The 144,179-nt window shown below is 41.3% G+C and overlaps 1 protein-coding gene and 1 long non-coding RNA gene across 5 annotated transcripts; one reads left to right on the top strand and one right to left on the bottom strand.

Moving 5' to 3' along the window:
- Positions 1-34,934: 34,934 nt before the first annotated feature.
- PITX3 (paired like homeodomain 3) lies at positions 34,935-125,406 on the bottom strand. Of its 4 annotated transcripts, none has more exons than XM_056529257.1 (4): positions 125,237-125,406; positions 58,268-58,396; positions 39,165-39,370; positions 34,935-36,225 (listed from the first exon to the last, which is right to left on the bottom strand). In XM_056529257.1, exons 2-4 carry the CDS (start codon positions 58,374-58,376, stop codon positions 35,662-35,664), a joined length of 879 nt encoding a protein of 292 aa, XP_056385232.1. In that variant the 5' UTR covers positions 58,377-58,396; positions 125,237-125,406; the 3' UTR covers positions 34,935-35,661. The 4 variants fall into 4 exon arrangements, with proteins under 4 accessions (XP_056385232.1, XP_056385234.1, XP_056385233.1 ...); XM_056529259.1 differs by lacking the exon at positions 125,237-125,406 and adding an exon at positions 85,886-86,015; XM_056529258.1 differs by lacking the exon at positions 125,237-125,406 and adding an exon at positions 69,651-69,763.
- On the top strand, positions 97,236-108,510 carry LOC130281726 (uncharacterized). The gene is made up of 3 exons (XR_008846089.1): positions 97,236-97,538; positions 98,102-98,181; positions 108,265-108,510. It is a non-coding gene; the product is annotated as an uncharacterized LOC130281726 (long non-coding RNA).
- Positions 125,407-144,179: the final 18,773 nt, after the last annotated feature.

The following is a 144,179-nucleotide window of genomic DNA, read 5'->3' as shown; positions in this document are numbered from 1 at the left end:
GGTCAGGGCAGGCAGCAAGGATCGTAGTCAGGGGCAATGGCAGAGGGTCTGGAACACTGGCTTGGGACATACAAGGAACGCTTTCACTGGCACAAGGGCAACAAGATCCGGTGATGCTGGGAAGGGGAAGTGAGGTTTTATACTGAGGCCACAGGTGAAAGCACTGATTGAGCCATGCGCCAATCAGTGGCGCACTGGCCCTTTAAATCGGAAAGAGCCGGCGCGCGCGCGCCCCCTAGGGATCGGGGCCGCGCGCGCCTGGACTGAGCCGACGGGGAACAGGAGAGTTGAGGTGACTGGGACGCGAGCCACGAGCGGGCGCGTCCCACTACGCGTCCCCACCGGTGACATAGATGCAGCGCTCCCGGTCAGCGGGTCTGACTGGGGAGCCGCGAGAAGGTGAACGCCGCGAGTGCTCCGAGGAGGAGCGGGGACCCGGAGCGCTCGGCATAACAAGTACACTTTAAAAAAAAATTAATTTTGCACAACACCAGCAGTACACAGGTACTAAACCCAAAATTTCACTCCCTCAAAGACTATTAGGAAAGGACTGCTGGGTATTATACCGTCTACAGACTAGTATAACCAGCAGACCATTTGTTGTGGGGGAAAAAAGACACAGAATTGCGCAGAAAAATTATTCCTCCATCCTCTTAAGGTTCATCAAGATAAGCCAGCTTGTAGAAATGTATGAGGCAACACACGGTTCTCTGTCCCTCTCTGTAATACAATGCTGCAGAAAGTGACTGGGAGGTTAATGGCTGCAGTAAAAAATATTTTCTGTGCAAAAAAGAACTGCTCTCTCCACCAGAACACTGATGTGACTAGGAGGTGAAATGCTGCTGGAAAAAGCTTTTCGGTGTGACACACACACACACAGGCTGTCCGTCCTATCTCTCTGCAGTGGAAGGATGAAGTGACGATCTGGAATATGGCTGCTGAATATATAGGGCTGTTACATCACAGGGGTGACTGGCTGCTGATAGGCTGCATCCTGCATGTGATTCAGGGTCATCCCGCCTACCCGCCTTCCAGCCTTCCAAGAGTTCCTTGAACCATGTCCTCACATGTGGATCTGCCATTTTAGATGCCCTGGAGCCTGGACTGCACTAAATGGAGAGCATTTATTGCGAATCAAATTTTTCATGAAATTCGTAATGAATTCGGATTAGCTCATCTCTTCTACTACCATTGTGGGACATTACAATAACCCCTTTAACATATTTCAGAGAACTCCTTCAATAATTCAACAATTGTTTTACCCACATTTTTAACCCGTACAGGACCTAGGGCGTATGGATACGCCTTCTGTACCTGGGTCTTAAGGACCCAGGGCGTACCTGTACGCCCGTGGGAATTTCGGTCCCCGCCGCGTGCCGGGCGGGGACCGGGCCGGGGTGACTGCTGATATCGATCAGCAGGCACCCCGTGCAAATGCCCAGGGGGGTCATTAGACCCCCCCATGTCGGCGATCGGCGCAAATTGCAAGTGAATTCACACTCTATGGTGACCCGGTCACCCGGAATAGAAGGGGGATCGCGGTTGTCTAAGACACCCACGATCCCCCTGTAGCCATAGGAGTGAGGTGGCAGACGCGACCACCAATAGCAGATTAGGGGCGGGGGGGTTTACTTTCATTTTCCCCGTTCTGCCCACCCACAATAGGCGGGGCAGGACGGGGAAATGACGGGGACCGAACGCCGAAGATCCACATACCCGTCGGTGGAAGCTGCGGCACCGGATCGGCGGCGGTGATCGGCACGGGCGGCGATGTCGTGCAGCAGAAGAGGACGGCTCCCTGGATCCGACGGAAGCCGGTAAGTTGCCTGGCAACATCTAGAGGGCTACAGTCTGAGACTGCAGCCCTCCAGATGTTGCAAAACGACAACTCCCAGCATGCCCATACAGCTGCTGGGCATGGTGGGAGATGCAGTTTTGCAACAGCTGGAGGTCTACAGTTTAGAGACCACTGCACAGTGATCTCTATACTGTAGCACTCTAGATATTGCAAAACTACCACTCCCAGCATGCCCACATAGCTGTTTGCTGTCTGTGCATGCTGGAATTTGTAGTTTTGCAACATCTGGAGGTCCACAGTTTGGAGATCACAGTGCAGTGGTCTCTATCTGTAGCCCTCCAGATGTTGCAAAACTGCAAATCCCAGCATGCCGAAACAGCTGTCTCTGCATGCTGGGAGTTGTAGTTGCGATCCCTCCAGCTGTTGCATAACTAGATCTCCCAGCATGCCCTTCAGCGATCAGTACATGCTGGGAGTTGTAGTTTTGCAACAGCTATAGGCACACTGGTTGGAAAATACTGAGTTAGGTAACAGAACCTAACTGAAGGTTTTACAACCAGTGTGCCTCCAGCTGTTGCAAAACTACAACTCCCAGCATGCACGGTCTGTCAGTACATGCTGGGAGTTGTAGTTTTGAAACAGCTGGAGGTTTGCCCCCCATGTGAACGTGCAGGGTACATTCACACGGGCGGGTTTACAGTAAGTTTCCTGCTTCAAGTATGAGCTGCGGCAAACTTTTCGCCGCAGCGCAAATTTCTAGCGGGAAGCTCACTGTAACCCGCCAGTGTGACTGTACCCTAAAAACACTACACTACACTAACACATAATAAAGGGTAAAACACTACACATACACCCCCCCCCCCCCCCCAATAAAAATGAAAAATGTATTGTACGGCAGTGTTTCCAAAACGGAGCCTCCAGCTGTTGCAAAACAACAACTCCCAGCATTTCCAGACTGCCACTGACTGTCCAGGCATGCTGGGAGTTTAGCAACAGCTGGAGACACAATGTTTGGGAATCACTGGCGTAGAATACCCCTATGTCCACCCCTATGCAATCCCTAATTTAGTCCTCAAATGCGCATGGCGCTCTCACTTCAGAGCCCTGTCGTATTTCAAGGAAACAGTTTAGGGCCACATATGGGGTATCTCCGTAATCGGGAGAAATTGCGTTACAAATTTGGGGGGGGCTTTTTCTCCTTTTACCCCTTATGAAAAGGAAAAGTTGTGGGCTACACCAGCCTGTCAGTGTAAAAAAAATTTAAATTTTACACTAACATGCTGGTGTTGTCCTTTACTTTTTATTTTCACAAGTGTTAAAAGGAAAAAAAGCCCCCCAAAATTTGTAACGCAATTTCTCCTGAGTACAGAAATACCCCATATGTGGGCGTAAAAGGCTCTGCGGGCGCATAACAAGGCTCAAGAGTGAGAGCGCACTATGTACATTTGAGGCCTACATTGGTGATTTGCACAGGGGTGGCTGATTTTACAGCGGTTCTGACATAAGCGTGAAAAAATAAATACCCACATGTGATGCCATTTTGGAAACTACACCCCTCATGGAAAGTAACAAGGGGTATAGTGAGCCTTTACACCCCACAGGTGTTTGACGAATTTGGATGGAAAAATGAAAAAAAAATTCACAAAAATGCTGGTGTTACCCAAAATTTTTCATTTTCACAAGGAAACATAGGAAAAAAGCCCTTCAAAATTTGTAACCCCATTTTTTCTGAGTAAGAGCATACCCCATATGTGGATGTAAAGTGCTCGGCGGGCGAACTACAATGCTCAGAAGAGAAGGAGCACCATTGGGATTTTGAAGATAAAATTTGTCCGGAATTGAAGGCTACGTGTGTTTACAAAGCCCCCAAAGAGCCAGAACAATGGAACCCCCCCACATATGACCCAATTTTGGAAACTACACCCCTCACGTAATGTAATAAGGGGTACAGTGAGCATTTACGCCCCACAGGTGTCTGACAGATTTTTGGAACAGTGGTCCGTGAAAATGAAAAATTTAATTTTTCATTTGCTCAGCCCACTGTTCCAAAGATCTGTCAAACGCCAGTGGGGTGTAAATACTCACTGCACCCCTTATTAAATTCTGTGGGTGGTGTAGTTTCCAAAATGGGGTCACGTGGGGGGGGTCCACTGTTCTGGCACCACGGGGGGCTTTGTAAACGCACATGGCCCCCGACTTCTATTCCAACCAAATTCTGTCTTCAAAAGCTCAATGGCGCTCCTTCTCTTCTGAGCATTGTAGTGCACCAGCAGATCACTTGATGTCCACAAATTGGGTATTTCCATACTCAGAAGAAATGGGGTTACAAAAACCATTTCAGAAAAACTCACTCTCCAAAATCCCATTGTCGCTCCTTCCCTTCTGAGCCCTCTACTGCACCCGCCGTACACTTGACATACACATATGAGGTATTTCCTTACTTGAGAGAAATTGGGCTACACATTTTAGGAAGATTTCTCTCCTTTTACCTCTTGTAAAAATTCAAAAACTGGGTCTACAAGAACATGCCAGTGTAAAAAATGAAGATTTTGAATTTTCTCCTTCAATTTGCTGCTATTCCTGTGAAACACCTAAAGGGTTAACAAACCTTTTGAATGTCATTTTGAATACTTTGGGGGGTGCAGTTTTTATAATGGGGTCATTTTTGGGGTATTTCTAATAAGGCCCTTCAAATCCACTTCAAAATGGAACTGGTCCCTGAAAAATTTTGATTTTGAAAATTTTGTGAAAAATTTGAAAATTGCTGCTGAACTTTGAAGCCCTCTGGTGTCTTCCAAAAGTAAAAACATGTCAACGTTATGATGCAATCATACAGTAGACATGTTGTATATGTGAGTCAATATATCATTTATTTGGAATATTAATTTTCCTTATAAGCAGAGAGCTTCAAAGTAAAAAAAATGCAAAATTTTCAATTTTTTCATAAAATTTTGGAATTTTTCACTAAGAAACTATGCAAGTATCGACAAAATTTTACCACTAACGTAAAGTAGAATATGTCACGAAAAAACAATCTCGGAATCAGAATGAAAGGTAAAAGCATTCCAGAGTTATTAATGCTTAAAGTGACAGTGGTCAGATGTGCAAAAAATGGCCGGGTCCTACAGTGAAAATTGGCTGGGTCCTTAAAGGGTTAATAGTATTAAAAAAATCTGAACACATCATAAGAGAATACCAACAACACCATTGATAGCAAAGAGTAAAACTTAAATCCTTTGTTCCATTATTGGACATGTGCTTGCTGTAGGATTGTAATGTTCTAACTCAGCCTCCGGCAGAGTAAAGTGTGTGCATTGCATGTAATTGCCCCCTAATCCTTGCCTCACCCTGACTGGCTGAGGAGGAAGAGGATTTAAGGGGACCACACATAGTGACAAATTCATTCAAGGCAATTTTGCTTCTCAGTCTCCCTGCTTAATCTGTACAAATAAACTTTAGTTACACCAAACACAATTAGTTGTAAGGTAGGATCGGATTTACTGTTCCATTAGCATGAAGGGCCTTTTTTACTTTTTCGGAAGAAATTTCTGCACCACTGTTCTCACTTTAGAGAATCCCCTTAAGAGAATGACACAGTAGTAGCAACATTTTAACCACCCATTAAAAAGTAGGGGTGGCATGGTATGTATAATTGTACCATGTACTACAGGGGATAGGTGTAATACACAGGATATGCATTCTTATTATAATGTTTGCTTTTCTACTGTAACATCATTGATAACCTCCAGGGTGTGTTGGATACAGTATCCATCAAAGAGGTGGTTTATACAGTGTACAGGTAGAAATCCAAAAGGAAAGAATTATAGAGTGTGGGGAATGTCTCATGAAGGATTACTAAAATCCTGCACAGACTTCCAAGAGTTTTAAATTCATTACTATTATCATTATTATTATTATTATTATTATTGGGCTGAGTTAGCATATCAATAATAATGCAGAAAATTTGATAATTTATTCCGGCCAATGTCAGATGTGGTCAGATAAATAGATTATATTGTAGGCATGTCAAGCACAGGTCACTAAGCTCTTTTATAATGTGATTGTCACATAAAATATTCTCTGAATGGATTCTCCAAGCAATAAATGATAATACATCTCAAAAAAATTTACCCAGATAGAAATGTTGGTACCAGCATACAATTGTGTCTCAGGCAGATACTGTATGTGAATGATTACAGGTGTCACATGGCATGTCACAAGAAAGCATAAAAGTGATTCTCCTCCTAAGCAATAAAACGCTCTCAGAGGTTACTTTTGGGTAGTGAACCACTTTATGAGTGATCATTGACTGGAAGACATTGCTTCTATGATGCACTCAAAGACATCCTTCCTAGCTGACAGACCACTAGTAGGGTGCATCATTGGACTGAGAGAAGCAGTTTTGGTTGTTTCAATGAATTGCTTGCTATCTAGGCTGCTCTGACCAAGCTGTTAGCAGGTGTTGGGAGCAGTGGTAACATGAGGGCACACACAACAAACAGCCTCCAGATGGCTTAGACAGACCACCAGTACAGACGATCATAAGATCAGTAAACAAGCACAAGCAGCTCCCAAAGTTTCCTTGTCCACATCCAAACACCGATGCCACTTACACACCCCTGTCTCTACCTGGCCTATTTTCAGGCACTTAGCAGAAAGAAATTTGGTGTTGTGGTGCTACGAATTGGAACCATATTGTTTTTAGTGACAAATGCAGTAACACACTGACGCAATTGCTGGTGTGGTGATCTGGAAAGCCATACACACTGTTTTGCTGCAACAACTTCTTCCTTTTTATGTATGGATAATTTTCCAACAACACGATACAGGAATGCAGAAAAAATAATAATAATCACCCAACATGGATATAACAAAGTCCGCACGATGTGTCTTGGAGTGGAATCTATCCTACAAGTAAAATTGGCAAAGTTCGAACGGGACACTAAAGATTATTTGTATGACAGAGTGTACACCTGGGCGATTGAGAGAAGACGCACCTGACACTTTAATCAAGAAGCCAAGAAAGATTTTGAATGGTTTGAGGAAGCTTCTACAGATAGTGAACGAGGATCTAACAGTGAAATGCAAAGTGCGAATGCATCTGTTTTTTTAGGCACACGCCCCAAAAGACACAAGAGGAAGAAAAACAACAAATGTGAATCCCGCAGGAGGAACACAGACCAGAGCTCAGAAGAAAAAGCCGGTGAGCTACTGATTAACATCTCTAAAGTCGAATTGACTGACGATCAGAAAAGTGTGATTAATAAAGGTCTGGGTTTTGTGCCAATAGAGAAAGGAGATAGTTTTGAGTTTTTGGTGGACTTTCATAAATTTTGTAGGAATATCAGATTGAAAATGTTTTTTCAAGATAAACAACAGGTTGTTAGGGACAACGTTGCTCCACTCCCTCCAAAGTTAAAGAAAAAGAGTACATTTGATCCGAATGTGATTAGTCCCCTGTTGGATACGTTCAAACAGGTAGTGATTAAAGAAATTACGGAAAAGTGGGATAAGGTGAAAGAAAATAGGAAACCAAATTTTCAAAAAAAAGAAAAAATAGCATTGAAAAAATAAAAAAATGATGATAGGATAATTGTAAAAAAAAAAGTGGATAAAGGTGGAGCAACGGTTGTCCTAGATAAAACTATGTATATGAATGAGGCATATAACCAACTAAATGATGATCAAGTTTATGAAAATTTAAAAGGAGATCTGATTAAAGAAATTCAAAAAGATATTACCACACTGTTAGATGAGTCATATGAAAATGGGATTATTGATAATGTGGAAAAAACTGCGTTACTGAATACTGCTCCACGTACACCTGTGTTCTACTTGTTGCCAAAGGTGCACAAAAATCTGCAGAGACCCCCGGGGCGTCCTATCGTCTCGAGGGCCGACTCCATTTTGTGCCCATTGGCAATATATGTAGACAGCTATTTGCAAAAAATTGTGGCCTCATTACCAAACTGTCTACATGACACCAACCACTTTCTAGACTACATAGCGAGGGTGGAAGATTCCCACGATTTCCTGCTACTATGTACTCTAGATATAAAAAGCCTGTATACCAATATTCCCACTCAAGAAAGTATATTTGCAATAAAAGAACATTTAATTAAAGACAGTGGACTAACTAATGCTAAGATTACATTTTTAGTAGAACTACTAGAGATCATCTTGTACAGGAATTACTTTCGATTTGGGGAGGATTATTTCCTTCAGAAACAGGGGACTTCGATGGGGTCCCCTGTGGCCCCCAGTTTAGCTAATATCTTCATGTCCCAATTTGCGGAGAGATTTGTGGGGGGCCATAACTATAGTGATATGGTGAGGCTGTGGGTCCGCTATGTGGATGATGTCTTCGTCCTCTGGGCAGGCTCACAGCCTCAGCTTCTCGAATTTGTAGAATATTTAAATGGTTGCCATGAGTTGATCAAATTCTTGTGTGAATCCAATGAGAGAGAGATTCATTACCTTGATGTAAAAGTAATAACAAAATATGGAAGGAAAGTTGGAGACTACTTTGTATGTAAAAGAAATTGATGGTAACAATTTGTTACATAGAGAAAGCGGACATGCGCCGCAAGTATTTAAGGGGATCCCATAAGGGCAAATCATACGTACTAAAAGAATTTGCAGCAATGAGAATGGGTATCAAAGAAATAAAGAAATGGTTGTTGAAAAGTTCATACAGAGAGGGTATGATAAAAAAGAATTAGCCCAAGCTTGTAGGGAGGTAGATTTACTACAGAGAGAAGATCTAAGAAGTAAAAAGAGAAATAAAAATAATCCTAAAGAGAATAGAATCAGTTTCTTTTCTACATATAATTGTCATTCTAAATTGATCAAAAAAACGGTGTGCAAGTACTGGGGATTACTAGGAGTAGACGGTAAAAATGGTCGTCTGTTCAGAGAACGCCCCAGGTTTGTATACAGGAAAAATAAGTCTATTGCTAACCATCTTATTAGAGCAGATCTAAAAAAGAAAAAAATAGATAAACAGACTTTTATTAAAGCCAAGCAGTCAGGAACCTTTGCATGTTTGTCCTGTCAAAATTGTAGTGCTATTATTAAAGGAGATTCGGTGTTCCATCCCATGAAGGGGACCAAAATCCCAATCAGGGGATGGCACTCCTGTAACAGCAGTCAAGTAGTTTATCTTTTAAAGTGCCCCTGTGGGATGGGGTATGTCGGACAGACAATGAGACAGATTAAACAAAGAATAAATGAACATAAAAGCACAATACAAACATATAAAAAAAAGAGACAGAGGATAAGAACCAGAAACAAAGATATGAGACAAGTGTAGCAAGGCACTTTGTCTAGAAATGACATAATATAAACGAATTAAGGTGGCAAATATTATAGAGCAAATTAAGATGAGATTACTTAGGAGTGAGTTACAATGGATTCAAAAGTTGTACACATTACAGCCCCACGGGATCAATGAATGTTGTAATTTTAATGTTTTTTTTGTAGGTTATCTTTCTAGAATAATATACATTGTTTTTAATATTGTGTTAGGTATAAAATAGATAAGATATGTCTGTACATTTTCATAGAATTAAAATCTCGCGAGAGTTTGATACTATGTATGTTGGTGATGGGAAACGTGCACTATGCTTGAGAAAGGAGGCGTAACCTCTGAAACGTAGCTACTGTTCTCACCTGTCCTTCGTGTGAAGAGTGATGGCCGGAGGATTCCAGCAGTGAATACTGCGTTTGAAATTGTAAAGAAGTCGGCTTCCACTCCAAGACACATCGTGCAGACTTTGTTATATCCACATTGGGTGATTATTATTTTTTCTGCATTCCTGTATCGTGTTCTTGGAATATTATCCATACATAAAAAGGAAGAAGTTGTTGCAGCAAAACAGTGTGTGTGAATTTCCTTTTTTCATGATTATGCACATACTGGGATTAGAGCAACCAGTCACCACACTGTACCCTAGGACACAGTCCCTTCCCTAGGTATATCGTTCAGGACTGAGATCTGGAAAGCCATTACATTAGACAGCTGAGCAATATATGCAGGACATCCTGCAGCCACATGGCAGGGCATTTTACTGGCATTTTTCAGCAGGATAATGATCACCCACACACAACGAGAATTTCCTAAGAATGACTTCAAGAGTTGCCAGACTACTTCCCGGTCATCAGATTTATTTCCAATGAAGTATTTATGGTGCACCAGCTATAACAACTAAGTGTGCAGGATCTATAGTTCTAGCTGCAACCTCTGAGGGCTAGTGTGTTGCAGGATGCTATACAAAACCTGTATACCTCAATGCTCAGCTGTATCTAATCTTGTATCTAGGCTAGAAGTGGCCAAGCAGGGTACTAAAGCCTCCTTTCACTTGTACAGTTATTTCCTATAACCTTATTCTTTTGTTCTAATATTGTAAGAATTTCCACATCATATACATAATCACTAACAGCTATCTTTATGAGCATTTTTTTTATATGGCAGCAACTTTTCCATCAGTACAGTTCACAGGTTGCTATATAAAATCCCTGTTTGTAAGGTTGGTAAACAAAAATTAAATTAATCTTTACAGTCAAGGGCTGCTTATCTATATTTTAAAAGGTAACATTACAGAACATTACAGAATTTCTGTCTGGAAATTTTGGTGCAGCAGAATCCGCTGCACAGTGCACAGGAGACATGATTCAGCCTGTAAAGAGTATGAAGAGTTTGAGGATAGGCCATCAATCGCTGATTGACATAGTGATAGATATAATTTTTATTTATTTTTTTAAATCCCATTCTGATTCAGAGTCTAACAATAATACAGAGATGAGTTGTGCTACATAGACTCTGCTTAGTTTTCCCAGCAGAAACTTTCTGTCTAATTTTTGCAGAAATAACCTTTACTTTCTTGAAATACTAAGTGACTGGCATGAAAAGCCCTACCTCACTTTTTAAAGAGGTTCTCTGGCAGCTGCAGTGTATATCATGCAAGTTTGTATCACAGTGGTTGTTGTGTATACACATGTTGCAGACATATTTATTTATTTATTATAGAATCTGTGGTTATTTCAATCAATTGATCAGGGGTGGAAAAGACGCTCCCATTGAGCCAGCTGATCTAAGGTGGACTAGAGCTTCACAACATAACTGACAGCAAATGTCAGGTAAAAGATGGATTGAGTATGTTGGATTTCCACTTCCCCGATGCTTTGGCTGCCATGGAAACCCATTGGCACCCTGTGAATTGCATTGTGGGGCACTGATTTGGTGACAGAAAAAAACATCCCGCTTTTGTTTAACCACTTAGATGTTGCAGTGACTACGGAGTTAAACAGCCAGCGTCAGCAGTATCAGTCTGTTGGCACCCAAGTTGTGCTGGCACTAGCACTATCACTGAGCCATACTGTTACATTATTTCCTTGATGTAATTTTCTGGCATAGGGCCATAAGGGGTTAAACACATTAGCAGACTGAGCCTTTGAAGACAATAGAATAAAATAAAGGCATACAATATATCACTTGAGAGGCTCTAGAGACTGCTGCGTGCACATTTATTCACAGGAGGGTCAGTTTGTCCCAAAAAATGTGTTGCTCATAAATAGATAAAACCAGTTTATTACATCACCTGGATTTCTGCCTGTATCCATTCTGCAACATATCAGTGCCTGTTCTGTGGCACAAAAATGGCACACATATGTCCCTGTAGGCATGGATGTTTCAGCATGTCTTGCTAGATGTAAACTGAGAAGACTGGGAATCTAGCTTTCTTCCATGTGCAATCTTTTTATGTACCGTATATACTCGATTATAAGCCGAGTTTTTCAGCACAATTTTTCGTGCTGAAAACACCCCCCTCGGCTTATACTCGAGTGAACTCTCTGCACTCAGTGGTCTTCAACCTGTGGACCTCCAGATGTTTCAAAACTACAGCTCCCAGCATGCCAGGACAGCCATCGGCTGTCCGGGCATGCTCAGAGTTGTAGTTTTGAAACATCTGGAGGTCCGCAGGTTTAAGACCACTGCGGCCTTCGGTTCATATCATCCAGACCCCCCACCCCCTTTAGTTTTGTACTCACCTCCCCTCGGCGGGAAGGAAGGATGAGCTGGTCCGGGCCATCTTTGCTGCAGGGACCATCAGGTGGGTTGGTTAGTCGTTCCGGGCTGTCCATCTTCACCGGGGGGGCCTCTTCTCCGCGCTTCGGGCCCGGAATAGTGACGTTGCCTTGACGACGACGCACAGGGACGTTGCGCATGAACGTCCCTGTGCGTCGTCGTCAAGGCAACGTCACTATTCCGGGGTCGGGTCCGAAGCGCGGAGAAGAGGCCCCCCCCGGTGAAGATGGACAGCCCACAACGACTAACCATCCCCACCAGACGGTCCCTGCAGCACAGATGGCCTGGACCAGCTCACCCTTCCTTCCCCAGGTGGGGGGGGGGTCTGGATGATGACGAAGGACACAGTGGTCTTCAACTTGCGGACCTCTAGATGTTTCCAAACTACAACTCCCAGCATGCCCGGACAGCTGATGGCTGTCCGGGCATGCTGGGGGTTGTAGTTTTGAAACATCTGGAGGTCCGCAGGTTGAAGACCACTGTTCAGACATTGACAGGCGGTGATGATGATGACAGGTGGTGATGATGAAGGGGGTGTGTGGGATGATGACAGGGGGATGACGACAGGCAGTGATCATGAAGGGGGGTGGGATGATGACAGGGGGATGATGTCAGGCGGTGATGATAAAGGGGGGGGATGATGACAGGGGGATGATGACAGGCAGTGATGATAAAGGGGGTGGGATGATGACAGGGGGATGATGACAGGTGGTGATGATGAAGGGGGGGTGTGGGATGATGACAGGCGGTGATGATGAAGGGGGGATGATGACAGGTGGTGATGATGAAGGGGGTGTGGGATGATGACAAGGGGATGATGACAGGTGGTGATGATGAAGGGGGGATGATGAAGGGGGGGATGATGACAGGGTAATGATGAAGGGGGGATGATGACAGGCGGTGATGATGAAGGGGGGGTGGGATGATGACAGGTGGTGCTGATGAAGGGGGGTGTGGGATGATGACAGGCGGTGATGATGAAGGGGGGATGATGAAGAGGGGGGGATGACGACAGGTGGTGATGAGGAAGGGGGTGTGGGATGATGACAGGGGGATGATGACAGGTGGTGATGATGAAGGGGGGATGATGACAGGGTAATGATGAAGGGGGGATGATGACAGGCGGTGATGATGAAGGGGGGGATGATGACAGGGTGATGATGATGAGGGTGTTAATGACGGGGGTCTGGATGATTACATGGGGGGATGATGTATTTCCCACCCTATGCTTATAGTCAAGTCAATAACTTTTCCTGGGTTTTTGGGGTGAAATTAGGGGCCTCGGCTTATATTCGGGTCGGCTTATACTCTAGTATATACGGTAGTTTAGTAGAGATTCCTGCTATATTCATTTTATTACTAGTGAAATAGAAAAAAAAAATCTAGAATATTCTTTGTAACTTTTTTGTTCTAATGAAGACAAAGAGAAAGGAGATAACATCAGATATTGACTTATCAGCAACCAATAAGTTAGTTATTTAATATAAGCATAGAGGGGTTTTCTGTAAACCCTGAGTGTGGGTATAGATCAAGTAATGGTAGCGTATTTCCAGTTTAGCAGTTTACTTTGCAGAAAATGGTTTATTGATGACACATATGATGGAAAACATTAGCAATAATTAATCATTAGGAAGATACATAGGAAACAATCACAGAGAATATTATTTTACACTCTCTTCATGCAGAGTATGTGTTGAAAGAAACACATTACTTATATTCCAAACCCAGGAAAAAAAACATTATTTGTAGACCATTGTTCTTACTGTCTTGATCTAACCTGAAACTGCTGCCAAGAAAGAAGCCTGGTCAAGAAACTTATTATGTTTTCTTTTAAAATTGAAATATTTTGGTGTCAGCCCATCTGATTTGAATCATGGTGATTTGACTCCAAATCCTTTAATAAAAGTTTCACAGCATAAGTTTCTGCTTTAGCCCCAAGCTTCAGAAGGATGGCTAGTGAAAGCAATTGCAAACATGGACAGGACGTATTGTCTGGAGAAAGTACATCAAGCCAAGTGATGAAGATAGGTCTTCCCAGGAGTCAGACCTAGAATTGCTGCTGTTTCTAATTTAAGTAAAAATAATAAATGGTAAGAAAAGTCAAGAGATGAATGTGCAATATATTTCCATTACACATTCCATCAGAGAAAAGGGAACAATCGCCCACTTCCTTGCACGTACTGTAGATCTATCTAAACATATCATGTCATTGTCAGATGGGTCCTATTGTATGGTAACTTCTTTAGACATGAATGATGCTTATTATCAAACATTTTTTATATTTTACCTATTACTCATAAATATGTAACAGGCCACCTACCATGTAGAAGAATCTTTGGGCATATATTCTGTACCTCCTACAGCTTTGTCCCTGACTCATATTCCTTACATTATCAACAGTCACGTCTGGGCCCAAAGAAGCCATAGAAAACTTAATGTATTTCAAAAGCCACATAATACAGAATTGATTGTGGATGGATGACATAAGAAAAAGGTCACCATGAGGAGTCATTACTTATAAGTAGGTTGTGCTTTTTATTTATGAACTTTATGTGTGAACTTTATCAGGCAGCTCCCTGATGGTATTGCATTCATTATAGATAAGTATCTTCTTGTATTTATCAGCATTGAGAACAACCTTAAAGGGGTACTCTGCCCCTAGACATCTTATCCCCTAACCAAAGGATAGGGGATAAGATGTTAGGTTGCGGGGGTCCCGCTGCTGGGGACCCCCGGGATCTCAGCTGCAGCACCCACCTCAACGGCTTCCGGCAACACTGGAGGCTTCGGATCCCGACCACGCGAGCGGAAGAGCGTGATATCACGACTCCACCCCTGTGTGACGTCACACCCCGCCCGTCAATGCAAGTCTATGTCACGCCCCCTCCCATAGACTTGCATTGAGGGGCGGGGTGTGACTTCACACGGGGGCGTCACGCTCTTCTGCTTGCATGGTCGGGATCCGAAGCCAACAGCGTTGCTGGAAGCCATTGAGGTGGGTGCTGCAGCTGAGATCCCGGGGGTCCCCAGCAGCGGGACCCCCCGCGACCTGAAATCTTATCCCCTATCCTTTGGATAGGGAATAAGATGCCTAGGGGCGGAGTACCCCTTTAATCCCAACCATATGCCCAACGCATTTTGCCATGATGCAGCTTCAAACTTGCAATGAACCTCCACCATGCTTTACTGTAGCCTGCAGACACTCATTTTTGTTCTGTGCTCCAGCCCTTTAAGTAAACAAAGTGCAGTCCTATTTATTATTTTGATCAGTCAAGGAGAATTTCCTCTCATCACCCCCCCCCCCCCCCCCCCCCCCCAAAAAAGTTACTATTTGTGCATGGTTTGATCTCTTGGACCCATTCCCTGATCCTGACTCTTTGGCCACAATTTTTCCATGAAGAGCACACACTGGTCAGACTTCTCACAACAGTACATGGGTGTATATGGGTCTTACTGGTTTCTGCCAGTTCTGAGCTGATGGCACTGTTGGAAGAATGATGGCCCAGATTTATCAAACTGTGTAACAGTAAAAATAGAGTGATTTTCCCACAGCAACCAATCACAGCCAACTAAAAAGTTTTGGTAAAGTGAAATCTGACCTGTGATTGGTTGGTGTGGGAAAAGCACTCCAATTTTTCTCTCACACAGTTCGATAAATCTGGGGCATTGTGTCTTTTGTTTGCTGCAATAAATTCCCTTGGCTGACCACACAGGTAAAGGTCTTACCATTGGCCAGTATTGTTTAACAAGCTTAACCAGCATATCTTAACCCCTTAAGGACCAGGCCATTTTACACCTTAAGGACCGAGCGTTTTTGCAATTCTGACCACTGTCACTTTAAACATTAATAACTCTGGAATGCTTTTAGTTATCATTCTGATTCTGAGATTGTTTTTTCGTGACATATTCTACTTTAACTTAGTGGTAAAAATTTTTGGTAACTTGCATCCTTTCTTGGTGAAAAATCCCCAATGAAAATTTTGCATTTTTCTAACTTTGAAGCTCTCTGCTTGTAAGCAAAATGGATATTCAAAATAAAACATTTTGGGTTCACATATACAATATGTCTACTTTATATTTGCATCATAAAATTAATGAGTTTTTACTTTTGGAAGACACCAGAGGGCTTCAAAGTTCAGCAGCAATTTGGAAATTTTTCACAAAATTTTCAAACTCGATATTTTTCATGGACCAGTTCAGGTTTAAAGTGGATTTGAAGGTCTTCATATTATAAATACCCCATAAATGACCCCATTATAAAAACTACACCCCCAAAGTATTCAAAATGACATTCAATAAGTGTATTAACCCTTTAGGTGTTTCGCAGGAATAGCAGAAAAGTGAAGGAGAAAATTCACAATCTTCATTTTTTACACTTGCATGTTCTTGTAGACCCAATTTTTGAATTTTTGCAATTGGTAGAAAGGAGAAAATTTTTACTTTTATTTGAAACCCAATTTCTGTCGAGTAAGCACATACCTCATATGTCTATGTAAAGTGTTTGGCGGGCGCAGTAGAGGGCTCAGAAGGGAAGGAGCGACAAATGGTTTTTGGGGGGCATGTCACCTTTAGGAAGCCCCTATGGTGCCAGGACAGCAAAAAAAAACCACATGGCATACCATTTTGGAAACTAGACCCCTCGGGAAACGTAACAAGGGGTAAAGTGAACCTTAATACCCTACAGGTGATTCACGACTTTTGCATATGTAAAAAAAAAAAAAAATTTTACCTAAAATGCTTGGTTTCCCAAAAATTTTACATTTTTAAAAAGGATAATAGCAGAAAATACCCCCCAAAATTTGAAGTCCAATTTCTCCTGATTCAGAAAACACCCCATATGGGGGTGAAAAGTGCTCTGCTGGCGCACTACAGGTCTCAGAAGAGAAGGAGTCACATTTGGCTTTTTGAAAGCAAATTTTGCTCTGGGGGCATGCCGCATTTAGGAAGCCCCTATGGTGCCAGAACCGCAAAAAAAAAACACATGGCATACCATTTTGGAACTAGACCCCTCGGGGAACGTAAAAAGGGTTAAAGTGAACCTTAATACCCTACAGGTGTTTCACGACTTTTGCATATGTAAAAAATAAAAAAAAAATTTTACCTAAAATGCTTGGTTTCCCAAAATTTTTACATTTTTAAAAGGGTAATAGCAGAAAATACCTCCCAAAATTTGAAGCCGAATTTCTCCCGAGTACGGCGATACCCCATATGTGGCCCTAAACTGTTGCCTTGAAATACGACAGGGCTCCAAAGTGAGAGCGCCATGCGCATTTGAGGCCTAAATTAGGGACTTGCATAGGGGTGGACATAGGGGTATTCTACGCCAGTGATTCCCAAACAGGGTGCCTCCAGCTGTTGTAAAAGTCCCAGCATGCCTGGACAGTCAGTAGCTGTCTGGTAATACTGGGAGTATTTGTTTTGCAACAGCTGGAGGCTCCGTTTTGGAAACAGTGGTGTACCAGACATTTTTCATTTTATTGGGGAGGGGGGCTTTGTAGGGGTATGTGTATACGTAGTGTTTTTTACTTTTTATTTTATTTTGTGTTAGTGTAGTGTAGTGTTTTTAGGGTACAGTCACACGGGCGGGGGGTTCACAGTAGTTTCTCGCTGGCAGTTTGAGCTGCGGCAGAAAATTTGCCGCAGCACAAACTTGCAGCCGGATACTTACTGTAATCCTCCGCCCATGTAAGTGTACCCTGTACGTTCACATTGGGGGGGGGGGGGAGAAACATCCAGCTGTTGCAAAACTACAACTCCCAGCATGTAGGGTCTATAAGTGCATGCTGGGAGTTGTAGTTTTGCAACAGCTGGAGGCTTCGTTTTGGAAACAGTGGCGTACCAGACGTTTTTCATTTTTATTGGGGAAGGGGGCTGTGTAGGGGTATGTGTATATGTAGTGTTTTTTACTTTTTATTTTATTTTGTGTTAGTGTAGTGTAGTGTTTTTAGGGTACAGTCGCACGGGCGGGGGGTTCACAGTAGTTTCTCGCTGGCAGTTTGAGCTGCAGCAGAAAATTTGCCGCAGCTCAAACTTGCAGCCGGATACTTACTGTAATCCTCTGCCCATGTGAGTGTACCCTGTACATTCACATTGGGGGGGGAACATCCAGCTGTTGCAAAACTACAACACCCAGCATGTACGGTCTATCAGTCCATGCTGGGAGTTGTAGTTTTGCAACAGCTGGAGGTAACAAACTCAGTGTTTTGCAACCAGTGTGCCTTCAGCTGTTGCAAAAGCTACAACCCCCAGCATGTACGGACAGCGGAAGGGCATGCTGGGTGTTGTAGTTATGCAACAGCGGGAGGCATACTACTTTGGCTGGGGATGCTGGGGATTGTAGTTATGCAACAGCTGGAGACACACTGGTTTGCTACTCAACTCAGTGTGCCTTCAGCTGTTGCAAAACTACAACTCTCAGCAGTCACCGACAGCCAACGGGCATGCTGGGAGTTGTAGTTATGCAACCAGCAGATGCACCACTACAACTCCCAGCATGCACTTTGGCTGTTTGTGCAAGCTGGGAGTTGTAGTTACACAACAGCTGAAGGTACACTTTTCCATAGAAAGAATGTGCCTCCAGCTGTTGCAAAACCATAAGTCCCAGCATGCCCATAAGGGAATGCTGGGAGTTGTGGTGGTCTGCCTCCTCCTGTTGCATAACTACAGCTGGAGGCTGTCACTCACCTCCTCACCTCCTGCTGCTGCTGATCGCCGCACAGGTCAGTCCCGCCGCCACCCGCCGTCGTCGCTCCTGGGGCCCCGATCCCAACATTAACGCCGGGGATCGGGGTCCCCAGCACCCGGGGTTGTCTTCCTGCACCCGCTCACGTCCTCCGGAAGAGGGGCGGAGCGGGTGCGGGAGTGACACCCGCAGCAGGCGCCCTGATTGGTCGGCAGGGAATCCGGCCGACGAATCAGGGCGATCGTGAGGTGGCACCAGTGCCACCTCACCCCTGTAGGCTCTGGCTGTTCGGGGCCGTCTCTGACGGCCCCGATCAGCCAGTAATTCCGGGTCATCGGGTCACTGGAGACCCGATTGACCCGGAATCGCCGCAGATCGCTGAACTGAATTGTCCAGCGATCTGCGGCCATTGCCGACATGGGGGGGTATAATGACCCCCCTGGGCGATATGCCGCGATGCCTGCTGAACGATTTCAGCAGGCATCGGGCACCGGCTCCCCTCCGGCTAGCGGCGGGGGGGCCGGGAATGGACAGGACGTACTCCTACGTCCTCGGTCCTTAAGGACTCGGAAACGGGGGCGTAGGAGTACGTCCATTGTCCTTAAGGGGTTAAAGAGTACCCGTCAGATCCAACAAAAAACTTGTTTTAATATATCACTCAGTACCTAATCCTGACCATATACATCTAATTTTTATGTGTCTAGCACCTGTATTTATTTTTTTTATTACACTTTTAATTTAGCTCGCTAATCTGAATTCCTCTCAAAGGGAGGTGTCGTGGTCTCACTGTGCAGGTCTCCGCCCCCTCCCTCAGTATACTGTCTGCTCACATCTCCCCTAGTATTAGCAAAACTACAACTCCCAGCTTGTCCTCACTGACAGTAGCGGGACACAAGCTGACAGTGGGATTTTTCCTCCAGCTGTGAGCCCTGCACTCACAGCTGTCAATCAAGGAAGTGTGTCCATGATATAGGTGATGATGCATGGACACAGCAGGACTAGTATGTGTCCAAGCAGGCAGGGGGGGGGGCAGTTGTTTGACTGGCTTTTTCAGTATGAAATACTGAAAATGTTCTAATGAAAGCAATTGCAAAACCTATTGGTTTTGCATACTTTACAACATATCAAAAGTTTTTGTATCTGACAGTGCCCATTTAAATCCCCAATCTGCTTTGAAATCTTTGCCTTGGAGAGACATTGCTGATGCAGTCTTACTACCTTCTGTCTTTTTGCTGTGCTCAGTCTTGTCATGGTTTACGGTGTGTGACACAAAACTGTCTTTCACAACCTCACCATTTGTAGCAGAGTTTGGCTGTTTCTCACCTAGTTTAAAGCCTCCTACACATCTATTTCTGTTTTAGTTATTGATCATGTTTCAAACTTCCTAATAAAATGATAACCATCAATCATATATCTGACTGCAATGCTACTTAATCCCTGACTTTGTGCCTGTGCACGTAGAAGAATTGATGCACCTGGAAGAATTGATGCTGATCACCGGGGTGGTTCTGGTTTCTGGATTTCATATACCTATTCTAGTCCTCCATTCCTTGCTTGAAAAAGTATCTGTGAAGGAGTAGAAACAATGCACATGTGATAAATAAACAACTGCAATGCTCTGATTCCTGCCAACTGTTTTAAGTTGGACCGTGGAACAAGGTTCTGTATCTGCCTGTACCTACTGTTATTAACCTGTGAAGTGTTGCTCTGTTTCCCTACTTTGATAAATAAATTTTAACATAAATGTAAACATGTCGCCACCATTATCGATTACCTAACTTAGAGCTCTCTCCACAAACTAGCAATATTGCAGTTGGCACTTTTAAGTCAATGAGATCCGGCGCTGGTCCAGCTGGGATATGGGAGAGCCTGGTTTTGATATTTCTCAGTCGGATACGGCAGTCAGATCTTGAAAACGTAATGTGAATGCAGCCTAAGACATGAAACTAATGCCCTGAGATGGTGGTATCCTCTAATAACTTCCAAGTCTAATTTGAGGCCTACAAAAGTGATTTCTCTTGTATACAGATGCTTCAGATAAGCAGATCCAAAAAATTACCAGTGGGAGAGCCAACTCTGTATCACATGTACTATCCTAAGAGGATGCTAAAAGCATCTTTATAAGCCTAGGTTTCCACACATGTTATTTCTGCCGTTTTTTTCTTGTTTTTTTTTTTGTCTTTTAAATCCCACTGCAGTTTTCGAGCAAAAGCCAGAAGTGTATTGAAAAGGAATGGAGAATATAAAGAAAGGACTTATACTTCTCCTTCCTACTGGATCCACTTCTGACTTTGGCTTAAAAACTGCAATTAGAGTTTTCCAAACAACGCCAGACCTGTGATGAAACCTAGCCTAACCCAAATTAAATTTTAGACGTACATGGGAGAAAAGTATTTTCCGTGTCACACCGGGTCGGTCCCGGTGGCTAATGATAGCCGGGACCCTGGGCTAATAGTGTGCGGCACTGATCGTTGTGCCACGCGCTATTAACCCTTTAGACGCAGCGATCAAAGTTGATCGCCACATCTAAAATGAAAATAAAAGCTTCCTGGCAGCTCAGTCGGGCTGATCGGGACCATCGCAATAAAATCACGATGTCCCGATCAGCTAGCACGCGAGATTCAGGCTTGAGCAATCGACCGCCTATAACACTGATCTATGCAAAGCTATGGCTTTGCAGTGAACAGTGTAAAAGATCAGTGTGTGCAGTGTTATAGCCCCTATAGGAGCTATATAACTGCAAAAAAAAAAGGTGCAAAAAAAGTTAATAAAGGTAATTTAACCCCTTCCCTAATAAAAGTTTGAATCACCCCCCTTTTCCCATAAAAAAAATACAGTATAAAAGAATAAATAAATAAACATATGTGCTATCGCCGCATGTGGAAATGTCCGAATTATAAAAATATATAATTAATAAAACCGCACAATCAATGGCGTACGCGCAAAAAAATTCCAAAGTCCAAAATAGCGTATTTTTGGTCACTTTTTATATCATGAAAAAATTAATAAAAGCGATCAAAAAGTCCGATCAATACAAAAATGGTACCGATAAAAACTTCAGATCACAGCGCAAAAAAAATGCATGGTTGCTTTTTTTGAACACAGCACCACACCTGTCTGTTGGTCATGTCTGGCATTGCAGCTCATCTCCATTGATGTTCTAGATGTGCTACTATTTTTTGACAACAGTGTTGCACGCTATGATAAAGCTCTGATAACCTATATCTATGTATAGATAAACTCGCTTAGAAATACATAACCTTTACATTACTTTATGGGCTTTTAAATTATTTTTATGTTTTTTTATCTACAATTTTAGGGCATTAAAACCTACTTCAGGACAGAGATGTTATTGCAAAAACAAGGCAGCTGATTCAGAACCAAAACCCCTGGCCATTCTATAGAAAACATACATGTATTCTATGATGTATCTGTATATTCTATATTTGATCAGCAGTTGATCACTCCAGCTTCAGTGACGATTTCCTAATACCTAAATGGGACCTATTTTGTACATGGGACTAATGCATTGAGGATTAAACTTGACAATGATCCCAGAGCTCAGGGGCACTTCTTGCTGAGACTGAAACCTGTCATGACTGTAACAGTTTTTAACTTCCTTTAGAAGAAAGGTATTTCTCCAGTCTAGACAGCTTTCTACTAATATGCCAATCATTGTATAGCTTGTAGGAAAGTTTTACCAAATGGATCCCTTTGGCTACCCAAATTTGCAGTAATGCATGTTCAGGCCACCCTTGAAGATTACAACCCTGCAATTTATTTCATCACTCTCAGCTTTCTTGAAGGCTGTCTAAGCTCACAATAGACATTTACCTGACCAGCGTCATCCAGTAAGTACCTGCTGTAATCCGCTAGAAGGCACCAAGAAGCTCTCTGTTTACTATTTACAAGTCATTGCAACCAATTTGGCAACTGAAATTCTGGTGTATGTTCAATTGCTAAGTCTTGTACAAAACAAAATCTTGTATAGACGATGAAAATTTTTGCGCATAAATTAGCATTTTTTCCTATTTACGCTAGCCGTGCTTCAAGGAAAATAAAAGTAGGTGGGGTTTATCCCAAAAGGGTAGGGCCTTCAACACCTGTCATATTACTACTGCTAACACCAAAGAACTGGGGTAAGTTGTAGCCAATATCTAAGCCACCTCTAACCTGATGCGCAGCCATGAATGTGACTAATTTATCAAGAGGCCTGTGCTTCTTAATAAATTAGGAGCAAAGTACTGCCCTACTGAATAGATAAGAACTGTCATATAAAAAGCTGGTCTTAAAGGGGTAATTATTTTATTTTTATTTTTTTAATCAACTTGTGCCAGAAAGTTAAACAGATCAGTAAATTACTTCTATTTAAAAATCTTAAAGGGGTATTCCAGGCCAAAACTTTTTTTTAATATATATATATCAACTGGCTCCGGAAAGTTAAACAGATTTGTAAATTACTTCTGTTAAAAAATCTTAATCCTTCCAATAGTTATTAGCTTCTGAAGTTGAGTTGTTGTTTTCTGTCTAACTGCTCTCTGATGACTCACGTCCCGGGAGCTGTCCAGTTCCTATGGGGATATTCTCCCATCATGCACAGCTCCCGGGACGTGACATCATCATTGAGCAGTTAGACAGAAAACTTCAGAAGCTGATAACTATTGGAAGGATTAAGATTTTTTAATAGAAGTAATTTACAAATCTGTTTAACTTTCTGGAGCCAGTTGATATATAAAAAAAAGTTTTTGCCTGGAATACCCCTTTAATCCTTCCAGTACTTATCAGCTGCGGAATGCTCCACAGGAAGTTACTTTCTTTTTGAATTTATTTTCTGTATTGCCACAGTGCTCTCTGCTGACACCTCTGTCCATGTCAGGAACTGTCCAGAGTGGGATAAAATCCACCATAGCAAACCTCTCCTGCTCTGGACAGTTCCTGTCAAGGACAGAGGTGTTAGCAGAGAGCACTGTGGTCAGACAGAAAATATCTTAACAATTTTCTCTAAAGCATACAGCAGCTGCTAAGTACTGGAAGGATTAAGATTTTTAAATAGTAGTCATTTACATATCTGTATAACTTTCTGGCACCAGTTGATATAAAAAAAAATGTTTTCCCCCGGAGTACCCCTTTAAGTGAATCTTAAACAACATAAGTAATTTATTCAATTCCCACATCCCTTTGCATTAGTTAGAAACATTAAGGGGTTATCCAGCAAAATATTTTAAGAAAAATTGTAACCTGCTGTCGATATAAATTATCCCTGTGTTCTTAGAGTGATATTCCTGGTTGTATGTTTTTCTTTTTTATTTAGCCTTAAAGGGATAGGACGAGAGTAGAAAATGCATGGTTGCTTTATTTTAACACAGCACCACACCTGTCTGTTGGTCATGTCTGGTATTGCAGCTCATCTCCATTGAAGTGTCTGGGACTGAGCTGCATTACTACATACAACCTGTAGACAGGTGTGGTGAAACTTAAAGGCCATGTTTTTTTTCATTCCTGTACAAACTCAAGCAGTATGCTCCTCTTAAAGAGTACCTGTCTCTAAATAAACGTTTCTAAACTAACTCAGGCAATGTACCCTAACTACTCCTAACACCCTCCCTGCCATTAAACATTTTTTTAAGATCTTCAAAAAGCTCTGTATCTTCTATACCTCGTTTATTGCTCATATAGTGATGACACAAAGATATGTAATAGGGTTGATGTTCCTGGATGGAAACACCGCATAGAAAAGGAATTAGTTAAACTAGAGGAATGGTGAGAACTCTGGACACTGACATTTAATGTGGATAAATGCAAGATAATGCTTTTGGGACGTAAAAACACAAGGAAAGAATATAGAATATGTCATACAGTCCTAACCTCAGTATCTGAGGAAAAGGATTGGGGGAGATTTATCAAAGGATTAGGACAGTTTTTTTTTCCATCTAAAATTGTCACACAGAAAGTCGCAGTTTAAATATGTGCGACTTTTGCTTTAGAAGATGTTTAATACATGATGCATTCTAGTCTATTTTAGATGGAAAATCGCATTAATACTGAATTTATCAACAGCGACTTTTCAGCGCAAGTCACATTGGCCGAAAGTACGCTGAAATGTCAGACCATGCTGGAGCAGGTTTAAATACAGTCTAAAGCATAGATCCCAAAGTCAGCGAGCAGAATTTATCAAGAGCCGTGCGACTTTTGATAAATTAAGCGCACAATAGACCGGCCTAACCCTCTGTAGTTTGGCCTATTTATATGCGGGAAATAGACAACTTTGATAAATCCCCCCCCCCCCCCCCAATATTTCATAAGACTTAAAAAGTCACTAAATAAACTTTTCTAAACTAACACAGGATATGTTCCCTAACTACACTTAACCCCCCCCCCCCCCCCTTAAAAAAAATGTTTAAGAGCTTTAATAAGCTCTGTATCTTACCTCTCTTCTTGCTCATATAGTGTGAGCTGCCGGCAGGAGGATGTGGGTGTTCCCCAGCAGGCTCTACGTCACTGAAGCCTGCTGGGGGGGACTGCTTCTGCCCTCACTTCGCCGAGGAGAGCAGCAGAATAAGAAACTGCAGGGTTCATTACACCAGCCTGGAGAAGGTGAGACCGCTCAGTCATCTGTCCCCAGCCTGCAGCTACTGACTGCTGTCATCCTCATTGCCACACAGCTCCGCTGTCTGTTCACAGTGCCCAACGTGCGATCGCATGCGAGTGAGCCCGCATTTGGGAGTGAAGTCCTCAATGCGCAGAGCCCTGCTTGTCCTCAGTGTACAGAGCCCTGCTTGTCCTCAGTGTACAGAGCCCTGCTTGTCCTCAGTGTACAGAGCCCTGCTTGTCCTCAGTGTACAGAGCCCTGCTTGTCCTCAGTGCACAGATCCCTGCTTGTCCTCAGTGTACAGAGCCTTGCTTGTCCTCAGTGTACAGAGCCCTGCTTGTCCTCAGTGTACAGAGCCCTGCTTGTCCTCAGTGTACAGAGCCCTGCTTGTCTTCAGTGCGCAGAGCCCTGCTTGTCCTCAGTGTACAGATCCCTGCTTGTCCTCAGTGTACAGAGCCCTGCTTGTCCTCAGTATACAGAGCCCTGCTTGTCCTCAGTGTAGAGCCCTGCTCGTCCTCACTGTACAGAGTCCTGCTTGTCCTCAGTGTACAGACCCCTGCTTGTCCTCAGTGCACAGAGCCCTGCTTGTCTTCAGTGTCCAGAGCCCTGCTTATCCTCAGTGCACAGAGTCCTGTTTGTCCTGAGTGTACAGAGCCCTGCTTGTCCTTAGTGCAGTGAGCCCTGCGGGGTATGTGAGTGAGCCTGCATTTGCGAGTGAAGCTGCAAGGGGGAATCAGCCGCAGTGACTCTCGCCCATAATCAATAGCTGTGGGCACAGCGCTCCCGCCTGTCTGATTGACAGGCAGGGAGCAGTGCAGTGCTGGTCACGTGTCCCGGCTGCAGTCTGAGATTTCTTACCCATGCCAGGCCAGCATGAGTCCGAAATCTATGCAGCCGGGACATGTAGGGAGACCCCTAGTGGTGACTTTTTCAAACAGTAAATACGGTTAGAAAGAAACATTTTTTTTTTTTAATTACATTTAATTAGGAAGTTTGCCATACATTAATACACCATATATAAAAAGTTTTTTTGATGACAGGTACTCTTTAAGGTTGTCAATAGCCCTCAGTGTTCCAATTTGCTTCTCCAGACTTCTAATGCGATACTCACCCTGGAACACCTGGAACACCCTGGAACACCCTGGAACAGAAAGGTAAACAGATTTGCAAATGATTTATATTAAAAAATCTTAATCCTTCCAGTACTTATTAGCTGCTGAATACTACAGAGAAAATTCTTTTCTTTTTGGAAAACAGAGCTCTCTCTACTGACATCACGAGCACAGTGCTCTGCTGACATCTCTGTCCATTTTAAGAACTGTCCAGAGTAGGAGTAAATCCCCATAGCAAACATTTGCTAAGTTGTGTATACATATGGCACATTAGCAAATTTCCAATCTTGCTAACCATTATCATGGTTACAAAAAACTGTGAAAAGTTTTTGAAAAAAAGAAAGGTAGTATTTACAGGAACTTTTAACTCCTGCTTTCAGAGGCATAGCTTGTTGCTTCTGGGCCCCATGCAAGATCTGCAACAGGGCCACAAATGCCAATAATAATACTGGTCTCTTATGGGGCAGATGTGCTTTGGGGCCCCCTTAGGCACCAGGGCCCGGGTGTGACTGCTACCTCTATAGCAGGGGTCTCAAACTCAAATTATCTGGGGGCCACTGGAGGTAGCAGCTGGGTGAGGCTGGGCCGCATGCATCCCTTACATATAATGCCCCCATCATGCGCCCCTTACATATAATGCCCCCATCATGTGCCCCTCATCATCCACCAGCAACCCCCCCATTCCCTCTACCCCAGTGTGGTAATAACATGAGCTGACGGATGATGGGGGTGCTACTTCTGGGGGTTCCCCACATTAGGTAGGAAGCAGGTTCCCCACATTAGGTAGGCAGCAGTTTCCCCCCATTAGGTAGTAGCAGTTTCCCAACATTAGGTAGGTAGTAGCAGGTTCCCCACATTAGGTAGTAACAGGTTCCCCACATTAGGTAGTAGCAGGTTCCCCACATTAGGTAGTAGCAGGTTCTCCACATTAGGTAGTAGCAGGTTCCCCACATTAGGTAGTAGCAGGTTCCCCGCAATAGGTAGTAGCAGGTTCCCCACATTAGGTAGAAGCAGGTTCCCTACATTAGGTAGTAGCAGGTTACCCACATTAGGTAGTAGCAGGTTCTCCACATTAGGTAGTAGCAGGTTCCCCACATTAGGTAGTAGCAGGTTCCCCGCAATAGGTAGTAGCAGGTTCCCCACATTAGGTAGAAGCAGGTTCCCCATATTTGGTAGAAGCAGGTTCCCCACATTTGGTAGTAGCAGGATCCCCACATTTGGTAGTAGCAGGTTCCCCACATTAGGTAGAATCAGGTTCCCCACATTAGGTAGTAGCAGGTTCCCCACATTAGGTAGTAGCAGGTTCCCCACATTAGGTAGTAGCAGGTTCCCCACATTAGGTAGTAGCAGGTTCCCCACATTAGGTAGAAGCAGGTTCCCCACATTAGGTAGTAGCAGGTTCCCCACATTAGGTAGCATTACATTAGGTAGCATTGTCGTTCCACCCCCCCGACTCTCTCACACACACACACAGACACACACACAGACAGACACACACACACACACACATAGACACACTTACCTGTCCTGCGCTGCGCTTCTCCTCTCCTGCGGCAGCCTGACGAGTGACGTCACTGACATCCTCCTGTGCGGGTCTGCGGAGGTACGTCACAATCGCAACGTCTCTCATCAGACTCGGGCCGGCCGGCCAAAGGGAGGCGGGGAATAGGAGGGCGGTGGAAGTGAAGCCTTCCGGCATTTAGCGCTGCTTGCCCGAAGCAGGGCTAAATGCCAGAAGAAGTTACCTGCCCAGCGCCTGGAACTGCATGTCCCGGGCATCGGGCAATACAAATTACACATCCCTGGTGCGGGCCACAAAATTTTGTTCCATTTGCGGCCCGCGGATCGGGAGTTTGAGACCCCTGCTCTATAGCTATGCCCCTGCCTGCTTTAACTCCTCTTTTTAACTCCACTTATCCACAAGTCACATAACAAGCCCGGAGTGAGTCCAGGATTTTAATCTATAGTAGAACAATTAACCTCTCCCCTACGTGCACAGTAGAACAGAAAAAACAGTGTTTTAAATAGTGTCATTTGTAGCACTATCTGCTATTGGAATCTGCACAAAACAAACCTTATTTAAAACTGTGTGCAGCCGCTCCAAGTCTACATATTCACACTCAGCACACACAACTCCACTCTTTTTAACGCCACTCATCCACAAGCTACTTAGTAACAAGCCAAGTTGAAATAAAAAGAAATAAAGAACAAGAGGATGAGTTAAATAAAAATGTAAATAAATATATGGAGTTCTACTCGATAGACAGAAAAACATAAAAATATCTATTCTGCCCAATATTCTAAATAGTTTGAATAGTCCCTGGCCCTATTTTATATGAAGGATAGCCGTATGCTTATCCCATGCATGTTTAAACTCCTTCACTGTATTTGCAGCAACCACTTCTACAGGAAGGCTATTCCATGCATCCACTACTCTCTCAGTAAAGTAATACTTCCTCATGTTACTTTCAAATCTTTGCCCCTTTAATTTAAAACTATGTCCTCTTGTGGTAGCTTTTCCTTTTATGTATTTAAAAGTTTCTATCATATCCCCTCTGTCTTGGAAGTAATACTTCCTGATATTACTGTACAAACCCTCAAATTTAAAACTAAGGGGTAGATTTATCAAACCCGGACTAGAGGAAAAGTGGTGCAGTTGCCCGTAGCAACCAATCAGATAGCTTTGTTCATTTTTAACAAGGTCTGTGACAAAGGAAAGAAGGAATCTGATTGGTTGCTATGAGCAACTGGTCAACTTTCCTCTGCACAGGCTTTGATAAATCTCCCCTTTATATGTCCTCTTCTGGTAGTTTTTCTTCTTTTAAATATTCTCTTCTACTTCACTGTATTGATTCGCTTTATGTATAGAAAAGTCTCTATCATATCCCCCCTGTCTTGCCTTACTTCCAAGCTATACATGTTAAGGTCCTTTAACCTTTCTTGGTAAGTTTTATGCTAGTGCTAGTTTAGTATCTTCTCTGAACTCTCTCCAATGTATCTATATCCTTTTGGAGATACGGCCTCCAGTACTGCGCACAATAGTGAGGTCTCACCAGTGTTCTGTACAGTGACATGAGCTCTGCTAATACCTCTTCCTACACACCCAGGCATTCTGCTTGCATTTCCTGCTGCTCTATGACATTGTCTGCCTACCTTTAAAGAGTAACTGTCAAGTAAAAAACTTTTTATATGTTGCAAAATAAGCTATTTGTAATAAGTTTCTAAATGTATGTTATTTTTAAAAAAATTATGTTTCCATGTTTATTTTTATTTTTGAAAACCCACCACTAGGGGTCTCACTACATGTCCCGGCCGCTAGTCTCTTATTGATTTCGGACTCATGCTGATTTCGGATTCATTACTAAATATAAGTCTACAGGGAGTGTGAGCAGTAAGTGGGCTATGAGAGTGAGGCAGGGGGTGGAAAAGGTGTGGGGGTGGTGTAAAATACTGAGTCTGCTGGCTACGCCTCGGTGAAATGAGGGCGGAAGCAGTCCTCCCTCCCACATCCTCCTTCCAGCAGCTCACACTATGTGAGCAAGAAGAGCTTTTTAAAGCTCTTTAAAAAAAATTAAGGCCAGGGGGTGTTAGGTGTAGTTAGGGAACATAGCCTGCGTTAGTTAAGAAAAGTTTGTTTAGTGACAGGTAATTTTTAAGTCTTCTGAAATAATGACCCCTAAATGCTTTTCCTCAGATACTGAGGTTAGGACTATATGACATATTCTATATTCTGTCCTTGTGTTTTTACGTCCCAAGTGCATTATTTTGCACTTATCCACATTAAATGTCAGTGTCCAGAGTTCTGACTATTCCTCTAGTTTAACTAATTCCTTTTCTATTTGGCATTTCCATCCAGGAACATCAACCCTATTACATATCTTTGTGTCATCATCATAAAGATATACCTTACCATCGAGACCTTTTGCAATATCACTGATAAAGATATTAAACAAAATGGGTCCCAGTACAGATCCCTGAGGTACCCACAGGAAACAAAGCCTTGCCCTAAATATACTCCATTAGCTAAAACCCTCTGTTGTCTCACATTATAGCCACTGCCTAATCCATTAAACAATATGGGAGTCCAAGCTCAAAGACTGCATTTTAGTGATAAGTCTTCTATGTGGGTTCTCTGTTTTTCCTATAGATGCCGTGATCAGCATTGATCATGGCATCTATAAGGTTAAGCGCAGACATCAACATGATTGCTGTTATCTGCCAATAGCTGTTAGTCTCCGGCTGCTGATAGCTCACATCGTATCCACACCGTAAATGTAGACACAGCTGATGAGCACCTACATAAACTGCCAAAGTTTTTAGGGCTCGTTCACACAGACGGATCTGCAGCATATTTTACGCAGTGGATCCGCTGACTATGGACCCCTACATTTTGCCTCCATCCGCCACTACGAGCAGACATGCTTTCTGTCTAGCTAAGGGAGCAGGGGGAGCGGCCACGATGTGTGCGAGTGGCGACTCGCACATAGTAGTGTGTCTGCTTGTAGTGGTGGATTGCTGCTACGAGCAAGCACAGCTTGAGGCACAATGTAGGGTCCATTGTCGGTGGATCCATCGCAAAAAATACACTGCGGATCTGTCCTTTTGAACGAGCCCTTAAGGGTAGAGTTATTTTTGCAAAAGGGAGAAACCAAATAATTTTTTATAAAAAACTAACTGACTATGAAGAAGGTGACTTAGAGCACTTTTTGGGTATTTTTTTTGTCAGCAGAGCAGATAGTGGAACTTAATAGGCCAATATCCTTGAGTGATCTAAAGGATGCTCTGAGATGATTGGGAAAACTTCTATAGGCTTGGACAGATTTCTGATAGAGGTATATAAAAAGTATAAACGTGTTTTTCTTCCAATCCTTTTTACACCTTAAGGACATGCGCCATAAATGTACTGAGCTGCAGCAAGGTACTTTGCATACAGCGCCATACATTTACAGTGTCGCAATGAAGCAAGCTATCAGCAGCTGCTGACTCACCGCTAATGGCGGATATCAGCAATGATGCATATGTCTGTCATTACCCTATAAATGCTATGATCAATGCTGATCACAGCATCTATAGGGAAAAATGGAGGTGCTGGTGAGTTCATGGAGGCTCATCGAATCCCTACAGTGCAATCACTGAGGTCTGGTGAGTGCAAATGGCACACGGGATAGCTGATCTTTTTGTGCAGGCTACCTAAGCAGGCTGTCTAAGAAGACACATAAGAGGAACATTGCAATCTAATAATTTGCAATCCAATGACTTAAACATTTTTTTTTAAATGTAGAAATGTTATTAATTCCCCCTTTTCCCATAAAAAAAAAAACATATTTGATATTGCAGCATGCGGAAATCTCAAAACTATTAAAATATAATGTTGATAATTCCATTTGGTGATTTTTGGTTTACATCATATATTAGAAAAAAATATAAAAATGCAGTTAAAAGTCCCATCAAAACAAAAATGGCACCTATAAAAACTATAGATCATGGCTTAAAAAAATGTTTTCTTAAAAGGCAAGAAGAATAAATGAACACACAGGGCCCAAACAGGCTGTGTCACTAATAACTTGTTTTAAAACATGTTGCCACTTGGCTGTAGACATTAGATCATGTATATTCCCTGCTTCTTAAAGAATAAACCAGTTATACTAAATATTATGCAAGTCACGTACAACCAACTCACAGAGGATAAAAGCTTACCAAATGTTTGAGGAATTCAAGAATTTAAGTTTATTAAAAAACATTCTATAGACATCTTGATGCCAGAGGTATTCACCTAGAACACAGTCAGGGATTACTTAAAATAGGCTGTGTTACCCTATGCTTGTTAAGGCATGTGCCATTTAGTTCTCCCAAATCCTTGGAAACTTTGACTGCATGCAGGATTAAGAGATAGAAGTCCATCTATTTTAAGTTGGCAACCATTGGGAATAGTTTGACTAGTTGTATTGGAAGTCAAACACCCAGTAATATGTGACTTAAATCTAGTCATTGATTGTTAAAGGAGTACTCCGGCCCTAATACATCTTATCCCCTATCCAAAGGATAGGGAATAAGATGTATGATCGTGGGGTTCCCGCCACTGGGGACCCCAGCAATCTGTCATCCGCACCCACCTTTGTGAGCTCTCCGCAGCGCTGGAGGCTCCGAGTGTGAAGCGTGACGACCACGGGGCCGGAGTATCGGGACGTCATGACTCCGCCCCCATGTAAAGTCACGCCCCGCCCCCTCAATGCAATTGGGGTTCATATTTGAGGATATTCAAAGGGGTTGAATATTTTATGTCCACAAACCTCAGTCACTAAAAAATCGTTATTCGACTTTCTAAGTACACATTAGCATATTGACATAGAATAAGAGTTATAACATAAGCGGAAGTAAGGTGTATTTATGACATCAGTGATTAGAAACATGTTATCATGAAAACTAAAGACAGCGCTAAGAAACAAAATGTATCAATTGTATCTACAGTATAAAGATTGTGGCTTTTTTTATTCATTTTATTATTTTTTTTTTTTTAAGTCAAAATCAGAAGTGGACCCACAAAGTATGGACTAGAGCCCTGCATCGGGATTGGGATCCTGCGGTTCCCACAAGATCCAATGAAAAAACTTGCAGCCGGCACTATATCTAAAAGCTGTGAGAGGGGGGCGATAATGGACACACATGTTTCAGGAGTGGGCAGGGGTGGAACACACACTTTAGGGAGCTGGCGTTTATGAAAGCAGTCCTGTGCAGGTGAAATGGAAGTATAGGTTTTTGGAAGTATTGAAGTATAGGTTCTTCCTTAACTGCTCCTTCCTATTCCACTTCTGGCTGTGGCTCAAAAATCTGAATGAAAACTTGCCACCAAAACCTGTGTGTGAAACCTCCCTAAAGGAATCTTCTGGATAAAACTAGATAATGCCTCGTGCAGGACTAGGGGAGAGGGATTCAGTACACGAATAAAGGGAGTCAATGGCCCTGATTTACTAAGAGTGGAGTGTAGGTTTTTTATTGTGTTTTTTGCTCTTCTGACCTTTTTTTTCCATGGTATTTACTAATTTACTCTGCTTTCGGAAACTTTATACATGCTTTAAAGTGTAGGCTATTATTCCCAGAAAATTCTCATGATTTTCAGAGTGGTTTTCAGAAAAGATTAGTGATTTTGGATAAAATGTAGGGAACACGCCCCTTTTCCCAAAAAAACTTGCCCATTTTGAAGGTTTTTTTTTTCACTCTGAGTGATTCTGATTCTGTTGTTTTTTTTCTGTCACAGGTTCTGTCGCATGGTCTGTGCAACAGAATTTAGGTGCAAAACCCGACAAAAAGAATAGGAATCCTGTTATTAAATGAGGGCCACTGTGTCCAACAATACTCCCTCAAACGTAATGCTAGCAGTAACATAGTCGTCCAGATTTACTATTGAAAATGAGGCAGAATTCAGGCACAAATTGCACCCAAAAAATTGTTTATATGCTGTGCACAACATTTATGATGGTTTTCTAGCAGTATGACCAAGGAGTTGTGTCTTTAGAAAAAAGGGGCACAGCCTTGGTAAAAAAAATAAAATAAATTACTGTGGCTTAAAGTGCGCAAGTCTGTGCCATAATTGTACCATTATTAGAATGTGACAAATGTATTAAATAGTCTGACCTACTGTAAACAATCTAGAGCATTAGACAGTATTAGTAAATCTGGGTCAGTGTGTCAATTTTGTTCAGTGGTACCATTAATTGGCAAAGAAAACATGATGTTTTTTTTTTTTTTCAAATATTGGCAATAGGACCCTGATCAGATATCAGGCTTACACATTAACCGAATAATAGGCCTAGTTAGGGGGTTTCTGGCCATAACTGATTGATGCCAGCTCAGCTCCAATTGAAGTGAATGGGAACTTAGCTGCACAAACTTCGCGCCACCCCTACACAATGTATGGAGCCAAGACTTTTGTCTCTGTATACTGGTTCTGGCTAGAGGAAGTGCGCGAGTCGCACGAAACAACTTGTTCCGGTCAAGCCCCGTCCTCCACCGCTACTCCCCCGCCTGAGACCTGTATCCTGTCTGAGAGACTGCAATAAATTTACCCTGCTTGGTGAGTGCCGCCTACCTGTCTTTCTTCTTCGTTGGATCTCTGTATACTGTGGTTACATCCAGATGCCACAGCTTACCGAACAGCTATTGAGGGCCTATCCTGTGCATAGGCAATCAATCCATTTTGGCTGGAAACCCCCTTTAATAAAAGTAGTGCTGCACTTTACGAGTGTGTGAATTATACAATTTGTTTTACATAGATATTTGATTTATATTTTATTTTACGCACAATTCACAGGTTCCTTATGTTGCCAACTCTACACTGTTCTAATGGTCTGTCATGTTAAAACTCTATTATTTATCTGTAAATCACCACTTTCTTTTAGTGGTCACATCAAGTCCATGGTCTGTTTCCAAAGACTGGACTGGAAATATATGGCAGTGTTATGCAAACATTAAGCAGTATATGGTAGTATTATATGCTTACTATACTGTAGCATTATTTGGCAATGTATTTAGTATTCAGGTATACAAATTCAGGTTAAAAGCAGTATGTAAAAAGATAACAAGTAAAAGTCATCGGAAGGGTAAAAAGGACTTAAAACAGCAATAAGAAGACTCTTGAAATTAAATGATTCAATGTTTATTTTATTTGTTTGCCTTTCAAATGGAACTGGGAAAGAAGAAAAGGGATGGGGGCACTGAAATTCTTTGAAAAAGAAATGACCATTGTTAAAAGTTACACCTTCAAAGTAATCCCGAGCAGGTTTGAAGCAAAATATATGGTATGTGGCCATGCAATCTGCTCCACCTGGGAAAAGCATGTTATGTTTTAATTCTATTTTATAGATTATTCCACATACAAAACAAGAAAAAAGGTTCCTTTTATATTTTTATAATATATATACATCCTACTTCCATAGATTACATGTGTGGCCGCAGGTTAGACAACTTTAACGGTCATGCACATGTCTGTAGTATAGTTCATTGATTTTTGTATATTTGGGTCATCCTTATGATAAATAAGTAGTTGTTGATCTCCTTTGCATTCAAGTGACCTATACATATTACATGTCTCTGGGTTTAGTCAATTGTACATAGGCTGGGAGCCTCAATAAAAACCACAACAATTAAACAGCTTGCCTTACAAAAGCAAGACTATTCATGACCATGGAATTCAGTTTTCTTTGGATTGAAAACATTGTCTTCCTCATGAAGTATGCATATAGAATGTCCGCTCGAACCAAAAAAATACAGTCTGCAGTGTTATCTCTCACTTTAAAAATGGAAATGATTTCTTGCCTATTCTTTCAAAGGCCGCTCCTGCAGGGCAATTAGGTCTTCTCTTTTATGGCTACCATCAAGTCTTTGGCATGTGGTCCTTCATACTGGCCGGTCCACAGCATACTGACAAGGGCTCAAGTTGGAAGCCGGAGTCTGTACTGCTGGGTATGTAAAGTTGGCATGTTGCTTAGCTTTCAGCCTCAAACTCGCCAAGCTTGAATTGCAAGTGTCCCTGTACATATAGGGACTAGCCGTAGAGGCATAGGGACAGGCACTAGCTGAAACAGCAGAATTGAGGCTGGGACTATTAAGGTTGTTAATATTTCCCAAATTGTTAAGGCTAGAGCCTGGAACTCCAGTCACTGCTGAAGGAACCATAGATGAAGGCATGGTCATAGATGCAATTGAGTTGGGTGGTGAGAACATTGGTTGGGATGACAGAGGACTTACATTCATGGAGTTAAAAAATGGAAAACTCTTGGCAGAAAGGGGACTCGTTGCAAGGCCTTTGGTGGCCCAGTTGTTATAGGAGTATCCAGAATACATATCATCATAGGGCTGCATGAGTCCGTTAAACTGGGCTCCAAAGCTATTTTTGCAGAGTTCAGCTTGCTGATTCCTTTCTCGTTTCCTCCACTTAGCTCTCCGGTTTTTGAACCACACCTATGGGCATGAAAAACAGGTCATACTAGATTAACTGGCAACATAATGCAGCTTTAGCAGCACAGTGATATTTATATGATATAATATTTTACCATACAATGGGAACAAAAAAATATTTCTTATTTGCCGAACAACATCTGTAGCTCTAGTGCTGATATCCTGAGGCTATGTTCACACGTCAGAATGTCCGCATGGAAACTCTCCATTCCAGTCATTCCAGAGACTAGGGGCGCCTGAATAATATGCCTGCATTAGGACCGCACAGGAATGCGCTGTCTCTATGCATTCCGTGCTGAGTCTGCAGAAAGAATGAGCAGGTTCAGTGTGCAGACACGTGTACACAGCGCAGCAGAATCCAAGTTCATTCTTCATGCAATGTGCAGATACGAGTGCACAGCGCAGTAGAATACCGTTAAATTCAACGGGACTCTGCTGCAGTGGAATTTCTGTGAAGAATTCCAAGTGGAATTCCACATGGAAATTCTGAGGTGTGAACACAGTCTAAAAATTGTAGAACCCGTCACCTGAAATGTTGTGTACTGTTGAACATACTGTTATTGAAATAATTGTCTATCCCACTGTTTTCCATCATGTCATGATTTCATAATATCCTATACAGAGGACACTTCTGGTGATGCCATATGAGCATAATTATATCATCTGTAAAAGAGTACAGAAATTTAAAATATGCCCTTTTGGGAGTACTTGAGGACCACGCTTGGGAAATCCTGTCTCTGCTCAAAACTGTGGACACATAGCCCATATACAAATAAGTTGTATATTAGATCTACACTAAAAATCCACAAATAAAAGTACCGTACACAGCATTTAACTAAAACCCATACCCATTGGACATTCCCCCGGGAAAATAATGTCCAATCACTTGCAGAATCTTTCTGTATTTGCTGTAAAGTTCATCCCTGTAGCAACACTAGAACCCACTGCAATATCTGTGTATTGATTTTGCCAAGGATTTCTGCTTACTGTAACCATCCTGGACAGTGATTACTTTTTTGAATTTCCTTTACATTTTCAAAAGATATAACTAGATTTAAAACGAATCACGGACTTTGGTGTAATAGAGAGATCACTGTAAATCTATATATATATAAAACTCAATGTGTGTGTGTGTATGTGTGTATGTATGTATGTTCCACAAAAACGTCCAAACGGCTAAAGATATTAACATGAAACTTGGCACACATGTTACTTATATGTCAACAACAAACATAGGAAAGGTGATTTAACCCTTACTCTCCCCCCCCCCCCCCCCCCCCCCCGATTTGCCAGGGTCGGGGTTTTTGTTTAAAGTCCCATACAAGTCTATGGGAAATGTATGTTACTGTATAACTTCCAAACGGCTGGAGATATTTCGATAATACTTGGTCACATGTTACTTATATGTCCACTTAAAATATAGGATAGTTAATTTAACCCTTAACTACCCCCATTTGTGAGGGTCGGGATTTTTTGTTTAAAGTCCCATGCAAATCAATGCGAAATGAATGTTCTCACATAACTTCTGTACGGCTGGAGATATTTCAATACCTGGTACAAATATTACAGGTCGGGATATGAGGACGGGATGGGAGGCCGAGATAGGAGGTCTAGATAGGAAGACGGGATGGTTGGGATAGGAGGTTGGGATAGGAGGTCGAGATAGGAGGTTGAGTTAGGAGGTCGGGATATGAGGACGGGATAGGAGGTCGAGATAGGAGGGGGAAATAGGAGGAAGGGATAGGAGGTCAGGATAGGAGATCGGGATATGAAGACGAGATAGGGGGTCGAGATAGGAGGACGGGATAGGAGGTTGGGATAGGAGGGCGGGATAGGAGGTCAGGATATGAGGTCGAGATAGGAGGACGAGATAGGAGGACGGGATAGGAGGAGTGGATAGGAGGTTGAAATGTATGTTACTGTATAACTTCCAAACGGCTGGAGATATTTCGATAATACTAGGTCACATGTTACTTATATGTCCACTTAAAATATAGGATAGTTAATTTAACCCTTAACTACCCCCATTTGTGAGGGTCAGGGTTTTTGTTTAAAGTCCCATGCAAATCAATGGGAAATGTATGTTCTCACATAACTTCTGTATGGCTGGAGATATTTCAATACCTGGTACACATATTACAGGTCAGGATATGAGGACGAGATGGGAGGTCGAGATAGGAGGTCAAGATAGGAGGACGGGATGGTCGGGATAGGAGGTCGAGATAGGAGGTCGAGTTAGGAGGACGGGATGGGAGGTCGAGATAGGAGGACAGGATAGGAGGTCGAGGTAGGAGGTCGGGATAGGAGGACGGGATAGGATAGGAGGTTGAGAGAGGGGTCGGGATAGGAGGTGGAGATAGGTAGACGGGATAAGGGGTCGAGATAGGAGGACGGGATAGGAGGTCGAGATAGGAGGACGGGATAGGAGGTCGAGATAGGAGGTCGGGATAGGAGGTCGGGATAGGAGGACGGGATAGGAGGAAGGGATAGGAGGTCGAGATAGGAGGATGGGATAGGAGGACGGGATAGGAGGTCGAGAGAGGAGGACGGGATAGGAGGTTGAGATAGGAGGTCGGGATGGGAGGTCGAGATAGGAGGATGGGATAGGAGGTTGAGATAGGAGGTCGGGATAGGAGGATGGGATAGGAGGTAAGGATAGGAGGTAAGGATAGGAGGTAAGGATAGGAGGACAGGATAGGAGGTCAGGATAGGAGGTCGGGGTATGAGGACTGGATATGAGGACGGGATATGGGGTTGGGATATGACAACAATATATGGGGATGGGATTTGAAGTCAAAAGCTTCCTCCTTTGTTGATTTTCCTCCCCAACAAGGATGAGGAAGGAAAAACCGGGCAACGCTGGGTACTCAGCTAGTATTTTCATTTAAAAAAAAAAAGGAAAAATAGGGCTCTTGTGAACAATGAGTATATTTTCTACTTACCCTGACTCTGGCCTCAGTAAGGTTGGTCCACACTGCTATCTCCTCCCTGGTGCTCATGTCTGGATATCGGTTCCTCTGAAAAGTGGCCTCCAGTTCTTGTAGCTGCTGGCTAGTAAAGTGTGTTCTCTGTCTTCTTTGTTTCTTCTTCAGTGAACCATCTTCAGGGTTTGAATCATCTGTTTGGTTTTGCTGGGATTTTTCTGTGTCTATAAAATAATAATTTGTAAAAATAAATCAGCACATCCGTAATACACAGACTATGCAGTCACACACTGTGATGTCTTACTCAGTTACATTAACTGTTAGGGTGCTTTCACACCCCGTTTTCAGCCTACGGCTGCCGGATCCGACTGGGGCAGGGGAAAACCGTGCGCTCCTGTACCCCAGCCAGACCGGCGCTGAAATCCATTGACTTTAATGAGCCAACCGGAGTCACCGTGACTGCCCGAAACTGGTTTTGTGACCAAACCTATAACCGTAGTATACATTAGGTCCGGTCAGAAAACCGGATACAGGTCTAAAATGAGCCGACCGGAGTCAAATGGCGACTCCGGTCGGCTCATAAAATGAATGGATTTCAGCGCTGGTCTGGCTAGGGGACGGGAGCACACGGTTTTCCCTCCCCAGCCTTAGGCTGAAAACATGGTGTGACAGAACCCTTAAGCAGAGTCTGTTATTCAGCATGATCACTAAGGGTGGGTATATATATATATATATATATATATATATATATATGCCAAAAGTATGGCCAAACCACGCTGACATACAAACTCCAGTGATACAGTACGTTACTACAGCAGGAGTATGTATGTAACATTGTCATTTACCTGCTTCCAATATTAAAAGCTTGAAAGTGGCTCTAGAGTTAAGCCACAATGTCGATGTATGTGTGAATAAAAGACCTTACATTTTGCACCATTTTTACATTTAGAGTGATGTCGTTTGGGTTTTTTCCTATTATTGTGACCTACTAAGTGTTTTAAGGCTTGCACCCATTTTACTTTTTCTATAAAGTGCTGTTTCTCCTCTTATAGTAACCTTCTGTTAAAAATCATGAGATCTATGCTAAAAAATTATTCATTTGGGTTGTGGGACCTGGAGAATACATCCTGTAATGTACATCCTGTGATGCTCCTTGTTAATAGCACACAACTGTTGCAAACACAATTCTCATGAGTACAACATCTCTGATCTTAGATCTCAGGCTCCATCAAGCATTAACCTGGGCTGAAACAGAAGCAGTATCTAGCTTTTCTCAGTGGTGGACCAACACAGACCAGCGGCTGCCAAGGGAACAGCTATGCCCTATACCAAACTCAATGTTCTCTCCCCTTATTCTTCAAGATCAAACCCTCTGAGGACCCAGATGAGACAGGTAAGTCCAGAAAATCATTGCACTCAAATGCTAAGGCAGACATTGAGGGGTACATTTTGCACCTTTAAACAGCATGCAAAACTGATGAGATCAGGCCCCCAAGGAAAGACCTCGTTCCCCCTAATACCATGGACCAAGACCTGGATCCAAAGACGTAAGACAAACACCTTAGCCAGGAGTCTCACCAGAATACACTGGTACAGCAGACAAAACAGCTCTGCAGTTCCTACCCTGGCTACCAAAGGGAATTATGTGTCAAAAAGGAATTAATCAGCAAGACGCTCAATGGCAAAAAAAAAAAGAAAATACGCCATTTGGAGAGCTAGTTCCAATGTAAATTGCTAGACAAGGGTATTGTCATTTTTCATTTATTGTAAACCAAGAAAGAGAAAAGCTAGCCACCATATAAAGATGCACACCACAATTGTACTGTAAAAAAGTATATAAATCTTTATAGCATCACATAACAAAATCACAGACATTTAAAACCACTTAAAAACATCAGAAAACATGGTATACACAATAAGTAGATGGTAAGGGTCCCTGGAATGAGAGCCAGAGTGAGAGGACCCACCTGCATCAAACAAGCTGGAAGCAAATAACAAGTATTGCCATGACCCAAACAAAGATCACAACCAGCTAGTGCTAAGCTGTAACTGACTTTTGAATATTTATGGACATTTATCAACGGGTTTAGTCAGGTTTTCTTTACTATAATTGTCGCAAAATTGTCTCAACTGCGACTACTCGATTTTTCGTGCGACATTTTGACTGGAAAGCGAGAAATGCAAGTTTTCCTAAAATTTACTATGTAGTAATAATTTTAAAATGGACTACGGGTAGTCAGGTATTTATTAACTGCGACAGTCGCAACTGCGCAAAAAAAAGTCGCAACAGCGTTAAAAATTTACTAAATTTACTCCAGCTCAAACATGGAGCAGAAAAAGCTACTACCAAAGTAAAAAAGGAAAAATTGCTTACGTGAAAGAAAATTATCAACAGGCTGAAACCAGTTGATAAATAAGTCACACATAAGCAAAAAAAAAGTAAGGAAAAATTACTAAAAAAAAGAATACATAAGCAAACATTGATAAATGTCCCTCATTGTGCATATGTGCCAGGGGCTACCTCACCAACCAAGGGGTGAACACAGCAGCTCCACGTGTTCCGCTGTCCTGCAAGACAGCTTCCTCAGGAGTGAGGTGTGCTATGTTGTGTGGGAATAAATATACTAATACATCAGTAACACCTGTGTGTAAGCCATGTTAGTCAATTCAAACTATGATGTCAGAACTTTGTCTCACCTGTGTGTGCTGTATGCCGTGTTTAAATCGCCGCCATTGTCTCCAACGCGGCCAGGAAGTCCCCGCCATGTGTCACATGACGAAGAACCGGAAATTGCGTTATTCGCATGGTGCGCGCATTGTGCATGCGCATAATAATTTGCGTAATGCACTCACTGCGTATTCGCATGCAAAATTTGCATAGTTCGCATAATGAGCGCACTGCGCATGCTAAATCTCACAAGCGAGACCAGTGTGCAGAATCATCCTATATATAACAGAAAATGGGGCAATAGGGCACATAATGAATAACGAGATGGAGCATAATTGCATTACTACCCTAACTGGACACCTGGCCAGCAAGGGCCTTATTCTAGTGGTAAAAATGGTCCTATTGTATATTCTATGCACCTCTAGACCTACCATGTCATGAATAAGTGACTGCTAATGCATCATTAATTACTTTAGCAAATATATAAATACATTTGTGTCATCTCATTTCAACTAGAACTAAAAAAATACATGCATATATATATATATATATATATATATATCATATGACAATCCGAGTGACATACGTGTCTTAAATATATTAAATACACGACAAAACAGGATTGGCATAGTGTGACAAATTGAGTGTATCATAATCATAACAAAGTGAATCACATAACTTAAAACCATCCCTAGGTCAAAAAAAGACGCACCCTCGTGAACCTTCATGAATGACTATTTCATAAGACCTATACCCACTCTAAGAGTGAACAAATTATAATAAACGGTACTGATCTATACCTGATGAAGAACCTGATGTTTCAGGTCGGAAAAGGGTTAAAGAGATACCGTTCCAAATGCTGGAGACGGCGCCAGGAGCTCGTGACGTCTGTCACACCCCTTCCCGTAGACTTGCATTGAGGGCTATGACGTCACTAGCTCCCGGCGCTGGCTCCAGCGTTCGGAACAGTTTGTTCAAAATGCTGAACAGCGGAGTACCCCTTTAAACTTATTAAATAACCACAAATGTGTCACCTATATCCGGGGAGGCTCGAGACTGCAGTCCCATCTCTTGGAATATTACATATCTTCAGAGACATTGCACTCTTAGCACAACACCATCTAATACCATCACTATCTGAGTGTAGTTCTGCCACAATACTGTGCAAGCTCCCGTTCTTCACAAGGGCCGCATGCCTTTTAAATTGTAGCTGCCTCCAGAAGCTAACCATGTTCTTTCTATCCCCATTAGGTCCTGCAGCCTGGATTTACAGCTTAATTGAAGACGAAATGTCCTCTAGATGGTTATAATATTAAGAACATACATCTTTTAGTTAGACATAGTCATCTTTTTTAAATCACTTACATCCAAGAGGGGTTCATCCAACAATTGTAAACACTGACGTCACTAGTTTTTTTTCTATCGTGTTTTATTTCTTTCTGAATCAAAAACTTTTATATGTTGTACATTTTGGAAAAACATTATCCTTTCTAATATACACTGGAGATCAAAATTAGAGAACAATTTATGAACACTTGATTTTTTTCAGAAATAATGTAATCTACATTCATCATCATTTGAAGGATTTTTTGTAAGGGGTACCCCATGCCATTAGAACGGTGTTTTACAAAACCTTTATTTTTCAAAAAAACTTGATGATCATAATCAGAGAACAGGTTATAACAGTCACCAATCTGTAGAAAGTTTACAGGCCTTTGCTTTAAATGACTTCAGCACATCTGCGCCCCCCACAGGACATCACTAGTCTCTCATACTGCTCTGGTGGGATTTTGGTCCAGTCTCCTTCACAGTTCTGTGACTGTTGTCGGTTTCTTGGCCTTAACTTTTTCACCAAGAATTTTCCAGAAGTTTTCTATTGGGTTTAGATCAGGACTCTGGGCGGCCATTTCATTGTTTGTGTTTTCAGTTTCAAGGAACTGCTTTATCCGTTTTGCTGTGTGACAGGGGGGTTTGTCCTGCATGACAATTGCTGTTGATTTAGTGATGAACTCAAGGAAGGAACCATGTGTTGTTGAAGAAGGTTCTGATACACGCTTGCATTCACTTTGCCATGTAGCTGTATGAGAGGTCCAACTCCTGCTGCAGAAAACATTCCCCACACCATGACACTTCCTCTTCTACCTGTCACTGACTTCTTTACACTTTGGGTTCAGTCTTTCCCCAGTTTGTCGACAAACATAATATTTCCCATATGACCCAAATAAATTTAACTTGCCTTATTCACTAAAATTAACTCTGGACCACTTCTCCTCTGTCCACACAACATGCTCCTCAGCAAAGGTGAGTCTAGCCTTTTGATTCTTTCTGCTAATGAAAGGTTTGGTCTCTGCAGAGTGGGCTTTCAGTCCAAATGCTCTTAAACATCGAGACACTGTACGACGAGAACGATCTTTACCCTGTTCAGTGCTGAACTGATGAGCAATTCCAGCTGCAGTGTTGAAACGATTACCCATGGAGATTCTCCGCATGATCCTGTCCTCTCTTGCATTTATCTTTTGAGGTTGACCAGCTTTCTTGGGGAACTTGAATGAGTTTGTAATGTTGAAAAGATCCAATATTATAGAAATCACAGACTTGGAATGACCAACCTCTCTTGCTATGACTGATAGGGTCACCCCTTTGGCCTTCATCTGGACAACCTGCTGCCAGAGGGTTTAAGTCACTTTGGAACGGTACACCATTTTGTCAAAGTCAGTGAAAACTAGAAATTTAGGCTGCCAGTTAAATAGGGTTTGTCAGATAATTAAAGGGGTACTCGGCTGGAAAACATTTTTTTTTTTTTAAATCAACTGGTGCCAGAAAGTTAAACAGTATTTGTCAATTACTTCTATTTAAAAATCTTAAACCTTACAGTACTGCTGTCAGCTGCTGTATGCTACAGAGGAAGTTATTTTCTTTTTTAAATTCTTTTCGGTCTGACCACAGTGCTTTCTGCTGACACCTCTGTCCATTTTAGGAACTTTCCAGAGTAGGAGCAAATCCCCATAGAAAACCTATCCTGCTCTGGAAAGTTCCTGACATGGATAGAGATGTCAGCAGAGACCACTGTGGTCAGTCAGAAAGGAAATTCAAAAAGAAAAGAACATCCTTTGGAACATATAGCAGCTGATTCGTACTGGAAGGATTAAGATTTTTTGTAATAGAAGTTATTTACAAATCTGTTTAACTTTCTGGCACCAGTTGATTTAAAAAAAATGTTTTCCAATGGAGTATCCCTTTAAGAAAATGAGCACCAGTTGCCAGATTAACACCAATAACTTGCAGGTATCTGAAAGTATTCTCTGATTTTGATCAGTGTTCTTTGTCAATTATCTCATTTACATTTTTATTCTGTGCTTTAGAATAAATATAAGTTATGAAATAGGCTTAAAATACTGCTATTTTACACGTTAGGATACATTCACGTAGGACTACACTATGACCTTGACATTTAGAAAATTGTGTGTTGTTCTCTAATTTTGATCTCCAGTGTACTTAATAAAAAAAACTTTATCTCCTTTTTTTTATAGAATCATAACTTATAAAAAAAAAAAAAAAGAAGACCACTAGGGGTTCCCATACCATCCAGAACATATTTATATGCAACATCAACTTTGTCCCAGCAGAAGCACAGGCTGGGACAAAGTCTTCTGTGCTCACCCCTGTCCTGTCTATCAAACTCTTGTCTGAAAACAGTAAGGAGAGGATTACATAGCGGTCTGCAGTAACTGGATAAAGAGGTCCTGCACAGCAGACTCAGGGAGGAAGTGAATGCATGGTGAGTAAGGGTGGCTCAGTGCTTTCCTCAGACACGCCCCTTCCTGAACAGCGGATGACAAAATGAGTGAGCAGCAGAACAGAGGGATTTGTGAGAAAATACATAAGCTAGACACATAAAAAAAGACATGTAAAGAATCTGCCTGAACTAGTGAGTAACATATATACAGTATGAGCATTATTTTTTTCTGTGATATGAGAGTTATGCGTTAATGTTCACTTTACTTCTGTACTCACATTCCTTAATAAGAAAAAAAAAGAAAAGATAAAGAAACAAAAAATAACAAAAATATATGTATGCCAAATTGTTTTGTGGTGTCCCGATACCGTATTGTATACGTTACCTATATAGAGGTCCCCATAGTCAGAGTGCCTAGGACGTCGGGGTCCCTCTTTTGTAGTTTTCCCCTTGTCACCTCTCACTTTGTCGATGACTATATAGCAGTTCTATTTAATATTAATATAAGTATAAGGATAAATATGTATATATTTAGTTATCTACCTGTTCGGAGTGTAGCAGGACCTGCGGGTCATGTGATCAGGTTAAAACTCTATGGTTTTGCTACAGGACCTTTGGAGGTTCCCGTGACGTGTTCACCCACAATGCACTGGGAAGGGTGGCAATAGGCCTATCAAGAAACACAGCATTGAACCCTCACCCTGGCGTCACGAGTTACAAGGGTTTACAGCTCCCTTAACTATCCTGAACAGCAACACCCTAATTACCCTACACCCCCACGAGTCAGTATCCTCTCATCCGCCACCACAGTATCCTTGCAGATGAATTTTTTAAACATATGTATTTTATATTGTATATTCTGTATGTTCTAGTCTTTAAGCAATCACAAAGCTATGTTGTGTTTCAAATTATGGTAAGTTAGGGTGCGTTTGATACCTTTAAAATGAATCTGAGATTAACTTTGAGAGGTGTTCCCTGCTGGCCCATAAGTAGTCCACTGGGCGGAGAGCCATCCTCTTCTAGTCCCATGTGCTCTTGCTCTAATCACATCCACTCACCGTGATTGACAGACTGCGTTACCACTCAGCTCCCCAAGCATACGTAGCAGAGTGATGACGCGGGCCGTGCCCGGCTATCAATCAGGCTGAAGGGGTGGGATCACAGCTGCAGCAGATGGGACTAGAAGAGGATGCTCCCCGCCCAGGGGACTACTTATGGGCCAGTGTGGACACCCCTTAAAGTTAATATTTTCGCTGTTGCTGCTTGCAGGAGCATCTCCCGAGTATGGTGAGGAAGATTATTTTACACCATATATAATGTTCCCATGCGTTATATATGGTAAAATCTCTTGTCAGGTTCCCTTTAAATCTTGCTTATCCTAACCTTGTGTGCACTTAAAAAAGTGTCAATGAGCAAAGTCATCGTAACACTGAGATCCCACTGATGAGTTTTAAAGTCAACAAACTTTGTTAATATGTCAAAAGAAAAACAAAAATCAACCTGATGTGCCAATGCCTCTACAGACATATGCTCACACGTTAGCCTGTAAATATTTAATGGTGTGTGCTTTAGAGAATTATGTCTGCATCGCCTTCTAACACCATGATATATCAATATCCTGTGCAAAAAAAATGTCAAGGTGGCAGAAAAGACAATCTCTGAATTGATTCATACATGGAAAGGATCAGAAATCTGAAGAATGTCCTTGTAGCACAGTTTTGCATATTTTATATTATGTTACATTATGTTACCATATTATTATTATTATTATTATTATTATTATTAATACCGTATATACTCAAGTATAAGTCGAGTTTTTCAGCACGATTTTTCGTGCTGAAAACGCCCCCCTCGGCTTATACTCGAGTGAACTCTCCGCCTGTCAATCCCTTCTCAGTGGTCTTCAACCTGCGGACCTCCAGATGTTGCAAAAATACAACTCCCAGCATGCTCTTCTCCGCTCCGGACCCGGCACCGGACTAGTGACGTTGCCTTGACGACGACGCACAGGGACGTTGCGCATGAACGTCCCTGTGCGTCGTCGTCAAGGCAACGTCACTAGTCCGGGGCAGGCCCGAAGAGCGGATGGTCCCTGCAGCATAGATGGCCCGGACCAGCTCACCCTAACTTCCCACCGAGGGGAGTTGAGTACAAAAGCCGCAGTGGTCTTCAACCTGCGGACCTCCAGAGGTTTCAAAACTACAACTCCCAGCATGCCTGGACAGCCGATGGCTGTCCGGGCATGCTGGGAGTTGTAGTTTTGCAACACCTGGAGGTCCGCAGGTATAAGACCACTGATGAAGGGATTGGCAGGCGGTGATGATGAAGGGGGGGGATGACGACGGGGGTCTGGATGATTACATGGGGGGATGATGTATTTCCCACCCTAGGCTTATAGTCGAGTCAATAACTTTTCCTGGGTTTTTGGGGTGAAATTAGGGGCCTCGGTTTATATTCGGGTCGGCTTATACTCGAGTATATACGGTAATAAATATAAAATATATTTTTTGGTGTAGGAATAGTCCTAATTAGAGATGAAACTTAAAGCATTCCTGTCGCAGGAGATTTTAAAAAATCTTCAGGGTTTTGTTAGATTGACCCTTCAGAGTATTAACAAGGTGATTATTTTAGACTGTAAGCTCTTGCAAACAGGATCCTAACTGCTCTTTCATTAATTATTAGTTGCAATATTGTAATGTCTGACATTTGTCCATATTTGTACCATCAAAACTAAAAAGTGCTGCATGATTTTATTGGCACTTTATAAATAAATAAATCAATATATAAATTATAAATTATTATTATTACGGTATGTTAGTGCTGTCACTACTATTATTGAGCCTCTGAACCCCTCTCCATGGTGCATACACTGTATATTGCCTATTCTTTCCATTTTAGGAGGCAGGACCAGAGCTATACTCTTTGCCAGCAGTACTCACACATTTCCTTCCTACCCCTTGTCTCTCCAATCACAGCACAGCACTTCCTTACTACTATGCTATGACTAAGCATTGGTGAAAGTGCCCGTAACTGAATAGATGGCACTGTGCTGTGGGAGCATTAACAGTACAGTACTACAGATGGCATATAAAGTGTGAAAGGGTCATGCTGGTTTGCTCGGTTCTACGTGAGCAGAAATGAAAGAAACAGCAGCACAGATTACAATAAAATGCAACTGTTACTGCTAAGTTGAAGGGGAATCCTTGATTTACCTTTCAATGATAGTGTGTGGATGCTGTCAAAGACAGAGGCAGGCTCTCAGATTGCAGGTATACCGACAAAAAGACCAGTGTCTCCCCTATAGCAATAACTTAGTGCTGACCCCCCCCACCCCCACCCCATTGACGCACCTATGTTCTGTCTTTATTTGTCTGTTACTAAAGAAAGACTGACAATGAACAGAAGATGGCAGGGAAGTGAGACACCTAGTGGTCAAGTGAATTTTCTGTACAATCCTTTTAAACATGTTGGTGCTATAATAATAATAATAATAATAATAATAATAATTAATGGCTATTTTGTTAGGTATGTCTATTTCTTCCAAATTTTTTATCAATGTGTTAAGTGATGAATGCATAAAAGCATTGAGACATGGGCCCACATTTATCAATGTGTTTACACCGTTTTTTCCTTCTATAGTTGGTGCTAATTTGGCGCAAAGTATGGTTTTTGCGCCTTTTTTTGTGCCTTTTTGTTTAGAAGTTTCTGCTGATTTTGAGTTACGATCCACTGATTTGGGCAGTACGCATGATATGGACGTGTATAAAAAGGCGCATAAAAAGGCGCAAAGACCAGAAATACGGCAAAAATTTACACCAAGCTCAAGGTGGTGTAGGAAATCCTTCTACGTGTCCACCAGTGTAAGAGAAAGATGTAAGATAGAGGTTTGAGGGTATTACCGTGCTTGCGCCAAAATCATCAAGATACGTGCGCCTTTTTAAAAAAAAAAAAAGGCGCAAGGACGGAAAATATACGGGGTTTAAAAAGACACAACAAAAACACGGAGGTAGACAGCTAATGATAAATGTGGGCCATGATCTCCAGAATGGAAAATTGTGATCTGTGGGACTTTGACAGAAGAAATCTTCAGAGTTTCTGATATTTTCATGAGTTTCAAGGCTGTTACCCGTAAACTGAGTAATAAGTTTGCCTCTAAATTTGTCAAATTGGGTTGGGCTGCACCCAGACAGCCATAATATAGCTTTACACAGTAGCCATATTTTGTAGAGCAAAATGTATTTCATCATGTCTATGTATTGCCAAGGCTGTTTTGGTTTTCAATGCACAGAGCCATATTATAGCATCTGAAGGCAGCCCCCGACTATAAAGCTTGACAGCATTATACATTGTTCCCAAAAAAATGACCTTGCTATTTTATCATGAGATTCTAAAGAGCTGCTTTTGGTGACACAGATACTTCTGTGAGTCCACTACTAGAAATGGTAGAACTTCCAATAGTATGACATACTTCTTTGTATTACCAATCATTCATTGGATGACCTTTCAGAAAAAATGCTTTGGACATGATTTGCGTAAAATATCCTCTTTAAGTACTAGGGATAAAATAGAAATACTTGGCTAGTGCATCTGGCTCTGTCATATAGTCATTGTGGTGTTATTAGCATTTGGCTTCTTTTAAAGAAGAACACTCATGTAGAAATAAAAGTTATTTTTATCTTATGGGAGATTACATACTAACACAATTAAGCTGCCTGGAAAAGAAAACAGTAGAAAATAAGCTGGTGCTGAAGGGCGGTAGTCAAGTTTCACATAATTGTCAAGTAATGATAAAGGACATGAGTAAGCATCTGGTCTAAAGTTCTAGACCTCTACCGTGCTTCTAATTCTCTACAGTCATATACCAATCTTATTAGAAGTTTTATCCAATTTATATTCATTTCTCTGAAAACTAGGTGTATTTGCCATTCAAGGCTAGAATTTTCTTCCCCAAAACTGGGTCTTATACGGCGAATACACACACCTATCGCGGCGGTCCCTGCTGCCATCAACGGCCGGGACCCGCAGCTAATACAGGACATCACCGATCGCTGTGATACCCTGTATTAACCCTTCAGACACGGCGATCAAAGCTGACCGCCGCGTCTGAAGGGAAAGTGATACTGACCCGGCTGCTCAGTCGGGCTGTTCGGGACCGCCGCGGTGAAATCGCGGCGTCCCAAACAGTTTACAGGACACCGGGAGGGACCTTACCTGCCTCCTCAGTGTCTGCTCCGTACTGGAATTCCCTGCATGGCCGGCGTCATCCCATCGCCGTCATCACGTCGTCACACACGCCGTCCCGTCATCCAATAGGAGCGGCGTGCGTAGCGACGTGATGACGACAACGGAGAGCGTGGATCCTGGGGAAGAAGACGTCCGGCGCATCGGGGACACCACGGGGACAGCGATGGAACGACATCCAGGGCAGCGGTGACAAGCGGTGACGGGTCCGGAGTGGCGGGGACACGTCAGTACTACCTCCTATACCAGTGGTCTTCAACCTGTGGACATCCAGATGTTGCAAAACTACAACTCCCAGCATGCCCGGACAGCCGTTGGCTGTCCGGGCATGCTGGGAGTTGTAGTTTTGCAACATCTGGAGGTCTGCAGGTTGAAGATTAATATTGGGTTCAGAATCTTTTTTCTAGATTTTGCACCTTTAAAATTGGGTGCGTCTTATATGCCGATGCATCCTATAGGGCGAAAAATACACCAGGTGGTAAAAATCCTAATAGTGACAAGATGGGGTTAGAGTGAGGGAGCTCTTCAACACATCCTGCAAACAGCTCAGTTTGCACCATGACTTTACTGTATATGCATCACCCAATCAGGCTTTTGTTCCTTGTGGTATGGTTTCTGGTATTGACCGGCCTTGATCCTGACCTCTGCCTTGTAGCTGGACATTGCTTCTGCCTCACACTTGAGATTGTTGACCTGGTACCTGTTGTTCTACTCCTGACACTTGGCTCTGTCCCAAAGTTAACAAAAAACGTGTGAAAGCATAAAAAGGAGTAACATTTTGAACAAAAGAAAAAGACATAATTAAAACTAATTTAGAGTTTGCTGTAATTTAGTAATTTAAGTTGTGAATAGATTCAGTCTATAAAGCTCAAACATCTAGAAATGCGTTTCCATTATCTTCTGAGCAATTGGACAACAAGTTTATTTTACTAAATAAACATTAATTTTAAGCCTAAAGGCGTCTGTCTGAGAGACACAACCATTACTCCTGATGCTCGTAAAAAAACTAACTTTAAATGAAATTGCAGATTTATTGGCATCGGTTGCAATTACTATTCCTTTCAAACAAGTTTTAGCCTTTTGCAGTGTTCTTTTGGTTTGTTTTAGTGGCTGATGGAAATGAAATATTTTGTCACCAATACAGTGGGTGTGTGTGTGTCTGTGTGTGTCTGTCTGTGTGTGTGTGTGTGTGTGTGTGTGTGTGTGTGTCTGTGTCTGTGTCTGTGTGTGTGTATGCAACCTGCTTGTGGCTGCAACAATATTTATGTGACTAAAGTCTAACCATTTATTATCAGCCAATTACCAACTCCATATCTAACATATGGGGACAATTTCCAAAGCTTTAAAGGGGTACTCCGCCCCTAGACATCTTATCCCTTATCCACCGCTGGGGACCCCCGCAATATAGCAAACAGCACCCACCTGTAACTGCTTCCGGAAATGCTGGAGGCTCTTAGGCTAATTCCTCCCGACCATGGGGACAGAAGATGTCATGACTCCGCCCCCATGTGACGTCATGACCCCCCCCCCAATGCAAGTCTATGGGAGGGGGCGTGACTCCCATAGACTTGCAGTGAGGGGGCGTGGCGTGAAGTCACACGGGGGTGCAGTCGTGACGTCACGATCTTCCGTCCCCATGGTCGGGAGGAATTAGCCTAAGAGCCTCCAGCGTTTCTGGAAGCAGTTCCAGGTGGGTACTGTTTGCTATATTGCGGGGGTCCCCAGCGGTGGGACCCTGGCGATCTGACATCTTATCCCCTATCCTTTAGATAGGGGATAAGATGTCTAGGGACGGAGTACCCCTTTAATAGGATTATTACAATTACCAATTGATGCTGATTTAAAAACATTTATTGAACACATTTGGGATTTATAATAATACAAAAATAAGTTTTGGGAGGGAGCAAGAATACATTTGCCCTGTATCTGGACAGTTCCTGACACGGACAGAGGTGTCAGCAGAGAGCACTGTGGTTAGACAGCAAAGAAATTCAAAAAGAAAAGAACTTCCTCTGTAGTATACAACAGCTGATAAGTACTGGAAGGATGAAGATTTTTTTAAATATAAGTAATTTACAAATCTGTTTAACTTGATAAAAAAAATTCCACAAAAGTACCCTTTTAAATAATTGTTCATTAGGATGTGAGCAACACTGGGGACCTAAGACCACAGATGACCTTAGGTTGGATGGTGCCCAGTGTGGAACTCTTCTCCCATCCCACCCACCCTCTGTAACATATGTTGTCGTGAAGCACTATATGTTGGTGAGATAACAAACCTTACAGTTGCTAGAATAGTAGTGCTATAAAGTGCTAATACTCCTAAAGTGATAGTGCTACACCAGGTGAAATCACCATACAGTGCTTAAATACTGAAACCAGTGACCACATATAATGTAATCTAACAGCAATGTTATATATTGTCCTAACAACTCAGGTATATAATTAATATTAGGATCCAGACCATCTGAGCCTCTCTTCTTTCATCAAGGGCTGAAGGGCCCATAGCCAAACCTGCTCCTAAAGCCAAACCTGCATTGGATTATTTCACAGAAAAATGTTAGTATTATATAAATGATGACATACGGTATTTGTAAAGTATAAATTTTATTTATTTTTTACATATTTCCTATTACCCCTTCATTTTATCATAGTGATAATATTCATTTTACAGACACTAATGAAATCATTAAAAAGATGTATATCATTAATAAAATTCTTAATTACCGGTTATAAAACTGATTCACTCACTCAGCTAAGGACCTATCCGGCGATATAAAGGTGTAATATCAGAGGCCGAGTAAAGCCACAGGGTGTGCATGGAAATAGAGGTTGAGATTAGAGTCCCCAAGGGCAGGGTTAGAAGGACAGGAAATGTAACCAAAGAGGTTAACATTCTAACATTTTAGATCTTCCAGATTAGGTTCATAAACTATATTTTCTGATAGCGCTGATACAAAGTCGATTAGTACTTAAAACCTTTGGATAAACAACCTAGTACACTGGGAATCGCACAGGTAAACCTCTGACTACTTATAATCCCTTAAAGGGGTACTCCGGAGAAAAAGAATTGGTTTGAAATCAACTGGTGCCAGAAAGTTATACAGATTTGCAAACTACTTATATTTAAAAATCTAAAGCCATAGATCACTTATAAGCTGCTGTATACTCTGGAGGGAGTTATGTAGACTTTCTAATTAGACATTCACAGGTGCTCCCGTCTGCCACCTCTGTCCATGTAAGGAACTGTCCAAAGGAGAAGCAAATCCCATTGGAAACCTCTCCTGCTCTGGACAGTTCCTGACATGGATAGAGGTGGCAGCAGGGAGCACAGTGTCTTACTTGAAATACTACACAACTTCCCATAGGGAATACAGCAGCTGATAATTAGTGGAGGGCTTGAGATTATAAAATACAATTCAATTCTGCAAACATGTATAACATTTTATAACATGTTTATTTGAAAAAAAAATTCTCTTGAATACCTCTTTAATTGATACTGTAAGATCTAGGCATGAACTGACTGCCTGAGAGTGATAGGAGTGTGGTTGCAGCAATCACATGCCTATTACCCTCAGATCTCAGCATGTAAAGGTAACCTGACTATGTAGAGGTTGCAATAGGGTGACAGAAGTGTGGGTGCAGAGATCAAATTCTTATTATACTTAGATCTCGGAAAATATGCAAGAATAGAAAAAGGACTGGGCACTGCCTGCGTGGACACCAGTGCTAGTTAATGACAGACTAGTGCATCAGATGGGGGTGAGTGTCCTTAGCAGACCAAGAACACTTAGATCTCAGCATGTACATGCTAACTGACTATGCACAGGTTGCATGAGGTTGATAGAAGTGTGGTTGCAGTAATCACACTCCTATCACTCTGAGGTAGCCTGTATATGCTGAGATCTGAGGGTGATAGGCGTGGGATTGCTGCAATCACATGGTTGTACGGTTCACCACTGGTATTAGTAAGAATGTTGAAGAAGGAGGCTTGGTGTGCTTGGAGGTGCCTAAGGGCATGGTTAGGGGTCTGGCTAAGGGAGTGATCAGGGTATGGTTAGGGATGTCACAACAGCAATGGGCTCTAACTACGGGTATTTTGGAGACCTAGCAACACCCCTGGGCAGAACTAAGGTGAGAGAAAACAAATTGATTACTTTTCTGTATAGAGTGCTGACCCTTCTGCCCTCCCTTTTTTCCAGAAGTCTCTCAGTCTTTCTGTTACGAGTAGCGCCGCTGGCCATGGGCGCTCTCCCTGCTTAACTCCCCACATGGACTGTACTGAGCTTTGCATATTGCTTCTCACCTGCCCCGCCGTCTTCCTGCTTCCTCTGTTCTCCATGCTAGCCGGCACGCGCATACCCGCCTCCTTGGGCGCGCGCAACAGTTCTCAGAGACTTAAAGGGCCAGTGCACCATTGATTGGTGCTTGTCAGGAACTGACCCTATTCAACCCCGCACTTCCTCCTGTTCCCTGCCAGATCTTTGTGCTCATTAGCCTAAGGGAAAGCGTTCCCGGTTGTGTATTATCTTACTGTGTTCCAGAACTTCTAGCTACGTTCTTGACCTTGCATCTGTGCCGCTTGCCCTGACCTTCTGCCTGTCCTGACTTCGTAATTGCCTCATCTTTCCTGTGCCACGTTACACCTTGACTGCCTGTGTGGATGAGTCGTATCAGGGGTAGCGACCTGGGTGCTGCCTGCCGCTGCAAGTCCATCCCACATTGCGGCAGGCTCTGGTGAAAACCAGTGGCACCTTAGACTCCGCTCCCTGGTACAGCCCACGCCATCGTCCTCACAGGTTCAGCGGATCCACTTCCCCACTGCCGTTACACTTTCTATCTTTTTTTTACACATCTAGTATCTTCCTATCTTTTCATAAGAATAGATTAAATAACTGAGAAAACCACTAGATGGCACTGTAATGATATCACTGATACAGAAAGCATTTCAGAATCTATATTAGATGCAATGGAAAACATTAAAAGGCAAAGAACATATGTACTGATCTCTTACAATTTACATAAGAAAATATTTAAGAAATGCAGCCTAGATGTTAATATGAGTCCGTGTTAGTGTAATAAGAGTGTTAAAAAGAAGTTCTATGTGATAAACATTTATTAGTCATTGAGGCTGAACCCTATGGCCATTTACACATGGCAGTATCTCAGTCAGTATTAGATATCAGCATTTACAAGCTAAAATTAAGAGTGGAGCAAACACAGAGAGAGTATGATGGAAAGATTTATATTTCCATTATTTGGACTCTTTCCTAGTTTTGGCAAAGAAATTTCAATGCAAAATACTGACCTTAATATTGTCATGTGAAAGTTCACTCTTAAGGTGGCCATACACATTAGATGAGTGTTTATCAAACAGGGGGCCTCTAGCTGTTGCAAAACTACAACTCCCAGCATGCCCAGGTACACGGAGGTACACTGTTTGGAAAACACTTTATTAGATAAAAGTAAGTCGATGGTTGAACAATTGTTTAGCAGACACAGCCATACACATCTATATGCAGTCCACATTGGCTGTTAAAATTGTTCAAACTGGCCATAATCAATGACACCGAGCAAAGGATAAACTATCAGTCTAGGAATATTCTGAGAATGTTCTGGAAATATTTTGGGAACATTATTTTAATTGAAAAACAAAAAAAGATTGTTCCTGTCATTTGTGAACAAACGATCTTTTGTCCAACTATTGCCCAAAAAATTTCCAACATGGCCGCTTTTTGGAAGGTCTGTCAGTTCACTTTCATCAAAGTGTATGGGCACCCTTATGGCACCTTTATCAGATTTACTCCACATTTTACCACATTTGTGAGCATGCTGCAGATTTTCGTTGTGTTGTGTAAATGCTGTGAATTTTCACAGCAGGTTTTACCCTTTTTAGTGTAGCAGGGGATAAACTCCATGATTAATCTACAGGTGTGTGGTCTCACCGGGCATGTTAAATATTTTGTACAGTTTATGATAAAGACAAACCTTACTAACTAATCTCTGCATATACAGTTAGTCAGCTACTATGGATGACCTGTAAACATAGCGTTCATTACACATGCACTATACCAAAAATCTGCAGCATGCATAACACCTGTTTGGGGGTTTGTTAAAGCCCATTCACAAGCATTGCACTATACTCTATTATGGAAAAACCATATCTAATCCATGCACATGTACATAGCCTTATTCTTATAGTGAAACTAAACAACAATCACAAAATTCATTAATCTGTTGAACAGTATTGCAGAACTCGACTTAAAGGGGTACTCCACTGGAAAACATTTTCTTTTAAATCAACTGGTTCCAGAAAGTTAAACAGATTTGTAAATTACTTCTATAAAAAAATATTAATCCTTCCTGTACTTATCAGCAGCTGTGTACTACAGAGGAAGTTCTTTTCTTTTTGAATTTCTTTTCAGTCTGACCACAGTGCTCTCTGCTGACACCTCTGTCCATGTCAGGAACTGTCCAGAGCAGGAGCGGTTTGCTATGGGGATTTGCTCCTACTCTGGACAGTTCCTAAATTGGACAGAGGTATCAGCAGAGAGCACTGTGATCAGGTAGAAAGGAAATAAAAAAAAAAAGAACTTCCTCAGTAGTATACAGCAGCTTCTAAGTAATGGAAGGATTAAGATTTTTAAATAGAAGTAATTTGCACATCTGTTTAACTTTCTGGCACCAGTTGATAAAAAAAAATGTTTTCCAGTGGAGTACCCCTTTAATGATTTGACCCTTGGATGAACAATTGTTAAGATAAACAGCTTGTTCAACTGTGCAGCCATAAATAATGAATAGAAAACTACACAAATCAGCTTCTCCGTGCAGGTTCAAACTGCATTTCACTACCTTATAATACGCTGATCATTTAGGTGTAATTTCCGAATCTAATATCTATAATTCATTGGTGCAATATAAACCATTATTACTATATTATAGATGATTTGTAGACAAGTGTGTCAGGACTCAAATTTAGCTTTGTAGATGAAAATGCTTGGATCTTAAAGGGGTTCTCCGGTGCTTAGACATCTTATCCCCTATCCAAAGGATAGGGGATAAGATGCCTGATCGCGGGAGTCCTGCCGCTGGGTTAACCTATGGTTTCTCAATATTTCCATATGGTAGGTTTCCACACAGGTTTTTTTTTTTCTTGCAGTTTTTGAGCCAAAGCCAGAAGTGTATTTAAAAGGAAGGTGAAATGTAAAAGAAAGGACTTATACTTCTCCTTCCTACTGGAAAACCTGTATGGAAACCTAGTGTAAACAGGATTCTATAATTCTCCAACCAGACGCTATCACACAGCAATATACCGACCCAAATCAATAGTTGTTTAGCAATAATTCCTCTGAGAATGGAATATATACTATGGGTGTTATTATCTATAACCGCACAAACTAAATGTCACAGTACTTACATTTAATATTTGGTTACATCAAATAACATACAGTATCTAAGTCCCTATGCTGTACTTACCACTGTGCTCTTGCCCCTTGCAGCTGTGATCATGTTGAGGTGTTCCAGAATCGGACAGAGAAAGGGCAGGACTACGAGCCTCCGAGTCAGTCAGAAGGTTGAAATCCATGAGGCAGCACAAAGTGACAACTGAAAGGAAACAGAGCATCATTACAGCAAGTGGATGTATAATGGAGTCAAACAGGTAACACTAAACAAATGAAGTGTAAGCATTCTCCCTGCCAACCTCACTGAAACAGTTAACTACTATTGTGAACATATAAAACTGTGGCTATAATAGTATAACCAATATACTGATAGTAGTGTGATTGCTTAGGTGATCATTGAATCACTGGGTATAGACAGCTCACCACCTCGTTGCAATAACACCCGCGCACGGACACGCCGGCAGCATCCCCGGACCGGATCAACAGCAAAGGAATGGAAAGTCCAGCGTCAGGTGCAGTAAAATTCAGGTATTTATTGTAGGATCATAAGACACATACAGGGCAACAAGCCTGGTTTCCGATGCGTTTCAGACCATTACAGGTCCTTAGTCATGCCATGACTAAGGACCTGTAACGGTCCGAAACACGTCGGCAACCAGGCTTGTTGCCCTGTATGTGTCTTATGATCCTACAATAAATACCTGAATTTTACTGCACCTGACGCTGGACTTTCCATTCCTTTACTTGATCATCGGGATGCTACTGATAGATCATAGCTAGACCAAGTTCATGCAGCAGCTGTGGTTATATAAACTGCTATGTACAATAAACTCAGGGTTATAGTTGCAAAGGATGGGAGATGAGGGGCACTAAGCATCTCAGCAAACTGTTTGCCCTGGATAAAGGGGAACCTGATGGCAAGTGTGTCAGGAGCGCCGACGATGCAGGGGATCCCAAAGAGGACGCACCGGAGCCCCGAGGACAGGTGAGTGACCATCACCGGAGCTCACGGGGCACCGTAAACGGCTATCCGGCGGCAGCTGAAGCAGTCAGCGCTGCCGGATAGCCATTTATGCGATGGCCCCGACATAAAAAAGCTTTGTATGTTGATGCTGCCTTCAACATGCGATGGCCTCTGAGAGGCCATCGCATGTTGAAATTATCGTATGTCGGGGCTATCGTAGGTCGAGGGGTCACTGTATTGAAGACAAATTAGGGAATGTTGTAGAGGTATCACATTCCAGAGAACTGGTGCAGCAAAAGCAAAGTCTTGGAGACAGAAGTGAGAGTTCAGATCATAGAAGATGTTAGTTTTAGTTTATTAGTGGAGAGCTTGTGTAGGATGGTAAATAGAGATTAGGGAGAAGATGCAAGGAGGTGCAGCACGGTGGAGAGCTTTGTGGGTGAGTGTAAGCATTTCAGCACATGCTGAAAATCTGTTGGCTGTAGAACTATTAGACTATGCTTACACGCTGGGTTTGAGCCATTTTTTAACCTTTAAAAGAACACATGACTAGTTTCACATGAACTGTTTACGTATTTAGGATGGCATTTTATAGATGATTTAGTTTTTTTAGGCAATTTTTTTTACCCAAAATCTGCCAAAAATAAAGGACATGTATACTTATTTAGTTGAAAAATATAGATTATTTTTTAACCCTCATGTGTTGTGTGCACTAATGGACGATTTTCTATTGACAAAATTTACCACATTACTATTATTATTATTAGAAAATGTGCATATTCTTACCTGATTTTTTTTACTGAAAAAACAATGTTTTATGGCTTTAAATTTTACTGTGTGTAAACATAGCCTCACTGGGCACTTTCAAAAGAAAAAGTGATGCAGAGCAACTTTAATGTAGATAAAACTTTCTTGATTTTATTGCATCTGTTAAAACAAGTATGTTACAAGTAATACACATGAGCCATCGTCAGCTTAAAGCGTTTTGTGGTTGCACTTTTAGTAAAAGCCTGGGCACTGTGGGCACTTAACTTTATTAAGTTTTTCTTTTAATAATTTGATAACTTTAGTTAACAAATTCTAGTTGCCTTTTATAATTAATGTTGTTAATATTTTAGACGAACGTTTTATTTATTGCAATATTATTACAATAAAAATGTTGGATTATTAAAATAATTGATGTATTTATGCTCATAATCAGAGTATTTCATTCGATGACAATTGGAAGAAGTTAAGGAAGTTAAGGACAATTGGAAAAAATTACAGACATCATTATTATTAAGGGGTTAAATTCTGTGCTCCACCCGGCTACTGGATACATAAATTCCCCAATGTACTGCCAACCTAGTGCGTGGTTTCTTGGCTTGGAAACCCCCCTGGCAGATTGCAGACTCACTCTAAACCCTGGGCCTCGCTAGCCTATAAATCAAAGATTATCTAGCAAGGCTTCTATTTAGAGCTCTCTGGGAGAGCAAGACCTCTTCTTTTATAGGTGACATTCAGACTGAAATAGCAACATTATGAGCAAAATACGTAATGGAGATCTGAAGATGCGGCTATGTCTTTATCCAAGGGCAGTTAACACCTCTCTCAAGCACCAGGATCTCATTTCTCACCCATACTTCTTGTCAAGATCTAGGTTTTCCACCTTCGCCACAACAAAGCTACTATATGGAATAACAAGGCCTCATTTGAAGTTTGTTCTTGTTTATTATAAATAGAACATTTTTGTTTCGTTGTGGAGAACAAAAGTTGGACATGTCATACTCAATTTCATCTTGGGGAAACATTTTTGTTGAAATGTTTTTTCAAACATTAAACATGTGTTATAAACAAGAACTTCACCCCCACCCTACCCATAAAGGGGTGACATCAATTGTCTAATACAGGCAGTAGGCAAACAATAGCTATACTTGGACATTACGATATCATGCACCATTTCTAACATCGTAATACAGCATTATAAAGATAGACGTACACATCTAACTGTATACGCAGTACAATGTAATTGATAACTAGATATATATGCAGAAGTATTGGAGTGTGTTATAAAAAAAAACTACATATAACTGGTACGGCCACATTTGTAATGCTTTGAACTATAAAGTTATTACTACAGTGCATAGTGAAAGTATTCGGCCCCCTTGAACTTTTTGACCTTTTGCCAAATTTTAGGCTTAAAACATAAAGATATAAAACTGTAATTTTTGTGGGACACAATCATGAAGTGGAACGAAATTTATTGGATATTTCAAACTTTTTTAACAAATAAAAAACTGAAAAATTGGGCTTGCAAAATTATTCAGCCCCCTTAAGTTAATACTTTGTAGCACCACCTTTTGCTGCGATTACAGCTGTAAGTCGCTTCGGGTATGTCTCTATCAGTTTTGCACATCGAGAGACTGAAATTTTTGCCCATTCCTCCTTGCAAAACAGCTCGAGCTCAGTGAGGTTGGATGGAGAGCGTTTGTGAACAGCAGTTTTCAGTTCTTTCCACAGATTCTCGATTGGATTCAGGTCTGGACTTTGACTTTGGCCATTCTAACACCTGGATATGTTTATTTGTGAACCATTCCATTGTAGATTTTGCTTTATGTTTTGGATCATTGTCTTGTTGGAAGACAAATCTCCGTCCCAGTCTCAGGTCTTTTGCAGACTCCATCAGGTTTTCTTCCAGAATGGTCCTGTATTTGGCTCCATCCATCTTCCCATCAATTTTAACCATCTTCCCTGACCCTGCTGAAGAAAAGCAGGCCCAAACCATGATGCTGCCACCACCATATTTGACAGTGGGGATGGTGTGTTCAGGGTGATGAGATGTGTTGCTTTTATACCAAACATACCGTTTTGCATTGTTGCCAAAAAGTTTGATTTTGATTTCCTCTGACCAGAGCACCTTCTTCCACATGTTAGGTGTGTCTCCCAGGTGGCTTTTGGCAAACTTTAAATTTTTTATGGATATCTTTAAGAAATGGCTTTCTTCTTGCCACTCTTCCATAAAGGCCAGATTTGTGCAGTATACCACTGATTGTTGTCCTATGGACAGAGTCTCCCACCTCAGCTGTAGATCTCTGCAGTTCATCCAGAGTGATCATGGGCCTCTTGGCTGCATCTCTGCATCAGTCTTCTCCTTGTATGAGCTGAATGTTTAGAGGGACGGCCAGATATTCGTAGATTTGGGATTAGTGGTCTGATACTCCTTCCATTTCAATATTATCGCTTGCATAGTGCTCCTTGGGATGTTTAACCCCTTAAGGACGCAGCCCATTTGGGCCTTAAGGACGCAGACAATTAAAATTTTATGTTTCCGTTTTTTCCTCCTCGCATCAAAAAATCATAACTCTTTTATATTTTCAACCACAGACTAGTATGAGGGCTTTTTTTTTGCGTGACCAGTTGTCCGCTGTAATGCCATCACTAAATGTATGGTGCAACCAAAAAAATACTATTTGTGTGGTGAAATTAAAAAGAAAACCGCAATTTTGCTAGTTTTGGAGGGTTTTGTTTTCACTCCGTACAATTTACGGTAAAAATTACATGTGTTCTTTATTCTTTGGGTCAATACGATTAAAATAATACCCATGATAATATACTATTCTACTACTGTTGTGTTAAAAAAAAATCGCTAACTTTTTAACCAATTTAGTATGTTTCAAATTCCCCTATTTTGAAGACCTATAACTTTTTCATTTTTACTTTTAAGCAGCAGTATGAGGGCTCATTTTTTGCGCCGTGATCGGAACATTTTATTGAGACCATATTTACTTATATAGAACTTTTAATCCATTTTTTATAAATTTTTTGGGGAATAAAATGTTATAAAAATCTATTTTGGACTTTTTTTATTTTTACGTTCACGCCGTTCACTGTACAGTATCATTAACACTTTATTTTAATAGATGGGATATTTACACACGCGGCAATACCAAATATGTATATAAAATATTTTTCTTACACATTTTGGGGGGGAAATAGGGAAAATGGGACAATTTACGTTTGCATTGAGGGAGGGGATTTTTCAAATTTTTTTTACTTAATTTTTTTACTTTTTTTACTTTTATTTTTACCCTTTAATAGTCCCCATAGGGGACTATTTATAGCAATCACTCGATTGCTAATACTGTTCAGTGCTATGTATCAGCATCTTCTGCTCTGGTCTGCGGGAACACAGATCAGAGCAGAAGACGCCGGGAAGGCAGCGGAGGCAGGTGAGGGGACCTCCATCTGCCGTGCTGGATGATCAGATCGCCGCGGCAGCGCTGCGGGTGATCTGATCATCCATTTTAATGACCGCGATGCTGCATCTGAGGGGTTAATGGCAGACATCCGCGGGATCGCGGATGTCCGCCATTACGGGCGGGTCCCTGGCTGCGATCAGCAGCCGGGACCTGCCGCGCATGATCCGGGCATTGCTCCGATGCACGCGGTTATGCTTAGGACCTAAATGTACGTCCTGGTGTGTTAAGTACCACCTCACCAGGACGTACATTTACGTCCTCCGTCGTTAAGGGGTTAAAGCTTGGGAAATCTTTTTGTACCCAAATCCGGCTTTAAACTTCTCCACAAAAGTATCTCAGACCTGCCTGGTGTGTTCCTTGTTCTTCATGATGCTCTCTGCGCTTTAAACGGACCTCTGAGAATAAAACAGTGCAGGTGCATTTATACGGAGACTTGATTACACACAGGTGGATTCTATTTATCATCATTAGTCATTTAGGTCAACATTGGATCATTCAGAGATCTTCACTGAACTTCTGGAGAGAGTTTGCTGCACTGAAAGTAAAGGGGCTGAATAATTTTGCACGCCCAATTTTGAGTTTTTTGTTAGCAAAGTCTGAAACATCCAATAAATTTCTTTCCACTTCATGATTGTGTACCACTTGTTGTTGATTCTTCACAAAAAATTACAGTTTTATATCTTAATGTTTGAAGCCTGAAATGTGGAAAAAGGTCAAAAAGTTCAAGGGGGCCGAATACTTTCACTATGCACTGTATGAATACAGCAGAGAGCCAAGACTAGCTGCAGCCTTATCCTTGCCCCAACGCTAACAAGGGGCTAATAAGCATATGAAATGCGGCTGCCGAAAATTGTTATTTCTTCAATTTACAAAACTGAATTAAAAAAAACTGAATACGCAGTATACAAGCTGGTTTTATTGCCCATAACATGTCCATTTCTAACAAGCCACAAAATAAAGCTATGTAATTTATACCACACAGTGAATTCAAGGAACTAATTTTGAAAGCACCGTCAGAATGTTTATCCATTACTTGGTTGTGCAAATATTTGCTACTTTTTGACAGATTTACAGTGTGCCTGCCACTTTAGAAAAAGAAGGGAGAGTATATAGGGTACAAAAGCCTATCAAATTTACCATCATATACTCCAATTAACTGGTGTAAATCACAGTTAAAACGTACGCCAACTTGGCGCTAGTGTACATATTACTGAGCAACACAGCCAGCCATACAGTGACAATTTTTTTTAGGAGGCGAGCGCCTTTTAATAAATCTGCCAAGACAAATGGCAGCAGACATTAACTGAAGACCAGTAATAGAATAGTGTTAGTGAATTACCCTCTATATGTTCTCCATAAGGGTGCCGCAAGTCAGTTCCTCTTTTTAATGTATTTGGGTATGTGAATTAATGGTAACCCCTTGAGTTTTACATTCATTTCTGTATCCTAAGAGGGTCACCATCAACCAATGTGCTATCTGATCTACATGCAGCTGAAGAATATAGGTTGTAGTATGGCAGTAGATGCATGCTTGTCTGGTTACTACAAATTTAACAGGTGTAAGGCCATGTTCACCTGATTCCGCATTGTAATCCAGCATGAAGATTCTGCTGCAGCAGAGTCCTGCTGAATTCAACTGGATTTTGCTGCGCTGTGCAGAATTTCCGTGCCAGATGTTTCCGGCGCGAAGATTCCATTTCCAAAATCCATGTGTGGACATTCCGTGGTGTGAACATAGCCTTACGTGTACTGCATTAGTTTACACTGCTTAACATGTGCATATACTGAGTTATATAGCATTGCAATGGGTTAATAATCTTTGTGCTAACACCTCTGGTGGATGTTCAATTACATGGATGAGAAATAGGTCAACGGCTGCTAGAAGTCTCTAAAAAGTTTGTGGGATGAATCCCTAAATCGAACACTCTCTCTCCCCAGTGTATTCGGAACCAACCAGTCTAGTTATTAGTAGCCAGGCTCAGACCAAAGTGGGCGGTCCTTCTCTGAGCCAAAAAGTTTGCTGTGCAAAAGCTTACTTAATCCTGGCTCTACCAGAGAATCTTGTTATAGTTGCATTGCTACTCAAGTCAGTTGTGGGTCGGTTACAGTGAAACACGACAAATACAAATACACAGGGTTTTAAAGCAGGTCAACCAGTTTAAAATGATGCATTACTCACCCAGATCCATGGTCCACTTCTTGAGAGACATATTGTTTTAGTGTCTGTTGCTACTATGTTTATTAATCTCCTTTGCGCAGTGAAGGTGGGAGCCGATGTTCTAAGCCTCCCTGCCTCCGTACTTTGCTCCCATATGCCTGCCCACCTTGTGCTCACATGGCTGAGGTAGGCAGGCATATGGGAGCAGAGAGGACAGAGACAGGAAAGAACACCGGCTCCCACCTCCATTGTGCAAAGGGGCTCAAATGGTGTGTATCTCTGGAACCAGTCCAGGGATCTGGATGAGTAATGCAGCATTTGAATCCGATTCACCTTCAATATAACCCTGAGTCTTGGGTTTAGTGCAGGTGAACCAGCTGTTAGATTCCCTTTTAAATAAACCACAGCCTACTTACAGTCCATGCTGGAGAAGTATCTTTTTAGAACCTGTTTTCCTACTCTAAGAGGGAGAACTGTTCTTATTCAAAAGAGAAGTTGAACAAGTGCTCTTTTGCCTCCATTGGTTTCTTAGTGTGTCTCCAGCTGGAGTCAGTGCCACTTGACTACCATGACACAAGCCTTAATGTTTTATGCCCTGCAACAGAGTTTTGTAGCACAACTAACCATGTGCAAAGGGAGCCGACCTGTGAAGACCCTTCTCGGTAGAGTTAATCTTTCATGGACTATTGGGAAGATTTTGAAAAAACTGTGCAGAGGAAAAGTTGACCAGTTGCCGATAACAACCAATCAGATCGCTTGTTTCATCTTTAATAAGGGCTCTGAACAGTAAGGGAAGAAATCATAACTTTGGGCAACTGGTCAACTTTTCCTCTGCTCAGGTTTCATAAATCCCCATGTATCTCTAACGCAACACAGAGTGCTTTATGTCTTCTATAGAGACTCACTAAAGAGCCTTTTCTAAAAAGCTACTAAGGGATTGTTACCTCTTCTCATGCACCAAAGTCAAAACTGTGTAGACTTATCATTATGCTGTGCCTTAAAGGGATAGTTCAGTTAGTAATTTTTATCTATTATTAGTTTCCTCCTTCATAGTTTTTTATTTTTGCAATAAACATTTATAAAAATGTTACACTTCTTCCACCATTATTCCTTTGGTGAAATGTGATCAAAACCCTTTTCTGCCACCCTGTTCTGGCATCTCTGTCTCGGCTGCTGTCCCTCCTCCTACAGCCCCCACCTTCCAAGACGGAGATCACATGACTCAACTGCGGAGACGGACCACCTGACTCTCCATCTGCGAGGGAGAGTGGGAGACCTCTTCTGCCTACCAACACCCGTGAGGCAGCGCGTCTGTTCCCTTATGCTCTGGCACAGATGACTGCGCCAGAGTGCAGAGGAGAGAGATGAGTGGCCGCAGAAACCCGAGTGAGTCGTGGCAGTAACACTGACTGGAGCAGCAATAGTGGTGGTGAGTATGACTTTCTGTTTTGGGGGGGGGGGTCTGGCTACAGCTCCCCTGCTGCACCACGCCGCTCACCGGGTCTGGATGTCAGTGACGTCACTCGTCATGCCACCGCCGGAGAGAAGCACGGTGCATGCCAGGTGTGTGTGTCTCTGTGTGCCTATGTGTGTGTGTCTGTGTGTCCATGTGTGTATGCCTGTGTCTATGTGTGCCTGTCTGTGTGTGTCTGTGTGTGTCTGCATGTGTGTGTATATGTGTGCGTGTGAGTCTGTCTGTGTGTCTGTGTGTGTATGGGGGGGTTGGAACTATGCTACCTAATGTCTGTATGTGTGTGTGTGTGTGTGTGTGCCTGTCTGTGTGTGTGTCTGAGTGTGTGTGTCTATGTGTGTGTGTCTGTCTATGTGTGTGTGTTTGTGTGTGGGGGGGGTTGAAACTATGCTACCTAATGTGGGAAATCTACGCTACCTAATGTGGGGAATCTATGCTACCTAATGTGGGGAATCTATGCTACCTAATGTGGGGAATCTATGCTACCTAATGTGGGGAATCTATGCTACCTAATGTGGGGAATCTACACTACCTAATGTGCAGAATCTACGCTACCTAATGTGGGGAATATATGCTACCTAATGTGGGGAATCTATGCTACCTAATGTGGGGAATCTATGCTACCTAATGTGGGAAAACTATGCTACCTAATGTGGGAAATCTATGCTACCTAATGTGCAGAACCTATGCTACCTAATGTGGGGAAACTATGCTACCTAATGTAGGGAATATATGCTACCTAATGTGGGGAATCTATGCTACCTAATGTGGGGAATCTATGCTACCTAATGTGGGGAATCTATGCTACCTAATGTGCAGAACCTATGCTACCTAATGTGGGGAAACTATGCTACCTAATGTGGGGAATCTATGCTACCTAATGTGGGGAATCTATGCTACCTAATGTGGGGAAACTATGCTACCTAATGTGGGGAAACTATGCTACCTAATGTGGGGAATCTATGCCACCTAATGTAGGGAAACTATGCCCCTAATGTGGGGGAACTGCTGCCTATCTAATGTTTTATTTTTTTAACTACATCTCCCAGCATGTACTGACAGCCGAATGGCATGCTGAGAGTTGTAGTTATGCCACAGCTGGAAGGGCTCAATATTAGAAACCACATTCTATTGGTCTCCAAACTGTGGCCCTCCAGATGTTGCAAAACTACAACTCCCAGCATGCCCGGACAGTCTCTGGTTGCCTAGGCATGCTAGGAATTTTAGATTTGCAGCAACTGGAGGCACCCTGGTTGGGAAACACTGATTATATAAAATATATAAAAATATTTTTATATGTATATATAAAAGATATCTAATACACACAATTACTTGTATGAAAAAAAATACATACGTGTGTATATGTATTTTTATTCAAATATATATGTGTGTGTATATGTAATGTGTATATATACAACCTATATATATTATGTTTTAGTAGAGCTTTATTGGGGAGATATATCTCTGTCTATCTATCTATATTTATATTTATACTATGTAGCATTGTTTCCCAAAAAGGGTGCCTTCAGTTGTTTAAAAACTTTAAAACTTCAACTCCACGTATTATGCACGGATGGACTTTGACTTTTTGGGCATGCTGGGAGTTGTAGTCTTGCAACAGATGGAGGCACCCATTTTGTGAATCATTGTTATATAGTACAGCAGATGAAAGCAGGATGGGAATGGTTGCTTAGTAACATTCCGAGTGCTGGGGCTGGTCAGGTGACTGGGGCAGAAAACGGCAGTTATGAGGAAGTGAGCACAGAGCGGCAACAAAGAATGCTGGGACCTGTAGTTTATAGACAGCGTGCGGGGAAGTGAACTAGCAGGAGTGCAAAAGGGTTTATTAGAGCCACGTACAGGAGATACAAAGGTCACAGTAGAATAATAGATGCAAGGTTAATGTCCTATACTGATCAGAGTTTTTTTTTTATTATTACGTTCCTTGGATAACCCCTTTAAGAGACTGTATCCAGTATTGGTTTGTACAAAAGATTTTTCTTCAGTAAAGTTACTGATCTGTTTTAAGTTTACATCTGTATTGGATCTTATTACTTATTTGCACAAAACATCATAGGCACACCTGCATCCAGACACCATTACCATAGAGTGCCCCGGGGTCAAGGACTATATCTACCCGTACAGCTCACCAGTGACAAAGGCTGCAGAGATTACCAGGAAGGTGCTTAGGGTCCAGCTATGGCCTTCAATCTTCTGGAGTATTACTGTTCCCAGTTAGCCCTATACTACTACTTTCATTTTCCATATGGACTGAGATAATAGTGTTAGTTTACTGAGAAAATAAATAAAAAAACACTTCTTTAAAGCCTATACTAAACTGCATCATTAAGGAGTTAAAGGAGTTATGCAGAATAATATATAGATAGATAGATATACTTTTTTACAGAAACAAAGCCACACCTGTCCTCAGGTTATATGTGATATTACAGCTCAGCTCCATTCACTTCAATGTAGAGCACCCGCTGGATTTCTTTCCGTTACCACCTGCTCCAGTGTTTTGTGTTTTACTCCCACCTTTCCGTAATAAGTGTGTCCAATCCCACCAACTTCTGCAAAAATTTTGTCACAGCTTTTAGAGATAGTACCCCTGTGCCATTTCCTTACCCCGTGTGCCATTTCATCACCCTCTTGTGCAATTTCATCAGTCCACTGTGGTATTTCAGAGGTTTGTGGGACTGCGTGGGATTTTGCAGAACTCGCTGTATGTTCTGTGCCCGCCACTCTTATGCTAATACATGCCACGGGTGAGCGCACAGAGCACAGAACGCTCACCCGCAGCATTCATTTGCATATTAATGATGTGGGCGGGCTGATGCAGAATATGTAGGAGGCAGGGGAGCTGGGTGAGCCGAGCCGGCTCCCTGCCTCTATTGCGTGCTGAAGCACAAGGCAGCAGGAAGATTATAATGCCATAACTCAATGGATTTAAGTAAGCAACCTCTCTTTGTAAAGCTGTTCACCCACACTATAACCCAGTATATTGTGTTTAGTGCAGGTGAACAAGTTGTCAGAGTCTCTTTAGGTATCCAATAAGTTCAGTATGCCATAGGAATCAGACAGGAAATCAGACAGGAAAAAAATTGCTAAATGTTCCATCAGATGTGATATGTATGGAAGCACTGCCATTGAAGTTTCGCTCCAAGGGTAGAATATTTCAATACAAACAGGGCCTGACAGAGCCTGTGCAACTGTGCACAAATGATATACTTGGGAGGGGTATACCTTTTGTGTATAGCTGTACAAGCTCCATGTGCATAGCTCTGTTATGTGCATTAGCCCTACAGAAGTCTGTCTTGGCAGATTTTCTTTTGCCAATGCATTTAGCTGGTCCTATACATAAAGCTTTGTCAAAGCTTGCTCCATAACATGCCATACATAAGGAAGTTTTTCATTAGAAGCTGAATTCATTTCCAAAAGAAACCTGAATCTATGACTCTGAACTATGCAGCCACAATACTATTTCATAGCTATTTAACCGCAAACAAGTATAGATCTAAATGGGAGAAAGATTTAAAATGAGTCATCACACTTTCTGAATGGTACCAGGCTTACCGAATTCTCAAAAAAAACACTTCATGCATTAACCATATGGAGCAATATTTTAAAATGGTTACTGGGTGGTATTACATGCCCATTAAATTGCATGCAATGATTTCTACTCATTCACCCCTTTGTTGGAGGAGTTGCGGCATATATGGTAATTTAAGTCATATTTTTTGGTACTGTCCAAAATTACAGAAACTGAGACAAGATGTCGACACATTAATACGATTAATATCAGACAATAACACATATCTTAAGAAGGAACTGGCTTTATTGAATATAGGTTTACAAAGAGTACACGTGGCATACAGAACACCAATATGCCACATTACCACAACCTATAGAATGAAGATAGCTTCTAAATGGAAGACAACGGAGATCCCTTCTATTTCAGAAATTATAGAAGCACTTTCAGTAAATTGTACACGTGAGAGGACATACGCATGGAAGGAACAAAAAGGTACTCAATGTAGTCTAAAATGGAGAAGTTGGCTAGATCACTATCCACCACCTAATTAGGCTTATGTGTATTAAATCAGGCGATTTCTAAGCTTTTAATAAAACGTGATGATATTGTTCATTATATACAATGTGTTTTTGTCTTATAATAACATTCACTGATACCACAACTGGATTCCCTTATACATGGAGAGGAGAGGGCAAGACTCCAGATTTCAAAACCTGGCTCCTAAAGATTTAAGGTTAGTAGTGGCATAATTAAAAATAACTGAAGCGTATATACATATCTCAGATAGCTGGGTGGGAGTTCCAACCATCCATAATCAATATTATTCCAACACTGTGAAATAGTGAATCAGAATGAGATAATCCTTTCTATGTTATTATGGTTTCTTTGATTCTTTATTACTTTATTTGTTGTTATTTGTTATTTAATCTATGTGTTATATAATTCTAGAAATCCCAATAAAAACATTTTGAACACATTTTGTTCACCATATTATGAGGCAAAATGCTGATTGATATGAAGCCATAAGCAGAATCCTTCATAAGTGTTCTCATAGCCTTATAAGGTGTCTTTTCCTTAGTAATTCTGTTTACTATATATACATTTTTGTAAACTCTTGTTTGTACAGTGACCTCAAAGAAACAGAAAACTTGCTCCCTTATTCTCACATCGGTGAAAAGATTTACATGTGAAAAGTCTACTCTTAACCTCTTCAGAGCACTGGCCAGGCCTCGTATGCACACAAGGACCTTTTTTTTTTTTCTTTTTACAGATTTGACTTTTGGAGAGACACAGCCTGACAGGAGATGTATGTACATTCATTTGTATGCTGTTCTCATGTCAGCATAATTGGAAGTCCAACCTTTGAAGTCAGCAATAGAAGCTGAAGGTTTTGCAGTGCCCAGTATTTGTGTACAGGGTCTGACATTTCAGGGGTCTCCCTCTCTCTATCTCCTTTTAATGCCTTTGCATGAAGTCCAGAGAGTCCATCTGCCACTGAAACTGCCATGGTTTTTTTTTTTAAGCATCGCTTCTAGAATTATGCATAAACTCACATAGAATTAATTCCTGGGATTAAGTCTTGATTAAGATGTGTGTCACTTTGCTGTCTTAGAATTTATTAAGAGCCCTTCTTCAGGAGATGGCAGATGGAATTTCGGCCCAATGTTTGCAGATGATAATTTCACCTCTTCTACAGCCATTTGCATATGATTGCATCTGTCAAGCACAATTTCCTCTCCTTTAGGAGTGAGCTGTGGTCCAGATTTTAAAAGAAATAAAGATTGATTCCCTACAGCGACTCGAGATGTTCAAACAATATTAAGTGTGTCTGAAATAAAACATCCCTTTAGGATCATTATAATGGCATAATTTACTCAAGATGAAAATGATTTCTAAACAATTTACTGCATTAAAACAATAAAAACCCAGAACAGAATGTTATCTACTCGGCATCATGGAGCGATCCTGCTCTTGTGTGGACACAGTTTTGCACCTTAAAGGCATGACGTTTCATAAGATTTTGTATTAGGTCCTAAACCAGCCATACACGAGATTGTTCATCCGACAGCTATTTCTCTGGACTCCACCATAAACATTCCTGCTCACCTTAGCCAGGCGTGAATGATTATTTCACTGAGAGGAGGGGAATTCATCTTGCCCAAAGTCTTTGTTACCCTGACATCTGCCACCATGATAACCGGCACACACATGAAACCATTGGACAATCCTGTTTACATATATATATATATATATATATATATATATATATATATATATATATATTTTTTTTATGTGTATGACAAGCTTTAAAGACTTTATGGAAACTTACTGCATGCAGGAAATTAACTGTAATAGACACACACTTGTGCATATACAGTGGTACGAACCTTAGAGACACAAAGTGTATCTAGACATAAGCTTAGACTCAATGGGGGAGATTATCAAAACCTGTGTAGAGAAAAAGTTGACCAGTTGTCCATAGCAACCAATCAGATCGCTTCTTTCATTTTTAAGAGGTCTTTTCAAAAATGAAAGAAGCAAGCTAATTGGTTATGGACAACTCAGCAATTCCTCTCGACATGTTTTGATAAATCTCCCCCCAAAGGGCCTCAGTTACTAACAGTGTTGGTGTTACGCCGAGCGCTCCGGGTCCCTGCTCCTCCCCGGAGCGCTCACAGCGTCTCTCTCCCTGCAGCGCCCCGGTCAGTCCCGCTGACCGGGAGCGCTGCACTGACATGGCCGTCGGGGATGCGATTCGCACAGCGGGACGCGCCCGCTCGCGAATCGCATCCCAAGTCACTTACCCGTCCCGGTCCCCTGCTGTCATGTGCTGGCGCGCGCGGCTCCGCTCTCTAGGGCGTGCGCGCGCCAGCTCTCTGAGACTTAAAGGGCCAGTGCACCAATGATTGGTGCCTGGCCCAATTAGCTTAATTGGCTTCCACCTGCTCCCTGGCTATATCACATCACTTCCCCTGCACTCCCTTGCCGGATCTTGTTGCCTTGTGCCAGTGAAAGCGTTTAGTGTTGTCCAAAGCCTGTGTTACCTGAACTCCTGCTATCCATCTTGACTACGAACCTTGCCGCCTGCCCCCGACCTTCTGCTACGTCTGACCTTGCCTCTGCCTAGTCCTTCTGTCCCACGCCTTCTCAGCAGTCAGCGAGGTTGAGCCGTTGCTAGTGGATACGACCTGGTTGCTACTGCCGCAGCAAGACCATACCGCTTTGCGGCGGGCTCTGGTGAACACCAGTAGCCTCTTAGAACCGGTCCACCAGCACGGTCCACGCCAATCCCTCGCTGACACAGAGGATCCACAACCTGTAAGCCGAATCGTGACAGTTGGGTTTTTACTAATGGGAAATGTTGTTTCCGACTTGCAGGATTCCACTCTATTTAGTATGCGGAGTCACAGATGTACATGTCAGGAAAATTTTCTGACCAGCTTTTTCTAGGTGGAAATTTCCAGCCATTTATTTACAGGATTTTCTGTGAATTCCATGGTAAATAGGTCGGGTTGTGAAACCACACCCATTTTTGGGCCGCTCACGTCCCGTTCGTGACATACCACGCCTCTTGTTTCATTTTTTCACAATGCAATGTCGGGTTTGTCGGATTTTCCTGGCGTACACTGTCACACACTGGCGCAGGCATCTCGACAAAAACTAGTCAGTTTTAGCTTAGTAAATGAAGGTCGATTTGTGCTAATCATAGTCTTTGTATCGTCATGTTCTTTTTGCAAAAATGCCACTGCCAGATGTAGGCTGCAAGTCAGTAGGGAATTGCAAAATGCTATATTCACTTGACATTTTTTTTCTTTGGCAGTATTTCACTCCTTTTTAGTGTATTTTTGCATTTTTTGTTTGTGTGTCATTTACATTTTTTTAAACTGCAGCAGTTTTCCCACATTAGGTAACATAGATTCCCCACATTAGGTAGCAGTTTCCCCACATTAGGTAGTCTAGCCCCCCCAACACACAGACACACACACAGACACGTTTTCTTTTTCACTGAAATCTTGGCATTTTTCTCCCATATAAGTCTATGGGAGAAAGAAAATGCCGTTTAAAAAAAAGGGGGTGGACACAGGAATAGGAAAAACTGACAAAAGGTTAAAAAAAAAAAAAAAGCAATTTCCACAAAAGGTTAAAACACCAAAAAAAAAAAACATATATATATATATATATATATATATATATATATATATATATATAAAACGCCAGAAAAAAAAATGCAAAATAATTGCTGGAAAATGCAATGGCAGTTTTTTGGGCATTTTTTCAAGCATCCAAAAAAAAAACACAGACAAAAAAGCCAAGTGGAATCCTAGCCTTTTAGTTTATCTAAAGATTACACAGTTTTGGTTAATGTGGCCCACTATTTTTTCGGCATTTTTAGTACCAAAGGCAATGGTTTAGATATAGTAAAACTATCTAATTTTTTTACAGAGTAGACTCAAACTAGACAGTCTAAAAATGCACCGGATTTTATTAAAGTGTATCATCCTGTTTGATAAAGCTGTCACATTCTTACTTCTCGTTTTCCTATGTAAGTCGTTCAGTTTCCTGATGCCTAAACTGATCTTTTTGTTGTTCATGGGGTCGTTCCATGCATTTTTGGCATTTTTCTCAAATGGATTTCCATTTTTTTTTTCTGCTTTATGAGGTAGGGCTGGGGAAACACATATTTTTGCTCACTCAAATTTTTAGCAGCTAAAGCAGTCATCCCTAAATGCCACAGAGCCTCTGACTCCAGAGGAGGGGTATGGAGAAATAGCACATGAAGGAGCTGGTAATTCACACATGCAGCAGTAAATTGTTGCAGTGCAACCTGGTTTATGTTAGTTAAGTGAAATTCCATTAAACCCTTAGGCTAGGATCACACTATGGAAATTCCAAGTGAAATTCAGTTTTAGAATTCTGCTCGAATGTTCTGCTGCAGCAGAGTCCCATTGCTGTCAATGGGATTCTGCTGAGCTTTCTGCCACTGAAATTCATCCATCAAAAGAATGAACTTGGCGATTCTTTCAGCAGAATACATTGACGTCTAAGTAGATTGGCAATGTCTGTGCGGCCTTATTGCTGACTGATTCAGTCAGCAATGGTTGCCCTTGGAATCTCTGGCCGGAGATTCTGTAATGTGAACCCAGCCTTAGTGCACCTTAGCATAACTTTAAGTCATGTCTTACAACAGTATATTAAAGGGATTTTCCCATCTGGATAACCCCTTCCAAAGGGCATGCAGATGTGAAAATTAGTAAATTGCCCCACCATGCAAAAAGCAGCTCCTGCTCTGGTTAAGCTGGCATGTCTATGGAAGTTAGTTTATGAAAATGGCCAGAATGAGATGCTATATTTACAGCAAAATTGTGTACCTGCCTATAGCTTACCCTAATGGTAACAATTCATTGTCAGGAGTGAAAGAAGTGGACCTGCAGAGATCATCTAGCTTTTTGTTTAAAAAAAAAAAGTTGTCTCCAGTAGTCAAACCTTTAACCAGGGGTGGACATATCGCCTGTGTACTCAGCTGCACAGGGCCCCATCGTGTGAGGGGGCCAGACGCCCGCTGCACCACCACTGCTCACTGTTAGCACCGATGCTCACTGTGGCACTCACTGTCTGCAGCCGGACAGCCTGGGTCTGATGAGGGATGTCGCACAAGTGACGTACCTCCGCAGACCCGTGCAGGAGGACGTCAGTGACGTCACTCGTCAGGCAGAGGAGGAGAATTGCACATTCCAGGTAAGTGTGTCTATGTGTGTGTCTCTGTGTGTGTCTGTGTGTGTCTGTGTGTTGGGGGGCTAGACTACCTAATGTGGGAAAACTGCTACCTAATGTGGGGAATCTATCTTACCTAATGTGGGAAAACTGCTACGTAATGTGGGGAAAAGTAAATTTTTTTAAGCTTACCGTAAAATCTCTTTCTCGGAGGATCCATTGGGGGAGACAGAGACCGTGGGTATATCTTGCTGCCACTAGGAGGCTGACACTAGGCATACAAAAGAAAGTCGGCCCCTCCTGGCAGGAAATACCCCGACTCCTGACCATGAGCTAATCAGTTTAGTCCCAAAACAGTAGGAGTCGACAGACAGAGAAAGAAACCAGCAGGTGTCCAAGGGAACCAGACAAAAACAGAAACCGAAAACCGCCCCTTAGACAAAAGCAAAAAGACAAAAGGTGCGGACATGAGAATTGAAAACCAACTGCCACTGAAACAGAATAGAAAGAACTGACACTTGACCTTTAAGAGAGCTGAGTGTCAAGCATTGATCTAGACCGGATTGCAAAAAGGCTAGAAGGCGCGGAAAGGAAAACACGACCGGTGAAACGGAATGAGCCTTGCACCACTGGAAATAAGCCCGTCAAGTGCGGCGGTAAATCCTAGCGGAGAAAGGCTTCCTAGACCGAAGCATGGTGCGAATCACCCCAAAAGAAAACCCCCGAGCTCTTAAAACCGCGGTTTCGACCACCACGCCGTCAAATGCAGCGACAGTAAACTGGGGTTGCAGAGAGGACCCTGGAAGAGCATATCGGGGCGAATTGGAGGATGCAGCGGTACGTTGGCGACCAGCCGAATTACGCCGGCATACTGCCGACTGGACATGGACCAGCCAACCCTGTAGGAGGATCTCCCAGTGGAGGAGGCAAAGAAAGATGGCCCGGAGGTCCAGAAGATTGATAGATTGATGGGAAGGTGAGTCTCCAGAGGAGACCAATGACCCTGGGAGGGAGACAGGTTAGACTTTTCACGGTTGATCACCAAAGGCGGACAGAGTCTGTACGAATTCAAAGTGACCTGCAGGGACAGCGAAGCGGAGGAAACGCTGATGGGCAGGGAAAAAAGGGATGTGTAGATAGGCTTCCTGGATGTCCACAGACGAAAGAAACTCCCCCTGGTCCATGGAAGGCACCACAGAGCAGAGGGACTCCATGCAAAAATGACGGAGCCGCAAATGGCTGTAGAGTAACTGGAGGTCCAGAATAGGACAGATGAAGATATTTGAGTAGAACCCCAAAAAATGCTCCCCTGGCGGAACTGGCACAATCACACCCTGAGCGAGGATTGTACTTAAAGCGACCTGAAAGGCCACCGCCAAAGAAGGGGATTGAGGAGGACGGGATCGGAAGAAACGATCCCTGGGGAGAGAAGCAAACTCTATCCGATAAACATCTGATATAACATCCCGTAACCAAGAGTCCTGAACCTGGGCAAACCAAACATCCAGGAAAAGAGAGGCCTCCCACCCGAAAAGTAGACATGGGTGGGGGCGCCCCTTCAGCTGGAGGAAGGCTTACGGGTACCAGACTTGGCTGCAAAACCACCAGAACGGTTGTCTGACTTCCAGGAAGGACGTGTCTTGAACAAAGGAGCTTTCCGAGATTGGGAGTGCGCCTGCTTGGGAGGGCAACCCGATGCAAAGGAACGAAAGGGCCAAAAGGAAGCTGCCTTCCGACAAGGATCGGAGCGGCAAGGTTTGTTCTGCAGTAGCAGAGAACTTTTACCCCCAGTAGCTTTGGAAATAATTTAATCTAATCTTTTCCAAAAGAGCTGGGAACCGGAGAAAGGTAACTCCGTGAGAGATTTCTTCGAAGGAGCAGCTGCATCCCACACCTTCATCCACATGGAACGACGAATGGCAACGAAATTACACGAAGCAAAAGCCGTGCATCGAGCAGTCTCCAAGGCTGCTGAGCAGAGAAAGTCTCCTGCCTGAGAGAGTTGGCAAGCGATATCCGCCAAGTCCTCTCGGAGCGCTCCTGACTTAGATGAGAAGCCCAAACTGAAACAGCCTTGGCCACCCAAGTGGATGCAAAGGTGGGTAGCAGGGACAAACCTGCCGCTTCAAAGGCGAATTTTGACAAGTTCTCGATTTTTTTTTGTCCGCAGGATACTTAAGTGATGCTGCATCCGCTATAGGCAGAGTAGTAGATTTGGCCAGGCGAGAGACTGGAGGATCAACTGTAGGTGGTGCTGTCCACTTGGAAACCAGATCTGGAGGAAAGGGAAACTGAGCTTGAATCTTCTTGGTTCCCTGGAATCGTTTGTCCGGATGCTTCCAAACCGCATCCAACAAGGTGTCAAATTCGGCGTGAGAACTGAAAGCCTTGGGAGAACGCCGAGAGCGGCGTAAAGATACTTCCGAATCAGGGTCCGAAGTTCTTGGGTCCTCCAGATGAAAAGTGTCCCTGATGGCTGACACCAATCCGTCCACCATATCTGACAATGCAGAGTGGTCCTCATGATCCGAGGTGGATTCTGACCCATGATCCTCTACTTCCCCCGGAGAATGGGAACGTGCGGTGGTAGCCTTAGACTGAGGTGTGTAAGACCTGGAGCAAGGAGTTGGCGACCTGGGATGATCACCTGGGGAATGGCCCCCGGAGAGGGGACGCAGCCGGTGAGCTGGTGAAGAAGAGCGAGACCTACGGGAAGAATGTCTAACCCGAGGACGTGAGTCTGGAGAAGAGCCAGACAAAATCACCTTAGTGCGTGCTGGAATAAGGGGCAGGAGAGACTGAACGAGACTCCCTGGGGGAAGTGCGCAGAGAAGACCGCTCCAAGGCAGAGGCCACTGATCTGGAGACCCTAGCCAGTTCAGAAATCGACTGGGAAAGGGAATAAACCCACCCTGGGGGAGGAGCGGACACCACACATTCCAGAGGGACATCCTGAGATACAAAAACAGAAGGAATGGCGCGCTTGGTGGAGCAGGCGGAACAGGTGGATTCAGTGGAACCACCGAGTATTTTGGTCTTGCAGCCCACATAAGTATAGTAGGTAACTAGGGCCGCGGTCGCTTGTCTGGGGGGGTTCGGGTCTGGGGTCGGACATAGGTGCTAGTAGAAGTAGTCAGCAAAATAAAATGGAGCAATCTCACCCAGGTTCTGTGTCCCGCAGCTGGAGCTGAGTAGTAGGCTGTAGGTGTCCAGATCCAGCAGAAGAAGCAAGGAGTAGCTGAAGTAATACGGTCTGCAGAGCAGGAGAGAAGAAAGAGGAGGAGCAGCAGCGCTTCCCATAAAAAATGCCTCCACCACAGAACAAGCCACATTGGACGGGGAGAAGGAGAAGTAGAAAAATGAGCCCCAAAGTATTGGCCAGAAGCTGAAAGAGGGCGGGAGCTCAGTCAGCATGACCATATGCAGGGCGGAGTTATGTCCTGGACCCAGCCGCAGCCGTGGCCTCAGTTAACGAATACTCCTTGTGCACCTGCCTGAGCACAGCGAAAATGAAAGTAAAAAGAATGCGGGCACGCGACTGCAGCCAAGCTGACAGGAGCTGCGGCTGGAGAGAAGAAAGAGCTGCTGATGCTAGCCAAGTAAGCAGTGTCAGGGAGGGAGAAGGGGAGAGGGAGGGAAACTGCCCCGCAATGCCCGGAGCCCTGGCACTGCACAAGAACAGTTCCCACTGAAACACATGTTCACACCAAGAATAAGGGGCTCCCCAGCAAAAGACCCAGATAGAACAGTCAAAAGTCAGTGGTGGAGGAGGGGGGAGGAGTTGGATATACTCACCTCGATACACCCATACTCACCTAAGGTGTCTTCAACTAGCTAAGGTCACCTGCATCACATCAGGCTGAGACAGCGGGACAAGCAGGGGAGATAGGGGGACCTGGACCCGAGGTGTAACCCCAGGCACTGGTTGTTGGCAGGAAGGGGTTAACGGTGCAAACTTTATGCCCCATGCCCCTTAGCCGCATATGGGGGAACAGGTAGCACCATGCTCCTGAACCCCCACCTAAAAACAAGAAAATAAAAAGGAGAAATATAACCTAAAACAGGCCCTAGCTATAAAACAAAAAAGAAGGCCAGGTCTGAAGAACTCCAGACCTGTGTCTGCCTCCTACTGACACTAAGCTAAAGCTGATTAGCTCATGGTCAGGAGGCGGAGTATACCCTGACATGAGGGGCCGATTTTCTTTTGTATGCCTAGTGTCAGCCTCTTAGTGGCAGCAGATATACCAGCAGTCTCTGTGTCCCCCCAATGGAGCCAATCGAGAAACCATGCTACCTAATGTGGGGAAACTATGCTACCTAATGTGGGGAATCTATGCTACCTAATGTGGGGAAACTATGCTACCATTAAGTGGGGAAACTATGCTACCTAATGTGGGGAAACTATGCTACCTAATGTGGGGGGCCTGAATGAACTGCGGCACATGGGGGGCCTTAATAAATAATTAACAAATAATTAACAACTGATATTATTAATTTTTTACCTATATTTTAAAATAATGCTGAAATCTTGCAGTTTCCATTTTGGCCAGAAAAAAATTAAATGGAATAAAAATACCATCAGAAAATAGAAATATTTGTTTTCATTTTTAAAGAATAAGTTTTAGTTTCTGGCTGTAATCAGTTAAAAAAAAGTGATACATTCTTTTTAAAGTTTGGGCTGTACTGTGTTTAATGGTTTACTATTTTGGTGTTCTCTATTAAAATTTACACTTACCACAGTGAAGACAATGCTTGGATATCATTTGGGGTGAAAACAAACAATCAGGTGCACATGCGGATAAAAGGTATTAGCCAATTACTGTTGTCTGTTGGTCGTCAAACTTGTGCAGTAATTGACTGCAGCATTTTTGCCAAATGCAGCCACCAGATCATGTGATTTCACCCTTTTTCTATTTGACGCAAAGTAACACTTTTCCCACATAATTAACATGATGGGAAGCTGGACTTGACAAAGAACACTTCCTCCTATTAGCCAAAAAAGCCTCTTAAAGCATACCTGTCAGATCCCATAAAAAAATTAAAAAAAACTTTATATGTTACTCAGTACCTAATTCTGACCATGTACCTCTATTTTTTTATGCATCTATCACCTATATTCATTATAAAAAGACCTCTTTTCTTTAGCTCACAGTGTTAGAAATCCTCTCAGGGAAAGGGGGCGTGTACCTCCCTTGTGGTGGTGGGAGGTGATTGGTGTGTCTGCTCATGCAGCCATGTCCAAGAGTCATGTCCTGTCCATAACTCATGGACAAGCTGATGCTGCTGAAGGACTGGTTAGATTCCAAGTAGGTATGGAGAGTTTTTGGAATCTGACAGTGCCCATTTAAAGAATGTAAAAAAAAAAAAAAAAGGATTATTTCCATGACATGGAGGTAGTAGATCTGCAGAAATAAGCATGCAATAAAGTTTGTCCACAGTTTACGACAAACCCCCTACAAACATAATAAATCTCCAACATTAAAGGGGTACTCCGCCCCTAGACATCCTATCCCCTATCCAAAGGATAGGGGATAAGATGTTAGATCGCCACGGTCCCGCTGCTGGGGAGCCCCGGGATCGCCGCTGCAGCACTGTGCTATCATTGCTGCACAGAGCGGGTTCACTCTGTGCGTAATGGCGGGCGATACAGGGGACGGAGCAGCGTGACGTCATGGCTCCGCCCCTCGTGACATCGCGGCCCGTCCCCTTAATGCAAATCTATGGCAGGGGCGTGATGACCACCACGCCCCCTCCCATAGACTTGTGTTGAGGGGGCGGGTCGTGACATCACGAGGGGCGGAGCTGTGATGTAACGATGCTCCGGCCCCTGTATTGCCAGTCATTACGTGCAGAGCGAACTCGCTCTGTGCAGTAATGATAGTGCGGTGCCGCAGCGGCGATCCTGCAGCGGGACCGCGGTGATCTGACATCTTATCCCCTATCCTTTGGATAGGGGATAAGATGTCTAGGGGCGGAGTACCCCTTTAAAGAGTACATGTCATGAAACCATATTTTCTAAACTAGCTCAGATTATATTCCCTAACTACTTCTAACACCCCTCTTGCCCTTAAAAAAAATTCCACACTTTAAAAAAGCTCTGTATCATACCTTTCCTCTTGCTCACATTGTGTGAGTTCCTTGCAGGAGGAAGGGCGTTCCCCAGCAGGTGCAACATCAGTGAAGCCTGCGAGAGCTGTGCCTCACCATGTCCAGCATGCACTTCCTGAGTTTGGTCTCCTGTCAGGCCGTGAGGAGACCAAACTAACTGTTCAACTTGCGCAGGGAACAGAACTGAGCCACCTAGTCGCTGTTTTTTCAATCACATTATAAAGGTTGACAATTTAAAAAAAGGTTATCCAGGAATAGAAAAACACAGCTACTTTCTTTCAAAAACAGCTCCACGTCTGTCTCCAGGTTGGATATGGTTTTAAAACTTTGCTTCATTCACTTCAATGAGATGCAGAACCACACCCCACCTGGAGACAGACAGGGAGCAGTTTTTGAAAGAAAGTAGCTGTGTTTTTCTATTTCTGGATAACCCCTTTAACAGGCAGTAAATAGCAAAATGTCTTATAATTAGGAACAATATATTGAACGTTTAGTTTGCTGACAGGTACTCTTTAACCCCTTAACGACGCAGGACGTATATTTACGTCCTGCGCCGGCTCCCGCGATATGAAGCGGGATCGCGCCGCGATCCCGCACCATATCGCGTCGGTCCCGGCGCTAATCAACGGCCGGGACCCGCGGCTAATACCACACATCGCCGATCGTGGCGATGTGCGGTATTAACCCTTTAGAAGCGGCGGTCAAAGCTGACCGCCGCTTCTAAAGTGAAAGTGAAAGTGACCCGGCTGCTCAGTCGGGCTGTTCGGGACCGCCGCGGTGAAATCGCGGCGTCCCGAACAGCTGATCGGACACCGGGAGGGCTCTTACCTGCCTCCCCGGTGTCCGATCGACGAATGACTGCTCCGTGCCTGAGATCCAGGCAGGAGCAGTCAAGCGCCGATAATGCTGATCACAGGCGTGTTAATGCACGCCAGTGATCAGCATAGGAGATCAGTGTGTGCAGTGTTATAGGTCCCTATGGGACCTATAACACTGCAAAAAAAAATGTAAAAAAAAAATGTTAATAAAGGTCATTTAACCCCTTCCCTAATAAAAGTTTGAATCACCCCCCTTTTCCCATAAAAAAAATAAAACAGTGTAAAAAAAATAAAAAGTAAACATATGTGGTATCGCCGCGTGCATAAATGTCCGAACTATAAAAATATATCATTAATTAAGCCGTACGGTCAATGGCGTACGCGCAAAAAAATTCCAAAGTCCAAAAAAGCGTATTTTGGTCACTTTTTATATCATTAAAAAATGAATAAAAAGTGATCAAAAAGTCCGATCAAAACAAAAATCATACCGATAAAAACTTCAGATCACGGCGCAAAAAATGAGTCCTCATACCGCCCCGTACGTGGAAAAATAAAAAAGTTATAGGGGTCAGAAGATGACAATTTTAAACGTATAAATTTTCCTGCATGTAGTTATGATTTTTTCCAGAAGTGCGACAAAATCAAACCTATATAAGTAGGGTATCATTTTAACCGTATGGACCTACAGAATAATGATAAGGTGTAATTTTTACCGAAATATGCACTGCGTAGAAACAAAAGCCCCCAAAAGTTACAAAATGGCGTTTTTTTTTCGATTTTGTCGCACAATGATTTTTTTTTCCGTTTCGCCGTGCATTTTTGGGTAAAATGACTAATGTCACTGCAAAGTAGAATTGGCGACGCAAAAAATAAGCCATAAAATGGATTTTTAGGTGGAAAATTGAAAGGGTTATGATTTTTAAAAGGTAAGGAGGAAAAAACGAAAGTGCAAAAACGGAAAAACCCTGAGTCCTTAAGGGGTTAAGTTACAAAAACTACAAATCAGATGCAGTCACAGGTAGAATTAACACTGATGAAATCAAGTGAAATCCAATGACTGATAAATGTCTTATCTGATATTAGTTATTCACTTTCCCAGTCTTCTCTATGCAGCAAAGACCACCATGAACATTTCTTCTAGCTATGCGTCACCTCTGCTGATTTTGCTGCACAGGTACTTTACACTCCTCAAATTTAATGCAAATCTCCATTCTCTGTAGCAACAACCCCTGCTGCCCTTTTAAAGTCACCTTCCTTATATATCCAATACTGTGCATGCCATCAATCATGTGTCTACTTAGCCTCCTAAAGCCAAATACTGTACATAAGAAATAACCATGCCCCAAATAACATAGTACCCTCAAATTGCCCTATATAAAATGATGTCCCAAATAGTGCCCTATGTAATAGGATAATACACCTCTGATGCCTAGAGTGAAATACAGCAATGGCTATAAGCTATAATAAGTGCGTGAGGGAAGCTGTAACCTATTGTAAGGATAGGGACGCTGTACCCTATAGAAACTATAGGGAAAAACTGTAAACTATTATAGCGTCAGTGGAAATCTTGGGCCCCTTTGTTGACTGCAAGATGCTGGGGATCTCTGCTCTATACATTTCACCCATGTATTGGCAGTTATTTATTAAATTATTATTATTATTTTTTTTTGCACGGTTCCATTATTTCATACCCCAGTTACATATAAAGCTACACTAGAAATTTAGCTAAACAGATGCAGAATTTTAGGCTTCTTGAATTATATAACTCATTTTAGTTGCAACATATTGGGAAGGAGTATTGTATTAGAGAAAGTGGGTATCCTCTAGGGCAGTGGTCTTCAACCTGTGGACCTTCAGATGTTGCAAAACTGCAACTCCCAGCATGCCCGGACAGCCGTTGGCTGTCCAGGCATGCTGGGAGTTGTAGTTTTGCAACATCTGGAGGTCCGTGGGTTGAGACCAACTGCTCTAGGGTATGATAGGGGCTGGGGTAGCATCAAATACTGTCACAAAAATGTATGTAATTTCCAGCCTGAGGTCATGTTCACATACAAATGTTTTGGACTAGCCTTTTTCCCCATTATTTTGCTAATTTTAATAGTTTTTCTATAACAGACATGAAATAATACACTGGCCCAGATTTATCAATCTGTCTCAAACCAAAACTGTCTGGTTTTGCCCATGGCAACCAATCACAGTTCAGCTTTCATTTTACCACAGCTTGTCAAGATTGATATAGTTGGGCCAATGTGTGTTTCAGCAGCCATTTTTTCCATAACGTTCCATTTAAGTCAAGAACTGGAAAAAGAAAGCCATAGTTTGAACATATTTTGTATCATAAAATGTCCATGTAATGGTAAAAAATTACGGGAAGGAATAATGCTGCAAAGGACAGGAAAAAAATTATATGTAAACATAACCTCAGATTTTTCGAACAATTTCAGTCTACATTAAACCAAGACATGGTGTGCCAAGATAATACTCCCATATACAGCCTACATACCACCTGGTAAGATCCTACTAACTCAGTATCCAAAGAATATTTATTGCTATGTACCTGCCCCATAACACTGAATAGAAAATCATAAATAATATCACAATATATGGCTATATAATGATGGGTAGTTTTAACGCCTGAGGTTTATAAGGAATTCTTTACAGGTCTACATTATAAAATTATAGGTACTCACAAGTGCATACATATCATAGTGGCAGACCATGCAGCTGCCATGGGCCCTTAGAGGGGAGGGGTTGGTCTCAAACTGGTCAGAACACAACGGATGCTGCCAGGTCCGGACGGCCACATTCACTTGAATGAGGTCTGTTGGGGATCCGGTAGTCTAGTAAAGTTTAAAAATAGAGCATGCACTATTTTTTTCTCTGGTAAACGCCCGCCGTTCTGATGGAATTGTCGATGAAACTCTGAATAGTGGTATCCAATGAGAACGAGGCCTAAGAAAGGTGGGGAAGTATTGGCCAATGGGTCATGGAAAGCAAGTGGAAATTAACACCAATACCTTCTGCCCTTGGGGGCAAAGGCAGACACTATAATAGGAGGCTCATTTCAATATTTACTATTGGGCACTGTGCACACCACTATGTACTTAGTATGTGTCGTGTGGTAACTTCATGAAATCATAGGAGGGCATACTACCAAAATGCAGAATGCAATTAAGAATGCAACTTTTTTTTTTTTTTTTACCTCAGGGATTCTTGCATAGTCTAGAAAATTAGAGGCACTTTATCTAGCATGGCCACCATTCTGATGAAAAAAAAATTTTGGTGAAGTTTTGTCCCCTGCATTAAAGGAGTACTCCGGCGATAAGACATCTTATCCCCTATCCAAAGTAAAGGGGATAAGATGCCTGATCCCGGGGGTCCCGCCGCTGGGGACTCCCATGATCTTGCACACAGCACCCCGTTAGAATCAGTCCCTGAAGCGTGTTCACTCCGGGTCTGATTACTGGTGATCACGGGGATAGAGCACTGTCATGCCCCCTCCCATAGGCTTACATTGAGGGGGCAGAGCGTCATGTCACACAGGGGCGGAGCTGTGATGTCACAATGCTCCGTCCTCGTGATCGACAGTAATCCGCTCCGGGGACTGATTCCAACGGGGTGCTGCGTGCAAGATCCGGGGGGTCCCCAGCGGCGGGACCCCAGCGATCAGGCATATTATCCCCTTTAATAGTCTGGTTTGTAAAGCATTTTAGGTTTCCTTTTTTTCTTTGCCTGTGAATATTTTTATCCATAAAAAAAAAATTATAGGAAAAAGTTTAGCTAGATCTGTGTCCTTTCAAATAAAATGTTTACAAAATGAACCGATATGCTATTTGTTCAGCTTTTTTTTGTGCCTGATTTTCATCCTCATAACCTCATCTTACGACTCTTTGATATTATGCATGTCCTATCACATGAATATATGCTGGATTTATTATAAGGTTGCATTCATAACAGTGTATACCAAGATATCTTCTGTTTTCAGCACAAAACAACGTAGCATTTCTTTTTAATCGTCAAAAAATTGTTCCTTGCTAAACTTATAAAGTGGTAGATTTTTTGACATTGGTTTTATATCATATGCTATAGAAATAAATGGGATCCATTAAAAAAAAATTCCTTTATGTTATAATCCTTCTCTCAATGGTATAAGGCCATATTCAGAATGTCCCCAGAAAACACGGATGGACATTCTGCACATTTGAATGTTCCAGCCGGGGACTGAATTTTCCGCTGGTCTTGGGATATCCACAGTAGAAACATTTGCCGCAGAAACTCTGCCATGTGAACAATGCAGCAGAATTCCCATCGGAAATTCCGTCATGCAAATATAGCCTCATAATGCCTCTTCATATCCCGATTGACTATCCTGTTGAACGTTAGCTTGAGTTTTTTTTTTACAAGCAGTTCAGTTGCTGAATCCACTGATTTTCAACAGGTGTCCTCAAGGTTAAAAGTGACCGTTGCGTCCATATTACCATTCTCTGCCAGGATTTTTTTAAATAAGATATATAAACAGTTAGTCAGATTTTTTCTGTCCTGTCAAAAAAACAGGAACTTGACAGATCCATTTTCTTTTCAATGTGAATCTATGGTAACAGGATGCTGCAGGGTAGGCATCCCGTTGCATCCGTTGGCCAATCCTGTTTAGCATCTATTCGTGAAACCTGCAATTGACTTTAACTTAAAAAAGCAATAACATAAAAAAATACATAAAAATACATACAAACCTATAAAACAGATCCATTAAACTGAGTAGCTGATTATTAAAGAGCCATTCAACAAGAAGAGTAGAGCCTGGCACTAGTATAAACTAGTAGGTAGATGTCACAGCGTCATATATTAAGACTGCGCTAGGAGGTAATGTGCCTGCTGTGGGTGGTGCTCACACAATGCGGTACAGTCCATAAAGTGCAATAAGAAGAAGGAAAAGATGGGAGCAACTCACCCGAGATCCAAGAGGTTAACAAGGTAAATTCTTTATTCCATAAAGTGCCAGTGCAAATGTAGACCTCGGGAGGCAGGTGTTACAGTGGGGGAGCAGCGAGCTGCTCCCCCACTGTAACACCTGCCTCCCGTGGTCTACATTTGCACTGGCCCTTTATGGAATAAAGAATTTACCTTGTTAACCTCTTGGGTCTCGGGTGAGTTGCTCCCGTCTTTTCTGATTATTAAAGAGCTTTCTCTTGCTTTCTTTAAAAAGTTTTCTTTGTTTTTTTTTGTTTTTTTCTAAAGATGAATACAGCAGGATGATGCAACTGGGTATAAAACATGATGTGAACCAAACCTTACTCTTTCCCTGCATGTTTACAATCCTTTCTCTTACAAACTACCTAAGGAATTCACTCAGCCTTTCTATCATTCATATTCCACAAATCATACTTAAATTCCCTGTTTGCTGAGCGGATTATGCTCCATTCCACTAAATCTATGTCATATCTCTGTCAACAGTGATGACAACACAATTTGCTTACTCCCAAATGTCTCTGTATGTTCACAACAATTGATTTATATGGTAAGCTCTTTATGACAGGGACCTCACACCTACTTAATTGGGGGTAATTGAATAATAATGTATAATTGCAGCCATCGTCTACTGTATCTACATGTCCCCATGATCCATCATTGTGTTTGCACATGTGAAGGATACAATCTAGCCTTGGGAAATTGTGTAAATGAAATTAAATATGTTTAATTAACTTAATATTATTTCCACATGGAACTATACATTAAAAATTGTGATTATGTGAAGAGAAACCATAGGGAAATATATATATTGAAACCTCTTTGGGGGTGGTCTTCTCCCAGAAAATGGCCACTATGCATAACGTATGGTGGACGGGTAGTTTCCAATTTGGCTAATAATGAGCAGCAATCATGACAATAACTATTGTGTCTATGTCACCAAGACCATACACTTTCAATAGATGATCAAACACGTGCAAAGCTGTTCACCTCTTCATTTATTGGGACAAATTAACATGCAAGTAGATCACAAAAATCTATTTTCATTATAATTTTTAATGCTGGTATTATTCAAACATAATTTTAGCACATCATTTCTTTCTCCATCGTTCATCAAACATTTCTTTTTTTTTTTCTTTAATTTTGTAACATATGAGATGAGAGACCATTCCAATAGAGAAACTCCAGCAAATCTCAGGTCCTGAACCTCTTCTACTTTAACATCTTAGACAGGCTGGAAATGCGGCATCTAATAACCAGCTTCATTCAATTCCCAGTCACATAATTATCCAATCTGCCAAGTGACATTAATATTCAGAAAGAGGAGGGGAGGGAGATGAAGCAGCATTCTCTCGACTCCCGTGTCACAGCAAATCTTTAGCAGTAACCTAGCATTGTGTAGGACAAAGCACTGTATTTCCAATGCAGGTTGTTTAAAGTAGAAACCAAAGTAAGGGCAAAAGGTCATATATTAGTCAAAGGAAACAATACATGAAATAATTTATTACACAGCCGGAGAGAAACATTTACTGCTAAAACTTCACTGGTAACTGTTACGCCGAGCGCTCCGGGTCCCTGCTCCTCCCCGGAGCACTCGCGGCGTTCACCTCCATGCAGCGCCCCGGTCAGACCCACTGACCGGGAGTGCTGCATTAGTGTCACCGGGGGGGATGCGACCCACGTAGCGGGACGCGCCCGCCCACGGCTCACATCCCAATGCCCTCACCTGTCCCGTCCTCCGTCTGCTCAGTCCCGGCGCTCGTGGCCCCGCTCCCTAGGGCGCGCGCGCCGGCTCTCTGAGATTTAAAGGGCCAGTGCGCCATTGATTGGCGCCTGGCCCAATCAGCACTTACACCTGTGTCCTCCTTATAAAAAGCCACTTCCCCTTCATGGTATCGCCGGATCTTGTTGCCTCAGTTCCAGTGTTCCAGACCTTCTGCTGTTGCCCCTGACTACGATCCTTGCTGCCTGCCCTGACCTTCTGCTACGTCCGACCTTGCTCTTGCCTTGTCCCTGTGTACCGCGCCTGTCTCAGCCATCAGCTGGGGTTGAGTCGCTATCGGGTGGAACGACCTGGGGGTTACCTGCTGCTGCAAGTCCATCCCGCTTTGCGGCGGGCTCTGGTGAAAACCAGTAACCCCTTAGACTCCGTTCCCCTGGTACGGCCCACGTCATCACCCCACTGACACAGAGGATCCACCACCAGTATCCTCACTGCATTCCTATCCGTATCCTGAAAGTAACTCATCTGATCAAAATCTCAATCTGTCCGTGGACTACACTGTAAGGCCAAAGAAAACTTAATATTTAATAAAAATAAAGAAAATTATATTTAGCAACAAAATTAGCAAAAACAAGGCTGTGTCATGGGTAAAAATGATGCTATATACCATTAAAAAAAAATGTAAACAGAAAGTGCTAAATCTACCCATAGAAAATCAATAACCTCCTACATAATTTTTGGTAAATTTTTGGGACATAAAACAATTCGAAGAAACATCCCCAAAAAGAAATTTTTTTCTCACTTCATTCAATAAAAAAGCAGCTCTTTGTTCCCACACAATTTAATGTTATGCCCTTAATGGTTATTTATTTTGCAACATTATTTTGTAATTTGGAAAGAATTTCGGGACATAAGTGTCCCAAAAAAGTATACTCTGCAAACAGCTGTCTTTTGGGCTGTAGCTTTTGAAAAATAAAAGTTGGAAAATATGGCAAAAACTGTTTGTAAAACAGGGGTACAAAAATGCCCCAAATAAAAAAAGAATGCTGAAAAACATCTGAAAGTTTCAGAACTTTTTTTTCCCTGTAAATTGCAGGTTTTTTTTTGCGGCTCAAAAAACAGTGTGGAGCATAGAGTTCGATAATCAGCATTCATCACATCACGCCATCACTGATTCGTTTATGGAACACACATTCTACTTCTAAGAGGGTGACCAGCATTAGAATTATACCGTACTACAAAAATGCACCTGTCTAGTATCAGCTGCTAAATAAAGTGAACAACATATGGTACCATGCAACTGTGTAAAGCTAGGTTTCCAAGCAGGTTATTTTTTTTTTTATTTTTTTTTTTTTCGGAAAACCGCCACTGCAATTTTTGAGCCAAAGCCAGAAGTATATTCTAAAGGAATGGAATATATAAAGGAAGCAGTTATACTTCTCCTTCCTACTGAATCCACTTCTGGCTTTGGTTCAAAAACTGCAGTGGCAGTTTTCCAAGAAAATGCCAGGAAAAAAACCTGTGTGGAAACCTGGCCTAAGTATTATATGGGAAGTCCATGTTTCTGTTTTTGGCAAAAAAGGTGAAAAACAGGCCGGGGGAGGGGGGGGGGTCTCTACCAGCCAAACAGTGTGTAGTCATGCAGACAAACACTGTGTACCTGAAAGAGGTCCGACTGGAAGTTAGTTTTCTTTAACCCCTTAACGACGCAGGACGTATATTTACGTCCTGCGCCGGCTCCCGCGATATGAAGCGGGATCGCGCCGCGATCCCGCATCATATCGTGTGGGTCCCGGCGCTAATCAACGGCCGGGACCCGCGGCTAATACCACACATCGCCGATCGCGGCGATGTGCGGTATTAACCCTTTAGAAGCGGCGGTCAAAGCTGACCGCCGCTTCTAAAGTGAAACTGAAAGTATCCCGGCTGCTCAGTCGGGCTGTTCGGGACCGCCGCGGTGAAATCGCGGCGTCCCGAACAGCTGATCGGACACCGGGAGGGCTCTTACCTGCCTCCTCGGTGTCCGATCGACGAATGACTGCTCCGTGCCTGAGATCCAGGCAGGAGCAGTCAAGCGCCGATAATGCTGATCACAGGCGTGTTAATACACGCCTGTGATCAGGATGAAAGATCAGTGTGTGCAGTGTTATAGGTCCCTATGGCCTATAACACTGCAAAAAAAAAGTTAAAAAAAAGTGTTAATAAAGGTCATTTAACCCCTTCCCTAATAAAAGTTTGAATCACCCCCCTTTTCCCATAAGAAAAATAAAACAGTGTAAAAAAAAAATAAAAATAAACATATGTGGTATCGCCGCGTGCGTAAATGTCCGAACTATAAAAATATATCATTAATTAAGCCATACGGTCAATGGCGTATGCGCAAAAAAATTCCAAAGTCCAAAAAAGCGTATTTTGGTAACTTTTTATAACATTAAAAAATGAATAAAAAGTGATCAAAAAGTCAGATCAAAACAAAAATCATACCAATAAAAACTTCAGATCACGGCGCAAAAAATGAGTCCTCATACTGCCCCGTACGTGGAAAAATAAAAAAGTTATAGGGGTCAGAAGATGACATTTTTAAACGTATAAATTTTCCTGCATGTAGTTATGATTTTTTCCAGAAGTGCGACAAAATCAAACCTATATAAGTAGGGTATCATTTTAACCGTATGGACCTACAGAATAATGATAAGGTGTAATTTTTACCGAAATATGCACTGCGTAGAAACGGAAGCCCCCAAAAGTTACAAAATTGCGTTTTTTTTTCGATTTTGTCGCACAATGATTTTTTTTTCAGTTTCGCCGTGCATTTTCTGGTAAAATGACTAATGTCACTGCAAAGTAGAATTGGCGACGCAAAAAATAAGCCATAATATGGATTTTTAGGTGGAAAATTGAAAGGGTTATGATTTTTTAAAGGTAAGGAGGAAAAAACGAAAGTGCAAAAACGGAAAAACCCTGAGTCCTTAAGGGGTTAAATAGGGGCCTGTCTTCAACCGTCTGGTGTTAAGTGACGAGTAATTAAAGAAAACTAGGGGGGTTATTCATCATTGTGTTCTATAGCTTTTTTTTTTCTACATCTGGGAATTTTGTTTAATTTCACACTAATTGTGTTTTTTGGGGGTTTTATTTTTTTTTCAAGAAAAGAGAGAAAGAATAAGGTAGAGATCAAGAACGTTTAAAGAAATTAAAAGTAAAAAAAAAACTTGCAAAATGAAAAGTAAAGCAGTTGTCAAAATGAAACAATCAGAAGGTATAATAAGGGTCTGGTAAAGATGTAGGAAACAAAAAGATTGTTAGCAATGGCAAAAATCTAACAATTTCATGTGCCCAAGTTTACTAAAATATCCGACAAAGTGATGATAACAAAATAAAAAAGTTAAAGGTAAAAAAAAAAAATATATATATATATATATATATATATATATATACACATATATATGAAAAGAGAGAGAGAGAGAGAGAGAGAGAGAGAGAGAGAGTAGTAGCCGTATTAGTCCAGTGATGCAAAATGCTAAATCATCTGTAGTTGCAGTATCTTGTAATACCTTTTATATTGGACTAACAAGATTTTGTAGAGAGAAGCTTTCGGGATTCCTCCCTTTATCAAGTCATAAGCATTTCTGAGCTCACAAGGGGAAAACTATCTCACAAAATATGCAGGGGTTAAAACAACATATGTGGAGAATGGACATTAAGTTGGGCCATAAATTGTATAGCTATAGGACGATAGACTACAGATAAGGATGAGGGAGGGGGGGGGCTGGAAAGCAGAGGTGAGAATGGTGATTACGCTGGACAGAGGAGAAAGGACAATTTTGCTACAAAATTGTCCTTTCTCGTCTGTCCAACATAATCACCATTCTCACCTCTGCTTTCCAGCCCCCCCCCCCTCCCTCATCCTTATCTGTAGTCTACAGAAGATTTTGCATTTTATATATATATATATATATATATATACATACACACAGTCATGGCCGTAAATGTTGGCAACCCATTGAAATTTTTCAAGAAAATGAAGTATTTCTCACAGAAAAGGATTGCAGTAACACATGTTTTGCTATACACATGTTTATTCCCTTTGTGTGTATTGGAACTAAACCAAAAAAAGGGAGGAAAAAAAGCAAATTGGATATAATGTCATACCAAACTCCAAAAATGGGCTGGGCAAAATTATTGGCACCCTTAACTCAATATTTGGTTTCACACCCTTTGGAAAAAATAACTGAAATCAGTCGCTTTTTGTAACCATCAATAAGCTTCTTACACCTCTCAGCCGGAATGTTGGACCACTCTTCCTTTGCAAACTGCTCCAGGTCTCTCTTATTGGAAGGCGCCTTTTCCCAACAGCAATTTTAAGATCTCTCCACAGGTGTTCAATGGGATTTAGATATGGACTCATTGCTGCCACTTCAGAACTCTCCAGCGCTTTGTTGTCATTCATTTCTGGGTGCTTTTTGACATATGTTTGGGGTCATTGTCCTGCTGGAAGGCCCAAGATCTCGGACACAAACCCAGCTTTCTGACACTGAGTTGTACAGTGCGAACCAAAATCCATTGATTTCATGATGCTTTGCACACATTCAAGGCACCCAGTGCCAGAGGCAGCAAAACAACTCAAAAAACATCATTGAACCTCCACCATATTTCACTGTAGCTACTGTGTTCTTTTCTTTGTAGGCCTCATTCCGTTTTCGGTAAACAGTAGAATGATGTGCTTTACCAAAAAGCTCTATCTTGGTCTCCTCTGTCCACAACACGTTTTCCCAGAAGGATTTTGACTTACTCAAGTTCATTTTGGCAAAATGTAGTCTTGCTTTTTTATGCCTCTGTGTCAGCAGTGGGGTCCTCCTGGGTCTCCTGCCCTAGCATTTCATTTTATTTAAATGTCGACAGATAGTTCGGGCTGACACTGATGCTCCCTGAGCCTGCAGGACAGCTTGAATATCTTTGAAACTTATCCACCATCCAGACTATCCTGTGTTGACACCTTTCATCAATTTTTCTCTTCCGTCCATGCCCAGGGAGATTAGCTACAGTGCCATGGGTTGCAAACTTCTTGATAATGTTGTGCACTATGGACAAAGGCAAATCTAGATCTCTGGAGATGGACTTGTAACCTTTAGATTGTTGATATTTTTCCACAATTTTGGTTCTCAAGTCCTCAGACAGTTCTCTTTTCCACTTTCTGTTGTCCATGCTTAGTGTGACATACACACACACACACACACACACACACTGCAAAGACTAAGTGAACTTCTCTCCTTTTTCTCTGCTTTCAGGTGTGATTTTATATTGGCCACACCTGTTACTTGCCTCAGGTGCTTGAAACAATCTTATTGTTTCACAATTATGAAAGGGTGCCAATAATTTTGTCCAGCCCATTTTTGGAGTTTGGTGTGACATTATGTCCAATTAATTTTTTTTCCTCCTTTTTTGGTTCATTCCCTTTGTGTGTTTTGGAACTAAACATGTGTATAGCGAAACATGTGTAACTGCAATCCTTTTCTGCGAGAAATACTTGATTTTCTTTAAAAATTTCAGGGGTGCCAACATTTACGGCCATGACTGTGTATATATATATATATATATATATTCATCTCTCGAACAATATATAATTTTTTTCCTGGCCTGCGGCAAGGTAAACCACTATTCAAATGTGACACTCTCTTTACAGGCCTTCATTTAGACATTAATTTTCCTTAAAATTAAAACTAAAACAAATAAAGCCAAATACACAGACAAACAAGCTCCTCAGAAGCAAGGCAGACATGATCTGAAAGCGGCATGATCTGATCTGGGTGCAGATCTGCGTGAAATTTATCATGGTCACTGCGAAGATATGAAACAAACAACAAAAATGATCTAGCCAGGACCATTATTGATAAATAACCCACCAAGTCTATTTAATCAATTTTAATATATATATATATATATATATATATATATATATCCTACAAAAAACTCCACCAAAGGGGCATATGCTACCCATGCGAATATATATCCTACAAATGAACACAATGGTAGACTGAACTTGATATCATAATAACATCATCTATATTGAGGTCACAAAAGAGCACAAAACAGATAAATACATAAAAAAGCACAGAACAACACAACAAAAAATAACCACAGGTAAATGGTGGCATCTGCTGGATGGAGAAAAAAAGATGGGGGTAAAGAGCAATAAGATGAAAGAACCAGGGTCAGAGCAGCTATATGTATATTGCAATATAGTAATCTTGGCAATGAAAAAGTGCAACAGTGCATATAATAATATCTGTAAAGTACATGTGTCATAAGCCGGGATACATTGCACTCCCGTGGCCACATGTTCATCTTTCAGCATAAAGTATATGGACAGATGACTAAACAATGCAGAACCTGGCAGACTATGCCCTCCCCCCCCCCCCCCCAGCACCACTCCCATTACCTGCATTACCTGTGGGTCACACAGAACATTTCCCCAATGCGTGTTTCGCGTTATGCTTGACCGTGACCAAGCGTAATGCAAAATACGTTATTTTGAAAGATGAGCTTTCATCTTGTTGCACTTTACCCCCATACATCACCTTTATCGGTATCCCAGCAGATTCCACCATTTACCTGTGGGTATTTTTTGCCTTCTGTGCTTTTTTTTTATGTGTTTTTATCTGTTTTGGGCTCTTTTGTGACCTCAATAAAGATTATGTTATTATGATATCAAGTTCAGTCTACCATTGTGCTCATTTGTAGGATATATAAATACATTTCAAATATCTTTTAGGCTAAGTTTCCACTTGGGTTTTTTCTGACAGTTTTTGGATATCTGCCACTGCAGTTTTTGAGCCAAAGCCAGAAGTGTATTCAAAAGGAATAGGACATATAAAGGAAGGACTTACACTTCTCCTCCCTTATGGATCCACTTCTGACTTTGGCTCAAAAACTGCAGTGGCAGATCTCCAAAAACTGCCAGAAAAAAAACCAAGTGGAAACTTAGCCTTACTCAAATTATTATATCTGAACAATTTACAGCCAATTATCAACTAATTAACCAAATTAAGTGGCAGTTATATTTGCATAAAAACCCAATTCTACAAAGACTACCAGATGCCTGTCATATTATGCTGAACCTGAAGCTATTAAAGGTAAAAAAAAAAAAAAAAAAATATGGACATAGGGGGAGATTTATCAAAACCTGTGCAGAGGAAGAGTGGTGCAGTTGCCCATAGCAACCAATCAGATTGCTTCTTTCATTTTCCACAGGCCTCTAAAGAGGCCTGTGGAAAATGAAAGAAGCAATCTGATTGGTTGCTATGGGCAACTACACCACTCTTCCTCTGCACAGGTGTTGATAAATCTCCCCAATAGACACTACCATGTCCAATAGAGCATTCTGTGATGTTTTTGTCTGTGGATGTGTATGAAATCTAACAGACACCGAAATCCTGCATGATTCTGTATGAAACCAATGTCATATTGAGGTACAGGAGAGACCAAGGACCTCTATGGGTACCCCAGTGTGGCTCTCAATAAAATAGAGCAGTAATACTGTTCATAAACCCCCAACCTGCAAGAATGCAGTAGCGAGGAAGAAAAAACCCTTTCAAAGGGCGCTGCTGTTGTCCTGGTGAGATGAAGATAGGAAGCCCGAGGCAGAAATATTTTGCAAGGTATAGCTTCTTTATTGGTGCAGAATCATAGCAAGCAGGGATACAGACAGGATAACGCGTTTCGGGGGACAGCGCCTTCTTCAGATCAGTGCACTGATCTGAAGAAGAAGGGGGCGCTGTCCCCCAAAACGCATTATCCTGTCTGCAGATTTCTTCTGTGTTTTAGACACTTTCTGCATCTCTTTACACATTATTCAATAGCGTCTAGAAAAGAAGGCATGGCAATGGGGAATCCTAAAATACAACAAATGCTTTTTATGCTATTTTATCATGCCACATTTAGAACAAAAAAAGGAAATTAACAATGATACAATTGGGAGTCAGATAGATGGTCGGGAGGACTTGGGTCAAAAGCAGGGGCTGTCCCTCTAAAAGAGGAGCACTTTGAGTGGTATGGAATTGTATGATCATCATTACTAGTAACGATAATGATTGGTTATATAGCTGTGACATTTGTCCTGTACCATGATTTTGAAAGATATTTTTTACAAGCATTTTTTGGATTGTGTTTTTTCATACATTTATAATATCCATATTTTCATGTGTTTGTTCTATACCTACAGCATGCTGTTGCCAGGACCCAAACCATGCATAAAAAGTCAGAACAAAATGCCATGAACAAAATGCATTCTTTGTAGAAAATGTAAGTTGTAATAAGTTGATGTGGGGAAAAAAGTCAGGAATAATGCAATTTATTTGCAAAATGCTATGTGTGAAACCACCCTGAGGCTTTGTTCACACAATGGAATTTTCGTGAGGAATTCGCATTAGAATTCCGCACGGAGATTCCACAGCAGTAGAGTCCAATTGATATCAATGGGATTCTGCTGCACTATGCACAGTATTTCTCCGCTGAAATCTTGATTTCACAGAAAATCCACAGAGTCCACAGAAAGATTACACGTCTATGCTTTCTGTGGAGTCCATATGGAAATGCATTGTCGTCTATGAGACAGCGCATTTCCGAGCTGTCCTAGCGTGCATTTCTGAGTGGTCCTAGCTCCGTCATGTTCTCCACCTTTGTGGCAATGTCCACACAGAAATATACTGTGAGGACATTGCCCATATGAACATAGCCTTAAAGTGGAAAAGATTTTTTATTTATTTTTTCATATCAACTGGCTCCGGAAAGTTAAACAGATTTGTAAATTACTTCCATTAAAAAATCTTAATCCTTCAAGTACTTATCAGCTGCTATACACTACAGAAGTTAATTTGTTCTTTTCTGTCTGACCACAGTGCTCTCTGCTGACACCTCTGTCCATCTCAGGAACTGTCCAGAGTAGAAGCAAATCAACATAGAAAACCTCTCCTGCTCTGGACAGTTCCTGACATGGACAGAGGTGTTAGCAGAGAGCACTGTGGTCAGACAGAAAATAACAGCTCAACTTCCTCTGTAGTATACAGCAGCTGATAAGTATTGGAAGGATTAAGATTTTTTTTTTATAGAATTCATTTACAAATCTGTTTAACTTTCTGGAGCCAGTTGATTTCTAAAAGTACCCCTTTAAGCTATATTCACGAATAGTATTTTGGTCAGTATTTTTAACCAAAATCTGGAGTGGAACCAACAAACAAGGTGCAAATCATTCCATTCTAGGTTTTCTGTGTGTTGGTTTTACACCTGTTTTTGGTATAAAAATACTGACCAAAATACTACTGTACGTGTGAATATAACTGTAAGGTACATGCACATGTGCATATTTTGCTGCAGATTTTCTGGCTTTCGTGCCCATTGAAGTCAATTATTTTGCTCAGTATTTTTTGGCCAAAACCAGGAGTCAAACTGATGTAGAGAAGACTATAATGGAAAGATTTGCCCCCGTGTTAAGTGTTTTGCACCCATTCCTGGTTTCGGTTTAAAACAGTGATCAAAGTACTTTGTGTGAACCCAGCCTTAGAGTGACAATCTGTAAATACAATTACGTCAGTGTAACATTTAGCTGTCACTAGAATATAGGAAAGAGAACCCTGCCCAACAATGAATGTTTATGCTGAACACTCCTTAGTTATGTCTGTTGTATATACTATAATAGGTGCAGTGCGTTCTGAAATCTATGTTTGAAAAAGAAAATGTGAAATAACTTGTCAGCCACCCTGGATCCACTGCTTATGTTATTCCTGGAGGAACACTCGGCAGAGTAGCAAGGGGGAATGGTTGAAGCTATATGCATGTCCATTATAGAGCTCTCTATAATCCAGCAAATATTAGCATAGATGACAGCGGGTGAGATAATCATCAAGTCATTCCATTACACCAAAGTTAGTAAGGAAAAAAAAAAAAACTGACGGAATTGGAAACACCAGGTCTAGATGATTATCTGGCTGCTGACCTGGGGTTACTGTCTGACTCTGTATTAGCTCAGTGAATTTTTTAAAATCTGTTTAAGAACCAAGAACAGGCCGCAATTTAAAGATAACACTGACTGATCACTTGGTAAGATGCGTGAACCCACTGAGCCAGTTCCTAACCTGCTTGTGCAGGGAAGCAGATGTGGGAGTTTGCTTCTCATTATTATTCTATAAATGGATATCAAGCAAGCAGCCATATTTGACATATTTGCATTTATTAATAAATAGCTGGTCCTGCTGAAGTCAAATGAACTTAAAATTACGTGAAACAATCCAGCGAAAACCAGAGGTCAATGTCTGGAGATTGTGTAAAACAGGCATGGTGTCCTAAATTAGTAGATTATGGCTTCAAAATGGCTTCTCACAAATCCAAAATATATTCATAAGAAGAAAGAAAAAGCCGGCCACTCATCAAAGGTGAGTGGCTGGCTTTTTCTTTCTTCTTATGAATATATCTACTACTGTACACTGTTGGTAGCCAGAGCACCGCCACTATCTACAGTGGGGATCAAAAGTTTGGGCACCCCAGGTAAAAAAAAATTATTAATGTGCATAAAGAAGCCAAGGAAAGATGGAAAAATCTCCAAAAAGGCATCAAATTACAGATTAGACATTCTTATAATATGTCAACAAAAGTTAGATTTTATTTCCATCATTTACACTTTCAAAATAAAAGAAAACAAAAAAATGTTGTCTGTAAAAGTTTGGGCACCCTGCAGAATTTATAGCATGCACTGCCCCCTTTGCAAAGCTGAGACCTGCCAGTGTCATGGATTGTTCTCAATCATCATCTGGGAAGACCAGGTGATGTCAATCTCAAAGGTTTTAAATGCCCAGACTCATCTGACCTTGCCCCAACAATCAGCACCATGGGTGAAATTGTCTAGAAATCTGAAACTGAAAATAGTTGATGCTCACAAAGCTGGAGAAGGCTATAAGAATATAGCAAAATATTTTCAGATGTTAATATCCTCTGTTCGGAATGTAATTAAGAAATGGCAGTCATCAGGAACAGTGGAAGTTAGAGCAAGATCTGGAAGACCAAGAAAAATATCAGAACAGCTCGCAGGATTGTGAGAAAAACAATTCAAAACCCAGGTTTGACTGCACAATCCTTCCAGAAAGATCTGGCAGACACTGGAGTTGTGGTACACTATTCAGCTTATAGAGATACTTGCACAAATATGGTCTTCATAGAAGAGTCATCAGAAGAAAACCTCTTCTACGTCCTCACCACAAAAATCAGCGTTTGAACTTTGCAAATGAACATATAGACAAGCCTGATGCATTTTGGAAATAAGTTCTGTGGACCGATGAAGTTAAAATTGAACTTTTTGGCCGGAATGAGCAAAGGTATGTTTGGAGAAGAAGGGGAACAGAATTTAATTAAAAGAACATCTGTCCAACTGTTAAGCATGGGGGTGGATCAATCATGCTTTTGGGTTGTATTGCAGCCAGAGGCACAGGGAACATCTCACGAGTAGAAGGAAAAATGGATTCAATAAAATTTCAGCAAATTTTGGATGCTAACTTGATGCCATCTGTGAAAAAGCTGAAGTTAAAGAGAGGATGGCTTCTACAAATGGATAATGATCCTAAACACATCTCAAAATCCACGGGGGATCACATCAAGAGGCATAAACTAAAGGTTTGCAATGGTGTTCACAATCTCCTGACCTCAACATAATTCACAATCTATGGATAGACCTTAAAAGAGCAGTGTGTGACAGACAGCCCGAAAATCTCAATGAACTGGAAGACTTTTTTAAGGAAGAATGGGCAAAGATACCTCAAACAAGAATTGAAAGACTCTTGGCTGGCAACAAAAAGCGTTTACAAGCTGTGATACTTGCCAAAGGGGGCAGTACAAGATATTAACTATGCAGGGTGCCCAAACTTTTGCAGATGCCATTTTTTTTTTTTCTGTTATTTTGAAAGTGTAAATGATAGAAATAAATCTAACTTTTGTTGACATATTGTAGGAATGTCTAATCTTTAATTTGATGCCTTTTGGAGATTTCTCCATCTTTCCTTGGCTTCTTTATGCACATTAATACAAATTTTTACCTGGGGTGCTCAAACTTTTGATCCCCACTGTAACTGCAAGAACCACCTAAGCTTGTAGAAAAGTTTTCCTGAATTACCGAAGTGCCGTACAAGCTTCTCTGTTATGTAGCAAAATATATTTTCTCCAGTGTTCTATATATTCTTTATATTCTCTACTTTAATCTGTGCTTCCAGAGCAGAATGCCTCCATGGCATTCAATAAGGTCCGAGGCACATATAACTACAGTAAACGGTCCCATGTACCTGTAGATATATATCTCAAAGGGGCTCTTTTTCTGTTTGTCTTCTGCTTTGTTGTGTTTTATAAACATTGCTGCAAAACTGCAATATTTTTTTTAAAGCACATCATCATAATATCAGTCTTTCCCTTGTGGATTGTAAGGTGTAATGAGCTGGGGCCTCACTCCTCTTGTTTGATTTGATAGTAACATATTTCGGTAATGTTAGATTTTTTATATTTATGTACCCTTTCAATTGTAAAGTGCTTTAGAATATGTTGGCACTATATAAATAAATATTACTATTCTTTGTAATTACTGTGTCGTTGCCTGTGCTAGGCCTCCCAATGTAACACATTTTTCTTGAAGGATCTTGAAATACCTGTTGGTCTAATATGAAAAAGCGAATACACAAGCCCTCATAAAACTAAAGACTTAAAGACTTTATTAGAAGTAATATCAAGAACTACTGATTCAAAGTTGTCTTAGAAATTTAGGGTAGTTGAGAGATTCTGTTTCTAAAATGTTTTCTATTTCACATGAAGCATTTGTTAAAGGGAACCTATCATCAGATTTTACCCTATATACCCTTGGCAAAGTGTAGGGCAAAATCTTTATCCTCACCATCCCCGGGGGACGCACCTGCCCCCAGGGATGGTGAGGATATGAACTTATAAACTAGCCCCGGTGGCACTGTAAGTAGTCCCCTGTGTGGGGAGCTCTTCTTACCTACTGACGTTATTTCAGCCGGCAGCGACGCCCCCTCCACTTGATTGACCGGCCTCGTCATCGCTCTGCTGACTGAACAGACGGAGCAGAGCAATGGCGCGGCCCGTCAATCAAGCTGAGGGGGCATTGCTGCCAGTGAAGTAAAGGAAGAAGGTAAGAGGAGCTCCCCGCCCAGGGGACTATTTGCGGGGCTGGCAGGGACTAGTTTATAAGTTCATATCCTCACCATCCCCGCAGACAGAAGCGTCCCCCAGGGATGGTGAGGATAAACATTTTACCCTATATAACGCTTTGCCAAGCATTATATAGGGTAAAATCTGATGAATTTCCCTTTAAGTTCAATGCTGAGTATTTCCGACTCTGCGCTCCATTTGTAAAATGACTTGTTCTTGTTCATTTGGTTTCTCTTGTACTGTTTGGCTGGGTTCACACTACAGAATCTGTGACCAACAAATTTCCATCCAAAGATTCTGAGTGTTACCAGCACTGACTGAATCAGTCAGCACTAGGAAACGCAAGGACATTGCCGTCCCCATAGACGGCAATGTCTGTGGCGCGAATTCCGCCAGAACATTGAGCAGTACAATATTCTGGCCGAATTATTTGATCTGAATTTTCTGTCGGAAATCTAAAAATTTTGCAGTGTAAATGGGTTAACGGAAAACCCATTCTCCTGCATTTTACCTTTATGCAGCAGAATTTCTGACTGAAATTTTCTGAGCAAAATTCCAGTCAGAGATTTCGTAGTCATCTACGCGATACTTTAATAACCCTGTATACACTTTGACTATGGTATATTATTATGTATTGCTCTATTCTCTGTAATTAACTGTTTGTTTTTGCTTGTTTTTTTTTTAACTAGTTGTAAACTTATATAATCTATATTTTAATTTGCCTGTATAAATATTTGTAAGATTTCTGAAGGGAAATGTTAAGCACTTTGTTCTGGTGTATTAAAATTCACAGCTCTGTTATAAATCCATAATACAAGACACCATTGCTGTAAAATATTATACCATAGTATTTGAGAACAATGGCTGAACTTTTCACTATAAGGCTATGTTCACGCACAATATGAACAAGAGAATTATTTTGTTTCTTAATCAATGGGGTCTCAGCAGCCAAACACTCACTGATCACATCTTCCAATGTCAAAGAATGAAAGGAAAGGTTTATCCTGATCGTAGGGTTTTGATAGGACCAGTGCAGGAATAGGTTTCAGAGCGAGGCCACCCTTATCAGGGCGTACACTCCACCTAGGATTAGGCGTAGTGTGAGGGTGAGTAAATAGGGTTACTGCAAGGTAGGGGCCCACTCACATCCATTGGCCCACATATCTCCCATAGGACCCTGCCCCTCTTCCCTCCCCTAGACAGGAGGGGGTTATCATATTTGTGCTATTACCATATATACATTTATTTTGGTCCTCTCTGCCCTATACTATAAGCATGCTGACATTTAGGCTATGTTCACACAGCAGAATTTCTGCAAGGAATTCTACATAAAAATTCTGCAATAAATTTGTCAGAATTAATTACCCATTCACTTCAATGTAGAAATTCTGCTGTGTGAATGGGACAACGGAATACCACTGAAGTGTATTGGCTATAAATTCATGCAGAATGTTCTTGCAGAATTCCATGCAGAAATTCTGATGTGTGAGCCTTACTTAAAGGGGTTGGGATGCATGGAAGAAAACGGCTTCTTAAGAATTGGACGTTCTTTTAGGCACCTCGCACAGGTATCCAATCCTCACAGTATTGGCTTGGACTATTGGATACTTTGTACCTGTGTGAGGCACCTAAAAGAACGTCCAAATCTTAGGAAGCTGTTTTCTTCCCTGCATCTCTGCTACTGTGACCGGGAAACCTCTTTGGATTGGGTAGCCACGCCATGCGCATCGGACGACTGCATAGCGAGTCTGTGGGCAAGTCAGTGTGTTGTGCCCTCAGCCCAACACCAGTCGGTAAGGAGATCTACTTTTTATGTAACATCTGATCTAAGACAGTACCATGCTAGGGGCACACCTCTTTTTTCCTTTATATTTTCTCTTACTTAAAGGGGTTATCCAGGAATCTTAAAACAGAGATAATTTCTTTCAAAGACCGCTCCCTGTCTGTCTCCAGGTTGGGTGTGATTCTGTAGCTCAGTTCGATTGAAGTGAATGGAGCCAAGTTGTAATACCACACCCAAAGTTGAGACAGACGGGGAGCGGTCTTTGAAAAAAATTAGGTCTGTTTTTTAAATCTTGAATAACCCCTTTAATAACTTCCCTAGACTAGGATGGTGTTATTAACTTTTCTTCTGCCTTAGGCTATGTTCACACAGCAGAATGCCCGTTTGAATTCCGCTTGAATATTCTGCACAGACATCCTGCAGCAGCAGAGTCCCATTGATTTCAATGGGATTCTGCTGCACTGTTTACACGACAGAATTTCAGTGGAAATAACTGCCGTGGAAATTCAGATCCCGGTGTCCGCAGAAAGAATAGTTGTCTATTCTTTCTGTGGAGTCCGCAAGGAAATGCATTGCCGTCTATGGGCGCCCGCTGGTTAGTCATTCCATAAATTTTTCGCCTGTGTGAACCCAGGCTTAGCCGATAATAGTAATGCCGATAATAACTCCCTACCTGCCCAAGACTACCTGGGATCCTGGAAGTAACCCCCTCTCTAATGTAGACCACCATGGATACAGACATAAACCCCTGCCCCAGGAATGTTACTGTAAACACAATAAGTAGCCTAGCTAATTATTTGCAATTATTTGCTAAATTAAAGAGTTTAGAGGGGGAAAAAATCACTAACCATAAAGTTGTAGGGTTCAGATTTATCTAAACCTGTGCAGAGGAAAAGTGGAGCAGTTTCCCATAGCAACCAACCAGATTGCTTCTTTTATTAAAGAAGCAATTTGATTGGTTGCTATTGGCAACTGCCCAACTTTTCTTATGCACAGGTTTTGAAAAATCTCCCCCACAGAGAGAATACTTAATTAATAGTGGGCAGCAATTATTACCCTCATTGCTCCTGACCTACTCTTTAAATCCAGGCATTAACACACTGGATTTCGACTGTGTATGTCCCCAACTGGACCTGAAGAGCAGCCTGGGAGTGAGGGTAAGTATAGGAGTCTGGTTTGGGGTCTGAATATTTTTTCTTTTCTTGTTTAGGATTTTGATCAATTTAGGGATCTGAACTGGAGTCTGCATTATTCAAGGTTTCTGGTCTGTAGCCCAAATTAATTTACAGGCATGGTGTGGGGTCTGGAGACTGATGTAATTTGTGGATCTGGTCTGAGTCTAAATTAATTTTATATCTGGTTTCATGAGTGCATTTGTTTGTTTTGTTCTAAAAGCTGGGATTGGCTGATGTGGTGGCCCAGTACGGGAGTTGTTACCCCGTACCCTTGCTGCCTTGTCAGGTAGCCTCCTTGCAGTGTCCCCTGGGCTCCCCCGCATCTGTTCTACTGTAATTGTATATTATCCCCTATGTTATCAATATAAGAATGTTATATCTTTAAGAAAGGTTAACATGTGCTCACCAGTTGTCATGTGAGTTGTCATGTGATTGTTACCCAAGAGGTATCAGTGACCAGGTGACTTAAGGGTGACCAATGGGTCCCCCTATGAGTCTCCCCCATAAAAGCCCTGGGAGGAGTCTCTTCTCTCTCTCTTAGTTCCTGAGTCTTTGCTGAGGTGCAGTCGAGCCTAAGAGTGTGTCTGGGGTCATAGGACTAAAAAAAGAGAAAGAGGGAGCGCTCCATTGAGTAATATCGCCAAACCATGCAAGACGCTCATTGTAAATTAGCACTTACCAAAATAGGTTGTGCACAGGCCAGCACAACATGGATAAAGGTGTGTAATGATGATCCACTGCTGCCGTTCCACAAATAGGCACAAGAAAATACAGTCACCTCCAAGAGGAATGGAACTCAGGCGCTGAAGGACCAAGCAAATCTCAGGAATAAATACCTTGTTGTCCTGAGATTTGCTTGGTCCTTCAGCGCCTGAGTTCCATTCCTCTTGGAGGTGACTGTATTTTCTGGAGTCATAGGAGGCCTCAAGTCAAGTCTGCAGCCACAAGCTACAAGCTAAAGTCACAGCTTAGTCTGTCTCCAGTCAAGTCAGTCACTGTCATCTGTTGTCAAGTCAACGTGGCCTGCACTAAATTGTCCAAAACCACTGCAAGTTCCAGTAGCCCTTAAGGTCTCTGAAGTCACTGGTCACCTCCGTGGGCCTGGCTACACTGTATAGACCGTACCATCTGTCACTCAGTAAAGCTACAGTTGTCTGTAACTTGGCATTGGAGTCATTATTGCCACAGTGCCTAGCCCAGGATCCAGCGGTATACCTTCGGGTGGTATTGAGGATAAACCAAGCCCATCACAAATACAAGGGGTTAATGCCATCTGCCTCTAGGGTAATTCCATCTGCCCTGCATCTCATACCCTCTACCACACTGAAAAAGGGAGAAATCTAAGCAGCAAACACTACAGACGTCAGGTGAAGTCATCATAGCGCTCTGGGCGTGAAAAGGATGAAAAGGAAAGAGCATCTACAATCAGATGTCACCCATGAGTCACTGGATTTATAGGGGAGTTGTCGGCTCTCCCGACATGTCCATTTAGCATTGTAAAACTTGTATTCCACAAAAAGTCTACTTGTAGCCTAAATGACAATTGTTACCATTTCCCTTGTCAAAAGGATGTGTCCCCACACAAAGTGATGATTGGAGGTTGTCCGACTGTGTAGGGTCATAGCCCTTTGACAAGGGGAAATGGTAACATGCAGTTGTTAGTTTATTCATACAGTTATATTTTAAGGGGCCCTACACATTTAATGGGATATGAGGGGGACCTTACTGATCAAAACCTAGTGATGGTGTAATTTCTATACCTTCTAAACTGAAAAAAATTGTTAGGCTCAGTTCACACCACTTTTCTAACGGCAGTCAATGGTAGATGTATTCAATTTTAGGCTATATTCACACAGTGTATTTTCAGGCATATTTTATTGAAAAAATGTGCATCTGTTAATAAAATGTGCTCTATGTATGTCTATACACACAGTACGTAAAAAAAACTGATATATTTTCTGCATCCGTAATAATAAGAAACATGCCACTTATTTTATGGATGCAAAATATACATCCTTTTTTTACATTCTGTGTGCACAGACAACCACTTTCCCATAGACTTACCTAGAGCACATTCATTTTGCACAAACTGTGGCGAATTTTCTATTTTATGGATGCATATTTGCAAACTGTTGTGTGTTTTGGGGTATACATTACAAGTAGTGCTGAATATGATGTGGATTTGGCCTAATTACTCACATTCTATTTATTTCTTTTTATCCATTTCAGCATTCTTCACAAGAATAACTGAAAATCAATTCAACTAGCCAGAAAAAAGGTTGAAAAACTTTGAAATGGAAACCCCCCAACAATAAATAAATTGTTTCAGCATTTCACAGGTTAATGTAGGTTCACATGGATATAGAATGTAGACTGGGAAAAACTGATCCACCACCTGTTTGGAAGAACCAAGTTTTCATCTCAAAACACGCCCATAAATGTCATATAAACAATTCACTCCATTTTGTGAAGTGACAGGCGTGCTATTGTACTGAGCAGAAAATGCTGAGTGTTTCAGCCTCACCCTTCAGTCTGGGACAAGAATAATCCCTCACTCATAAAATACCAGTCTCTCTTGTTGCAATAATGCACGTTGTAAGGAGGGACTAAACATCACATACTACTACCTCTTTGAATACTGTGAAAGGAATAACTGAGCCTCAAATAGTGAGAGAAAATAGTTATCAAATATTTTTTGAAATTTTCTTGGGATTCATATCCATGGTGTAGGGCCAACTTCACACATCACGATTACAAAAGGTTTTTTACTAGGGTCATAAGCATGGGTGTGGTTACATGGCTAAAACTGCCTATTTGCTCCCCTTTCCACTGTATGCGTGTTCAAAGTATACCAGTACAATAGCATACAATGGCCATTTGGCTCTTTGTCATGCCAGACAGACATTATCATAGGCCTGTAGAAACGTAACTGCTAAGATTGCACTGGAATCAGCCTGTAAGACTGAGCTGCTCCTGCATTGTGTAAGGCTGGGTTCACATATGTCTGGCATCCGGCATAGGTGAACTCAGCCTAGATCTCGACGCAACTGATGCCACAACTGATGTCAAGTTTTTATCAGTTGTATGGCATCCGGCATTAATTCTGCATCCCCCTGTCCGGTGCCCTCCGGTGTCCAAGCTGCGTTCCCCTGTCCGGTGCCCTCCGGTGTCCAAGCTGCGTTCCCCTGTCCGGTGACCTCCGGCGTCAAAATTGAGACACTAAATGATTGTGAACTGTCACATTCAAATGAATGGGATCAGTTCTAGCATCAGTTTCCCTCTGGTGCATGCTGGAGGGAGACTATGCCGGATGCCTGATATATGTGAACCCAGCCTAACTGGTATTGGATGAGTATAGCAAGCAGTAAGGGAACTCTTTCACTGTAAGTTGGTCACTGGCAATAAGAGGGAGCACTATTATTGTGTACGAGCAGTAAGAAAACACTAATACTTTGAGAAGGAAACTAAGGATGCACTGTTTAGTTTTGTTCACACGATGGAATGTCCACATGGAGAATCTTAGTGCGGACATTCTGCAACCTGTGGGTGCCGCCATGCTGGCGCTAGGACCGCACGGGAATGCGCCGTCTCATAGAAGGCTATTCATTCTGTGTGGTGTCTGCAGAAAGAATGAATGTATTCATTATTTCTGCAGACACAGAAATCAGATTTTCCGTGCAGGAAACATCTGGCACGGAAATTCCGTCATGTGCACATTGCACAACGGGACTCTGCTTTAGCGGAATCTTCGTGGTGGGTTCCGCATTGAACATGGAACATGGCCTTAGTGTGTGGGACCACTGGTGTATATGCCAACAAATCCCATTCAGGTCCATAGACTGTTATTAAAAATATATGTAATTTAGCCTATACGTTAAAGCAGACCAGTTTCTACAGCAGAATGTTCAAGAACGCAAGCGGAAACACAGGAAGAAGAAATCTGCTATAAAATTGCTTTAAGAATAGTGTTATGCAATCTGAATCAGATGCTACTTTCTTGATTGTATGTAAGATCAGCTGCCATGGACTCAGCACTACCCTTAGTCTTGGTAGCTAAGTGTTGGTGAGCTTATAGTTGTTATGAAGCGCAGCTTCGATTGACCGCCCAACCGCACAAGACTTTCTGCTGCAGCTGTCCAGCTAGATATTCTGATGTACATGACCTGACGGCCTTCACACCTTGCAATTTTGTCACAACAATAGATAAATCCTAGATTTATTACAACAATGTGCATACATTTACCAGTATTAGATATGCTACAATTTTTTTCTTTACATTCAGTCATAGAAGTATTATGGCACAGTCATGTCAAATCAACATAAGTTTGAACGATATGGAATTAACATTTGGGCCATTGTTTTTACCGTGCTAAAAGAGTATTACCGTACTACCCTACGATCTAAAATGCAGGAAGGTATTGAATATTACTATATGTAGAAAACTGGACCATTAATATTTAAATGTTCAGACAAATACACTGTACAGATTACATTGTTTTAATCCCTATTAAGTGATGTACTATATCCTGCCAACTAAATATACTATTTTGCTATCTATTTTCAGAGAAAGGCTGAGTTTTTATGGGCTAATTCTCAACCTATGCCGACACATGTCCAAGTCATGCATATTTAAATATTCCACAGCATAAATGATATATACAGATAATTAACAATATATATATATATATATATATATATATATAGATAGATAGATAGATAGATAGATAGATAGATAGATAGATATAGATATATATATATTTTTTTTTTTTTATTTTTTTTTTGCATGACATTTAAGAAAACTAAATTGGCGCATGACAAAAGTATGGATATATATAAATATTACACCATAATAGAAATATACATGCACTCAACGCTTAGCAGGTATCTAGACGTTCAGAAGTCCGGAGTCACGGGATCATGAATGCAGATGCTGAGGAGCGCTCAGAGGCAATACCAGCCGTTTCGCACGTCAGTGCGTACTTCTAACGGCTTCAGACAGAAGAAGTACGCACTGACGTGCAAAATGGCCGGCGTTGCCTCTGAGCGCTCCTCGGCATCTGCATTCATTATGGTGTTATTGTTGGATACTTTATCTAAGTACGTGCACCCTGCAGGTATCATTGTTGGTTGGTTCTGCTGTTCTATGTGGTTTCCTCCAACGGGGACTAGCATGTTACTGCATAGTGTGCGCTCTCCTCTTTGTTTCCTTCTCCTGTTTCTTCATAATATATATATATATATATATATATATATATATATATATATATATATTGGCAATGTCTGGTCAACTTATTCTTCCTAAAATCACATTTTACTATGATTTAATTAATGCTATTAGTGTTATCAATACACCTAAGTATGTACCTTTTATAAGTCTATCTGTACCAGCTACTTGTATGCAAAGGTGTACACAGATGGGGCAAGAGGGTTGACGCCTGTTTGTCCCATTATTGAGAAAAGGGCCATTGAGATGGTTGACATTACATTGCCTGTGAATATAGTAATATTGTGAACTGTAAATCAGAGAACATAATATTCTGGGTATTTTTCCTAAAATGTGGGACAGTGTAGTTTCCCTCCCCTGCAAAACTGAGACCTTTATGTCACATGAATACTGAAATTAATAGGCTGTACCTTATACATAATATATACTTCCTGGGAATGCCATAGATTTACAGCAGGAAAGGACATTTACAAGACATCGAGCTTCATGGTCTGTCAATGTGCTAATACAGTGGTTAATCTGGTTTAATCTTAAATTTTATTTTTTTACATTCCACCATACTTACACATCACTACAGTGAAATATTGTGAAATGCAGGACACAAGTCTTTTATGTTCATCAGAGAGAAATTATTTATAAGGTCATTGCAAAATCCCCTTTCTAGCTGTTTGCCTCTTTAGAGGATCTTTAGATCTCTAGATCTTTAGGGTTTCCAGTCTCATTGATGCACCAGTAGAGTACAAGCAAGCATATATGGCCCAATTCCATTGAATATCTACTGTAGTAAAAACTGCTGGAAAAAGTCCACTTTAAGAAGATAAAGTTTGTCAAAGTGGTAACCACATAAATGCCAGGACCCAAGCTTTTACAGCAAAGCATTACACAAAAAATCACAAAGCCTTTGCTGGCTTGCCTTCCTTCCATAGTGCTTTATGTTGCCATCTTTTTCCCAAGAATGTGATGCACCCAAATATGGCCCTTCATCAGACAATGTCACCTCCTTCCAATGCTTATATGATACCTGTTATTAGACAAAGGAAAGTACGAATCAGCTCACCCCTTGGCCCACGGAGAATGGTGTGGACTACACCCAAACAATATTAGGCAAGAAGATGAAGAACTCCAGCTCGATTAACAGATCAATATGCCAACTTTATATCTGGACGCTACATGGATCACAGGTAAGACAGGATGTGACACGTTTTGGACAGGTGCTGGCCTTACTCATGTAATATGTTATAGATTATCCTATTTGAATTACTTTTCTAAACTTTTTAATAAAAAATGTTATGTGTGAAATTAACTTCTAAAAATTAAGCCATCAGGAGTCCTTCTTCTGCTCCTGCCTGCAGTCCTGCTTGGAGATTGTCTTCTGTAGCAGGCTGGCAGAGGCAAAGGTTAGGAAATGCGGGCTGGACCTCCGCTTACGGCCCATTTCACACGAATCTGCTCTCGGTTGTGTGAAGCAGAGTTAGGCTGGGTTCACACCACGCTTTCAGCCATACGGGACCGCATACGGCTGGGAGAGCTAAAAACTGGGTGCTCCCGTATCCCTGTCGTATGCCGCCCGTATGTAATTCATTTCAATGAGCCGACCTGAGTGAAATGCTGACTCCGGTCAGCTCATTTTGCCCCCTATGCAGTTTTCCACCGGACGTAAAACCATGGTCCACTACGGTTTTAGGACCAGTGGGAAAACCGTATACGGGGCAAAAATGAGCCGACCGGAGTCAGCATTTCACTCCGTTTGGCTCATTGAAATTAATTACATATGGACGGCATATGGTAGGGATACGGGAGAGCCCGGTTTAACTCCCCCCAGCCGTATGCGGTCTGGTATGGCTGAAAACATGGTGTGAACCCAACCTCAGGGAGGAAATTCTCCCCAGCACGGCTTCAGATGATGATGATGTCTACTGGGGAACACCCCTTCCCAGTCTGTGGAGCTCACTGAGACTGAGCACCAGATACAGAACAATATCAAGGTATAAAACTAAAAAAATAATTAAAAAAAATAAAGACAGGTGGTGATTAATCATGATGGGGGAGTAAACTGGGAGGATTAAAAAATATATCAAGCTAATAACAGGTATTCTTTAATGAACTAGTTCTAATGCTGATTTGCCCATTGTAGCTGCTTTCAATGGTTAAAATAAATGTATGCAGCTACACAGCCATATGTGCAGTAAGTGTGATGCACTGTGTTCTGACATTTTGCTATCATAGTCAACATTAACTTTTTCAGCAGTTCTTGTTGCAGTATATATTAAATGGGACCAAACAGGTTTGCTTTTACTCTACTGATACATCAAAAAACCTAGATACCCATGACCCTTTCTGCAGTTAATTAGTTAACCCTTCATGGACCACATTTGGTAGGTACCAAGGACCACATAACAGGACCCCCCCTCCCCCCCTCCCCAAGGCCTGCTGTTATGGAGATGCTCAGACCAAGTTGTCTAGCCATCACAATTTGACCCTTAGTCAAAGTTATGTACTGACTGTTCACCTGCTGCCCTATAGATCCCACCTCTTGACAGATGCTATCGTCGCAAGATAATCAATGTTATATATCAGAGGGAACATTCACATATACCATTTTTATTTGTACTGTACTTGTACTGCCATATATGCCATAGTAGTGAACAACCACTTATAGTACACCTGAAAGTTACGTTATAATAGATTAGGGCCTTCACCCACATATCTATATAAAACCTTTAATGGTTGTACCATATATTTATGCCACTCCTCCCACAGTTGAGACAAGTACAAAAAGTCAAAAAGTACTGCCCTGGTGGCTGTCTGGTTCCATAGAGAATTATATGACTTGTAACCCAGGCAGCTAATTTGCATACATTAGGTAGACAAACAGGTCACCTCTAAAGACCTAGCAATGCAAATAGGTAAAAAGAGGATTTCGCAATGACCTTATGAATAATTCCTCACTAATGAACAAATAAGACTTTTGTCCCACAATTTACCATTGTGATGTATTTCTGCCCTCAATGGAGTCCTAGACATGGACCTCTAAGTCTTGTCCATCTATTCTTTGGCTCAATGTATTAGTCAAAAATATGACGAAATAAATAAATAAATAAATAAAATAGCGTGTTCTAAACCATTTGGTGGTCTTTTTATATTTTATTTGCTTAAAACACAGATCCACTGTAACTTTTCATTAATATCTAAGGAGCTTCAACTGCATGAAACCAGTATGAAAGCAGCAGCTTTTACTCCTTTAAGATTGTCATAAAATACTTTGGATAGTGTAGGTATCTACAAAAGATTCTATTGATAATGCCTTCCAGTGGTATTCCAGCCCTAAAAAAACGTATCCCCTATCCCCTATGGTGGAAGGGAGGGGGCAGAGTCAGACTTTGGATAGGAGATATGTTTTTTCAGGGCTAGGATACCCATTTAAAGTGAACCTGTAGCCAACCCCTAAAAATAAAATGTTACTATATAGCCTAGGGTGTCCTGATTATACATCCTTTTATAGGTTTTTGATAAATCCCCCATTCCTGAGATATTTAGCTTTTTAGTTTTTTGACAATTCAGGGAATCAAATGGACTCCCACTCCTAACAGGTGATGAGCAAAATTATACAGTAAGGGGGTAAACATAAGGCATACATGCTCCTCAATGTAAAACATACACACTCCTGACTGTATAATCCCGCCCAATACCTGATATTAACTCCCATTATTAAAATTTATTTAATGCCCATCTTACAATTCCCTAAACTGTCAGACACACATAAGAAACTATAAAAAATGTGTATCAGGGTACTCCAAGCTATAAAATGATAGTTTTCTTATGTGTTTTGGGGGTTGGCTACAGGTCCCCCTTAAAGGGGAACTCCAGGGAAATCAACCAATTCCAGCACCAAACTAATATACATGTTTAATGTGTTAGTGACCCTATTTCTAACAATGTTTCTCTCACCCTATTCCAGGTAGCAAAATGTATATATGCAAATTATGAGAAACTAGCAATGGGGTGTTCACATTGCTCTTTTAGCAATCCTGGCACTGTTATCTTCTAGCAAAAGAAAAAAGTCATAGATCAGCTCCCCTGGCCTTCATATAGCATCAGGCATTAGATATGTAGCCCGGAGGCACGGATGCAGGGAACCGCTCTTCCCCAATGAATGCAGACAAAGGAAGAAACGAAGATCCAGCTCCCAGAAGAAAAAGAATTATTAAAACTTAACGTTTAATTTGTGCACATTAAAGATGGTATTCCAATAAAACAGAAGGTGACACTCAATAAAAAGCAGGAGTGAAACCACTACGCGTTTCGAGTATTTTGTATTTACACCCCTGTTTGGATGGTATTATTGCCATGATCAAGAGCTTAGGCTCGAAACGTGTCGGCGTTTCACTCCTGCTTTTTTTTTTTTTTGTGACATGTCACCTTCCATTTTATTGGAATACCATTTTTAATGTGCATGAATTAAACGTTAAGTTTTAATCCATTTTTCGTTCTGGGAGCTGGATCTTCATTTCTTCACTTGTCTGCCATCATCTTCTGGCCATTTCGCCCGCCCCTTATCCATATAAATCATTCCTGCTGCAGCACTATGAAGAGGTGGGCAGACACACAAGTAATGAAGACACCTAAAGAGGCCATGTCTGCTCCCCTGGTATGTCTGGTTTACTAATATACTTGTATTCATGATGCATTAACAATTCTGGAACACCTTTTCCTTACTATACTGTGCTGTTTCTCTGGTATTACTCCTGAAAATGTATTAAAAAGAATTAACAACTAGATGTCTTTATTACCATTGTCAATAGGACTGTGTTCAAATGTTTAGGAAAATGTCCCAATGGACAAGAACAGTTCAATTTTAAAATGCTGTCATGTATTTCTACTCTTATACAACTGTCTTTAACAATATCACTAAATCAGCCTTGACTTTTCTAATAAAAATGAATATCCTCCTGCTGCTGGCTATGTTGTCACTTATTGTTTCATATAGTACACAAAGCTGCAATATACTGTGATACATGGGTAAGAGAATGCATATGTACCTCATTGTCAAGCATGACACATGTTAGTGGACAGACAGGTCATCCAATAGGCAATCCTGTGACTACTGAGCTTTTCCTTTCCAGGAAACTTCTATGATCTAATACATAGTAGATTGTCTGGTGCTGACAAGTTATTGCATTCATGTTACACAATATCCTAACTAATACAGATCTCTATTTACAGTGCATAGGGAAAAGGTCTATAAGACTTGAAGTAACTTTAGACAGCACTGAAGAAGCCTCCTCATCTATCGGTAACAGATATGGGTTAATAATTCCAGCAAAAAAACTAGCACCCTTGCATTCTATATTGCAGTCATATTCAAATAGGGTAATGCAGCCATGTAATTGTTTTTATCATATACAAGTAAAACGAAATGAATGAACCTCTTATAACAATATCCAGTGAGTTATTATATCTCACATATACCTATTATAAACATATTCAATGCAGTGTTTTAAAACATAAGTCATATTTGTTATAAACTCATCCAGTGCAGAGTTAAATAACAGATATATGAAACCTATTATGAAGATATCTAGTACAGTATTATATCATACACATAAGTTGTGCCGATTATATACTTTTTTAGTACAGTGTTAGATCATACATATATTATATTTATCATAAACATAATGTAATGATGAACCATGAACACATATACATCTATTAGATTATTGTTCACTGTAATTCTGCACTATTTGCACACTATTTATTTTGCAATATTCCATATAAACTGTATCTATTGCACTATTATCTCACCCAAAAGATAAATACTGGGTACTAGATGGTAGCATCAATTGGGCTGTTCCTTCATACATATAGGTATAAACTGGATATAATACGTAGTATCTAGTGTGTTATTACTAAATACACAGCTAAACCTGATATAAAAGTATCCAGTGTGTCATTTACTTAATACACAGCTAAACCTAATATAATAGTATCCATTGTACTTACATCTACCATAATCTGAACTTCTCATGCTGCACCAGAACTCTGGAATTCAATTCCTCAGACAATCAGATTCAATCCTAACATCCACAGTTTTAAGCATGTCCTAGAACACATTTTTTTTTCTAACATTTCCTAACTGGTCTCCCCTACAACTAACACTTACTAGCAATCCCCCCCCCCCCCCAACACACACACACACACACAAAATACACACACAAACACTATCAATCAGCAGTGTCCTAATTTAATAACTAGGGTGTATTTCTGTAATGTCTGATTATTGTCAATAGATAGATAGATAGATAGATAGATAGATAGATAGAGATAGAGAGATATCTGCAGCAAATGTGTGCACTATACAAATGAAAATTATTATTATTATTATTTATTAACATAAATAAAACATGTTACAAAAATATCCAGTATGCTGTTTATTTTAAAGAAACTGAATACAAAGCTGTTATAGTAATATCCAGCACTGTTTCACTTCATACACACACACACACATATATATATATATATATATATATATATATATATATATATATATATATAAACATAGAGAGAGAGAGATCTGCAGAAAATGTGTGCACTATACAAATGAAAATTATTATTTTTAATTAACATAAATAAAACATGTTACAAAAATATCCAGTATGCTGTTTATTTAAACGAAACAGAGTACAAAGCTGTTGTAGTAATATCCAGCACTGTTTCACTTCATACACACACATATATATATATACATATATATATATATATATATATATATACACACACACACACACACACATGATATTACAATATCCAGTGTGCTTTTACTCCATACAGAACTATAAATTTGATAATAAGTGTTATTACTTCATAAACACAAATATAAACCTGATCTAACAGTATCCGGTGTACTGGTATACCACACATTAATAAAAAATACTGTTATAACAGTATCAACTGCAGCATCATGCCACACACACTAATAATGTGTAATGTATTGCTCTAAAAAGAAATCTAAACCTGTTCAAGCACCAAGTGCAGTGTGATATCTACCACATACAAATAGGAACCCCTGCATTGCTCTGCCATACACATAGAAACCTTTCAGAATATGTAAGTGTTTTTAACAAAATATAGTACAATGTAATACTGTACATACACATATACATCTATTATAATGATACCTAAATAAAATTGGGTCGGTTGGTTGTCTGGTTGTTTTTTTATTTTTTTTTTATTTTTTTTTGTTTTTGTGCACATACACCATGTTACCCTACTAAATGTTAGTAATGGTAAATGATGTAACATTATTTTGGCTGAACATTATATCATTTTGCCATTGCAAGGTTTACAATTTCAACAATAAAAAGTCAGTACCAATACATACATACACACATACATACATAGAAACTGATATAGAATACCACGTTCATATGTACAATGTTTCTATGTATTTTTTTATTTATTTTTTATTTATTTATTTATGTTTATATATATATATATATATATATATATATATGTAAACTTTTTTTATTAGGAAGATCTAATAAACATAGTGCAATGTAAAATCATGAATAAACAGTATCCTTTGCGAATACAATACAGTGTTAACCCCCCCACACTCACACTCACACACATACACACAAATATATATGTGTGTGTGTGTTTAACAATATCTAGTGCAGGGTTATATCCCAAGTTTAATCTATTGCTATGTTATGCATATAAATGCGATGCTGTTGGAACAGTATTCACTGTAGATCTGCATAGAAATAGCAACTTGTAATAATAGTATTCAATAGGGTTAATTTACTCACATAAATAGTAACATCTTAGACAATCTCGTGTTGTGTTATATCAAAATATACAAGGTTCATAGATCAAAACCTTAAACAATTTAGTGTAGATTTTTATCAAAACCTATAAATTCAGTATGAACATGTTAATTGATTTTGGCCAGTCTATATAAAAACCGATCATTGCATATTCCAGTGCAACATCCACACGAATATAAACTAGTCATAAAAGCTACAATGTTTTATAAACAGGACTATACAGTAGTATGTATTATGTATATAGTGCAGTGTTATACAATCCACAAATATTATAGCAAGAATGGATGCCAGCCTATGATGTAGGACACACAGCTGTATCTATTTCCAAACACATCTTTTGGGATCAGCTATGAAAATCCTTTTGCCCCCTGATCTGTCATAAATGTTTCCCCCCCTACGATCATTCTAATGCTCATCTATCGTTTCATGTTTTCATTTGCAGCCATAACATACAACAATGTTTCCCAACCAGGGTGCCTCCAGCTGTTGCAAAACTACAACTCCCAGCATGCCCGGACAGCCGAAGGCTGTCCGGGCATGCTGGGAGTTGTAGTTTTGCAACAGCTGGAGGTACCCTGATTGGGAAACAGTGTACAAAAATGTTTTATGTGTAATGTCCTCTTTTACAATGCTTTGGTTGTGTAGGGGTGTCGTGTGACATTTTTATAGAATATCATCGTTTATATGATTTTTGTATTTTTGTGATGTGATTTTATTTTTAACCGGATTTTCATATCTATTGTCAATTATTATCATTTTTATTATTATGTATATATAAATATTTTTTTTTCAAATACATTTTAATAAGCATTTTAATATAAGAACAATACATAACAGTAACATAAAACCAGGTAAAATAACTATATTTGTCAATAGTCCAAAGTATATTTGTCAATAGTCCAAAGTATATTTGTCAATAGTCCAAAATATATTTGTCAATATATAATTGTCAATTAATATAATAAGTTAATATTGCACTGGTTGTTGATTAGCGTTATTATGCTTTTATGTTATTTTTATCATTGTAATTGCACTGTTATTATTTCATTCCATTTCTAGCGACCATGACTATTGCTGCTATGGTTATTTGACATGAATCAGTCTATTGTGCGTTGGTTTTAGTGGCTAATATTCAGATTGTTATGTTACATTAAATTATATTATATAATCCTGCATAAATTTGCGTCCCCGGGGCTGAAGACCAGGGGTAGACAATAGAGGGCAGAGATCACCCAATCAAGTCCTGGGTGCGTCAGTGTTTTCCAACCAGGTTGCCTCCAGCTGTTGCAAAACTACAACTCTCAGCATGCCCGCACAGCCTATGGCTGTGCGGGCATGCTGGGAGCTGTAGTTTTGCAACAGCTGGAGGCACCTTGGTTGGAAAACACTGGCTTGCGTGTTTTTTCCATGAGCCCCTGGGGCCCCAGAGCGGCACCTGCAGCTGTCACTTTTCCCTGTGACCAGAGCTGAACCCGCAGCACATCGTAGCCTTTGTTACAGCAGAAAACTTTTCTATTATAGTGGATGCTGAGAGCTGCATTTACAGACCAGTGCTTCCCAACCAGGGTGCCTCCAGCTGTTCCAAAACTACAACTCCCAGCATGCTGGGAGTTGTAGTTTTGCAACAGCTGGAGGCACCCTGGTTGGGAAGCACTGTTATAGACTGCCCGACCCTTATACTGCCATATCTGCTGCGGGATTACAGCTCCCCCAGAATAGGTGGTATATATATATATATATATATATATATATATATATATACACATACACACACACACACAGTATTTGACATATGTATATGGAGTGCACATAATATGCCATAAATGATAACAGGACCGGAAGCCACTGGAAAGTTGAGTAATAACAGAGGGGATTTATGGCTGCTGGAAGTGACCCCATCATCTCAGGATTAACACTGTCCTTTCTGGACCACACAGCATGTAGACACAGGGATCTGAGTGGTCAATATAAGAAATAAGTGTACATGATGAAGTGGCTCTATGTATTATTGATGGCCCCATTGACTAATGGGTGGGAGCAGGGGCCTGTAAATACAGTACCGTGGAATATGCTACTACCTGCTATCCATGGGTGGTAATCCCAGGCTACAGTCTGGTTCCTGTTAAATCATGAAAATCTCAGAGTACATTTTTACCAGCATTTCCTTCCTGAAGCATTCATAAATCGTCCAAGGGGCTTCTGGGTGACAGGTGTGCCCAATCCCACAGCCATGTACATACAATACTGACCCCAAAGCAGCACTTCTCTGCTTTATATCCCAAGGGAGCCCAGACTCACAGCTGCAGCACAACCGCAGAATATATATATATATATATATATATATATATATATATATATATATATATACAGAATGATAGGGGAGAAAATACGAAAATACCAATATCTATTCCTCCTGCTTGAGCTTCGTTTCAGAGATAATGTGCGTGGAGAGTATAATGTATTAATATATCACATGTATCTCTCTCCCTTGACTTATAACAGGTCTATCTATCATCCATGTAATTTATATCTAATATCTATATCTCATATTAATCTAATATAGGATCTCTCGCTAGTCATATCTATATTATATCCGTATATCTTTCAGCCATCTAATATATATATCCCTCATATGAATCTAATCATTTAACTTATATCCAAGTAATCTTTACATTTATTTTTCTATTTACTAATTATGTCTATCTATCTATCTATCTATCTATCTAATATCTATCTATTTATCTAATATCTATCTAATATCTATCTACCTAATATCTATCTACCTAATATCTAACTATCTAATATCTATCTACCTTCCTAATATCTATCAATCTAATATCTATCTATTTACCTAATATCTATCTACCTAATATCTATCTACCTACCTAATATCTATCTACCTAATATCTATATATCTATCTATTTACCTAATATATATCTACCTAATATCTATCTACCTAATATCTATCTATCTCACATCAATCTACCTAATATCTATCCATCTTTCTATCTATCTATTTACCTAATATCTATCTATCTATTTACCTAATATCTAACTAATATCTATCTATCTACCTAATATCTATCTATCTAACATCTATCTACCTTATATCTATCTATCTATCTATCTATCTATCTATCTATCTATCTACCTAATATCTATCTACCTTTCTATCTACCTAATATCTATCTATCTATCTACCTAATATCTATCTATCTACCTTTCTATCTACCTAATATCTATCTATCTACCTAATATCTATCTACCTTTCTATCTACCTAATATCTATCATGTTTTACATGTATAGACTTCAAAGTAATTTTTTGATAATCTCAATTTCTGTCTATTTAACTAGGTATAACCTGCACACTATGAAAGATACAGTGAGAGTAATAACTTATTTCTGTATCATAAAACGTGTATATATATATATATATATATATATATATATATATATATATATATATATATATAGTAGTTAGGACTAGCTGTATTAGTCCAGTCATACAAAAAGCAAAATCATCGGTAGTTGCAGTATCTTGTAATACCTTTTATATTGGACTAACAAGATTTTGTAGAGACAAGCTTTCGGGATTCCTCCCTTTATCAAGTCATAAGCATTTCTGAGCTCACAAGGGGAAAACACACATTCTATCTCACAAAATATGTTGTTTTAACCCCTGCATATTTTGTGAGATAGAACCTGTGTTTTCCCCTTGTGAGCTCTGATTTGCTTTGGACTTGATAAAGGGAGGAATCCCGAAAGCTTCTCTACAAAATGCTGTTAGTCCAATAAAAAAGGTATTACAAGATACTGCAACTACAGATGATTTTGCATTATATATATATATATATATATATATATATATATATATATATATATATATACAGAATGTTCTTACTAATACATCTCTATTGATATATTTCTAGCAGGACTGTTGGTGCTAGTGTCTCCCCCCTCCCCAGTGAAGAATGTGTATATGCTGTATAAGTAACATAGACACATATATATCCCAGGACACATATGTATAGGAGGAAGTTTATGGCTGGAGCCGTGCTCTGGGCTGAGTTCTCAGCTCTCCTGGCATGTCAGCCCGCAGCAGCTGCCGGGATATCTTTCAATACTGCAGCTGTTATACCAAGTATTGTAAACACATCTCTAATAACCAGAAAATGTACAGAAGAGCAGACATATAGCAGAAAAACCACCGAGAGAGCTATCACATTGTCTCAGCAAACCTAGTGATATAATACATCATTATCCTGCCAATAACCTTTTATTCCATAACTTACTGCTTCCTGACAGAACTCCTTATATTATTGATAGAACAGATTATAGACAGAATTAGAATTGTATTATTTTGTGTATTTTAGTATAAGTTATGTCCCTGGGGAAAGAGGCTCTGTAGCAGCAGTAGCACTCCACTGCCCATAAATACCAAGTTTATACGTTATTCTTGTAGTTTCCTGTGCTTTTCGTATCCCTATCCTGGAAATGAGTGTTTTTCTGTCTTCTTCATAACTCGTTTCACATAAACAGTTTTCTGTGCAGTCCAAGAATTGTGCACTTTTGGTGTAAACAAGAGCCAGATCTTTATATAAATATCATCCCTCCCACAGCTGCTGCAGCCCCACAACTCCCAGCTCCTCCACTGTGGATCCCACTCTACACCACAGTCCCAGGCTAGGGACCCCTCACTGGGTACATGGACATTCATCAATCATGGCTGTGGGATTAACCGGATGGATTAGTCTTTATTGTTTTACTTATTATTACTTACAAATATGTGATGTCATTATATCAGGCAGCTCATAGCAGAGGCGATGCTGTAGATCAGGGTTTCCCAACTAGAGAGCCTCCAGCTGTTGCAAAACTACAACTCCAAACGTGCCCGGACAGCCGAAGGCTGTCCGGGCATGCTGGGAGTAGTAGTTTTGCAACAGCTGGAGGCACCCTGGCTGCGAAACACTGCGATAGATAGGTGTTAAATCAGATGTATAGAAACCGATAGATAGATGTTAAATCAGATATATAGAAACCGATAGATAGATAGATGATAGATAGATAGATAGATAGATGATAGATAGATGTTAAATTAGATATATAGATAGATGATAGATAGATAGATAGATAGATAGATAGATAGATAGATAGGTGATAGATAGGTAGATAGATAGATAGGTGATAGATAGGTAGATAGATAGATAGATGATAGATATATGTTAAATTAGATATATAGATAGATGATAGATAGATGATAGATAGATAAATAGATAGATGATAGATAGATGTTAAATTAGATATATAGATAGATGATAGATATATGTTAAATTAGATATATAGATAGATGATAGATAGATAGATGATAGATAGATAGATAGATAGATGTTGGATTAGATATATAGACAGATAGATGATAGATAGATGTTAAATTATATATATACATATATATATATATATATATATATATATAGAGAGAGAGAGAGAGAGAGAGAGAGAGATTGATAGATAGATAGATGTTGGATTAGATATATAGACAGATAGATGATAGATAGATAGATTGATTGATAGATAGATGTTAAATTAGATATATAGATAGACAGATAGATAGATGTTGGATTAGATATACAGAAACAGACAGATGATAGAAATTATATAAATAGATATAAAATAGAAAGTTAGATCGATAAACAGATAGATATTAGATTAGATGGTATATGGAATACTCTTTTCAGTGGTCCGGTATTATTAGACATTATAGGAACAGTGCACTGTATATAGTTATGTACAGTATATAGTATCTCAATACTATATATTTACATTTATATATATATGTGTGTGTGTGTGTCTGTGTGTGTGTCTGTGTGTGTGTCTGTGTGTGTGTGTGTGTACGTAGTTTAGTAATATCAAAAACTTTTGGAATAAATAGCTTTTTTTTCTAGAGCTATATACTGTTTATAGAATTTTAATATGATATACAGTATATATATATATATATATATATATATATACATAAAACAGATGTGTGGGTTATAGCACGTGTGCACATGTTCTATACGTATATATACTTGATGAGAGGAGCAGTGTCCTGTGTTCTCCAGAATTGCAGACTTCTCCCCCATAAGATATAAGAAGAGCTGGTGACTTACAAGGCTGTGCTGAAGCTCTCCCGGTGTAATCCCTGCAGATCCTGGCCTGATACAGCAGACTTATTGGGGATAGTTAAGTCCTCTCCTGTTTCCCGGGCGCCCTTGGCTGAGCTTGTATCTCACATGCAGAGCGGAGATTCCAGCCGACTAGTTCCCATTCACTTTTGCCATTCACTTTATTGCAGGCAGCGGGCGCCCCCAGCCGCAGCCAATGAGCCCTGGTCACAGAGCCGGCCCCTTTCCAGATGCTCATCCCAGAGCAGTGTCTCTCCGTCCAGCTGTGTTATACCGGGCCACACCCACTCCCTGATACCGACCAATCACAAGGGCCGACATTCTCATTGACATGACTGTCCTGGGTGTCACAACTCCAAAGTGAAGTCAGCTGAACAAGTGCATGGACATTCAAATCAGTGGCCTCAGTCAGCCATGTAGTGTACATATACAGTCATGGCCAAAAATCAAGTATTTCTCACAGGAAAGGATTACAGTAACACATGTTTTGCTATAGACATGTTTATTCCATTTGTGGAAATAAACCAAGAAGGGGAGGGAAAAAAAGCAAATTGGACATAATGTAACACCAAACTCCAAAAATGGGCTGGACAAAATTATTGGCACCCTTAACTTAATATTTGGTTGCATAACCATCAATAAGCTTCTTACACCTCTCAGCCGGAATGTTGGACCACTCTTCCTTTGCAAACTGCTCCAGGTCTCTCTTATTGGAAGGCGCCTTTTCCCAACAGCAATTTTAAGATTTCTCCACTGGTGTCCAATAGGATTTAGATCTGGACTCATTGCTGGAAACTTCAGAACTCTCAAGCGCTTTGTTGCCATCCATTTCTGGGTGCTTTTTGACGTATGTGCAGAAAAAAAAAGAAAAAATTGGAGCACACACCTGTTTGACTTGCTTGAAGTGGTTTATTTCAGTAGTTCTGATCCAACATCCCGACACCCCTAAACCAAACAAAGCTGGAGCGGCAGGAGCTATTCACCTGGACGACCGCACAGTTTCACGCTGACGGGCGTTTCCTCAGGTCCATGTTGACCACCGTGGACCTAAAGAAATGCCCGTCAGCGTGGAACTGTTCGGTCGTCCAGGTGAATAGCTCCTGCCGCTCCAGCTCTGTTTGGTTTAGGGGTGTCGGGATGTTGGATCAGAATCTACTGAAATAAACCACTTCAAGCAAGTCAAACAGGTGTGTGCCCCAATTTTTTCTTTTTTTTTCTGCACATTTGAAGATTACTGCAATTGCTATATGTGAGCACCACGCTGTACCCTGCTTCATGTTTCATCCCACCCCCACCGCCATATATACACCGTGTTGGATATATCCACTTACCTTCCTTGCCTGCAGTGCCCAGCCGCTTCTTCTGTCTAGTTGCTTCTTGACGTATGTTTGGGGTCATTGTCCTGTTGCAAGACCCAAGATCTTGGATGCAAACCCAGCTTTCTGACACTGGGCTGTACAGTGCGACCCAAAATCCATTGGTAATCCTCAGATTTCATGATGCCTTGCACACATTCAAGGCACCCAATGCCAGAGGCAGCAAAACAACCCCAAAACATCATTGAACCTCCACCATATTTCACTGTAGGTACTGTGTTCTTTTCTTTGTAGGCCTCATTCCATTTTCAGTAAACAGTAGAATGATGTGCTTTACCAAAAAGCTCTATCTTGGTCTTATCTGTCCACAAGACACTTTCCCAGAAGGATTTTGGCTTACTCAAGTTCATTTTGGAAAAATCTAGTCTTGCTTTTTTATGTCTCTGTGTCAGCAGTAGGGTCCTCCTGGGTCTCCTGCCATAGCGTTTCATTTCATTTAAATGTCGATGGATCGTTTGCGCTGACTCTGATGCTCCCTGAGCCTGCAGGACAGCTTGAATATCTTTGGAACTTGTTTGGGGCTGCTTATCCACCATCTGGACTATCCTGCATTGACATCTTTCATCAATTTTTCTCTTCCCTCCATGTCCAGGGAGATAAGCTACACTTTAATGTAGGTAAATTTCCATGACCAATCATACTGGTATACAAGGAGTAAATATATACCACCACACAATAACTGGATAATACCGCCATACTGTACTGGAATAAAACCACTGTACACAGACCAGTATACTATAAAGGATCTGTATACAATATAAGTGATTATATACAGCACCATATAGCAGTAGATACCAGCTGTACACAGGATGTGTATACCATATAAATGATTACAGTTACATTTTGGGACTCACAATTACGTCTTTTCTGATCAGTGGCGTCCTCTTTCCTTTTATTCTCAGTCCGGATAAGACCGCCATGTGGATCTCTTAACAACTGGCTTAGGCTTAGATAGCCTGGTATGTAGGTGAGTAGATAGGCATCCAGGTATAAAGTTAGGTGGCCTCCATTCCCCGTAGGTATATGCAGCAGAGTTAACCCCCCCTTCCCTGCACGTATAGGCAACAGAGTTAAATCCCCCTTCCCTGTAGGTAGACAGCAGTTAACCCCTCCCCTTCCTTGTAGACATATGCAGCAGAGTTAACCCCCCTTCCTAATAGGTATAGGAACAGAGATAACCCCCCTTTCTCCTTAGGTATAGGCAGCAGAGCCCCCCCCTTTCCCCGTGTGTATAGGCAGAGTTACCCCCCCCCACTTTCCCCATAGGTATAGGCAGAGTTACCCCCCCTTTCCCCATAGGTATAGGCAGAGTTACCCCCCCTCTTCCCCATAGGTATAAGCAGAGTTACCCCCCCCTTCCCTATAGGTATAGGCAGAGTTACCCCCCCCCCTTTTACCATAGGTTTAGGCAGTTATCCCCCCCCTTTCCCAATAGGTGTAGGCAGTTACCCCCCCTTTCCACGTAGGTATAGGCAGAGTTACCCCCTCCCCCTTTCCCCATAAGTATAGGCAGTTACCCACCCACCCTTTTCCCCATAGGTATAGGCAGAGTTACCCCCCCCTTCCCCCATAGGTATAGGCAGAGTTACCCCCCCTTTCCCATAGGTATAGGCAGAGTTACCCCCCCCCCTTCCCTATAGGTATAGGCAGAGTTACCCCCCCCTTTCCCCATAATTTAGGCAGTTATCCCCCCTTTCCCCATAGGTATAGGCAGTTACCCACCCCCCTTTTCCCCATAGGTATAGGCAGAGTTACCCCCCCTTTCCCCATAGGTATAGGCAGAGTTACCCCCCCTTCCCCATAAGTATAGACAGAGTAACCCCCGCCTTTATCCCATAGGTATAGGCAGAGCTATCCCCCCTTCCCCATAGCTATAGGCAGAGTTACCACCCCCCCTCTTCCCCATAGGTATAGGAGTTAAAAAAAAAAAAAAGTTATGCTCACCTGACGTCCCACGCAGCAATCTCCTCAGCAGCAGGGACCCGTGTCTGCTCCCCTCCACAGTACAGGTGCCGATGAGTGACGTCATCGGCACCTGTACTGCGTGCTGCGTGGGGGCGGAGGTCATGTCTCTTCTGTGTGAGCTGCAGATGTGGCTCAGACAGAGGGGACGCCTTCTCCTGTATGTGCATGTATCGCACATACCAGAGAAGGCAGCGCTGTCTGTCCCAGATCCTCAGTAGCGGCGGTGGCGGGCCCTTAACCCGGCCGGCCCTCGGACTATGTCCGATAGGACCTGCCGGTCAGTCTGCCCCTGATTGCCCACACCTGTTACTTGCCCCAGGTGAGTTTCAAGAAGCATCACATGCTTGAAACAATCTTATTTTTCCACAATTTTGAAAGGGTGCCAATAATTTTGTCCAGACCATTTTTGGAGTTGGCGTGACAATATGTCCAATTTGCCTTTTTTCTCCCTTTTTGGTTTAGTTCAAATGCACACAAAGGGAATAAACATGTGTATAGCAAAACATGCATTACTGCAATCCTTTCCTGTGAGAAACACTTCATTTTCTTGAAAAATTTCAGGGGTGCCAACATTTACGGCCATGACTGTATATGTACACTACATGGCTGACTGGAGACAGAGGCCACTAATTTGAATGTCCATGCACTTGTTCAGCTGACTTTCCTTTGGAGTTGTGACAACCAAGACAGTCATGTCAATGAGAATGTCGGCCCTTGTGATTGGTCGGTATCAGGGAGTGGGTGTGGCCCGTTATAACACAGCTGGACGGAGAGACACTGCTCTGGGATGAGCATCTGGAAAGGGGCCGGCTCTGTGACTCTGTGGGGCTCCTGTACAGATATACGAGCATCATCCTAGGGCTCCTGTACAGGTACACGCACATCATCCTGGGGCTCCTGTTCCGGTACAAAAACATTATCCTGGGGCTCCTGTACAGGTACACGCACATCATCCTGGGGCTCCTGTACAGGTACATGCACATCATCCTGGGGCTCCTGTACAGGTACACGCACATCATCCTGGGGCTCCTGTATAGGTACATGCACATCATCCTGGGGCTCCTGTACAGGCACACGCACATTATCCTGGGGCTCCTGTACAGGTACATGCACATTATCCTGGGGCTCCTGTACAGATACCCAGAAATTATCCTGGGGCTTCTGTACAGGTACATGCACATCATCGTGGGGCTCCTGTACAGGTACATGCACATCATCATGGGGTTCCTGTACAGGTACATGCACATTATCCTGGGGCTCCTGTACAGGTATACACATACATTATCATCAGCCGTTACCCTCAGCCGATGTTCGCTCTGGGTCTGATGAATCACAATCACGGGGCCGGAGTATCGTGAGGTTACGGCTCTGCCTCCTCAATGCAAGCCTATGGGAGGGGGAGTGGCGGCTGTCACACTCCAGAGGCTGATGATAACGGGGTGCTGCATGAAAGATTGCAGGGGTCCCTAGCGGCGGGACCTCCACGATCAGGCATCTTATCCCCTCTCCTTTGGATAGGGGATAGGATGTCTTAGGGCCGGAGTACCCCTTTAAGCCAAGTTCACACTACAAAATTTCCATTTTAAAATTCCACTGGAAAATTCTGGTGCAGCAGAGTCCCATTGCTGGAAATGAGATTGCCCTGTACAGTGCACACTTTCTGTGTACTTTTTTCTATGTATCTTTATAAGTATCACAATGAGTGTATAAGGTCGGGTTCACACTTAATAAAAAAGAATAGCTGGAAAAGCCAGAGGTAAGGAGATGGGACAACCATCCAGATTCAGGTATCTCACAAATACATGTGCACTAAACACTAATTTACTGGAAATTTTACGAAGTGAGAGATGCATAGAGAAAGTAACTTCCGATACACACAGCAACAGCTGTCAGCGTCCGTCATGAGGGCAGTCAGCAGGACAAGAACAGCATCACATCAGGGAACTATACCCAACTGCTATGATAAGGAGAAGTACAGTTTGTCTGTTTACCAGTATTATGTTGTGATGTCCCAGTACAGGTACACATTCTTGTACTACCTGTAGGCCCTGTCAGGTTGAGTCCCTCAGTGACTTGGGGACTCCCCTTGTTCTATTTTTGATTTATTAAATGTGGTGTGTATCTTTAAGAGCATAGACAGGATCATTATTTCTAGATAGTATACAGGACCTTTGGAGGACTCAAAGAACTGTGAGTAATCCTGTCACATGTTATGTTATGCAGTTATATGATTGGTTGTAACATGTACTCGCAGAGGGCACCAGCTTTAACCTATGACCCACAGCTTGACCAATGGGCTTTAGTCCAGCCCCCCACTATATATAGGGGTGGCCATCTTTAATTCACGCTCTTGGATCTTACCACCTAATCTGAGAACAAGTTTTTGCTGAAGCAGCCACCAGAGGCCTTAGAGACTAGTTTTCAGCATCTGGAGCACCACCAAGCTACAACTCTCCAGTAAGTCTACAAGTCTATGTCTGCTGTCACTGAAGTTAGTCAAGTCCTGCACATAGTACAAGTCAAGTTTATTACAAGTATTGGTCCAGCAAGCTGCGAGGTGAATGGAGCAACCACTGGTTTTGCCATGTGAGTGGTGGGATCAGATGTTATTGACCCTGGGGGTCGGATGGAATTAACCCCTATGTGTTCGTGACGCCAGTGTGATTTCGGGTTCCGTAACACAACATGCCCGGATTCTCTGCTATACCACGGGCTAGTAGTGAATAAAGAGTCCACAACCAGTTATGGGTAAACGGAGGCTTTACTGAATAGAAGACAGGTGTAATTTTTAAATATCCTATTGACATGACAAAAGTTTTAATTGGTTGGGATCTGAGTTTTCAGGCCCTGACCAAGAGCTTAGAACAAGCGGAGAAAGAGACTCACTGCTGAGTGCTTCTTTCCCTGCTCTCTGTCTATAGGAAACAGTCCCATAAACTTGCATTATGAGACCATCTGGTCATGTGGTTTAGAGCCTGGGGAAAACTCACTTACCAGTCACTTTTTTTCTCTGGAAATTCCTCTGCCAGTCCCCTGATCAGGCATGATCCTCCTCCCAAACAATTTACCTCTATCCAAGATGGCACTCAGCACTTAGACCACTTTAGTCTCCACAGTGCACCTCCCACTTTGCCCAGGGTTCTCCTGCCAGCACCCTACCCCAACAAGAGATAACGCTGGCTGGATTAGTTTCAACTTGGGAGGAATCCTACTGGTGTCATAGCGAACACTTATTGGCAGATAAATGTACAGCAGTAACAACCAATGAACCCACATGTGCACAGGCACTTCTTGAACGTTTCAGTGAGAGTAATCTAATGCTCCATAGCCCTAATTTTATTAGTCTAATGTATAATCCCTGCACAGGCCACACTCACATTCCAAGGACCTCACTACATATATATATATATATATATATATATATATATATATATATATATATACACACATACCACATGGGTAAGCATGGTTGACTTACAGTCCACAAAAGGAAGTTAAGATAAGAAACAACTAATTTAAATTCCAGTATAGACAACAACTGTTCAACCATCCCACCATGGGTACTGTGATCAGTCAAGCATAGGATGACGCTTTGCATTTTCACACAACAACACCTCATGCCAGAAACTCCAATTTTGCTTTTAATCATAGAAATGCTACACATTTTGGTCCTTAATCATAGGATCTGAAAAAAGTCTTAGGAGTAAGGAAAAAAATCCATAGCATTTCTATAAATTAATTTTATGTGGACTGGCAGGGCACAAAAAATATAGCCGACAATAAAAATGTAGTGTGTGTATGTTTTTCACTTTAAAAAAAATATTTTTTAGGTTGTACTACTACTCCCAGCATGGAACACACACACAGTAGTAGTTCCTGTACTGACAGACAGATCGCCCCAGGTGTTACTCCTGACGCCCGATGTGATCGTCTATAATATAGCAGAGATGCGGAGCGGCTCTATACAATGCTCGCATCTCTGCTCTGTACTCCGGGCCAGAAATTCACATCACTCATTCATATTTTCCGCCCAGAGTGGGGATTGGCCGGATGGTGGCATCCAATCACCAATCTATGCATGAATGATGTTGTATTCATATCATTGGCCGGAGTATAGTGCAGAGATGCGAGCACAGGAGAAAGCCGCTCCGCATTTCAGGGATGAAGGATGATTACAGTGGGTGTCAGGAGTGACACCCGCTGTGATCTGTCCTTAACTGCAGTTACTACTGCTCCCAACATGGAGCAGAGTGTGCTCCATGTTGGGAGCAGTAGTACCTGCAGTTAAGGACAGATCACAGCGGATGTCACTCCTGACACCCGCTGGGATCCTCCTGTATAATGTATAGATGACGCTCTTCTATGGTCTCCTGCACTGACGTATATATGCACCTATTCATATTTCCCACAGAGATTTGTGATTGGCTGGAACCATCTGGCCAATCACGGCTCTCTGCGGGAAAAATGAATAGGTATATCTACAGCAGTGCAGGGGACCATAGAAGAGCTGCTGGCCGCATCCATACATTATACAGGAGGATCGCAACGGGTGTCAGAAGTGACACCCGGGGCGATCTGTCAATTAGTACAGGTACTACTACTCCCACTAGTCCAAAGACTTCTATTTGAGAAAAACGCCATTATTTCAGGGGAAAAAACGCCATAAGCTGCAACTTTGCAAAACCGCCAAGGAGCTAAAAAAAGAGTGAAAAAACGCCAAAAGAATTTAAAAAAAGAACTCCAAACTGAAAAACGCAAAGTGGAAAAAGAATTTTGTGATTTCTAATTGATTTACAGCTAACATCTGGCCGCAGCATTTTTTTTTTCAATGAAAAAACGCGATGGGGGGTGTTTTGGCGTAATTTTGGGGAAAAACGCACACAACAAACCAAGTGGAAACTTAGCCTATGCTTGACTGACCACAGCGCCCATGGTGAGAGCTTGAACTCCCAGTTATTGCCTGCACTGGAATCTGTATTAATTGATTTTCACAGATAATTTCACCTTTTACAACATACAGGAAAAAATCCATAGCAAAATCTATATGAAATACATGCTGATTTTGCAGCAAATTGTCCAGATTTCATAGATATTTTTATCAAAATCCCCAGTTAAAAACTGCCCAACAAATTATTATTTTCTTTTACTTACTGGGCCTAACGCAGATGTTTTTGCTCATGCCGTTACAAGAAGCTCTTAACTACAAGACCCAAAATATTTGTATTCAAAGTACAAACACAAACAAATAGTCAGAAACGCATGCAGTGAACGCTGTGGTTTATTTAAAGCATCCTGGAATATTTAAGAAAATATGTTCTTTGTATTTCTGAGAAAATTGACATTGAGGTTCTGGTCAAAGGATACATATCTATAGTTTTTATGTACAGAAATATACATAAAAAAACCAGGAAGAGATACAACTCTTCATGATTTTATAACTTTCAGCACTGACCCATGTATTGTATTAAGAATTTGTTTGTCTCAGTATCATTCTCTGTAGGTATATCTATACATGTTATAATATAATCTCATAGCCTGCTTGTGCCTCGGAGTAGCAGACAATGTATACGTTTATATCCAGTATCTTATTCTTTATGCAGCTAAATTTCAGAAAAGTTGTAAAGGCCACTGTGGCTGGACTTTTATTAGCCCATTCTGATGCAGCAGCCTTCCATTAAACACATGTAATTCTTCTTCACTGCACACTGCAGAATTTCCACAGTGGAAAATTATAATTGCAGACTTCATTCTAATGCATTGGTGCATGTCTAAGTGGTCCTATCGATGAATGATTCATGTAGCACCTGCTGTGAATGGGCTCTATAGGGAACACTGTGGCTGTAACTGTTATGGGGGCTCTGTATCTGTTAGGCTAATTCTCCACTTGTTTTTTTTTTTGGCAAAACGCCAAGAAAAACGCCAATTCTGCCACATGGCGTTTTTTTTTTTTGGCCCAAAAACGCTGCGGCCAGATGTTAGCTGTAAATCAATGAGAAATCGCAAATTTCTAATTCCACTTGGCTTTTTTTCCACTTTGGCGTTTTTTAAAATCCTTTTGGCATTTTTTCACTTTTTTTTGCAGTTCTTTCAGCTCCTTGGCGTTTTGAAAAAAACGCTGAATGTTGCTCAAACCGGTGTTTTTTTGTCAAAATCGTGGCGTTTTCTCCAATAGAAGTGTATGGGAGTGAGAAAACGGCAATAAAAACGATATGTGGGTTTTAAGTTTGGCATTTTTGCGGGCGATTTTTAATCTTTTTTGGACTTTAGTGATCCAAAAAGTAATTGAGATACCTGTTTTGAAAAAAATTTCGTAGGGTACCATTAAAAAAAAAATTTGAAAAAAAGATACAGTAGTGAAGGAAAAAATTGTATCTAACAAAATTTATATTTTTTTTATAAAAAAAAATGTTATTACTTTTTAAACAGGGATAAATTTAAGTGTGCGGGGAAATAAAAATGTAGCCGACAATTATAAAAATGTATTGTCTGTTTCTTTTTCACTTTTTTCTTTATTTTTTAATTTTTTTTAGTTAGTACTACTACTCCCAGCATGGAAAACACTGTTCCATGATGGGAGTTGTAGTCCCTGTACTAATAGACAGATCGCCCGTTCTATGGTCCCCTGCCCTGACGTATATATACACATATTCATATTTCTCGCAGAGCTGTGATTGGCCAGATGGTTCCAGCCAATCACAGTTCTCTGTGAGAAATAGGAATATGTATATATATACTTCAGGGCAGGGGACCATAGGAGAGCGGCCGCTGCATCTATCCATTATACAGGAGGATCACAGCGGGTGTCAGGAGTGATACCCGCTGTGATCTTTCCATAACTGCAATTAAAGGGGTTCTCCGGTGCTTAGACATCTTATCCCCTATCCAAAGGATAGGGGATAAGATGCCTGATCGCCGGAGTTTCGCCGCTGGGGACCCCCGTGATCTTGCACGCGGCACCCCGTTTGTAATCAGTCCCCGGAGCGTGTTCGCTCCGGGTCTGATTACCGATGACCACAAGGCCGGCGGCATGTGATGTCACGCTCCGCCCCTCAATGTAAGCCTACGGGAGGGGGCGTGATAGCTGTCACGCCCCTCACGTAGGCTTGCATTGATGGGCGGAGCGTGACGTCACACGCCGCCGGCCTTGTGGTCGTCGGTAATCAGACCCGGAGCGAACACGCTCCAGGGACTGATTACAAACGGGGTGCTGCGTGCCAGATCCTGGGGGTCCCCAGCGGCGGGACTCCCACGATCAGGCATCTTATCCCCTATCCTTTGGATAGGGGATAAGATGTCTAAGCACCGGAGAACCCCTTTAATACTACTCCCAACATGGAACACACTGCTCCATGCTGGGAGCTTTAGTACCTGCATTAATAGACAGATCGCAGCAGGTGTCAGAAGTTACACTCGCTGCGATCTGTCTATTAATGCAGATACTACAGCTCCCAGCATGGAGCAGAGTGTGCTCCATGTTGGGAGTAGTAGTGCCTGCTTAAGGACACATCCCTACTGACAACCGCTGTGATCGTCCTGTCTATAGCAGAGATGGAGCGACTATATACAGCGCTCGCATCCCTGCTCTGCCCTATACTCCAGCCACTCACTCATTCATCTTTTCCTCAGAGCTGTGATTGGCTGCAACCATCCGGCCAATCACAGCTCTGGGTGGGAAATATAAATGAATTATGTTCTATTCACATCACTGGCCGGAGTATAGTGCAGAGATGTGAGCGCTGTATACAGCGGCATCTGTGCTATATAATGGACGATCGCATGGGCGATCTGTCTATTACTACAGGTACTACTACTCCCATAATGGAACAGTCTGTTCCATGCTGGGAGTAGTAGTACTACCTAAAAAATGTAAACAATTGAGAAAAAAAGTGAAACACACACCCTTTATTAAAATATAATAAAAAGTTTGTTATAAAATATATACATTTCGTTTAATAAAATGTTTTCCATCACTACAGCATCCTTTTTTTTTTTTTGTATCCAACAAAAAACGCCAGATGCAGGACATTGCACTGGCGATTTTTAGGCGTTTTTTTAATCCCTAAAAACGCAGGACAAAAACAAGTGGAAACTTAGCCTTAAAGAAATACTGTGGCTATCTCTGTCGCAAAATCATAACAGTTGGGTATCTTCATGTACAGCTAGGGCCTGGACGAGTCATGCACACACATATATTAACACATTCACTTAGTATGTTCCCTTTATACGTAATTTTCACTACCACAGAACCTTTCATATCTAACCATCAATCCAATGTATACTTCAATACATTATCAAAACATGTATTTCATGTCACATGATTGTCCAGCCCACAATCTTGTCATGCTGTATTGACACTACAGACTTGAGGCATAGCTACTGATATATTAGAAGATGCACAGGGATTTTTCTTATTTATTTTTTTTTTTTAGCTTTCTACTGTGGTATGATGTTTGATATGGAAATAATTTAATTTAATTATAGGTGCAACATGCACCAAAATGTGCACTAAAAAAGGTTAAATGTGTCTGTCTATGCTTTGGATAATGTTTTCATGCACTAAGCACTAAGTCATGCCTCTTTTTGTGTACATGTCATATGTGTATGATTCATCTTTTCATTCTTTTTTTTTTATTTTTTACCTTTTTTATGTTTGAATTTTTTTTTATTGTCTCCCACAATATATATGTTTAAATTAGGGGATCAGTTTAGCTTTTATATACAACCTATTTGTATAAATGGATTTGTGAAAGAACATTCATAAGGCCTTCCCTGTAGTTGTGGTTCCTGATTTTAGTAATAAACCTTTTAATGTAGGTAATATATTGTTGGTGCAAGTCTATTAACGATACATACAGTATTTTAGTAGCAATGTATCTTCTCTGTTCAGCATATAACAAAAGCAGAAATGGCCTCTTGTGCATTCAAAAATAAAATATGCTCCTCGAATATAACTGCCCTTAATCTCTCAGTAATAACAAACTTGCTGGCTCCTCCTGTCTCTCTATTGTTAGAGGGAAAGGTTAAAGGGTAATCCAAAAAGACAACACAGAATGGCATTTTGCCTATACAGCCTTGAAAAACATCTTTCAGATGTCTAATTCTTTCCACAACGTGGTTAATTTCTTAATTTTGACTAATGTCCACTGTGTTCATTTCTGAGATTTATCAATGAAGTTGTAATTTTTAATTAACACTTTGTTTTATTTAAGAAATACATTTCTTCTGTTATGAACAGAAACTTTTTTGAATGTTACAGATAGTATTTAGAAGGGAGAAGGAGATTGAGGGAAAGGCGATATGAAAAGTCTTGCTAGGACCTGGGACAACAATGCATTCTCAGGATTCTCAATGCATTCTCAGGAGCTATAAAGTGAGACATAAATTAACCTACATAATTTGTAAATGTATTCCCCATTACAGAAACCCCCTATTATTAGGATCCACTATGGTACCTTACCGGTTTGACTTAGGGCCAAACTAATAGTGGAGCCTTTATATGGTGGAGTGGTCCAGTATTGGTATACAGGGAGAGGTGAGGTTGGTGCAACAGGTCTGCAACCTGGTGCTAACAGCAAATGAAACAGCACCAGCAGTATCAGCGAGCAGCTCCAGTAGATGGTGCTGTAAGCAGCAAGAGATGTAACCAAGCAAGTGTTAAAGGGGTTATCAGGTGGGGGTTCAGAAGGATGCCCAAAGTGTAGTACAAATAAAAAAACAAACTTAGACTCCCCTCCAGCTAATTGCTGGCTGCAGCAAAGTCCCGCCTTGGCTCATAATAGGTTAAGAGGCAGTGTGATGTATTGGGCCCGGGCACCAGGAAGAAGACCCCGCCCAGGCCTAATACATCACATTGCTGCTCAGGGAGATAGAATGTCTAACAGAGGCTGCCATCTTGGACTAGGAAGCAAGGTCACTCTCAAAGATCCACCATTTTGGAAGAAAGAAGAAAGCCATTCACAAGTAAGATAAGGGATGCCCAAGATGGTGATACAACACAGATATTTAACCCCTTAAGGACTCAGACAATTTTATTTTTACATTTACGTTTTTTCCTCCTTGCCTTCAAAAAATCGTAACTCTTTATATTTTCATCCACAGACTAGTATGAGGGCTTGTTTTTTGCGCGACCAGTTGTCCGTTGTAATGCCATCACTCACTTTACCATAAAATGTATGGCACAACCAAAAAAATACTATTTGTGTGGGGAAATTAAAAAGAAAACTGCAATTTTGCTAATTTTGGAAGGTTTTGTTTTCACGCTGTACAATTGCCGGTAAAAATTACGTGTTCTTTATTATTTGGGTCAATACGATTAAAATGTTATCCATGATTACATACTTTTCTATTACTGTTGCGCTTAAAAAAATCGCAAACTTTTTAACCAAATTAGTATGTTTAAAATCCCCCTATTTTGAAGACCTATAACTTTTTCATTTTTCCGTATAAGCGGCAGTATGAGGGCTCATTTTTTGTGCCGTGATCTGTACTTTTTATTGATACCATATTTGCTTATATAAAACTTTTAATCAATTTTTTATAAATTTTTTTAAATAAAATTGCTACGATTCGGCAAGCTGGATGTGGATCCTCTGTGTCAGCTAGGGATTGGCGTGGACCGTGTCGGTGGACCGGTTCTAGGATTGCTACTGGTTTTCACCAGAGCCCGCCGCAAAGCGGGATGGTCTTGCTGCGGCGGTAGCAACCAGGTCGTATCCACCGGCAACGGCTCAACCTCGCTGACTGCTGAGAAGGCGTGGGACAGAAGGACTAGGCAGAGGCAAGGTCAGACGTAGCAGAAAGTCGGGGCAGGCGGCAAGGTTCGTAGTCAATGAGGATAGCAGAAGATCTGGAACACAGGCTTTGGACAACACTAAACGCTTTCACTGGCACAATGCAACAAGATCCGGCAAGGAAGTGCAGGGGAAGTGAGGTGATATAGACAGGGAGCAGGTGGAAGCTAATTAGACTGATTGGGCCAGGCACCAATCACTGGTGCACTGGGCCTTTAAATCTTAGAGAGCTGGCGCGCGTGCGCCCTAGAGAGTGGAGCGGGACCGGGACGGGTAAGTGACTTGGGATGCGATTCGCGAGCGGGCGCGTCCCCCTATGCGAATCGCATCCCCGCCGGCAATGTCAGTGCAGCGCTCCTGGTCAGCGGGTCTGACCGGGGCGCTGCACAGAGAGAGACGCCGCGAGCGCTCCGGGGAGGAGCAGGGACCCGGAGCGCTCGGCGTAACAAAAATGTTATAAAAAATAAGCTATTTTGGACTTTTTTTTTTACGTTCATGCCATTCACCATACAGTATCATTAACATTTTCTTTTAATAGTTCAGATATTTACGCACGCGGCGATACCAAATATGTATGTAAATTATTTTTTTTAACACTTTTTGGGGGTGAAATAGAGAAAATGGGACAATTTACTTTTTTATTGGGGTAGGGTGTTTTTCACAGTTTTTTTTTTAATTTTATTTTTACACTTTAATAGTCCCCATAGGGGACTATTTATAGCAATCATTCAATTGCTAATACTGTTCAGTGCTATGTATAGGACATAGCACTGATCAGTGTTATCGGTCATCTTCTGCTGTCACGCCCCCTCCCATAGGCTTGCATTGAGGGGCGGAGCGTGACATCACACGGGGGGCGGAGGCGTGACGTCACACGCCGGCGGCCCCGTGGTTGCCGGTAATCAGACCCGGATCGAACATGCTCCGGGGACTGATTTTAACTGGGTTGCTGCGTGCAAGTGCCGGAGTACCCCTTTAACCTTTCCTCATAAGTTTTATCCTTCAATCCATGTAATAGTTTAGTAGCTCTTCTCTCTCTCTATCTATATCCTTCTGGAGATATGGCCTCCATTACAGAGCACAATACTCCAAGTGAGGTCTCCCCAATTCTGTGTACAGCGGTATGAGCACTTCCCTCTTTCTACTGCTAATATGTCTCCTTATACACCCAACCATTCTGCTAGCATGTCCTGTAGCTCTCTGACATTAAACTGTTTAAAGTAATCATGTAGGTCACATGAGGGACCACGCTAGGCATAAATAAATAAATATATATATATATATATATATATATATATATATATAGACAGAAGCCCACTATATAACCACAGTATACATCCACTGGTTTAGCTATATTGTTGATTATTCTACAAGTGATATTTTAGTCTGTATATTTCACCACCCTGATGACATCACTTCAATATCTAGTGACAGAAACGCATTGGCAGTGATTAGTTTTGGATAAATACCTTTTGAGCTCAAAATAATATCAGTGAGCTCAGGGTATTTTTGTACAAGATTAAGTTCTTATGTATATAGAGCTACACCATTTGATGTATTTTGTGGTTATATAGTGGGCTTTCGTCTATATATTGTGAATTTTTATGTCCTTTTTTGTGTAGGTGGCTAATCACATGCATGTTTAAAAAAAAATGTATTGGAATTATTAAAAGCTAAGTTGTACAAACATTTCCATATGCTCTAGCCTTAGAGGTGAAATATTGTTGGCTCTCTGACATTGTTTGCCTAACTTTAAATGACCCCTAAATAATGACCCCTAAATCCCTTGCCTCAGATACTGAGGTTAGGACTGTACTCTATACTCTGCTCTTGGGTTATTATGCCCAATGTGCATTATCTTACACTTATCGACATAAAATTTTATTTGCCAAAGTTCTGACCATTCTTCTAGTTTAACATTAAAGGGGTATTCCAGGCAAAACCTTTCAACTGGCTCCGGAAAATGAAACAGATTTGTAAATTACTTCTATTAAAAAATCTTAATCCTTCCAATAGTTATTAGCTTCTGAAGTTTTCTGTCTAACTGCTCGATGATGATGTCACGTTCCGGGAGCTGTGCATGATGGGAGAATATCCCCATAGGAACTGCACAGCTCCCGGGACGTGAGTCATCAGAGAGCAGTTAGACAGAAAACAACAACTCAACTTCAGAAGCTAATAACTATTGGAAGGATTAAAAATTTTTAATCAAAATAATTTACAAATCTGTTTAACTTTCCAGAGCCAGTTGATATATAAACAAAAGTTTTGGCCTGGAATACCCCTTTAAACATAGAATGCTGGCTGGCACTGCTGGTGTGTGTACTATAGCCCTACATAGGGATAGATATTGCAGTTAAACAGGTATAGCAGTCACTCAGTGGTTGCAAGAATGTTGTGGGGTGCTCAATCTTAATGTCCAGAATTTTGGTAAATCCAAGAATATAGGTGCATAGAAGAAGATTGCACTCACCACTGGATGCTTTCACATGTGTTTATTCCACCATCACCATTGAAAAACAGGGGTACAGGCAAGTGCGTTCACAAAAAATAGCTTTTTTTTTGTAAACGTACCTGCCTGTACCCCTGTTTTTCAATGGTGATTGTGGAATAAACGCATGTGAAAGAATCCAGTGTTGAGTGCCATCTTCTATGCACCTATATTCTTGCATTTTTCAAGTTTACCTAAATCCTTTTCCATTTTATTGTATCACTTTAGGAACATCAACCCTATTACAAATCTTTCTGTCATCAGAAAAAAGACCAATACCTTACTATCAAGACATTCTGTAATATCACTAATAAAGATATTAAACAAACTGGGTCCCACTCCCAGTACAGATCCCTGAGGTACCTTTTCGAGACCAGCGCTCTTTCATCAGACAGAAGTTTTTGCTTCTTTGGAATGGGGGAACAAGCATTTTTGTCACATTTCGTCATCACTGGTTTCTAAAAGTTCAATATATACTGAAATTAAACTTCAATATGATGTAGTTAACTTATTGTAATCACATTTAGTGCTAAATTACATTTGTTTTATTTGTAAAAACTCTTTAACTCTTTTAAGCAACCATTAAGCTTGACAAAGGTTCTTGAAAACCTATGCTTATATTAAAAAGAGGTGTAAATGAAATCTCAGATAAAATTAACTTTCACTACAGGGCTTACTTGAATGCATAATATTGCATATAATTTTCATAAACTTTAGAATGCAATCTGAGTAAGTCTTGTGAACTTTACCTGAGCTACCTATTTCAACAAAGCATCACTTAGGAGCATGGAAGCAATTTTTCCTGATAATGAAAGTCAGTCAATTAGAGCGTTTAATATAAAGGTGCAGACACTGCCTTTGCATATTTGCAAATTACAAGTTCAGTGTTTGACTGATGTGCAATAACCAGACCCAATTAGTGATCTTGCACCTTCATTCAGGGAAATTGTGCTGTGACATCGGTGCTACTAGGCACCACAATGCTACTAGTAACACAAAATATATATATTAATATGAACATTTTCCTAATCTAAGGAGTAAAGAAGACCTCCACCTTAGGTAAAAATAAAACATGTGTAGGTGCCTTTGACACCCTAGTATCCCACTTTATCCATATTTATATCCATGATATACTGGGTAGTTTACCTGCATAGTTCATCATGTCACCACTGTTAGGTTGAATGATGCCAACCTGTGTCATCTGAGAGACATGTGACCCTAGACATGATCAGTCCACTGTGAGGTATATGTGTACCTTTAAATGCAGTTCTGTTTGTGGGCCTAGTTATGTGCATTGGTTAGAGAATGATTGCATATGTGATAGCCATTAGTCATAAGTGGCACACAGAGGTCAATGGTGAACAGGTGGCATGGCTGACAGAAGTAGTAACACTAAGTGTACTGAAGCCGGAAATTTGTAACATTAGGATGTGATTGTATGTGATGGTCTGGGGCCAGTTAAGAGACTGAGGCCAAGAAGAATGCACATTTAGGTTCTTTTGCATAAACAGAATCCTGCTTGTGCAAGAGAGGAGGATTTTCCTCTTTCTAAATTTTTATTGAATACTTTGACACAGACTCCTTCTTAGCAGATGGAAAAAAATAGATGGGCTGGTACCAATGTTAATTTTAATAGATATCTGTCTTACACTGTTGTTTGCTGACTAGGTCACTGTAGTCAGCATAATGTTTAGGCAGGGCATGTAACCAGGGGTGTAGCTATAGGGGGTGCAGAAATAGCAGTCACACCAGGGCCCTGGTGCCTATGGGGGCTCAAAGCATATCTGCCCTATAAGAGACCAGTATTATAATTGGAACATGGGGCCCTGTTGCAGACTTTGTATCAGGCCAAGAAGCTACAAGTTATGCCTCTGCATGCAACAGTATATTCTCTTGCCAAGAAAAAGGTGGGCAGATGACAGGTAGGTAACATCAGTGACAACAAGGAGATACAAAGTGCAGAGGAAAAGTTGGCCAGTTGCCCATAGCAACTTATCAGATCGCTTCCTTCATTTTTGAAAAGGCCTCTTATAAATGAAAGAAGCAATCTGATTAGTTGCTATGGGCAACTGGTAAACTTTTCCTCATCACAGTCTTGATGAATCTCCCGTAATATCCCAACTGCTATTTTCTTTTGAGTTCCAGTCAATGATAGCTGTGTTCTTTTGCAGCCAATTTAATCCTAAAAGGAATGGACCTCTGAAATTTGTTTCTGATGGAATGCCCCCACCTTAATAGTGTAGTGATAAGGCAGAGGGTCTCAGGGAGGACAGTGGAGAAGAAGTGACTACTTCAAGGAAGTCATC

This window comes from Hyla sarda, chromosome 7 (assembly GCF_029499605.1).
Source record: "Hyla sarda isolate aHylSar1 chromosome 7, aHylSar1.hap1, whole genome shotgun sequence".
Classification (NCBI taxonomy): domain Eukaryota; kingdom Metazoa; phylum Chordata; class Amphibia; order Anura; family Hylidae; genus Hyla; species Hyla sarda.
The sequence above is the reverse complement of the archived record's forward strand: the minus strand, read 5'-3'. Positions and strand labels throughout refer to the sequence as shown.

Coding starts and splice junctions, on each gene's coding strand:
- PITX3 (XM_056529256.1), bottom strand. Junction 39,371..58,267: donor CAAGGGGCAAGAGCACAGTG/GTAAGTACAGCA, acceptor ATTATTTTATAG/ACACAGAAAAATCCCAGCAA. Junction 36,226..39,164: donor TTACTGAGGCCAGAGTCAGG/GTAAGTAGAAAA, acceptor TCATGCCCATAG/GTGTGGTTCAAAAACCGGAG.